Genomic DNA, 135,759 nt, shown 5'->3' with positions numbered 1-135,759 from the left:
TCCTTGCTGCTGCTGGACCCCCACCTGGGGATAAAAAAATCCCCCAAAAGAGTTTGGGACAGAGTTCCCAGCAGGGACAAACAGGAGGGATCAAATCCAGGCCATTTTTCCTGGGGAAGGTGGCTTTGGGACGCAGCAGCTCCAAGGATTTTTCCTTTAGTGCAGCACCTGACGTGGCACTTTTGCATCTGTGTCCTAACGAAGCAGTGATTAATTATCACTGGGATCCTCCTAAAACAGCCAGCACATCCCAAACCTGGCCCTGGCTCCCCTGGAGCAGGGCTGGGCTCTCTCCTCTCCTCTCCCCCTTCCTTGTTTTTTCCACTCTGCCTTCCCTCTCCCACTAAATTAATCTCCATTGCTCCAAAGGTCTCTCTGGCACACGCCGCTGACCCAAGCTCAAATTGATTTTTTTCCCTCACCCCTCACCCCTCGCTGTTTTCTGCCAGCAAAGCACAGTGAGGATTTTTTTTTTTTTCCCCACCTGGAATTATTTTGATTTTTTTTAGTTTTGGAGGGACTAAACTTTGACCCTTTAGAAGTGAAAAGGAATTATTTCCATGCGGGGAAGTGGGGAAGGAGCCTGGAAGGTGGGGGTCCTTTTTTATGGCTGTTTAAGGGGTGAAATTATCGAGGCAGCTCCTGGGCATTCATTTTTCCTGGCTTTTCCCTGCTTGTCCTGATCCAGCTGTGAGTTAAGGCAACTGATTTCTCCTGTTTCCAAACAAATCAGTGGAAAACCATCCTGTGCTGTGGCTCGGAGGTGTTCTGGTGGCTCTGGTTTTCCCAATTTTTTTGGAAAACCTTCAAATTAGGAAGAAATTCCTTACTCAGAGGGTGGTGAAACACTGGACCAGGTTGCCCAGAGAAGCTGTGGCTGCCCCAGTCCTGGAAGTGTTGAAATCCAGGCTGGATGGGAGTTGCAGCAACCTGGGATAGTGAAGTGTCCCTGCCCCTAGAAAAGGGTGGAATTCCATCATCCTGAAGGTCTCTTCCACCCCAAACCATTCCCTTATTCCATGACTTGACCATTCAAATCCTCTCACTGACCGAAATGAAGCTCCTCTGGCAAATCCCTGCCTTTGAGGAGGTTATCCAAACCTCTGGGAAGAGCTGGAAATGTTTCCTGCATGTTTCCCCCCAAAGGTTCCTGCGTCTCTATGACAAAGGAATTAAAATTTTTCCATAAAAGAAAAAAAAGAAATCTTCCTGCAGATGTGGAGCAGGATGGTGGGACGGGACCTGATCCATTTCCGCTTCCGATTTTTCCTCTTCAGAGAGGAAAATCCACCAGCATAGGCAGGAAATATCTCCATGAAGGAGAAGGAAATAGAGTTATTATCCCTGTTCCATAAATTAGGGATGAATTAAGAAAAAAGCAGGTTCGTGGTGTGCCAGAGAATTCCCAGGATGTCCCTAAAGCACCAGCTCCCATTGGGAGCACAGTGAGTGCCAAGGGAAGAGGTGGATGTAGAGAGCAGGAGGAACAAGGAAAATCAAGGAATGACTCTGACTCTGATCCAGTGGTCTCCAACTTGGGGTTGAGAGTTTTTCAGCACTTCTCCAGGGAATTTTTTCTCCTGGGAAGTTGGAGAGGGATGGAGAGATGAATCCGGGGGCTCGATCCAGCTTTTCCTACCTGAGATAGGCACTGGGAGAGGAGCATGCCTGGATTCCCAGGAATTCCCCATCTCTTGTGGGGGGAATCTTTCTCTTCCCACTTTTGATTTTTTTTCCCGCCTTTTTTTCTTGTCTTGCCAAATGCTCCACTTATGATTTCTCATCTCTTTCTCTTCCCATTTTGGAGTCAGGACACACTGCAGGAACACCTCTCATGGAGGAGCACGTGGGAGCTTTAATCCTGGATAAAATATTCCAACATCCCACTTGGCATGGCAGGGCCTCCCCCCTCCCTGCACAGCATTCCCAGGATGCTGCTCCTGGATCTGAGGCAGGGCGTTCAGGAATTCAGGGATGTGTTCCCTGGGATGAGAGCAGCGTTCTCAGCCCTGGCATGAAACAGTGGATTCATCTTGGCCAAAATCCAGGAAAAATAGGACCCTATGGATCTTCTCATTCCAGGGGCTGGACAAGAAGCCAGCGATGCTCTTGGCAGAGGCACTGAGGGCAGTGTTAAACTGCATCAAAATCCAAGGAATTTTGTCCAGGGAAGGGTCTTCCTGCTTTTCCTGGGTCTGAGAGGGTCTGAAAAAGGAGTGGGAATGTTTGAAAGCTTGGCCTGATCCCACCACAGGATTTGGGAGCAGCATCCTGGCAGGAACAGGACATTCAGCATCATCCCAAGGGTCAGCCTGGTGTTGGATTTCAGCTCCAGAGCCCAGGTGGGGAAGCTGCTCCCAAAATTCCTCCGCGCAGCCAAGTCAGCAGCTCTGGAATTGACTCCTCAGCAGGATCTGGGGGATGTCTCAAGGACAACGCTCCCGCAGAGGCCACACGGGGCTGGGGACACCAGGATGTCACACACGGCCTGGTGCGAGCAGGGTGGGATGGGTGAAGTGGAGGGAAGGGGGAAAGAGAGAATTTTGCAAGGAATTTTGGTTGTATTCATCCCTGAATTTGTACAGGAGCGATTTTGGGATAGGTGGCACTGGGAGAATGTCCCCTCTGGAAGTGTCTTGGGGACATTTGTCCTGCTGAGAAGCACCTTGGCATTGAGACATTCAGGACACCCTTTCCTATATCCCTAAAGCAGGAATTCTGGGCAGAATCCCTGATCCAAGCTGTCTCCCAGATGGGATCTTCAGGAGGGAGGCAGAAGGGGAACCTTGGAATCAGCCATTCCCTAAATTGTGCTCCTTGCTTGGAGCTGGAAAATCCAGGTCCCTCTCCTGTGGTTCTTTACCATTGACACTTCACATTCCAGAGTCTGGTGGTTTCAGAAAAGGGTTGAAGCATCCAGACGGGAAATATTTTGGGATTCATCTCCTGGACAAAACAGATCCAGGTTTTGTGGTATCCTCAGGAGCTGCTCAGGTTTCTTTGGCTTTGCTGTGCCAAAACCTCTGGAATGGAGGGCAGGAAAAGGGAGAAGTGGTGGCTGGGGAGGAGAATTCCCAGCAGAGCTGCTGAGAAATACTGGGATGAAAATTCCTGTGTACTCCTGGCCTGGAAATGAGGGACTGGAGCAGCTGGGAGAGGATTTAGAGAAGGATTGAGACCAGGAGGTTCCCATGGGATTTGGTGGAGTTGGAGGAGTTTTGCCACCATCAGATTTTTTTGGGATGTGTCCATGTCCCAGCTGAGGGGATCAGTGTGGGAGGACTCCGGTTATCACGGAATGATCAAAAATAGACACAGCCCTGCTTCCAGAGCCTTTGGAAAAGCTGGGAAATGGTGGAAATGGCAGCATGTCCTGCCAGGTTAGAGCCAGGCCAGGCACTTTGGAATGATGCTGCAATCCTGGAGGAAAAATCTGTGTAGGCATCCCCTCCTTGGAACAGGATCCCCAGGGAATGGTCACAGCTCCAAGGCTTCCAGAGCTCAGGAAAACTCTGGAAAACATCCTCATGGTGGAATTATTGGAGTTGTCCTGTACAGGGCCAGGAGTTAGGCTCAGTGATCCATATGGACCCCGTCCACATCTGGATGTTTTGATTCTCCTGAAGATCAGCAAGAATCAGGTCAGGAATTGGGGTGATGGAGAGATGGCAAACAGCGGCAAATTCTCCAAATGGAGAATCCCCTGGAAACCTGGCCTTTCCATCCCGGGAGAAGATGCCTATTGCTCCAATCCCAAGGATCCCCACCTTTCCTGAGGTTTTCCATGGCTTGCTTTTCCATCACTCACGAGAATGTTCCTGGGATGGATCTCTTGCGCTTTTGGGAACAAGTGGAGACGTCACCCCCCAAAAGTGTCTCCAATCCCAATCCACCACCATCGACTCCGGGGATTTTGTGTCTGTTCTGCTGAGCTGGTTGGAATTCCAGGTGTGAGTTGGCAGCAGGATCACAAGAGCAGAGGGAAAACTTTCCTCTGGACATTGCTTCCCTTGGGTTTAGGATGGAAAAACCCAGAGTGGATCTACAAAAAAATTCCTCCTGCCCTGAGGAAACGTCACTGTGGATTTTAATCCCAGCAAATTCCAGGCTGGATCAGGCCAGCCCCATTTTCACTCATGAATTTGTTAAAAATCCATTAATAAGGGCACAAAAATCTGTGGATTTACTTCAGTTGGGATTTTCTCTCATTCATCTTTATTTTTCCTGAAATTCTCTGTGTTTTCCACGAGAAAATGAAAAGGCCTCAATTCCCAAGTTTTTCCTAAATGAAAACACTTCCTATCAAGTCACCAGAGGAAACCAGGTGGTTTAAAAAAAAGACACAGAAATAATATTATGGGATCATAATATCATTGGAATATCTGTGGAATGTGGGCTTTTAAAGTCCATCCAAACACCACTTTTTCTGGAAATTTCTGGAAATTTTGTTTAAACAACAAATTACAATTCCCAACTCTTTCTTATTCAAGTTCTGGAGGGTTTTCACTTTTATTTTCATTTGTCTTTTCCTTTTTTTCCATTAAAAAAAAAAATAATCCTTTCATTGGATATTCCTGAAGGAAGTCCACCATGAATCCACCCAAATTCCACAACTGAGGGCCACCAGGTGTGTGGGGACAATCCAGCAAGAATTCCATAAACGGATTCCCAAGGAAAGGTGAAAATCCCAGTAAAATATTGGCTGTGATTCCCTTTCAGTGGACTTGGAATGTTTAACATCCAGGAAGGATCATGGGGAAAATGTGGGATCATGAGCTCATTGCCACTCCATAAATACAGGACTGGGGAATGTGGCTGGGACTTTTCCAGCTGTGGATTTTTTGGGATTGTAGGAACAGGAGCGTTGGTGCTCATATGGAGGTGTTGGGGAACATCATCCAGACTTTTTTGGGTGAAATCCATGAAAATCTGCTCGGGCCACAAAAATCCTTCCTGGTTATCACCAGTGAGATATTCAGGGATGGGCACAGGGAAAATATTCCATGGGAAGGGGTCAGATGAGGTCAGGTGAGATGAGAGGGAATGATTTGGGAAGAGGACAGGATTGTGGGAATCATTTCCTAGACTGGAAGGAGAGCTTCTCCTGGTGCTGGAGGCTCTGGAATGATGGGATTTATCCCTTCCTTATGCCTGAGCTGCAGAAAGGATTTCAGACTCCCAGGATTTGCTGCAGGACACAGACCCCAGCCTCCAAAATCCTGGATTTTCTTCCTCCAAAGCTGCTCCCAAAACAAAGCAGCTCCATGGGCAAACAGGGAATTTTGGGAGTGTGCAGATCCCCAGGATTATTCCTGACTATCCCCACTTTTCTGAGCTGGACCTCACAGGTGCTTCCCCTCCTGAATCTGAGTTTTACACAGGAATTTTATATTCCAGGATTCCAAAGGATGAGGAAAGGGTTAAGAGGACCGGGAGCTGCTCAGGGCTCCCGCTGTGGGGCTGGGAGTGGGGGTTGAGGGCGCTCCCGGGAATTCTGCCTCATCCACAGCCCATTTCCAGAGGCTTTTTCCAAGCTTTATTTACCTGTTCAATATCAGGGAGCAATTCCCACTGCAGCCGTAACATTCCACGCTCCAAAGTGCAAACTCCACAAAATCCCCGCTCCCTCTTAAAGGAGCACATCCCACAGCCTCCTGCATCCCTCCGTGGGGCATCCATGCATCCCTAAAAACGCTCCACGAGGCACCAGCCAGCTGCAGGGACCATCTGCACATAGATTTGCATACACAGCACTTTTCCAGGGAATTTGCGTGTGCTCGGAGTCAGATCCAGCCGCACTCCTGCAGGAAAAGCTCATCCATGGAAGCAAGGACTGAGCACACACAGGGAGTTGGAGGGGTTTTCCTCAAATTCTGCCTGGGTGGGAATTCCAAAGTGCTCATTCCAAGCCCATCCAGCTCGGAATGTGTCCCTTTGAGGTTATTCAGGGAGATGTGGAAATGGGATCCCACTGCGGTGTCAGGAAGTGAGGGAAAAGCAAATAACTACAAAGAAGGGGTGAGAAGAGGAATCCCAGAGCTCTCTGGGATTCTTCAGTAGGATCTGGTGAAGAAAAAAAGGATTCAGGGAAAAAAGGGGCTGGAAAACCACTGCCAGGATGAGGAGATGCCCCAGGGTGGAATTCCCATATCCCCAGCAATATGTCCATGATCCATAGGGACAGAAAAGACTCAAAGGGCCTCACTCAGCCCTGGGTGCTGCATTGGGAACACCATTCCCAAACCCTGCAGGCAATCCAGGATCCCTTGAGCCACCAGTGTGTGACATCCCTGCCCCTCCTCATCCCTGGATTGCATCTGGAGTGAAAAATCCCATCTCATCCCACTGTCACCCCAATTCCCATCCCGAGGTGGGATCCTTGCTCCAGCTGCAATCCTCCACTGCAGCTCCATTCCCCAAGCAGGTGCTTTTTCCTGGAAATCGGGATAATGGCGGGGTTTTTCTTGGACAGGGATGTCCCCCCTGCCCTGCTGCCAGATGTGCTCCACAGCTGGTGGCTCCAGCTGCCGGTGGCTCCTCTCCTCGTGCCAGGCTGATGGATGGATTTTCCCAGCAGGAAATTGCTGGCAGCAGCTCAGCCGATCCATCAGCTGCTCCTTGCTCCCCATTTTTCCCTTTCCCAGCTGAGCTTGGCATCCTTGTCCTTTCCTGAAGGCTCAGAAAGGCCTGGGAATGGGGATGGGAATGGTGCAAGGAAAGGAGGAGCTGTTCCCAGGATATTGGGACATCCTGGTGGGATTTGAGCTCCCCCAGGGCTTGACATGGTTTCAGTGCTTCTAAACCTGCCAGGAATCATCTTCACATCCATGTATTTATTCCCAGATTTGGGATGTGAAACTCTTCAGGGCAACACCCCCCTTGTGTTGATGGAATTTTGCTTCCTCGGAAAACGATAAGAGGGGGGTTCCTGCTTTTCCCGCCATCCCTGAGGCTGGAAAAGGGGTGGTGGAGAAGGACAGAGGGGCTGAAAGAAGGGATCCCGCTGGGAAGCTGCTCCCTGCTCCTTGGCAGAGCCGGAGCCTCAGGATTAATGCTTGTCCTTGCATTTCCGATGGAATTCTGTCTGCTCCGGAGGAGCCGGCTCGCCTGGTACTTTTCCTGCTGGAGCCGGAATGCTGGGACAGGGAAAATCCTTGCAAGGTGAGGGGGAAGGTGCTGGGGATCCAGCTTGGATTCCTCATGGCATGGGAGAGCAGCTCTGGAGGTCGGTGCAATGTGGATGCTGAGCTGGATTTGGAAGGGGAAAAGGGAAAATTCTTTCGTTACAAGGGAAAATGTGGAAAGGGCGGGATGAGGCTCTGAACAGCCAGATCTAGTGAAGGTATCCCTGATTACTGCAGGGAATTGGATTGGATGACCTTTAAAGGCGCTCTCCAAAGCCATCCTGAACTCATGGGACAGGAATTGCACAGAATTCCAGCCCAGATTTGAGCCAAGACCCTCCTGTTCCCTCTGGATGAGGCTGAAGAGCCCAGCTGGTCTTTCCAGCTCCCAGAAGCATCCTGGTGCCTCAGGAAGGGTCTCCCTGGAGAGAGGACTCCCAGGATCCTGCATCCATACAGAGATCCCTCTTTTCCACCCTCTCCCAGCGCTGGGATCAATCGATACCTCCGGATCTAACGAGCCACAGGAGCGGAGTCCGTGTGGGCTTGGGCAGGGTAATGGATGGGAAAAGCCTGTTCAGCCAGAGGGAAAGTGGGAAAAAAGGAAGGAAAAATCAATGGGAATATTGGGATGACATCATAGCACCATTATTATGTCATCAGCCCCACTCCAAGGATTTATCGCTCTGGCTGTGATTTTCCTTGGAGCTTCCTGCCCTTCTCATTCCAGAGCTTTCCCAAAGCTGCTCTTGGCTTTTAAAAAACAGGGAGCAGGGGCATTCCAGACCTTGTGACATTCCTCTGGCCTCCCCACCCACTGCAGGTGCTCCCAGAGGAATCTGGGAAACAACACTGCTGGTTCTTCCCTATTTTCCTTTTCACCTTTCATCCTTTGGGAATGAGCCTGGAAGCCTTCCTGAGCCTGACCTCTCTTCTCCAACCATGTTTTCATCCTTTTCCTTCCTTTCTGTGAAGAAAAACATGGAAAACAGAGCCCAAACCTCTTGGAATGGGCAGGTTCAGGGCAAAACCCTTCTTTCCATCATCTGTTCTACCTGTCCTGACATCAGGATAGAAATCCTGATAGCTGGATGAGTTTCCCACTTTCCCAGTTTCTTTTCCCATTATTTTCTGCTGAGTTTTGCTGGAAAAAACATCAGGATGACACAGCCCCTGCAGCATTTCCCTGTGGATAGGGAAGGGAAAGGACTATTTTGGGATACCAAAACCACAGGAATATTCGTGTTTGCCTCAGTTTGATTTAAAGGAAAGATTAAAAAAAATATTTAAAAAATCAGGATAAAATCAACACATCCCAAAATGGATAATTAAGAAAATCCAAGTCTCTGTAGGATCATTATCTGAGCAGCATTCCACGTGGATGGCAATTTTTAATGGCTGTTCCAGCAGTTTAATATCCACTTTAATATATCTGTGTTTTCCATCACACAGAGCCAGGGCAGGGAGGCAGATTTGGGCTCAGCAAGGATTTAATGATGGGATTGTATCCCATAAAAAGCTGAGGGAACAACTCCCATCCCTCAGCCTGGTGATTAGGGAAGATAAGAGATAAGGGGCAGCAGCAAAGCTGCCCCCCATGTGCCTCAGTTTCCCATCCCTATGGAGCAAATCCAAGGGATTTAGGGGTTCCGAGACAACCAGGAATGGGAAAAGCCAAATTTTCTGGCAGGGCTGATCTGAATCCAAGGAAAACCCACCCAAATCCTTGCATGCCACAAACCCCTCCCTATTTTCTCCAAGCTTTGAGTCACCTCCCACCCCAACCAGTTCCCACTGTGGGAAGAGGCACTGAATTCCCAACTCTCCCAGTCCCACATACTGGAAATTTTTGAGCTTTGCCACGTGGTGACTCCCTGGTTTTCCTCACATCCCACACTGTGGGAATAGCTCTGTTCTCCCAGTTAAGCCTGGACTTGTTATTTGATCCCGAAAATTCAGCACTTCCAGGCTGCAGAGGTGTTGAGGCTGCACCTGCTTTCCTGCAGGGCTGGGCAGCACCCAGATGTGCTGGGCTGGATTTGGTATCCAGCTGTGGCAGGCTCTGGATTCCCATGTGGAGCTCAGCATCCAGATGTTCTGGATTCACTTTCCAGCTGTGCCAGGCTCCTCAATCCCCTGCGAGACTCGGCACCAGCCCATGCACAGTCCAGGATCAGCTCTCCCCCATCATCCAGATGTGCAGAGCTCAGCATCCAGCTGTGCCAGAGCCATACCCAGCTGTGCCAGGCTCCTCATCCCTGTGCAGGTTCCATGCCCAGCTCAGCATCCAGCTGTACCGCGTCCAGCTGTGCAGGATTGTCCCCGGGGCATTCTGGCCGTATGAGGCAACAGGTTTGGAATTGTTTTGGATGTTTTTGTCAGACATTCCCACTAAAAAAGGACTCCTGGGAGAGGCAGAGACAACCCACAGCTGGTGACTGACAGGGATTCACTCCAGGGAAAGGGCAGGGAAAGTTTGGGGAGAATGGGAATGTCTCATCCCTGAGATATCATCAGGCTGAGATCTTTCCTCGGGGAATTTTCTTTTAACAAAACATTTTCCGAAGAGCTTTTCCTCGTCTGGAAGAAAAGGATACCTGCGTGTTTTGGGGGTTGCAGTTTGGTTTTCCTTCAAAAAGTTGGGATACTCAGCTGGTGGCCGGAGGTGACAATGCCACCACCCTGACCTGTCCCCTGGGCTCTGGAGGTGGGAATTTGCCCAGGGCTCGGCAGCACAAGGTTATGGACTCCGTGATTTTTAATTAATGCCATTGACTCCGAGCCTGTTGGGAAAGGGGAGGGCCTGGAACGGGAAATTGTCCCTTGGAGGGACAAAGCCTGACAACCTTGTCATCCCCAATTAGCAGCTAATTACCTCCATGACGAACATCTTTATTAATCCAATTAATAGCGCGGGTGGCGTGACCTCGGCAGAGCTGCTGACTCAGGGTGGGGCTCGCCAGGAGCGGGATGGGGGGAGGAAGGAGTGAATTCCGCCTTTCCCAACTCCTCTTCTTCACTAATTAGTGGCTGATTCCCACTGATCTCCCAGCCTGATCCCAAATATTTCTTCTTTCATTCCTCCTGTCCACCCATCTGCTTCTTGTCTCTTTGCCCCTTTATCCATCCATCTTCCAACAGTTTTGTTAGGAGAAATAACCCCATCTCCGAGTGTTAAACCATGGATCATGATGATCCGGGACACTGGGATGTCTCCAAGCTGGAATGTTGTGCTCATCCCTGGTGATCTGCAAAGGTCTCAGTGTGCAAATCTTCCCTGAGCGGGGAAAAGCTTGGGATAGATGGAGAAATGGATGGATCGGTGGAAGGATGGAGGTGGGGTGGATCTATGGATAGATGGATTGAGGGCAAGAGAGATGGATGGATGGATGGATGGATGGATGGATGGATGGATGGATGGATGGATGGATGGCTGGGCAGGCTGGTGGATAGGCAGGTGATTGGATTTTTGGATAAATAGGAAGCTGGATTGGTGGATAGATAACTGATAGAGGTGAATTAATGGATTGACGGATGAATGGATATTCATGGAGTTGGAGCAAATGGATTGATGATGTTGATGAGGATGGGACCAGGAATGCAACGGGAAGAGCTGGACACGGAAGGGTCACTGGAAGGCCACGTGCTGGTCAGACAGGTGGGATGACAGATCCTCGTTCCTGCTGTGGGGGCTGTGCTTCCCAGTATGGATGGAGGTGCTTCCAGCACTTCCCGCTGGGCTTTGTGGATCCTCATTCCTCATCCCAAACTGGGATGTCCCCTCTCAGGCAAGGCACAATCCCACGGAGACACCACTGAATGTTCTACATTCCCAGGGCCGCCACCTGGACTGGGAATTGCTGCAGGAGTGTTTTTATTTTCCCAAGCTCTCTTGTGGAGTGACCTCTCCTCCATCTTCCCCCACAGATGGAGCCTCAATTAAATTCGGGAATCCATTTTTTAATAGGACTTTCACCTCAGCTCCCTGCCGGGCCATTAAAGCCATTACAGCAGAGTTAAGTAAGGAATCCTGGGAGCCTCTGGAGCTGTCATCCCATGTTTATGGCCCAGGCAATGTTTGCTTTATTAAAGATTCAGGAGCCATTTCCGAACGCCTCCGTTCTGTCCTTCCCATTATAGGCCGGACCCTGGTGAAAGGGTGACTGCAGGGAAAGAGAGGATTGCTCCTGAGATGGGAAAAAAATCAGGATGGGGTTTCTGGGAGAGTCTGAAGGCATGGCAGGAGCTTGAGAAAAGGGAAGAGGAGAGGCAGGAATTTCATCCCAAAGTGGTGCTGAGTGTTGTGATGAAGCTTTTCCAGCTGCTGCAGGGTTTGGTTTTCCCTGGTTTCCAGGAGTTGAGCAGGATCCAAAGGCAAATCCCTGCCTGGCCCAGCCACAAAGGTTACCCAGAGAAATTGTGGAATCCCCATCTCTGGAAGTGTTCAAGGCTGGGTTGGATGAAGCTGTGGAATAAGGCAAAGTGTCCCTGTCCATGGACGGGGTTGGAATGGGATGGATCCCACACCAAATCATTCCATGATTCTGTGATCCGGCCCTGCAGAGCGAGATGACACCATCTGGGTTTTTTCTGAGCCATTATGGGGTCCCCACTGACTTCCAGGTCCTTAAAATTCCCTTCTTCCCACCACAATCGCCCATTTCCCCATTCCATGACTGCCCTCCCTCCTCTTTTGGACTACAGAGCACAGACCCTTCAAAACCACCTGTATCCTACAGAAAACGGGGATCCAAGGAGATTCCCTTCTCCACCCCTGCCTTGATGCCAGGCCAGCTCCACCTGGGCCAGGTCTAACCTGCTTCCATAGGGGAGACACTTGTTCCCATCCATGGGAATGATTGGGATGGGATGGGATGGGATGGGATGGGATGGGATGGGATGGGATGGGATGATTGGGATGGGATGGGATGGGATGGGATGGGATGGGATGGGATGGGATGGGATGGGATGGGATGGGAAAGGCTGGGACAGGATGTTATTCCCAGGTTATCCCCAAGTTCCCATGCCTGAGAAGCTGGTCAAGCACTCCCCATGGATCACGCATGGGATGGGATAAGGGGTTATCCCCATCCCAGCTTTTGTCCCCTGTAGGAAGCAGCTGAGGATGAGGAGCCGCAGGGACAGGCAGGTCCCTGCTGTCCCTCTCTCATCCCAGCTGGACAATTTCTGGAGCTGAGCACCTTTGGGTGCACCTGAATCCCCGCCCACGTGACACCCAAGGGTGGCCAGAGGACATGGAGCTACACACCCGTGTCCCACATGTGACAATTTGGGACCAGGGTGGCTCAGGGTGACGAAGGGATGTGGGGAACAGGATCCAGCACGTCCCAGCTCTGCCCTCTAGTGCAGCCGCACCAGGTGCCATCGTCACTCCTGAACCTGCTGGTGTCACCCCTGCAGCTCCCAGTCCCCCAGCCCTGGTGGCTCTGGTGGCTTCACACCCCCCTGGTGAAGCCCCTCTTGGTAGCCTGATGAATTTCTTGGTGTTTTCTGCCACCTGAGGTGACACAGAAGGGATTTTGTACCTCTGAGGTGTTGGGGGACGGGGCCAGGAGGGGACCTTGGGCCCCCCTCTCCTTGGACCAAGAGTAGACCTTGGAAATCTCAGAGAACACCTTGGCAAAGCTTTTAGGATCAGCCCAGGGGGGCAATTCCCTCACAGGGGGATGAGGGATGAACGCTCCAGCTTTTAGGAGCAGGGTGGTGCTCCCACTGCTTCCAGAAAAATTCCAGCCCTTCGCAGGATGGGGTTTGCTGCAAGCTCAGGGTGTAGCTGCACTACAAATGTTCGGTTTCACTCCTTGCATGCTTTTCCCAGCAGGATTTTTCAGGATATAGGGACAAACCCCGCTATTTATGCCCCCTTTTTTTTTTTTGGGGATGCACTGGACTCCAGAGCACCCCAGGGAGACCCGTGCCCAGCCTTGGGTGCCAGCGTGGGTGGGGGGTGCCCGGCTGGGCAGACTTGGGGGGGCTGTGGGCAGCGGGTGCATTGCACAGGGCGCTGCTGCCCTCCAGTGGGCTCAGGCTGGAGAGGAGGATGGAATTCCATACGGATGCTTGGGAAAGCAGGGGTGGGGCGGAGGATGTCCCTTCCCATGGGGTGGAGCAGGCGCCGGGACAAGGGATCCCACAGAGAAATCCTGGAGCAGGAGAAATCCTGCTCTGCCCCATCCCTCTGCTCCTGGACCAGGAGTGGTTGGAGGCAGCTCCAGCCCCTGATCCCTTTGAAAAATTCCAAACTTATTAGATTTATTAGCAGCGAGAGCACCTGGCCTGGCTCCAGTGTCCCACCACCAACCCACATCCACCCTCTTTGGCTCTTTTCCCTCTGTTATCCCCAGGGAAAAGCAGGAGCATGGATTTGGAGCCAGTGACAGCTCCAGAGGAGCCGCTGTGGGTCACGGTGCCAGTGGGATGTGAAGGGACAAGGACAGCACAGGGACCTTCTCCTCTTGTGTTGCGTTATTAATGAAGGAGGGAATCAAATCCCCTTCCCACCAGGCTGGAAGGGCTGGTCCATGGGCTGGGAGATTTTTATTATGGAGGGTGAAGCTCCAAGAGGAGGAAAATCAGGAAATTTGGGTGAATCCCTGTGGGTTTCCAGGATGGGATTTTCAGGATGGGATTTCCAGGCTGTTTTCTGACTCAAAGGCCCTGGAAATCATCAGTGATTTTAAAAATCCCCAAAATCCTCTTTCCATCTCCACTCTGGTCATAAGAGCTGCATGAACTGGTCCCAGTCCAGGATATCCAAACATTCCTTGTTTGCTGATTTCCCTGGAGCTCCTGGACAGAGAGACCTCAATTTCTTGCTAAGTGTAAAGTTATTTTTGCCCTATTTTTTTGTGGTTTTGACCATGTTTTACCCTACAGAACCCTTTCTGCTTCCTGGTCAAGCTGGAGAAGACAAGCATGGACAGATCCAGCTCCATGGATTTCAGGAAAGAGGGAAGGAGCAGCAGGCTCTTGCTGATGGAGCACAGATCCCATCTGAGCACACGTCACCGGAGGGGGAGGCGATCCCAGCCCCAGAGTCACGAGTTTCCCACATCCACTGAACCGTGGGTGGGAAAAGGATCTTCAGCAGCAGCAGAACAACTTCACTGTGGGTGGCTTCTAAAACCTGGCACAGGAGGGCTGATGGAAGGGGAAACTCCTTCAATTCCAAAATTATGTCCCCCCACAAAAAAAAAGCTGGATGCTGTTTTAACCCTGGCTTGGTAGACAGGACAAAAAAAGCTCCCACCACATTCCATAAATAAATCGAATTTTGAAAAATCCTGGCCTTGTTTTTTTTTCCCATTTTAGGGGCTTTAAACCCACCTTTCTCCTGTGGGATGTGTGTTCCCATAATCCAGCCCCAAATCCATGGGTTTGGTCGTCCTCCCAGGATGGTGGGGAGGTGGTGTCCAGGTCCCATGGGAAAATTGGGGGTCCCATGCCAAGGATTTTCTGCTTTCCAGCCTAAATTACAATTTATGAACTCTTACAAATAAAAGGAATCAGAAACCCTTTATGGAACCAAAAAAGCAGTTTAAAACCTGCTGTGTGAAGCAAAAAATACTTTCTTCACCAATTCCCTTTTTTCTTTTGCAGGGGAAAAGCCCCAAAGGGATCCAACCTGAGCCCCACACTCCACTTCCCACATAATTTCCATGAATTCATGTGACAAAGCCACCATCTCCCATTGCATCCCCCTGGAGATGGCGATGCCTGGGACCTTGGTTTTTCTGGGAGCAGCCCATGCTGGATCCAAAGGATTTCGCCCAACCTCAACAGCTCCAGATTTGTGAATGACCCAAATATGACCCGACATTGAATCTTTAGGAGGATCACCTGGGGCTCGTTTCCCATCATGGGTGGTGCACCCGTAATTCCCGACAAAAGTGCTACAAACTGGATTTGAATCAGTGCTTTTTAATCCATAAAAGGTGAGAATCCATGTACAAATTAAAAAAAAAAAAAAAAAACAACAAAAAACCAAAACCCAAAACAAGCCCAACATAAAACCCTGGAATTAGGGAAATGATCCCAATCCCACAAAACACAACCCTTTCGCCAACGCTGGGGTTGGGTGATGCGGGCGGAAGGCGACGGCTTCTCCTAAATAAATCCCTCTCCAGCTCCGAGATGTCCATGTGGCATCCCACGTTTTTAGGATGGTGGGAAGATGCTGCTGGGATGTTTTTAAGGGCAAGGTGGCCTTTTCTGTGACCCCGCCCCCTCCTTTCCTTCCCGCTCCCACGCCAAGCAGCCGGGAAGATGACGTGGGAAGCTTGGCTGCTACAGATGGCCCCGCGCTGGAAGGCGGATCCGGAACACGGTGTGGTGATGCCTCAGGATATGGAGAGGCCTCTTGGACAACAGCAGAGCTAAAAACCTGTCCTTGAGCTCATAAAGTCCCAGGATGGCTTGGCTTGGATGGGATCTTAAAGCCCATCCTGTTCCAGCCCATGCCATGGGACAACTTCCACCACCCCAGGTTGCTCCAACCCCGTCCAACCTGGCGTTTTTTTTCCTGGAAGTTTTCCTTAAATAGAATCAGGGTTAAGAGCTTGGAAAAAATGGACAAGGAGCCACTAGAAGAAGTCACAATCCCAGGGGGATACTGTGGCCACAAGATCCCACTGCTCCTTTAAACCACTCCTAAAAATTCCTTAAAAAGTACAAAAATACAATCCCATCTCTCCCAAGGGAATTTTCTACCTCCCAAGATCATCCAAGCACTGAAGACCAGACAGCTCCTCAGCCTTCAGAAAAAACAACACACCAGGCAGAAATAGGATGGAGGAAATTTTGCCAATCTGTTTTGTGGATTCAGAGTCTCCCAGTGTTTCCAGGACAATTACCAAGATGCCTGGATCCATCAGGCCAGCCCAGGAATGCTGACAGCAGTGTTAGGGAATTAGCAACATGTGCAAGATCCAACAGTAGCACAAATTTAGGAGTTTAATATCTGGAGGAGATATCTTCCTGGAATTTTAATCTCCTCCCAGGAAAAATAAACCCCCCCCTCCCAAGGCTCTTAGCTATTAATCTCCTCACAGAATATTTAGGGCAATCCACGTCTCCTGATTAAAAAAGCCAGACAACAACTGCACGTTAAGTCCTTCCCTTTTCTTCCAAAGAATCCGGCTGGGCAGTTGGGCTGGATTTTCTGAGTCAGGGTGGGGGTTCATTCCACCAAAAAAAAAACACCCCAAAAGCACTAAAAATTATCAAACCATCCTACTTTGTTGGGATAGCCCCACCTGGGAGATGCTGCCTGGGTTGGACCCTGTGATGGGATCACCACAAGTTATCCATGCCCGTGCTGTCCCCTCTCCCAAAAAAATGGGAGCCTGAAAGGATTCAGCTGAAGGATTCAGCTCCTCCAGCAGCTCTTGGAGAGCAGCTCCATCTTGTGCCTCACAGAGAAAGCCCAGGAGATGCTACAGAAGGTGACACTTTTGCTTTAATGGCTGGGGCTGGCTTTGGCCAAGCAGAAGACACAAACCGGGCCCTGCTTTAGCACAGCTCCCCCCGACCCCCTTGAGAGCAAAAAAAAAAAAAAAAAATCCCAAAATTAACAAAAAACCCGAGTTTCCCCCAGATTGAGGGGCTTGTTGGACACAGGAGTTGGGAGGTGGAGGTGCCTCGCTCACCTCTCGGCACGGATCCGACCAGCGGCGCCTTCCCGGGTCTGGGAGTCCTCACAGCCCAGCCAGGCTTGGGAAACTTCCCGGGCAGCCAGTCCTGGAGCTCAGGGGCCACCGTGGAGCATGGTCAGTACATGGCCTCGTTGTCCCCCACGGCGGTGAAGGGGACACCACTGTAGGTGCTCTTCTTGCTCCTCTTGCTCTTCTTGCTCCACACCAGCAGCGTGCTGGCGCTCTTGCTGTTCATCAGGCTCTTCCTGCTGTTCTCCTTGTTGCTCTTCAGCATCCCGGATCCCGAGGACATCACTGCTGCCTTCCTGTCCACCTGGTTGGGAAAGGTGGAGAGGGGAGTGAAGCCAGGGCAGCACCCAGAGAGCTCCAAGGAATCCCGTGGTTTCCTGCGGGGTGTGACTTACGGCTCTGGGGCATTCCGAGCCCTGCAGGGTGATGACTCCAATGTCCACCCCCTCCTTCCCGGTGCTCTTCAGGAGCTGGACAACCTCGGCGTGCTTGGACCACTTGCAGTCCTTGCCATTCACTGAGATGATGTAGTCCCCCTCCTTCAGCCCAGCTTCCTGCAGGGAATGAGGGAAAACGTCCAAGAGAATCTTGGAATGGTTTGGAAGCGACCTTCAAGATCATCCAGTCCCACCAGGGACACTTCCCACTATCCCAGGTTGCTCCTTGGACACTTCCAGGGATGAAGCAGCTGCAGCTTCTCTGGGCAATCTCTGTCAGGGCCTCACCACCCCCACATCCAGGAATTTCTTCCCAATACCCATCTAACCCTGCCCTCTGGCTTTGGGAAGCCATTTCTTCTCATCCTGGTAATCCATCCCTTGTCCCAAGACCCTCTCCAGCTCTCCTGGACCCTTTTAGGCACTGGAAGGGGCTCCAAGCTCTCGCTGGAGCCTTCCCTTCTCCAGGCTGAGGAGAAGACACAACTCTGCTCCAGATATGGACCATATCCTGTCCACATCCCAGTCTTTGGGGAGATTTGAGTTTTCCAAAGAGGGATGTGATCCTGCTGCTAAGGAGAGTGTTGTTCCAGAGATGCTGGGATTTGGAGGGATGGGTTGGTACTGAGGGAGCAGAGAGACCCTTAGGGCATCCCACCAAGATTCTCCAGCATCTTCTGACGGAAAACAAAGCTGCCCCTGTTTTTTGGATGTGCCATCTTGCTCCAGCCGCTGTCACTGGAGAAAACATGGAATTTTGCTCAGTTTTTAACTGCTGGAAGCCCATCCAGCTCCCTTGTCCCTTGTGTTGGGATTTGCCATCTTGTTCCAGCCACTGTCACATCCCAACACAAGGGACAAGGGAGCTGGATGGGCTTCCAGCAGTTAAAAACTGAGCAAAATTCCATGTTTTCTCCTTAGCTATCTCCTAAAAATTAATCATTTCATGACGCCCACCTGCAAACCCCAGCCTGAGCTCCAGCAGGGATGAGTCTCCTCCTGAACTCTTTTAAGACCTAAAAACACCTGGAATCCCTCCAGGCAGCTCCCTTCTGGCATTCCCATGGGAATAGCAAGAAATTGGGATACTCACAGCAGCGCAGCCCCCTGGGATGACCCCAGCAATGAGGACGGGGGAGTCTCCTCGCAAGGTGAATCCAAAGCCATTCTCTCCTCTCATCAAGTGGACTCTCCGAGCTGGATACCACTTGTTCTTGGCTGAGAACACGGAGAGGGGGCCCTGGGATGAGGCAGAAACATGGAATGCATCTTTTCAGCTCCCTGGAACTGTGCAGCCTTGTAAAAAACCCCATTTCAGGGATGGGGAGGGGGCAGAGGAAGAAATCCTGTCTTTCGCAGGGAAAACAGTCCCATCATCCAAGAAGAAATGATGGAGGCTGAAGCTGTCTGGATCTGGGGGATGCCACCAGGGGTTGGTCCAGGAGCAGGGTGGAGGGACAGGTCACTAGTTCAGGGTCACTTTTCCCCAATTCTTTCCCATTTTCCCCTCTTTTTCTGCTTTTCCATTCTTACAGGAGCAGGATATACATGCCTGCCCTAGGGCTGAGATGCACAAACTCTCCCTGGGGTACTCACAGCATGATCCCACCACAGATCCCACCACTGTCCTGAATCCCAGTCCTGCTCCCCAGGACCCTAAAAACCTAAAGAGGGCATGGATAAAGTTCCAGTGGGATTTTCCTGCTGCTTCCTGCCACCAAAACCCTTCTTCCCAAGGGTCTCTTGGGAAAAGCCCACCCAAAATTCCCGTGCCTGCTCCCCTGTCACCAGATGAGCTTTGTGACCCATTTGTGTCACAGACACAGATCCCAGCCCTCCTCCTGCTGCTCCTCCTTGCAAAACTGCTGGAGAGAGGGAGAAGAGGCTGCAGGAGGAAGGAATCCAGGCAAGCAGAGCATGCAGGGGAGAAGGAGGAGGAGACGGCTGCTCCCTCGGGATATTCCCGTTCCTGGAGCTGTACATACCAGCCTGTGGAAGAGGTCGGTCACCTTCACCTGGGAGAAGTTGGGGGATTTGATTTCGGGTTTCTGGTGCGTTTTGGCTGATAGGAGGGAAAGAAAAGCACAGATGGGGGTGACCTCAGGCAGTTGGGGTAGCTGCTGCCATCCCAAAGAGGGACAGCATGATCCCGTAAGAGCCAGGACCTAAAATCCTGGAATAGTTCAGATTGGAACTCAGAGATCATCCAGGCCAACCCCCCTCCATAGCACAATTCCCCATGGAGTCCTTTCCACCCACAAACCCCCTCCCCACCCACAATCCCAAAAACCCCCCACTCACGATGGATGTCCGGAGCTTCTCCCGTCTCAAAGAAATCCTCCTCGTGGTCGATCTCGGAATATTTGCTCAGGGAGCGTTTGTGGGCGAAAGACAGGACCTCCTGCAGGATATCCATCTTCCTTAGGATCTTGCACAATCCATGGATCCTCATGGCCTCCTCATGCTTCATGATGGCTTTTTTGAGGTGAGCTTTGCCTGCGAGGGAGCAGAGGGAGCTGAGCCCGACGGAGCGGCAGCTCCGGCGCCGTTCCCGCTCGGCTGCCCACGGATTTCAGGAGCGGTGCCACCACCCTGCTGTGACTCAGGGACAGCCCAGTCACGTTCCCAGCCCTAAATGGGGTCGGTCCCAGCCCGATGGAGGGCTGGGAAGGGACCTTGAAGGGTGACCTAGTTCGCTCCCCTGACAGCAGAGCTGGCAGATGTTCCTGAAAAACCACCCCCGACGTCCCTCCTCACGCTTAACCTCAATCTCCTGAGCAAATTAACTTCTCTCCATCGCCTCGGATCCCTCGGGAATGGGAACACGGAGAACAACCCAGGCCTGTCCTCCTTGGGAAGGTGCAACACATCCCTGTTTTCTAGGCTAAGCCTTTATCCTTGTCCTGCAGGTTCTGCTCTCCATCCTCTGCTCCTTGCTCCTCTCCACTTGCCTTCAGCGCGTTCCCACCCTCGGGAAATGGAAGTGGTCGGGAAAGAGGAGCTGAAATTCCAGTGACCCACGGGTATCAACGCAAAGCATCTCCTCCGTGGGAAACTGCAACCAAGGCAGCCGTATCCAAGGCTGAACTCCCAGAAAAGCTCTCTCCGTGTGTGTCTCATGGATACACGTGTGCCTGTGGCATTTCACGTTCAGGACACACGGTGGCAACAGAATCCAGGGAGATGAGGTCTGCTCCAGGCTCCCGGAATCCACAGCCAGAGAAACTTTAATACCGAGGGAATGTTTTGGGATTGGATGGAAAACAAGAGAGGAGATTCCCCCCACTGAGAATTTTTATCAAATCTATAAATTGTGAAATTATGGGTAATAATAATAATAATAATAATAATAATAATAATAATACTAAAATCATGGAATGGTTTGGGTTGGAAAAGACCTTAAAGCTCATCTCATTCCAACCCCCCCTTCCACAGGGAGGGACACCTTCCAACATCTCAGGTTGCTCCAAGCTCTGTGTGACCTGATCTTGGACACCTCCAGGGATGGAGATCCACAACCTCTCTGAGTTTTTCCCTTCCTGTAAACCAAATCCAAGCTGAGCTTGGTGCCTGCACATCTATTTTTTACCAGGAAAGTTGAACAGAGCCTGTTTTCCCCAGGAAAATCAGGCAGAGCTGGAAAAGCTGATGCAAACCACATCTGAGTGTGTTGGGGTGCTGTCACCATAAAACACTTGGATTTTGGAGTTTATTTGGAGGTTTCCAGTGAAACCTGGCTGAGCATCCTGAAGGATTTTGCTGAGGCCAAACTCATTCCTGGTGGGATCTGCCTCCTTCCACACGTGTGCAAGGAGGGACAAGAGCTCCTGGGGGAGGCAACACCCCAAATTCTGAGTGCTGAGTTTGCTCTTGGTGCGGCCCTGTTGAGGAGGGGCTGCCAAAACACGACTTCAGCTGAATAAGCAGCGTCTGTTCTTTCCCTGGAGCTGAAATCCTGCATGGGAAGAAGTTCTTGTCTCCCAAGAATTCGCTGCAGCTGAAAAAGCCACCCCCTGAGCATCTGCTGTGTCTTGTTTTCCAGCCAAGTCAGCCCAAACCAAGGAGCTTCCAGGATCTTTGTGTCCCTGTGGATTTCTGTGTAGTGTTGGGTGATGTTACCTGGCTTGGAACACCTGGAATTTTTCCTGTCAGAGCTGGACAGGTTGGGACAAGCACCACGAGTTGGTCCTCACACCCTCAAGGGGACTGTGATGCTTTCCTGCTTCCCAGGAGAAGAAATCTCCTGAGAAATTCCTCTCTGCATAGAGAGATCCCCCCTAAAACCTCATCATTTGTGGGAATTGTGATGGGATCCAGAAATCTGTGCTCACCCAGCTTCCTCCTCTCCTCGGGATCCTGCAGCAGGACACGAAGCGATGGCCCCTCTGGCATGGTGACATGGAATTGCAGGAAAGCCTTCTCCTGTTCCAGCAGCTCGGCATCCGAGGGAGCTGTGGGAAGGAAATGGATGGGGATGGGATTAGGGAGAGGTCAGAGCCACCCAGCCCCCCGTGGCAGTGGGGACAAGGAGGTCACATCCACATTCAGGTGGCCCTGGCAGCACCTTCCTGTCATCCTACCGCAGCCTGCAAGGAATGAGGAATGGGGCCAGGGATGATCCCAGCAGGGATGCACCAGGATCTGAAGTTAAGGGCAGGATTTGTCCTGAACACAGCTTTTTTTCCTCTTTCCTGCCTTCCTTTGCTCCAGTGTGGAAGCAGGATTGGGAATAGAGAGCCCTGGGGGATCACTGACAGGGAGACAAATGAGACAACAAAATCAGGGAATCATGGAATGTTTTGGGTTGGAAAGGTTCTTAAAGATCATCCAATTCCAACCCTTTCCATGGGCAGGGACACTTCTAATGGGCTGCAAGCCCCAGCCCTTCTGGCCCAGGATAATTCCAGGGATGGGGCAGCCACAGCTTCTCTGGGAATTCCAGTCCAGGAATGCTCCCAGGAAATAATTCCTTCCCAATATCCCATCTATCCCTGCCCTCTGGCAGTGGGAAGCCATTCCCTGTGTCCTGGCACTCCATCCCTTGTCCAAAATCCCTCTCCAGTTCTCCAGGAGCTCCTTGAAGCACTTGAAGGGGCTTTAAGATCTCCCTGGAGCCTTTTCTCTATCCCACAGTGCAACCAAGGAGGTCATTCCATGGAAAAACAGAGATGGATGCAGCTCTCCCAGGCTCTCCAAACCCCACACTAGGCTTTTTTAACCCTTTTTTCTAGCCCAAGTTGTTCCTAATCCTCTTTGGCTCACTTAGGGCTGCACAGCAGCCTCTTTCCCTAGACACAGATTGGGATAAGAAACAACCCAGAATGTTCCAGGGAGTTTTGTTGCTCCAAACAGAGGATCTCAAAGCCTGGTGGGCACTGGGATCCAGAGGGCTGGGAATTGGCAGCTCCAGGGCTGGGTCTCCCTGTGCCAGCTCCTGCCATGTCAGCATCCCTGAGGGATTAAACTGCAGCGTAAGGAATTTATTCCCAGCTGGTTATGGAAGCAAAACATTTGTTATTCTGACAAGGGAGAAGTGTGAACAGGAACACGAGCTCCCAACAGCAGGCAAAAAAATTCCTAAATTAGGCATCTCCTGCAGATTTCTGCTTCCCACAGTGTCTAAGGTCACCAAAAATTTTAAGGGGAAGGTTTGCCCTGCCCCTTGGTACCCCACGGAATCCCATCTCCATCACCATCCTCTCCTGTTTAGATCTTTAAGCCCTTCCAGCTCCACATTATCCCCCTCTCTCCCATCTCCTTGCTCAACCCAGCTTCTGCAACGCCCACATGGCACAAGGAAGATTTTGGGCAGGCTCTGGAGCGGGGGAGGGTGTGAGGACAGTCTGGCAGCCACTGGTCACAGCACTGGTTTTGGCAGCCAGCCCTCAAAAATCTTCACCAGCCACCCACCAGGTGACACCAAAGGTCACCAGGAGCATCTGCTGCCCACCCCCGGATCCTCTGCTACAGCCCAAAATTGCTCCCAGGGTGTTGGAGGTGGCAGAGATGGAGATCAAGGGTCACGTCTTGAAGTCACGCTCCAAGTGACTCCATGGAACCATGTGGACCTTGCTGCCACCACCCTAAGAGTCCCAGGACACCCATCCATGAGGCCGGAAGTCAAATCCAAGGTATTTTTGGATTTATTTTTGGATTTTTGAAGCCCTCAGCTGGCCCAACACAAGGTGACCCAAAACAGGCAGGTGACCCTTATTTCCCCACCCAGCCCTAATGGGGACAGCAGGTGACATCCCTCCAGCAGCTTTTTCCTCCCCTTCTTAAGGATTTTTCCCTGTGGAAACCAGAAGTATGGAAAAATACGCCTTGGGGATGAATTGCTGAGTGCACAAAGAAGATTCACAACTCAGAGCATTCAAAAAACTTTGTATCCATAACCTCTTTTTTTTTTTTTTTTTTGGGAATCCCTCTCCAAAACCCAGGAATAAAGTGGAATTAGTACTTGGATGAGCAGGAAGCTCCCTCCAGACTGGACACTCACCGGGGCAGTCGCAGAGGGCGATGGCAGCAAAATAATGGGAGAGGGCTTTGAAATGCTCCGACTTGACTTGGACCATGGTGGTCCAGGAGAAGGGAACGTAGTCCTTGACGTGGGGCTGGCTCATGGTCTGGTGCACCAGGGAATAAACATCTTCCACCTGGGAAGAGGGAAGGGGGAAGAAATGGAATGCAGGATGTGCCTCAGGAGACGGTGACAGCAGGGACCACAAAATCCCACCAAATCCTCTCCCTCCCAGAATCCTCACCCTTGCTGCCTCCTGAGCCAGCTGCAGGCGGGACAGGAAGTCATTCTGGGCACGCAGCAAGGTCATCTTCTCAAAGACACACTCCTGGACCTGGGCCACCATCAGCCTCACCAGCATGGTCAGGGAGGCTGAACTCATGTCCAGGCTGGGAGCATTGGAGAAGTTCTCCTTCAAGTAGTTAAAGGCACCTGGAGGACAGAGAGAAGCTCCTGGAAGTTACCAGGCTTGTGAGGAAGAGAATCAAACTTTGGGATCAGGCAGGTTTCCCTCCAAAAACAGGTTGCCCTGCAAGGATATCAAACATCTCACCAGTGGTGAGATGTCAGTGGTGGGTGAGAAGATCTGAGGTCCAACCCTTGCCAGCTAAACCATCCTTGTGCCCAATTCCTTCTCCAAAGCCCTGGGTGAACCCAGTTCCAGGCTCTGTTTTTTCTATAGGGAGATGGATCAGCATCTCTCCTCCCCACAGCTGGGACATCCTTTTGGATGTCATTCTTTTGGGGGACATCCTTTTTGGCTGCTGGATCATCCCAACTCCTCTTCCCAACCCACACAACCAACGTGGAGCCACCTCATGCTCTATTTGTGATCCCTTGGGAACACCTCTTCCTACGACTGCTCCCACCCCTTCCTGAGCTTCCGTGGACCATTCCCACCTTTGGGAAGAGGAGGAAGAGGGGAAGGCACTTACCAGCTGCCTTCTGGAAGGCATCGATGGCCTGGTTGAGGCCGGGCAGGGAGGCACGGTCCTGCCGCGCTCCGATCTGGGTGTGCAGCGCTCCGAGGTTGAAGAGGACACTTCCCTTCTCGAAGGCCAGGGCCCTCTGGTGGGATGGGACCCCCGTCAGGGAGTCGTACCTGGAGAAGGGAAGAGAAAACAGCTGCCCATCCCCTGGTCACGGTCCCCAAAGTGTCCCTGTCTTGGTCCACACGAAGTGTTCTCCCTCGTGGAAAGGCGGTTGGAACTGGATGATCTTGAAGGCCCTTTCCAACCTAAACCACTCCATGATTCCCATGGATGCAGGAGGAGCCTGAAGAGTTTTCAGCACTCAGGTGGGCTTGGAGACACCATTCCCATCATGGTACAACCCCTATGGGATTTGTGTTTCCCTCTCCCTCCCCAAATTAACCCACCCAAGGCAACGGCAAATCCAAATCCAGGTGTCCACCAGCCGCGGCAGAGATTCCATATGGAAATTTGGATCCTGACTCCCTTCCCCACCCAGGCGGGACAGGGAAAGCTGCACCCACCAGTGGAAGAAGACGCCCAGGGTTTTGGTGGGAGGGAAGAACCGGCTGTCAAGGAAGTAGAGCTGGTTGTAATATTCCATCAGGAGCTCCAATCCGGCCTCGTTGCGGCTCGGGGTGCGCATGGCCTGCGGGAATGGGAGAGGAGACAGGGATGGGCAAAGAGGGACAAGAGGGACAGGACACAGGGAATGGCTTCCCACTGCCACAGGGCAGGGATAGATGGGATATTGGGAAGGAATTCTTCCCTGTGAAGGTGGTAATTCCATTCCATTCCTGGAATGGAATTCCCAGAGAAGCTGTGGCTCCCTGATCCCTGGAAGTGTCCAAGGCTGGGTTGGATGGGGCTTGGAGCAGCCTGGGACAGTGGAAGGTGTCCCTGCCCATGGAAAGGGTTGGAATTGGATGATCTTTAAGAGCCTTTCCAACCCAAACTATTCCATGATTCTGAGTTTCAATCATGGGGAAAGTCTGGGTGCTGGGACACTCAAATGTGGAAGCAGCAGCCTGGGAGTTGTGCTGGAAAAACTCATGGAAATTCTGATTTTATAAATCCTAGGAAATAAACAGGATTTTTTTCTCCTCCTTTCCCAGACTGCTTTAAATTCCCTCTTCTTCAAGGCCTACCTGGAGAGAGAGAAGTTGTTCAGCCTTGCCAGGGGTGAATTAATATCTATAAATAATGATTGTACTATAAATTTTATTGCTGCTCATTTGTAGATCAGCAGGGCAATGAGGATACGGAAAAATGAACAATTCCCGAATAATCTGTAATATTTTGGAACCTATAAACCAAGTCCAAGGTGCTCCAGCATGGGAATGCTGCACCCTGAAATACAAGGACAAATATGGAATTTGGAGAAAGGATGAGGGGAACCCCCAAAGGAAATGTGACATCTCCAAGGAGTGATCCTGGACAAGCCAAATTTTGGAAGCCAAGGGACACCAACCTGTCGCAGCTCCATGAATTCCTTGATTTCCTTTTCATACAGGACACCCTCCTCTCCATAGTGTTCACTGATGAAATCCTGGATTGGGAAACAGAAGTAAATCCTAATTTTTATTATTTAAAGCGAGATTTCTGGCAATTTCATGTAAGAATTTTCCACTTCTGCCCACAAGAAAACCTCCACTAAGTAATAATCTCGTCCCTTTCCTGCTTTCCAGCATCTCCAGACCTTCATCTCCCACTTTTCCATATTTTAAGTCCAGCTCCTTTCCATGAATTTATTTGTTGGTAGCTTTTCTAAATGGGAAAATTAATTTCAGCTGCTTCAGCATCGATCCGTGAAAACTCAAAGCTCACCTTGAGTGGTACCAGCAAATCCAGCTCCTTGGTCTCCTTGAGTCCCAGAGGGATCATGGGAACGCTGATGGATTCACTGGAAGAAGACAAGAACCTCTTTGGTGGTTGGATTATAAATCTTGGATGGATCCTGTGGAGTGGAGATTAAAAGGAAGAAGCTCCTTGCCCTGGGCTGGTGCTGCTCCTATTAGGAGACTCCACATGGAAAAATGCTCTTCCCAAAAAGATTTGGGAATGGCAGCATAGGAGAAGAAGTGCTAAAAAAACCCCAAATCATCTTATTTTTCCAGCTCCTGTTTTTCAGAGGAACCCTGGATGTTGAGTGGGCAAGGCATGATCAAGCCCTCACCAACACAACAGCCCCCTCTCATTATTCCCCCAAATTGCTGGTAACTCATTAATCAATCATTAACTGGGGAGGAAAACAGGCAAAGGAAGTTATGAAAACCAGGAGAGCAAGGCAGGGAATTAGCACCCACGTTTTCCTTGGAACAAACAGCTCCAGGAGCTATAATTAGTGCAGAAAGCCATTACTGCTCATTTCCTAACGAGAATTCCACTGGAATCCAATGTCTGGAATAAACAAAGAGGGTTTTTGTTTGGCCTGGGCACAGTATGGGGTTGTTGTTGCTGCTCCTGATTTCTTTTCAAACCAGGGCAAACAAGTGGCAAATTGGGAAAACTGAGCAGCCTTGATGGGGAATGTGCCTGGAAAAGCACGTGGATGGACACTGAAACGTGGAATTGTGGAATGGGTTGGGTTGGAAGGGGCTTTCAAGATCATCCATTCCAACTCCTGCCATGGAGAGGGGCACCTTCCACAGGATCAGGCTGCTCCAAACCTCATCCAACTTGGCCTTGGACACTTCCAGGGATCAGGGAGCCACAGCTTCTCCAAGAATTCCATTCCAGGGCCTTACCACCTTCACAGGGAAGAATTCCTTCCCAATATCCCATCTATCCTTGCTCTCTGGCAGTGGGAAGCCATTCCCTGTGTCCTGTCCCTCCATCCCTTGTCCCACGTCCTTCTCCCGGAGCCCCTTTAGGCACTGGAAGGGGCCCTGAGGTCTCCCTGGATCCTTCTCTTCTCCAGGTTGGACATTCCCAGCTCTCCCAGCCTGGCTCCAGCCCTTGGAGCATCTCCAGGACCTCCTCTGGATCTACTCCAGCAACTCCAGATCCTTCTGCTGTTGGACCCCAGAGCTGGATGCAGAATTCCAGGTGAGATCTCATGTGAGTGGGGCAGAATTCCCATTTTCCTGCTGCCCACACCGTGGGATGAGCCTGGGACAGGGGGGATTTCTGGGATGTGAGCACATGTGGATGAGGCATTTCCAGCTTTTCATCTGCCAACTCTCCCAAATCCTTTCCTCAGGGCTGCTCTCCATCCCTTCCCCACCTGCCCAGCCTGGATTTGTGCTTGGAATTGCCCCATCCCAGGTGCAGGATGTTGCACTTGGTTTTGTTGAACCTAATGAGGCTCTTCTGGAGCTTATCCAGGTCCCTCTGGATCCCATCCCATCCCATCCCATCCCATCCCTCAGCCATGTCACCCACACAACACCTCACGCTGCCATCCAACAGCATCCACCTCAGGAAGGGAAAAAGAGGAAAAAATCCCAGCATCCCAGAATTGTTTGGGCTGGAAAAGCCCTCCAAGACCATTGAGTCCAACCTGTGACTGATCCCCCCCAGCCCAGAGCACTGAGTGTCACATCCAGTCATTCCTTGGGCACTTTCAGGCATGGTGATTCCCATCACCAGAATGTCCTGTTGGGAAGAGCTCTGGTGGGATTGTCAGGTCAGTACAAGGGAAGATGGTTCTTTCTTCCCTATTCCTCCTGCTTTGGGACATCAGTGTCCAAAGGATGCTACATCTATCCCAAAACATTCCAGTATTCCCCTAGGAAAAGCTGATTTTTTTCTCCTTGCAGCTCTAGAAGGGAACCACTGACATCCCCAGGATGAAAGTTTTCCAGGAATTCTGGCCCATACCCAAATCCTCCCCTATCCTCCAGCCACTACCTTGTTGTCCATGACCATGGAAAGGTTTTGGGTTGGAAGGGAACCTCTGAAGGTCGTCCCAACCCTCGGCCATGGGACAGAGCAGGGCGGACAAGGCGAGAGCAGCCTTGCTCCCAGAAAAATTCCATAACAGAGGGAAAATTGAAATCCCAAAGGAACAGGCTGCTCTTCCCAGACCCACCTCTCATTCTGATAAACGTCCATGCTGCTGTTGAGCTCTTCCAGCTCTTCCTTCAGGAGCTGAAGGTTGGAGTTGACGTAGCTCAGCTCCAGAGCCACCGTTTCCTTCACCTTGTGGTTGCTGGTGGCCCTGCAAGAAACCAATGGATCAAATTTCCATCTTTTTATCCATGAATTTATGTTTTCCACTCGAGACTCAGTTACCCAGTGGTGCAACCCATGTGCATCGAGCCCAGCCTTTCCACAGAATTGTGCCTCTGGGTCTCCAGGTGATGCTGGAAAGGTTTGGGTGGGATGGGACCTCTGAGGGTCACCCCATTCCAACTCCTGCCATGGGACACCTTCCACTATCCCAGGTTGCTCCAAGCCTCATCCAACCTGGCCTTGGACACTTCCAGGGACGGGGCAGCCACAGCTTCTCTGGGAATTCTGTTCCAGGGCTTCACCACCCTCACAGGAAAGGATTTCTTCCCAATATCCTATCCATACTTGCCCTCTGGCAGTGGGAAGCCATTCCCTGTGTCCTGTCCCTCCATCCCTTTTCCCAAGTCCCTCTCCAGCTCTCCTGGAGCTCCTTTAGGCACTGGAAGGAGCTTTGAGGTGTCCGTGGAGTCTTCTCCAGACTGGACATTCCCAGCTCTCCCAGCATTTCGGGATTAGAGAAGTCTGAACATCCAGGTAGAGGCTGAGCCCAGGCAAAACTCACTGCAGTGCAGCATCCAGGAATTCCTGCTCCAGAGCTCCCCTTGCCCATTCCCACTTCACCCCCAGTGCAGTTCCAGCTTGGGCTGTGACCAGTCCAGGTGCTCCCCCATTCCAAACAAACTGTGAGATTTGAGGAGGAAAAACTCATTTTTGGGTGCAAAGAATCCTTGTGGAAAAGAAAGGACTTGTGAGCTCCTGCCTTCCCTTCCCTGCTCCCGGCAGGAACTGTAAACACCAGGGATTGATTCCAGCTGTTCCCAGCAGGACAAGCTCCCAGGCTGATTATTCCCTGCTTATCTCCTCCAGAGGAAAGCAGGGAGAGATAACCCAGAGCTGAAAGGGGCTCTGGCTGCTGAACCACGCTGGGATCCAGGGAAAACAACACATGGACAAGCTCTGCTCCACCAGGAAACTGCTTCCCTCCAACTTTTCCAGAGTATCGCCTTTGACATGGATTTTTTATGGATTAAATCATTCTGGGTCCTGCCCTGCCCTGGTTCAAGGCAGCAGAAGGAGCTCCAGGGTTTTCCTTTGAAAATCTGGTGGTTCAGAGTCTCCTCCTGCCTCTCCTTTGCCAGGATCTTTTGATTCTAAACAAACCAAACCACAGCACATCCAAAGATCCCCATGGCTCTTCCAATGAAAAATCCTTCAGCATTCCTGCAATTCCCCAGGCACTGTCACCTTATGTTTCCATATAAACCAGTATTTAATCCCTATAAACCAAGACTTAATTCCTATTTATCCCCCACACATCCCAACATCTCCAGGACACTGTCAGTCCAATTTTCATCCCACATGGATTAAGGAGAGTTTTCCCTCCTTGTTCCCAGCTGCCAACAATTTTTTGTTTTGTCTCTCAGCAGGCCCCTGATTATTTTCCAGGTGTCTCAGCACAGTTTCCAGGAGGATCTGCCCATAATTTTGCCAGGAATCTGTTACCAGGAAAAAAGTTTTCCTGGGGTGCTTGCAAGTGCCACACATAGCAGAAAATCCTGGAATGGGTTGGGTTGGAAGAGACCTTCAAAATCATGGAATTCCACCCCTTTGCCACGGGCAGGGACACCTTGTCCAACCTGACCTTGGACACTTCCAGGGATCAGGGAGCCACAGCTTCTTTGGGAATTCCATTCCAGCCCCTCACCACCCTCACAGCCAAGATTTCCTTCTAAATGTCCCATCTAATCTGGCCCTATTCCAGTTTAAAGCCATTCCCTGTGTCCTGTCCCTCCATCCCTTGTCCCAAGTCCCTCTCCAGCTCTCCTGGAGCCCCTTCAGGCACTGGAAGGGGCTCTGAGGTTTCCCTGGATCCTTCTCTTCTCCAGGCTGGACATTCCCAGCTCTCCCAGCCTGGCTCCAGCCCTTGGAGCATCTCTGTGGCCTCCTCTGGATCTGCTTCAGCAGCTCCACATCCTCCTGAAGCTGATCCCCAGAGCTGGATGCAGAATTCCAGGTGGGATCTCACCTGAGCAGGGCAGAGGGGCAGAATTCCCCTTTTCCTGCTGCCCATGCTGTGGGATAAGCCCAGGACACAGGGAATTTCTGGGATTTATTTTGTGATTTATTTTTCTTTTGTTCCAAAAACCTGGACATTTTTATCTCCCCCATTCCTCCACTCCATCCCAGTGTTTGAACAGGAAGGAAAACGTTTCCTCTGGCTCTTCCCATTTATTTACCCAGCAAAGAAATCCACTGATCAAATACCACATAGATTTTTTTTTCCCAACACCCCATTCCTGCCAGCTTTTCCAGGAAAAAACATGGAAAGGCTGAACAGGATTACCTTTACCAAGCATCAGGCTAGTTTGTTTTTAAATTTAAAGGCAAAATCCCAGCAAATTCAGCTCTAAACTGCTCCAGGCTGGACAATCCACAGTTTTTTCCACCAGCACCAGGCTAAAGATCCAAAGGAATTTTATTCACGCACCACAAATCTTTAATTTTGAAGCAATAACCTTTAGACTTGCAACATAATCCCCCCCCTCCTCCTCCTCATCCTTTAATTTCAAGCTTGATTATTCCTTTTTCCAAAGTTTCATAAGCTTGGAGCACCGGAATGCCGAGAAATCAACTTTATTACTCAGCTGGATTTGTGGGAGGGCAGGAGGGAGGGAAAGTGGCTGCTCCAAAGGACACCCAGAGTGCTGAGCCAGCAAAAAAAGAGCCCCCTCAGTGCATTTCCCTGATAATTAAGATGTGTTTTGCATCCCGTTTTTCCTCACTCCCACTTCCCACAGCTCCAATTCCAACCGAAACCAGGCTGATTTCTGTTGAGCCAGCACATTTCCCTCTGTTGTTTGTTTTTTGTTTTTTTTTTTTTTTTTTTTTTTAATATAGCACATGAGAGGCAGAAATTGGGATTCTGTGGCTTTTTTTCTTTAATTAAATGAGGCACAACAGCGTGGATGGAGCAGTGGGATCTCATCCCCCAGGAAAACACCTTTTTTTTTAATGGATCAACCATTATCCCCTTCTTCCAGGTGCAACAGGAACACTCCATTGATGTTAAATCATTCCAGTTCCAAAGTGAAAAGTTTATTTTATTTTATTTTATTTGGGATAAAAACAATCAACAAGTTAGTAGAATATTCCCAAAAAATTTGTATTTTAAGGCAGATTTATGGGATTTTTAATATTAATGACCCTCTCAGCCTGAAATGTGCTCCAAATATTAAGGGAAAGTGAAATAAACACAAACGATGCTAAAAAAAGTTGTCCTTGGGATAAAATCCCTGTGGATGTGGCACTTGGGGACAAGTGGTGGCCTTGGAAGTGCTGTGGGAATGGTTGGACTCTATCCTGATGGGATTTTCTGAGCTATTTATGATCCTAAAGCTGGATTTCATGGAATGTTTTGGGGTGGATCTTCAGAAACCTCCAGTTCCACCCCCTACCTTGGGCAGGGACTTTTCCCTATCCCAGGTTGCTCCAATCCCCTTCCAACCTGGCCTTGGACACTTCCAGGGATGGGGCAGCCACAGCTTCTCTGGGAATTCCATTCCAGGGCCTCACCACCCTCACAGACAAGAATTCCTTCCCAATATCCCATCCATCCCTGCCCTCTGGCAGTTTGAAGCCATTCCCTGTGTCCTGTCTCTCCATCCCCTGTCCCAAGTCCCTCTCCAGCTCTCCTGGAACCCCTTTAGGAACTGGAAGGGGCTCCAAGGTCTCCCTGGAGCCTTTTCTTTTCCAGGCTGGACATTCCCAGCTCTCATCCTGGCTCCAGAGCAGAAGGGCTCCAAATCTTGGAACATCTGGACTCACTCCAACAGCTCCGTATCCCTTGGATCCACTCACTGGGTTTTCAGACCAGACCTCTGCATTCCAAGCCCAAGCTTAGCCACAAATTCATTCCCATTATCCCATCTGCTCCCATCCTGATTTTTAACAATCTTCCAGCAGCTGAATCTTGGATATCAAGACTCTATTCCTCCCTCAAACCAAATTCCAGAGCCAGGGGGCTGCCCAGGGGATCAGGACTCACCGGAAGAGGTTTTCTGCTCCCGCTCTCATCCTCATTTCCTTGTTGATCTGTTGGTTGATCCGGGCCCGGCGGTGCTGGAGTTTGCTGCGCTGGGTCTGGGCAAAGGGGTCACAGCCCTGCTGAGAGACAAGGGCAGGTTCTCATCCCAAATCCACGTTTTGGGAGTCAAAAAAATCCCATCAATTCCATAAATTGTGCACTTTCAGAGCCCGGAGTCATGGAATGCTTTGGGCTGGGAGGGAGTTTAAAGATCATGGAATTCCACCCCTTGCCATGGGCAGGGACAACTTCTTCTGTCCCAGGTTGCTCCAACCTGGCCTTGGATACTTCCAGGGATGGGGCAGCCAGATTTTCTTTGGGAATTCCATTCCATAACCTCACCACTCTCACAAGGAAGAATTCCTTCCCAGCATCCCATATAATCTCACCCTATTCCAGTTTAAAGCCATTCCCTGTGTCCTGTCCCTCCATCCCTTGTCCCAAGTCCCCCTCCAGCTCTACTGGAGCCCCTTTAGGCAATGGAAGGGGCTCTGAGGTTTCCCTGGATCCTTCCCTTCTCCAGGCTGGACATTCCCAGCTCTCCCAGCCTGGCTCCAGCCCTTGGAGCATCTCCAGGACCTCCTCTGGAATTGCTCCAGCAGCTCCACATCCTCCTGCAGTTGGAACCTAGAGCTGGATGCAGAATTCCAAGTGGAGTATTACCTGAGCAGGGCAGAGGGGCAGAATTCCCCTTTTCCTGCTGCCCACCCTGTGGGATGAGCCTGGGAGAGGGGGAATTTCTGGGATGCGAGCACACATGACCAGGTCACATTGAGTTTCTCACTCCCCAGACCTTCCCCTGCCCCTGGAATAATCATTTTATTCCCCAATCCCACGTGTTGACAGCAGGGTTTTTTTTCCCCTGAGCTCTTCCCAAACTCAGTCCTGAACAGGAATTCCACATCCCCATCCCAGGCTCTGGACACGAGCCAAGATCCCAGGGGGGCTGGAGATGAGCTCAATACGACCCCAAAGCTCAGGAAGAAAGGTGATCCTGAGGCCATCTCCAGGATGTGGAGCACAGGGAGTCAGGAGTTCACGGGGATGCAGGAATGAGGGGCTCACGGCACTAAATTGATTCCATCCTTTCCACGGCTCCGGCTCGGAATTTCTGCAGACAGGGAAAACACTGAATTCCTGACTTCAGGAAATAGCAGCCACCTAATTTCCCTCTGGCTCACAGCGTTATTATGGGATGCCTCAGGGAATGGGGCATCCCCAAATCCAGGGCCATAAGAGCTCTGCCCAAGTGGGGATGATTCCCATTGAAGATTCAGAGGCATGGAATGAGCCTCTGGAAGATCCCTGGATAAAAAAATCCCTGGTTGGGAAAGCACAAAGCTGGGAAGTTTAAGAGCATGGAAAAGTCTGAGCCTGCAAATCATGGGAAGATCAAGATCCCAAAATCATGGAATGGTTTGGGTCGAAAGAGACTTTAAGGATCATCTCATTCCAGGCCCTGCCCTGGCACAGGTTTCCCAGAGAAGTTGTGGATGCCCCTGGAAGTGTTCCAGGCCAGGCTGGATGGGGCTTGGAGCAACCTGGGATAGTGAGAGGTGTCCTTGCCCATGGAATGAGACGATCTTTAATGCCCCTTCCAACATAAACCATTCCACAATTCCATGGAATGCCTGATCACCTCTCCGATGGGACGCGGCAAGGAGGAAATGGAAGATTTTGCATTTCCATGGACTTCAGCTTCCTTAAAATTAATTCCTCATATTCAAAGTCCACTGAGTGCTGCTTCCTTTGGAAAAGGGTCTGGGATTAACAGTGGGATTTTCATTTAAGGGAAAGATTGGAGCTCCTAATTGGTCCCTTGGAGACTGAGGAATCAGAGCGACTCCAGCTGGTCCATAAATCTGTGGGATTAATACTTTACAGGGATCCATGAATTTGATTAAAGGAACAAGCTGGAAGCATAAGATCCAAATTATTCTGGAAATGCAGTGGGATTTGAGGAAAACACCCCAAAAGCTGCATAAATATTGGGTCTGGAATACTCAGGAGCAAATAGGGGAAAGTTTGATCCAGATTTGTCACTTTTAGATTTGTCCTGGGGGAAATCCACCCATCCTGTTGGCTCCCTAGGGAGAAAAACAATCTAGGAATCAGAGGAAAAAGGGAAAAGGATCAGGAAATCAAGCCAAGATGTAAAGAGAAGGTGCTCATTAAAATTTCAAGGTTTAATTTCAAATTTCAAGATGAGATCTCTGAGAGCCTGACAGATCCAGAGACAAATGTATGCAAATATATGCAAATGAGACAGTTCCAGGTTCCCTTCTCTGTGCCTCCAGAGCCACAGAAATCCATGCAAACTCAAGAAGTGGGAAGTTTCTCTTCTCCAACTCCATCTCTTCCTGCAAACTCCAGCACCCTGGAGTCCTTTCCATCTCTGGCAAAGATTTATTTAGAAGCAGCCAGAGGATTTTAAGGGAATTTTTGTGAGGAAAAGGAGCAAAAACCACCTGGAGACACAGGGAAGAGGCCTGAGAAGTGCAGGTGGGATGATGGAAAAGACACAAGTAGAAGGATTATCCAAACCCAAAATAAAGATTTTTGTCTGGAGGGAAAACAGGAAAGTAATGAAGGAAAGAAAGGAGTGGGATGCAGAAGACACTGGGATGGCTCCAGCAGATATTCCAAGAGGGTTAAAACCTCTTGCCTGCAGGAGCCATGAAAGGATTTAGCAAATTGGTTTGACTTCTCCTGCTGGGAAGCACTAAAGCTGTTTGCAGAGCTGAGAGGTTTTTTTCCTCTCTTCTCCATCAGATTTAATGGGATGAGTTCTCAATCCCTATCCAGGCTCCTAAGCCAGCAGCAAAAAGGTGCTGGAAAACCAGGAGCCCCTGATATAAACCCAAAGCCTTGCGAGGTTAAGTCAGGAATTCAAGGATTTCTCGTGATCTCCACACATTTTGCTTTCCTCTACATTTATGAGGCTGGAAAAGTGCAGGAATATGAGATTGCTGCACACCTTCCCTCAAGAGGCTTTGCCTCGATCCCAAAAAATCATCCCTGGCTTGCATGGATCAATAGAAACATCATTCCATGAGGAACAACCAAGCCCCATCTGCAGGAGCTCCTGGAGCATCACAGGAATGTTGTAATTCCACAAATCTTAGAGTAAGGAGGAAATATGGCTCCAGGAAAGCACAAAAGGCCATCTTCAAATCCAAATATAAACGAGGAAAATAAGGAGTCAAGTGAAGAGCATTCCACCTTCTAACAGTTCAAAGGATCCCAAAGCTTTTCCTGTCAGAGTTCCAGCCGAAAACTAAAAACCACAGAATGAGTTTCCAGGGATTTAAACATGACTTACATAAAGGGGGAAAAAAAATCCCACCAAAATCCCACTGTTGGGTTCCAAAAGGGATTTTCCTCACTGAATTCTTTGCTCAAGCTCTCAAGGTCACCCCTGTAAGGTCAGAAGAAAGAGAGGCTCTTTCATCCAGGCTTTGGGGTGCACCTGGGGACACCTGGAAAAGGGAATTTGGGGGGTTTAAGAAGGGGCTCTGGAGATAATCAGACTTTTCCTTCCTGGTTTAAAGGTTTTTAAGGAAGAATGAGCACAGAACTCTTCCATAAATTGTGGAGGAGCCATGGAACAGCGGCTTTTGTTTGTACACAGGGAATGATGGATCAGACATCCATGAAAATGAGTGAGGTGTGGCCAGCCCTGCTGTTTATCACCTGTGACAAAGCAAGATTAGGGACAAACACTGGACTCTGTGATCCCAACAGAGTCCATTCCAACCCATATCTAATGATTTTATTGGAATAAGGCTCTTTAGGCCCAGAAAAATCAGGGGAAATCCCTCACACCGAAGTGACAATGGAACCAAAAATCCTCATCCAGGCTCTCCACATGAGGGGGAAAAAAAGATTCCCTAGGACCCTTTCCAGAGCAGAATCAAGCTCTCCTTTGAGGGAGGGCAAAGATTCCCCAGCCTTATCTTTGCAGGGAACATTTGGAATTACTCAAGGGCTTTTGTCACTTCCAGCCACCTCTCCCAGTTCCAGAGGGCCCATCCAGGATGGCAATTAGGGAATGTTTACTCAGGGTGGACTTTGAACTTTGCACCCCCAGGAGATGAAGCCTTGGGTGACAGCCACACCCTGAGAGTGATTTGTGACCTCAGTGACAAAGACAAGGCACCTGGGACACACTGAATCACCTGCAGGAAGATGTGGAGGCCAGTAATTCCATGACAAAGGGATTGTCTCTGCTCCTTTGTAGCTGGAAGCAACAGAGAAGAAACAAAACTGGAGGATATTAAGTGAAACGTGGGATGGGAAAAGGGGATCCTTGGAAGTGCTGTTAAAGTTTCAAGGAAGAGAGAAATGGAGATGCAGATCCAGCTCCTGAAGAACTAGCACAGATCAGGAACGTGCTGGTAAAATCCAGGCATGGATCTCTCCAAAGAAATGAGGAAGGGGTTGGTAACTGGGAGTTAGAGCCCCAGCAGGAATTGTAGGAAAAGCTCCTGGAGATACTGGGAGAACCTGGCTGGATCCCACAGGCTGCTCCACAGCTCAGCTGCCCAAGAACGGACCAAGCTGGGCCACGTCCAAGACCAGTTTTGGCCACAAAGGAGTCACCACCAGGATTCCTCCCAGTTAGGGAAGCCGGGGAATGCCCAGAGAGAAACTGAGGAAGTTTAATTTGAGCGGAGACTCGAGACATCCATAATGTGGGAAGAGGAGTCATCAACTGGTGCTGAGCTCAGCTCCACAGCCAGCCCCACCTCCAGGAGACACCTTCCTGCTCCCAAGGACAGGGAATGAAGGAGAGCAGGACTCCAGCCAGTCTGGATCGCTGCCGTGGGTGTGGGCAAACACACTGAGACCCTTTCGTGCCAGGGAAAGGGATATTGAGGGGATGATGGAAAGGTTTGGGTTGGAAGAGACCTTCAAAATCACAGAATTCCACCCCCTGCCATGGGCAGGGACACCTTCCACTATCCCAGGCTTCTCCAAGCCCCTTCCAACCTGGCCTTGGATACTTCCAGGGATGGGGCAGCCACAGCTTCTCTGGAAATTCCATTCCAGCCCCTCATCACCCTCACAGCCAAGATTTCCTTCCCAATGTCCCATCTAATCTGGCCCTATTCCAGTTTAAAGCCATTCCCTGTGTCCTGTCACTCCATCCCATGTTCCAAGTCCCTTTCCAGCTCTCCTGGAGCCCCTTCAGGCACTGGAAGAGGCTCTGAGGTCTCCCTAGATCCTTCTCCAGGCTGGACATTCCCAGCTCTCCCAGCCTGGAGCATCTCCATGGCTTCCTCTGGATCTGCTCCAGCAGCTCCAGGTCCTCCTGTTGTTGGAGCCCAAAGCTGGACCACGATCCATGATCCCAACCCCATCCAATGGGCCCATGGTCTGTGGCTTCAACCTCAACCCCATAAATTTCTCCCACTAAACACCTACATCCTGCTCCAAAAAAAAATTAAATAAATCAGGGATTTATTTCCATGCCCTCTCAGCAGCACCAGCGCTTCCTTACACAGAGTTTTTCCTCCAAACAGGAAGCTCCCAAGTGCACAGATGATTCCAGGCTGGAATAGGATAACTCTGAGCACCTGTTTTAATGCCAGAACCGCGCTGGTCTTTAAAGGATTTTCACAGAGCCGCAGCTGTCAGCTGGAATTTTTATTCCTCTTTGGAATCCACAAGTTTTTAAGTCAGGCCAGCACAGGCGAAGTGGCCAAGTGACCCTGCTTTAGCCACATTATCCCGTGGGACAGAGAGGAAAACAAAAGCCAGGGAAGCACTCCACACACAAAAACAGGCTTGGAAATCCTCCTTTTTTTTCCCCCCCAGGGTTATCCAGAATTTCCTTCCTTTTTTCTTTCCAGCCAGAAGCATTTATGAAATTAATATGAGCAGTTATAAGGCAAGCAGGAAGTGACAGCAAGTGGGTTTTTACTCCCTGAAAATCCATTTAGATAGGAGAATTCCCTGTCATGGAATTAATCTCATGGAGCACCCTGGCTCCGAGCTGGGTTTCTGTGGGAGACAGGAGCAGCTAAAACCTCTAAAACCTTTTATTGAGAATATGGTTACATCACAGAGCCTTTGAACAAATGAGGGGAGGATTAAGGTTTTAAATTTCCCAAGTGGCCTCACTGGTGGTTCATGCAGTCAGCAAGAGGAAGGAAAAAATAAAGCCAGGGGTGGGAATAAAAATCTGGGGGATTGGGGGTTTTTAAACAGCACAAACTGCAGTTAAAAATTGAATTTTAGGAGAGTGAAAATGCTCTGAGGAGGTGGGGGAAGCAGAGAGTCAGGGCAAGGTGCCAGCAGGAAACAGGTGGATTAAGTCTTCACTCCTAGGACAGAAAACTTGGCAAAAAAAAAAAAAAATAAAAGGATTAAAAATCATTTTTTCAGCAGCATTCAGGATCCCCTGCAAGGCAGAAAATATGGATCCACGCTCCTGATGTTGTCAGGGTGATAAAACCAGCAGGAAAAGATTGTATTGATAATTTCTTTCAAATAACAATAACAAAAATAAAGTAATAGAGCTCATCAGGTGTTCTGCTGCTTTAATTAAAAAATAATCATATTATGACAGAGGCTGCTGAGGCCCTGCCCAGTTCTCCCTCCGAAGCTTGGCAATATTTTCCATGTTTTTCTTTGTGCTCCGGACCCAAAAAAGAACAAATTGGGAAAAAAGTCCCAAATCCCTCCTGTTAATCTTCCCTCACGAGCAGCACCTGCTCTTTAGACAAGGCCCCGAATTAAACCCCGACCTGGTTTAAGGTTGCAACCTCTTGAGCTGCAGCCCAGGCTCAAGTGACTCCAGATCAGATTGATCCAGGGGAAAAAAAATGAAAAAAAAACCAAAACAAACCCTTGCAGAGCTTGGCTGAGTTTTGCTTTCTTGATTATTTGGGATTTTTTTTAGGGGTGTTTTAAGTTTTGGGACTTTTTGCAAGAAGGGCCCAGATTATGGAGTGCACTCGCTGCTGGTTTATCCTGCTGGATCTCATTGGGCAAAACTAATGGGAAAAAACGCTTATATAGACCCAAAAATTAATGTTTTCCATGTTTCCTTGCTCCCTAAATCCTCTCTGACCTCAAGAAATGAGGGGCTGGTGGAAGCCTGAGGGCAATTCCCACTGATTCCATCCCAAATGTTGGTAATTAAACAATACCAGAGGAGCGATCAGCACATCCTGAACTTCCCTGGGAGTGCCTGGCTGGATCAGCTTCCTATGGGCAAGAAGGAAGAAAAACCCCAAAACCTCAGGGAATGAGGTGAAAAGCAGGTGCTGGGAAGCTTGGGGATGGAGCCAGCAGAAAAGAGGGGATTCAGGAGCAGAATTTTAGGGATGAGGAGCTGGGAGGGCATTGTTTAGGGCTGTTCATGGGGCAGCAACACCACTTCCACCCCTGGCAGGGTTGGATATCCCTGTGCCCCCATCCATGGGCACAGCCATCCCTATGGATGGGACAGGGATATGGGGCCATCCTCACCTTCCGTGTGCTGCCGCTCTTCGGGCCGTGCAGGAGGACAAGGCCACCGTCCCTGTCCCCATCCGGGCTCTCCTCCTCGGGGGGCATCATCTCCAGGGATGCAACATCCACAGGCTGGGAATGGGGGCCTGGAGCTGGGGGGCTCCTGCTTGCGCTCACAGCGGGGTCTGGGGGCTCGGTGACCCCTCCTTTAGTCCCACCGGGGTCCAGATCCCAGCCCTGTCCTATCTAGGGGCTTAAACCCCTCCTAACCCCGGCTCTGTTCTGTTGCAAAGCCCCCTGCACTCAACATCTGGCCAGATGTGAGCCCACAGCTTCCCTCTGAGCAGAAATAATTTAGGGAAAAGAGGGGACGCAAACCCCCTTTGTAAAGCTACCCCGGGCAGGGGGATGGTTAAATCCCACCAGACCCTAAATGGGGGATGTTTAAACCCCCCCAAAACCCGCTTGGAAGAGCTGCTCTGGATAAGGGAAAGAGGGAGTTTAAACCCCCCAAACTCCCCTAAATAGGGGGGTGTTTCAACCCCTACAAACTTCCCCTATAAGAGTTACTCTAAATGGGATGGGGGGGGGTTTAAACAGAGAGACTCGGAGTAGGGAGGGAGCCAAACTCTCTTAAAATCCTTTTACAGGGCTGCCTCAAATAGGGGCGAACCCCCCAAACTCCCTTTTAGAACTATCCTAAATGGGGGGGGGGGGGGGGGGGGGGAAGGGAAGTTTAAACCCTCCCAAAACCCCTTTTCAGAACTACCCTAAACACGCCGCGTTCAAACCCACCTTGTACAGCGACCCCAGATGGGGCGAGGGGTTAAACCCCCCCTCCCCTCACAGCCTAAACACCCCCAAAATCCCCCTCCCAAAGATGCTCCAGCCGAGTGGACCCCCCCAAAACCTCCTTCCAGAGCCAAACCACAACTCCACAGCCCTTCTCCGCCCAGACCCCACCCCGGAGTGCCCCGGGACCCTCCGGCCGTGCCCCCGCTCACCCCCGGTGCCCCCTCAGGCCCCGCCAGCCCCGCAGCGATCGCGGCGGCTCCGCCGAGCGCGGGGCATAAGGAGGGCGGAGGGGCGGGGGCTTAACTGCCACATAACCAATGAGAGTGCCGCATGGCATTGATAGACAGTAGCGCTGCCCAATAGATGTGCGGAATTGGGGGAGGCGTTGGGGGGGAGGAGCGGAGGGGCCGTTGCCCGTGGCAACGGTGGGAATTAGAACGCGGTTGACGTCACGGGAGGCGGGGTTCTAAGCCCCGCCCACAGGCGCGGCTGGAGTCGGGCCACCCCTCACGGCTCCACAGCTGGGTGGGCTCCGATCCCGGGCCGGACACATCTGGAGGATCCCAGCTGAAAAAAAGGGGCACGTTCAGCATCCCGACCACATCTGGACGGCCCCGACTCCAGCCAGACGATTCCAGCCGCGTCTGGGCCTGTCCCCACTCGCTGCCTCACATCTGGGTGCTTGTGTGTTCCTACCCCGGTCACATCTGGATTACCCCGCCTACCACAGGGAGCCCCCGCGCCCATCCCAACCACATCTGGGCTGGTCAACTTCTGTTCTCCGCCATCCCCTGGCCACATCTGGGCGGTCCCTCCCTCATATTGCCCCTGCAACCCCTGCACCCTCCTCCCCCTGGTTCCCCCCCATCTTTTCCTCAACATCTGGGCTGCTGTGCCCTTGCCCTGTTGCTAGCTGGTCCTGTATGAACCATAGTTTAATAGGAAATATAACGAAAAAAAAATTAAGAAATAAAATCAAATCCACTTTATTCCTTTTTGCAGGCAAATCCTGCCCCGTATTCCTGCTCTGAAACTTTGTCGCCGACCACAAGAAGGTCCCTGAGTCTTTACGTGGGCCACAATGAAATTAGTGAGTGGTAAATCCCATTTATATCAATGGGACACAGGGAATTCTGTGCAGATCCAGCTGCTTATTGGGTGGGAAATGTTAGCCCAGGATACACTAAATATTTTATAGGGTGTTGATTTATTTTATAACTGCATTTATTAAGCCCGTTCTGCCTTTCCCAGTTATTTTTTCTAATCAGGGCTTCAAGGGCTGTGTGGTCCCAGGGAAGGGCTTCTCTCCCTCCAGGATTTTCCAATCCAAAAGGAACAGCTGTAGTAGAAAGCTGGAATTACTGATTAATCTGGAATGTTTCATGGATGCATCCCTCAACAGCTGCTGTGGTGTCACCAAACAGTGCAGGGATCCTATTCCACTCTGGTTTTCCCTAAGGATAAGCCAAACCCACTTTGTGCTCCAATTTTCCCAAGCAGAGCTCCAGACGGATCTCCCATTCCAATTCCAAGTCAATTTCCCGTTACAAAGAGCATTTAGGAAGGGAAAATCCATAAAAATACACAAAAACTCTGTTTAATTTTTAATGGATTTATCCCAGGTTGTGCTTGGGTGGGATTGAGGAGCAAACTGGAGCTGCTCCAGGCTAGGACAGGTTTTTCCCAGCTCACATCCCTGCAAAACCCATCGTGGACATGGGAAACATAGGAGAAAGCTGAGAAAATCTTATGGAACCCAGGGAAAACGGGAGAAATTCAAACCCAAGCTGTCCTTGGAAGGAGGCGGACAAGGGCGAACAAGCCCTGGCTTGAATTTGTCCTTCCCTGCTCCCTTCCCCGGGGCTGGCTCCCATCCCTGGACAGCCTCCACTCATCCAGCCAGAAAGGTGGCTTGGATGTGTTTTTCCTGGGATGGCGCAACAGGGATCAAAGAGGCTTTCCCAGATCCAGCCCTTCCTCCGGGGGTTTCCGCTCCCGGCCGCGAACCGGGTGGGACCTTCCCAAGGGAATGTGGGGTCCCCCCTCCTCATCCTGGCTGGGGATTCCACATGGAGCAGTGCCCTTCATTGACCCAAACCCCTGAGTTTTCCTGCAATTATGGGATTGGTTTGGGTTGGAATGGGGTTGAAAGGTCATCCAGTACAGAGGGCAGGGAGACCTTCCACTGGAACAGGTTGATCCAAATCCTTGGATGTTTCCAGGGATGGGGCAGCCACAGCTTCTCTGGGAATTCCATTTCAGCCCCTCACCACCCTCACAGCCAAAAATTCCTTCTAAAAATCCCATCTAATCTCACCCCATTCCAGTTTAAAGCTCTTCCCCTTGTCCTGTCCCTCCATCAGTTGTCCCAAGTTCCTCTCCAGCTCTCCTGGAGCCCCTTTAGGCACTGGAAGGAGCTCTGAGCTCTCCCTAGATCCTTCTTTTCTCCCCTAATTCGGGGAAAGCTTTTGCCCATTATCCCAATTGCCCATCCCATTCCCAGGTGTGCTGCTCACACCTGGTTTGGGGTGGATGAGGACTTTGGGAGGCTCAGCTGGGATGAGGTTCCTGATGACATCAGGGGTGGGTTGGAAGCAATGGGCTCATCCCATGAAAAGGACTGGAGAGGGGTGGGATGGGTTTCAGAATGAGGGTTCTGGGCAGCAGGACCCAGTGGGGTCTGGGCTTTGTGCCCAGACTCCTCTACATCCAACCATGGAGCTCTGATGGATGAGAGGCAGCTGAGAAAAGTTGGATTTGGGGATTAATTTAATTATGTAATTGAAGAGGAAGTGTCTCCTGTCAAGTAGGTTGTTCCTGATTATTTTTAAATCCATGTTTTTTCCCCCCATTCTCCACCTGAGTGGTCCAAAGTATTTCCCTGCTTCCCAGGTCTCATTGCTGAGGAGTTGCTGGTTGAGGGACATTCCCCAAATTCAGCTTTTGGGCTAAAACTTCATTTCCCAGGGTGCATCCTGGGCTGGGAGCCTCCAATCAGGCTGAGGGAGACTTTTAAGGAGTTTCCTGGGAGAGGGGGGACTTCCCTTAGGGAAGTAGGTGGGTGAGGAGTGAGGTTGTCTCCAGGCTGGCTGGGATTGGGAATGTTCTCCTGTACCAACTGAGCTTCATCCCAACTGCAGCTGCAAGTGCTCTTGGCACAGCAAAGCCTGGTAAAATATGGAGTTTTTCCAAGTGTTTTCTACTCCCAGAAAAATTTTCAGGGTGTTTCAGACTGGTTTTCACTTACCTCCTTGAGAAATCCTGTTGGTTTTTGTTTCTTTTTCCTCAATGTGGAGGTTTTTCATGGATGGGGACCAGGAATATGACCTGTATTCCTTACATCCTCTTGAGTTTCTAGGGATAACAGGGATTTGAGAGTCTGGCTGCTCCATGAGAAGAGGGGAGGGGAGAGGTGGTGGTGGGGAGTCAATATCTCAATTTACCCCATTTCTCTGCTGTGCTTAATTATTATTAATTGTGGTGGTGGAAGATGTGAATTCCTGAACTGTTTTCCTGAAATTTTAGGGAATTCCCTTTTTTTTCCTTTTATTGCCTTTTATTTTGCTATCTCCAACAGAAGTTCAGGGATTGAGCTAAAGGATTTTCCTTCTTTTTATCAACATGGGTCCTGATTAAAGCTAAGCTTGACCCTGTGGGCTCCAAACTTTGGGATTGAGCTGTTGGGGTTTCCTTGGAGGTCAAAACTGGGGGTGGCACCAACCCTGTGCTGTTTCCATCTCATTCCAGTGACCATCCTTGGATTCTCTGCCTTAGCACTCCCAAGAGATTGTGAATGACGGAGCCATGGGGGTGTCAAAAGCCAGCGAGGTGAAGAGCAGCAGCAGGTGGGTACCGTGGAGCATGGCAGGGAATTCTGGGGGGCTCCAGCTTTGTTATCCCAGTGGTTTTCCTGGGAATTCTCTGCTCAAGTGGAGAAATTCCTCCAGAATTCCTTTTGGGAAGCAATTTTTGGTGCTGCTGGGCAGAAGGGTTAGGAAGTACGGCATCACGCCATGGTTTGTGGTTACCATCAAGGGGCTGGTTTCAGTGGGATCAATTCTTCCTTATCCCAGGAAGCGAAAGAATGACTTGGGAAAGGAGCAGGACAAGCCAAAGGAGCTGGAATGCACAGTGAAGGTACCACACCCCTCTCTGTGCTTTGGGGTGGCCCTTGTAATTATCCCAAAAAATCTGTGGGATTCAAACTCATGGCCTCAACTTCCTTTTCCTTGATCCCGCTCTATTCTGGTGCGAAGCCTTCCACCGTAAAAGGGAAGAAGAAAGAAAAATCAAAAGCCAAGGAAAAGCCTCTGCAGGAGAACATCATCAGCAGGTCAGTCTTTGGAATGGGCTTTTCCATCTGGGATATCCCAGAGTTGTGCTTGGGAATGCCATGCCCAGCTCTGCTTCCCTTGTGTGGCTTTGATTATCAAAAGGAGTTTTTAATAGGGAAAAATAAAGGGCATGGAGGGATGGGAAAAGGGGAATCACCTTAAGCTGAAGGATGGAAGGTTTAGATTGGGTATTGGGAAGGAATTCTTCCCTGGGAGGGTGGTGAGCCCCTGGCAGGTGTTTCCCAAAGAAGCCTTGCCTCCCTCCTGCCTGGAAGTGTCCAAGACCAGGTTGGATGGAGCGTGGAAAAACCTGGAATAGCGGAAGGTGTCCCTACCCATGGAAGCAGCTTGGAACAACATGATCCCTTCCAACCCAAACCATTCCATGATCCTAAAATATGTGCGTGTCCCTTCTCTGTCGCGTTTCTGGCCAAGAAGCTCCCTGGAGCAGGAGGCTGCGGATGGGAAAGGCCTTGACTCCAGCCTATGGAATGGGATCCAAGCCGAGGAGGGAGCTGCGCCCGGGTCGGTACGTGGTGGTCCCTGTGCTGAAGGGCTGGGAAGCATTCCCATGGTTTGTTCCCAAGGGAATTGGGAGGGTTCTGTCTTGTGGTTTGGTGCAAGCCCCTGGAAGGAGCTTTTGAGCATCTGGAATTAAATTAAGGAGTAAATTTCCTGGTTTTGGGGTTGAATACATCACATTTTGGTGGCACCTGTGGGGAGCACCAGGATATGGGTGACCCTCACTTCCTAAGCAGGAGGTTGGGATTGGGAATCCCTTCCTCAGGATTTGGTTTTCACTGCTTTCCTTGGAAGTGTCCAAGGCCAGGTTGGTTGAATGGGGCTTGGAGCAACCTGGGATGGTGGAAGGTGGGGGTCAAATGAGATGACATTTAAGATCCTTTCCAACCCAAACCATTCCATGATCCCTTGCTGGTGCTGGAGAACACAAATCCCCACTATATTTTGCTTTTCCTCTGTTAATTTGTCCTCTTGGTGTGTAAGCCCAGCAGGGATGCTTTTCCTTTTTCCCTTTTTCCATCCCTCTCACAAACAAGATCCCAAATGTCCCCAGACTTTCCTGGATGGATCAAATTCAAGGAGCAGCCTTGAAACCCCCCAAGGGTGCCTTTGGTCCTGGCATTCCCAGTATAACCATCAGGCATTTTCAGGCAGGAATGACTTTGGAAGGTCAAGGCTCCTCCTGAGTTTCCCAACAGGGTTTCTGAAGGATTGTGAATCTAAGAGCAGGCGTGTTCCCAGGGAATGAAAGTTTATGTGGACCTAACCAACCTGTAATTAACTCAGGGTTTTATTTTCCCCTTAATGAGTTCACCCAGCAGCTTTCAGGAGAAATCCCTGTGTGGTTTTGGCTTCCCTTGAAAGCCTTGGGAAGAGAAACTTGGGGAAGTCGGGATTTAGAGTGAGAACCTCGGAGCTTGGCAAGGCCTGGATGAGGCTGGGAAGAGTTTTGGGATGTTTTGTGTGGTCAGGAGCAGGAGAAGGTGGTTCCAGCTTGGAAAACGAGTGTAAAACCAGTGGGATGGGATTTCTGGTGGCCTCCAAGGGACAGAATTTAGGGCTCTTTGTCCTCTACAAGCTCAGTTTCTTTTAGGCTCCCATTTATATTTTGATGTTTTTTTTTCTGTTCTCCGAGATTTCTGGTGGCCTCCATGGGTCACATTTTAGGGCTCTGTGTCCCCTCTGAGCTTGTTTAGCTTTTTAAAATTTCTTATAGATCCCCATTTTCCCTATATTTTGAATTTTTTTTTCTTTTCTCCAGGATTTCTGGTGGCCTCCATGGGTCAGATTTTAGGATTTCTTTGTGTCCTCTCTGAGCTCATTTTCTTTTGGCTCCTATTCTCATTTTCCATATATTTTGGTTTTTTTTTTCCTTTCTTTAGGATTTTTAGTGGCCTCCAGGAGTCAGATTTTAAGGATCTGTTTGTGTCCCTTCTGAGCTCATTTTCTTTTATCTCCTATCCTCATTTTCTCTATTTTTTTCCTTTTTTCTTGCTTTCTGCTCATCCTTATTGTATTTCCCACCCCGTGGCTTTGCTCCCCACCTCTCTTTCCCTCTTGCCATCTGCTGCAAGGGTGATTTCATCTTCCAAGCACCTGGAATTTGATCCATCTTTATTTTGGAGCCCTCCCATCCCTTCTGTTCCCTGGATTGCTCTCCCAGCAGTGCTTCCCATAAGCAGGTGGTTGAGGAGGGCTGGGAGTTTTCCTGTATTTACCCATAAAATTCTTTTATTGTGCTGTTGGAAGGAAACCAGGGATTTCCTAACCACGTTAAACCTCAAAACTTGGGAAAACCTGGTATTTTGGATTCCAGGATTCCAGCCAAGGGGGCTGAGGGAGGGAATAGTGCTGGTTTGGGGGTGATGCTGCTTTGGGATACCTTTACCAGAGAACCTTTCCCAAATCCTTGGTATTTTCCAGGAGGAGACCAAAGCAACCTCCCATCAAGGGCCAGCAGTGGGGCTGGAAGGCTCTTCCAGGTGAGTTGGGTCATTTTTGGGATTATTTTGTCTTCTAAGGAACTGGAATTTTGTCCTTTTTCTTCTCCTCCCTGTGGAGCTGCACAATCCCGGTTTTCCCTGCTGGATCACTGGTGCTTTCCTGGAGCAGCTTCTCCACATCCTGGTGTTTTCAATGACTTTAAAGCTTTCCAAAACCAATCCCAAGTGGAATTTGAGGCTTAATCCTGGGATTTCAGGGTGGAGAGGGAAGTTCCAGCCCCATCCACCCTCCCCGGTCAACAGGGTGTGATCGCTCAGGTGCACATTCCTACATAAATTTGGGGAAGTCCTGGTGGCAACAACAACCACCCTCCCAAATCCAGGGAGAAGGCTGTTCTTTCCCTCTAGATCCTGGCAGAGATAGGAAGCAGAATTCTCTAAAGCTGGTCAATCCTCTCTGCCTCATAAAAATTCCCAGTGAGAGGCCTCTAATAAAGCCTTGGGAGGAAGGAGCTGATCCCAAAAGGTGCTGGAATTTTGCCTTCTGAGTCATGGATCTGCCCCCTGCCAATGGGATTGGAGGGGCTGAGCGTGTTTTGCAGGATGCTTTTCCCTAAGGAGTTTAGTGGGATTGTGTAACAGTGAGGAAAAAAGCATCTGGCTCCTGTTTTTTGGGGTTTTTTTTTGAGGAACTTGTTTCCATCCCAAGCCAGCTCGAAGGTTTTCCTTGCTTTGATGTCCCACAGCCTGGTAATTAATTATCTGCCTAGATTGATTTATGGAAAGGGGCCAAAATTCACACTTTCTGTTGCAGAAATTTTGGTTACAAGCAGGAATTGTGGCTCTTCTCTATTTGGAAGTCCAGGAAAAGCAATCATTATCCTGCTTGGGAGGAGGAAACTGGATTTTCACCTCTTTTTTGGGAAGGATCAGGGCAGCTGGCTGTGCTTCCTAAGGGTTCCTGCTGCAGGATCCAGGAGCTGGGGAAAGCAGGGAATGGATCTGATCTGTGGCTTGAGCTTAGCTCCAGGCTTAGCTAGGATGGACCAGAGGATTTGTTTGGGGGGTGACAATGACCCAGGAGGGAAAGGGACGCCATCACCTCAACATTAAACTCATGGAATTCTTAGGGATGGAAAAAATATCCAAGGTCACCATTAAACCATGTCCTAAAGCACCACATCCACAGGTTTTTGGAACACTTCCAGGGATGGTGATCCCACCTGGACGGCCTCTTCCAGTGCTTGACCACCCTTTCAATGAGGATTTTTTTCATAATACCCCACCTAAATCCACCCCTTGGAGTTTTAGGCTCAGCCTAGGAGACATGAGCTTGGTTTAGGCTGTGCTGCTGTTTCTTCATTCTTATTTTGCTTGATTTTTCTGGAGTTCGAACACCTTGAAGACTCACGATTCCCTGCCTGGCTCCAAGAAGCCTTGGGAGAAATTATAGGGGCAGGTTGGTGCTTTATAAGGGTTGCAAATCCCACAGAATTCCCAAAGATTCATCTGAGCTCTCTGCTGAGCAGGGAAACACTCCTGGATTCCTCACCCATATGGATGGTGGAGATCATGGTCCTGGACAATCTTTGTCCTGTTGTATTGATGAGGCTCCTTCCCTGCCCATTCCCCACTGGAATCATCCCCACAGTCCCAGGAATTGTGTCCCATCTGTCTCCTTTTCCAGAGTGTCCGTGATTGGCCTGATCCTTTCCTTTCTGCTATTGGTGTTGCCAAACCTTTTCTCCTGAGGTTTCTTTGGGAATATTTCCTTAGGACCTTGCCTGTTTTGTCTGGAGACCTTGTGGTTCTGCTCCTTTGAGCTTCCCTCATCCCATAAAATCCAGCCTGGGGTCATTCCCTGCTGTCTCAGGATATCTCCATCCGCGGTGCTGCCGTGGTTGGAGGGAATTGAGGGAGCAATTTCCTAATTTGGGATGGAAAAAGGGAATACTAGTGGTGAGAGTTTGCTGTGATGTCATTGTAGGTCCCAGGACCAATCCCAGAGAGCAGGACCTGCAGTGGGAGAGCAGCACTTGGAGACCCAGAATGGAATTGGGGTAGGAAAACTGGGGGGAATGTCACCCCCTGGACCTAATCCTGCTTCTCCACCATTCACTGGGGATTTGGGATAACCTCTCCTTTCCCAACATCTCTTCCCTTTTATTCCTGCTTCCCACAGGTCCCAAGTGAAGGTGTTGCTGGTGGGGTTGCATCCCCCTCTGGAGATCCTTTGGAGGGGGATGTGGGGCTCCCAGCTGTGAGGGAGAGTGAGGAGAAGGAGCTGGATCCCCCTGTCCCGCAGCAGGAAGAGGATTCCCAAGCCCCAGAAAGAAAAAGAGGGAAGAAACAAGAGGAAAACAAGCAGGAAAAGGGATTGAAGAGAAAAGGAGGGAAGAAACATGAGGAAAACAAGAAGGAAAAGGGATTGAAGAGAAAAGGAGGGAAGAAACATGAGGAAAACAAGCAGGAAATGAGATTGAAGAGAAAAAGAGGGAGGAAGGAAAAATCTGAGGATTTGATGGATGGCATTGAGGAGGAGGAGGAGGGGGATGAAGGCAGGAATTGGGAAGGGGGACAGGGAAGAGCCAAAAGACAGAGAAGCAACAGCAGCCAAGGATGGGATGAAGGGAAAAGAAAGCGGGAGAAAGGGAAAGCAAAGAAGCCCAGCAGGGGGAGAGTGAAGGGGGTGGAAAAGGTGGGGAAGAGGAAAATGAAGAAGGAAAAATTGCTGAAAGAGGAGCAAGAGATGGAGAAAGATGAGGAAGGGGAGAAAGGAGTGGGAAGTGAGGAGGAGGAGGAGGAGGAGAGGGTGGGAAAGGGAGCTGGAAATGGGAGAGGAGTAGAAAAGGAGGAAGAAGTGGATGAGAAAGGGGAGGAAGGATTGGGAGAGGCCAGGAGTGCAGGGATGGGACAGGAGGGGAAGGAGGACAAGGATGAAGGGAAGGGAGATACTGAAGTGGAAGAGAAAAAGAAGAAAAAGAAGAAGAAAAAGCCAGAGGGGGAAACAAAAGAGATGGAGAAAAAGAGTGAAGAGGAAGAAACCCCAGGGAAAAGTGGGAAAAGGAAATCTAAGGAAGGAGAAGAAAAGAAAGAAGAAGAAAAGAACAATAAAAAACCTAAAAAACAGAAGGAAGAAGAAAAAGAGGCGGAAAACAAATGGAAATGGTAAATTCCAGCGTGCCTTTGGCAGGTCTAACCCCGGGACTGGGTTTAAAACCCTGGGATTTTAATTTTATTTTGTGGGGCAAAACAGTGAAAATTCCTATTTTTGGCTGTTTTCCTATATTCCCTTGAGCCTTGAACTTGCCACTCTTGGAAATGGGTGAGAGATCAGGGAAGGTCCTGAATGCACAGCAGGATTTGTATCATAATTATCTTTATTTTAAAATTTGTTTATAATATTTATTTCTCCTCCAATGATTTTCTTGGTGTCCATCCTGGGAAGGGAGAAACTCATAATTATTGGAAGGGAATAAAAATAATAAGTCCAAGACAGCAGCACCTCTATCAGGGAGCTGTAGAGGGCTGAATCCCTTCCCCACTTCCTTGTCCAGCAGATTTGGGATGATCCAGGCAGGTATTTTATAGGAAAATATGTGGAATGTGGCTGCTGGATGCTGGATTATTTTTTGGAAGCGCGACTTCAGCCACTTGGTGTCTCTCTCTCCCAGATCTCCCCAAGATCTGGGACAGAGCAGGAGAATTTTTGGGATGCTTTTTGGGAGCCTGTGGCAAACCCTGGTCTGGGAGGAGCCGTTATCCCAGACAGGGATATCCATGGATGCCTGGAGCTTTGAGGTGGCCCTTGAAGGATCCAGGGTGATGTGAAAAATAGGATTTTATATATTTTTTCCTAATCGATGCCTTGTTTGGAATGGCTGGATCCTGGCATGGAGACTGGTACGTGGGAATTCAATCCCAAAAAAATTATCCACAACCACATTTCCCATGAGGAGATTCCCATGTGTCACCCTCCTTGGCCTCTGGATGGGCTCAGGGGGGCTGTGCAAGGTGAGTGTGGGGGATGCTCTGCAGGGATTTGTGATTCCAGAATTTTGGGAAGAGAGATGATCACAAAATGATCCTGACACTGCCTTTCTCCGATGCTCTAAGCCCAAATTCTTGGAGTTTGTTGGTTTTCCTTGACTATTTAATTTCCTCTGTTTGTACGGCAAAATGCACCTTTGGACACCATGGATTTATTCCACTCTGCTTCCCGTGGGGAAGAAAAAAATTTCACAAATAACTTCTGGGGCATTGCTGAGCGAGAAACAGGAATTTTGCTTTCTCTGTGTGGAATCTTGCTGTGTTTTCCTAGAAATCCTTGGCTTTTCTTTTCCTGGAGATGCTGGGATTAAGGGGCCAGTGCTGGCCTAGCTGTGGGACAGAGATCCTTGCCTGTCCCCTGCTGTCACCAGTGCTCTTCCTCTGACCCTAACCTGTGGTTTCATCCCTCTTTTTAGCGTCCTGCTCCTGATTTTCCGGTTGGATTTTTGGACATCATTATTATTTTTTTTAATTTTCAAATTTAATTTTACTGGAATTTTTGTTGCTGTTTTTAAAATCCACACAGTCAAAACTTGTAGTGGCTCTAAAATCCCATTTGCTCCTGCAGGAGGAAAGATTCTTTAAGATCTTATTTGTGTTAAAATCAAAATTATAAATATTTATGAGGCATAGGTTTCCCAGAGAAGCCCTGGCTGCCCCATCCCTGGAAGTATTCCTTGGATGGGATGGGGTTTGGAGCAACCTGGATTTAGTGGGAGGTGTCCCTGCCCATGGGAAGGGGTTGAAATGAGGTGGCTTTTAGGCTCTCTTCACTCCCCCCATGAGTTCCTCCATGTCACCACACCTCAATTTCATGGATTCCATTCCCGTTTTCCTTGTTTTATGGAACAGGGAAACGGAGGCAGCAGCAGAGAAGATGGGATTTAACCTGGAATTTTTATCAGCTGTCACTGCTCCGGCATTCTCCCGATGTGACCTTGGGAGGAGGTGCCGGGTGCCAGATTTGGGATATTCTCATGGACTCCTGTGCATCTGTTCCAGGTGGGAAGAGGAGAAGAAGGAAGATGGAGTCAAGTGGATGCAACTGGAGCACCGAGGGCCCTACTTTGTGCCCCCCTACGAGCCCCTGCCCAAGGATGTGCAGTTTTATTACGATGGTACAGCTGTGGTGGGACCCAGGGCTTGGGGTGGTGTCCTCTCCTCAGGGAAGATGAATATCCCATTGGAAAAGCCATGGGTTCAAGCTGGAGGATCTTACACGTAGTTGGAATTACGGGTTTTTTGGGGAGCTGATCCTAATTGCTGTTTTTTCTCATTAAGCTGCATTTTGAGTTTGAGTTTTGTCAGTTCATCCATGTTTTCCAATGAGCTGGAAAAAATGTGATTTTACTGATCCGTGGCCTCAGTGACTGACACATCCAAGGATTTTGGCTGGGCTGCTCCAAGCTCCTGATTTCCCCAGGGTCACCTCACATCACCTTAGAGCAACTCAGGGTGTCACTGGCAGGACAAGATCCAGGCCTTTGCTGCCTCCGTGTTTCCCTGACATTCCCACTGGGTTTCCTGCCATTCCCTGCTCTCGGTTCACCCCTGAACTCATTTCTGATGGATCAAAGGGAGAGAGGGAATAAGGACATTGAGGGTCAGCCCAGAGATGGTGGAGATGGAAAGGGATCACATTCCCTTGGTGTTCCTCAGTTTCCTGGGGCTTCCCATACCTTTTTTTTGCAGTAGGAAAAAGGAAGTGCCTGGCAGCACCAGTGGGCACTGCTGGGACATCCATGGGGCTGTCAGGGATTTTGGCTCCATGAGGAGGAGCCTTGACAGGGTTTGGACCTTCTCTGTGATCTTTGAGGTGTTGCGGATCTGAGGTGTGGTTTTGGTATTTGGGATCTTTGATGTTGACTTTTTTTTCCTAAAAAATGTCACTGTTCCTGGATGGAAAAGTGTTTATGGACAGGCAACAACCCCAAGCAGGAAGGACCCATGGATGAGCTGGTGTTTGGGGTTGTCATGGGGCTGCTCCATTCCCTTCAGTCCAAAAATCCCAAAAAACAGTGGTTCAAGTAGGAATCAACCATTCCCTGGACATCTCCAGAGGACTTTTTCCTAAAAAAAAAAGTTATTTCCAAGTAATTCCTAGGATGAACCAAGATATTGTTTGGTTTTGTTGTATTTCTCCAGCCAAAGAGCTCAGGAGGGGATGGTGGCTTTGCCTCCAAGAAATGATTCAAGATCCTTAGAAAATCTAAAAATAACCCAGGATTCTGCCCAGAGAAGCTGTGGCTGCCCCATCCCTGGACGTGTTCCAGGTTGGACAGGGCTTGGAGCAGCCTGGTCTAGTTGTCCCTGCCTCTCTTTTCCCAGGAAAACCCTTGAAGCTGAGCCTGGCCACGGAGGAAATTGCCACGTTTTATGCCAAAATGTTGGATCACGAGTACACCACCAAGGAGATCTTCCAGAACAACTTCTTCCATGACTGGAGGAAGGTACCTTCTCTGGGAGGGCTCCTTGATATCCATCAAACCAGTCAGCCCCAGGCTGTGGTGTGGGATGGAGGGAATGGGGGAGTTGTTCCTTATTTATAATTATTTATAATTATGAGGTTCTAAATCCTGATTTATTTCCATGTTTTTTTGTGGGTTTGGGCTGGGATTTGCTTTCTGTGCTCCCTCTGAGTTTTAGTGATGGGTACAGGAGGTAGATCTTGCAAACAGCTCCAAAACCAGTTTGGGATACCAAAGAATGAAGGAATGACCTCTGATCCCAAAACAACCCCAAACTCTTTCTAGGGAATGTTTACACCTCCCAAGTATATTTGGTGCTGTCTCTGCAGTTGTGTTTGAGGACTTTTTTTCCATATTAGGTTCTTCCACCCCAGAACTGGTTGTCTTTTTTCAAATAATGGGTCTCTATTCCCTTTTCCAAGGACAGGCACAAGCAGCAGCTCCACGTGGAATTAGTTTTGCCTCCTGGCTTTTCCCAGCCCCTCTCATCTCTTTCCCAGGAAATGACCTCAGAGGAGCAAGAGATAATCAAGGACCTGGACAAATGTGACTTTGGGGAGATCCACAAATATTTTGTGGACAAAAATGAGGCTCGTAAAGCACTTCCCAAGGAGGAGAAGCAGGTAAGGACTGGTTCCTATGACATGTTTGGGGAATTTTGGTTCTTTGTTCTTTTCTTTCCTGGTGTTGTGCCCTGAGTTTGGACTTCTTTAACTCAGCTCTGTCTCCATGGCCATTGCCCCCCTCTTCCTGAATTTTATCAGCAGATCTGCACATTCCATGGGTTTGCATGGCACCAGTCATCCTTGGATCATGTTTTGGAGTCCTTCCCTATCCAGAGGATTGTGGATTTTGCCAAGGGAATGATGGCACTTAGACTTCTTGGTTGGAATGTTAAAGATCTTTTCCAGTCCCAAACCATTCTGATCTTTTTGGTGGTGTCCTGGTTTCAGAAGCTGAAGGAGGAGGCGGATAAGATCCAGGAGGAATATGGATACTGCATCCTGGATGGGCACCGGGAGAAGATTGGCAACTTCAAAACTGAACCTCCGGGGCTCTTCCGTGGCCGTGGGGAGCACCCCAAAATGGGGATGCTGAAGAAGAGGATCATGCCAGAAGATGTCATCATCAACTGCAGCAAGTGGGTTGTCCTTGGAAGTGCTGAGCTCCTGGGGCTTCCTTTGGGATTGGGGGGGACTGGGCATTTCCTCTGCCCAGAGTTGGGTTTTTTCCATCTTCTAAAATCCCTGAATCCCTAAAATTCCACATCCTGAGAGTGTTTTTCCCTCTTAGTTTTGTGATCTGAAGTGGTCTTAAGCCACCCATTTGAAGACCTTGATTCAAAACATTCCCCACCTGTCCAGAAAGTTTTCCTATTGTTCCCAGCATCCAAACGATAAACACGTGATTGTGGGAAGGGTCTGGAGCACCAGGAGCAGCTGAGGGAGCTGGAGGGGCTCAGCCTGGAGAAAAGCAGGTCGGGGGGGACCTTCTAAAACTCCCTGACATGAAGGTGGAGCCACATAGGGCTTGGCTTCTTCTCCCAGAAAAAAAAAAAAAATATATATATAGTAGAAGAGGAAATGTCCTCATGTTGTGCCAGAGGAGGTTTAGATTGGATATTAGGGAAAACATCTCCACAGCAAGGGTTGTGAGGCTCTGGAAGAGGCTGCCTAGGGCAGTGGTGGAGTCACCAGCCCTGCAGGGGTGGGAAAGCTGTGTAGATGTGGCACTTGGGGACACGGTTTGGTGCTCCTGGCAGTCCCAGTTCATGATTGGACTCAATCTTGGAGGAATTCTCCAACTTTAATGATTCCGTGTTGTGGAGTAATTCTAGGTGGGTTCCATGTTTTCTCAATCTTTGGCTCACTGGAAACTTCATTCTTCATGGCCCGAGGGCTCTAATCCTGCTCTTCCCACAGGGATTCCAAGATTCCTGAGCCCCCAGAAGGCCACAAGTGGAAGGAGGTGCGCTTTGACAACACGGTCACCTGGCTGGCCTCGTGGACAGAGAACATCCAGAACACCTTGAAGTACATCATGCTGAATCCCAGCTCCAAGCTGAAGGTTGGAATAATGCCCTTGGTCTGGTGAAAAAAATCTGGGAAAGCCAGGATGTGGAGTATCAAAAAAAATTTTTTTTTTTTTCTGGCCCTTCTCTTAAAAGTGGATTAAAAAAATGAGGGAAAGGACAGATGATTGTGAAGCATCAAACTTATTCCAAGGAATGGGTTGGTCCTGGCAGAGTGATCCTGGTGCCACATTGCTTGTGTGTGTCCAGGGAGGGCTGTTGGAAGCCAGATGGGGGCTGAAAAGATCCACAGGGGCTAAGAAAGATCCACAGGGACCAGAGTTGGGTTAATTTATACCAGGAAGTGGAGAGTAGGAAGAGATGGGATTGAACTCTGTGGGAAGAGAAAGGGGATTTAAGGCTGTTTCCAAGGGCTCAGGGAAAGTGGGAATGCTGCCCACATAGACACAACTGAGCAAGTGCTGTGTCAGGTGTCAGTCCACACTGGTGTCCAAGGAGCCACCTTTGGCCATGGTTTGACTACTTGGTCTTTGCCGTACTCTGACTTCTGGAGAACACCCTGACCAGGATCCAGATCCAGCACGGCCAGCAGAGGGCACAGAAACCCTGGATGAGCTGTTTCTTTTCCAGTTTATTCCCTTCAAGGATTTTTTTCCCAAGAAAACAGCGGGGTTTTGTGGGAATCTACAAAATCAGAGGGTTTTGGGAAAGCTGCAAAAGGCAGGCCTCAGAGACAGCAGAACTGTGATTAGAGCTAAGCAGTAGCCATGAGATAGGTCGCAGAAAAATTGTTGAAAAAGTAGAAAAGCAAGGACAAATAGAACAATGGTCTGTGTATTAGTGCTTGTCTAGAATAACTCCCTAAGCTACAGAAAAGTTTATCTAGCAAGATATTAGGAAGTTCTAAGCTTAATAACAGAGCTCTGTGCATTGTGTTTTAAGGCTTACAAGTAGGTGTTGTATTTGAAATAAGCAAGCAGTGTTTTAACCGAAGGTACGTGTGCTTATAGTGGTTGGATAGAACTACTGTCAATACGCTTTTGCTTTGTGTGATTGGTCAAAAAACCTTTCAAGTAAGTTGTAACATTAAGTTCTTTGTCTGCTGCCTGGGATTTGAGCTGATGGCATCTTCCATGTAATGAGACTGATGCTGGAAAATCAAACAGCTCAAGGCACATTCCACAGCAGTCCCGTCCCGTTTGTGATTTGTACAGAGACCCCTGGCCAGCGATAGGGTTTGAGCAGGATTTAGATGATGGAGGTGTTTCTAGAGCAGAATTTGACTGGTAGGGGTGGAATAAAGATGGGGCATGGAATGGAAAATATCCTGGTTTCCCATTCCAGGGGGAGAAGGACTGGCAGAAATACGAGGTCGCTCGGCGCCTAAAGGATGTTGTCCACACAATCCGGGCTCAGTACAGAAAAGACTGGAAATCCAAGGAGATAAAGAAGAGGCAAAGAGCAGTGGCCCTCTACTTCATTGATAAGGTATCCACAGCCTCACCCCAGGTCCTCCATCCATGTGGAAATTGGGAATTCACTTCCCTGATCCACCCCACCATGTAGTTTTTGGTGTTTGCTGGTTCTGCCACCCAGGTTGGCTCCACATGAGGAATCTGGGGATGATTATGGAATCCTGGAATGGTATGGTTGGGTGGGACCTTAGAGATCATCTCATTCCAACCCCCTGCTGTGGGAAGGGACACCTTCCACTTGACCAGGTGGCTCCAAGCCCCATCCAGCGGGGATTCGAATAGTTCCAGAGGTGTGGAAAATGAAAATTGTCCTTAGTGGAAGGTGTCCCTGCCCATGGCAGGGGGTTGGAATTTGACGATCCTGAAGGTCCCTTCCAAATCATTCTATGACTCTACAGATAGAGATAGATAGAGATCCATCTCCTCTAGTCCCAATCCACTTTATCAACCTGGCAAAGGGGAATTGAGGTGGAATAGCACAGGATGGACGACTCCTTACTTTCTTTCCAGCTGGCCCTGCGAGCTGGGAATGAGAAGGAGGAAGGGGAGACTGCGGACACGGTCGGCTGCTGCTCCCTGCGCGTGGAGCACATCCAGCTGCACCCGCAGCTGGATGGGCAGGAGCACGTGGTGGAGTTTGACTTCCTCGGGAAAGATTCCATCCGTTACTACAATAAAGTGTCCGTGGAGAAGCCAGTGAGTGGGGCAGGAGTAGAGGAAGTGCTTGGTTGTCTGGGTTCCCTCAGTGTTTACCGGCCCCAAATTTCCATCCAAAACCTGTTACCAAGATGTGCTTTAACCCTGGAGAATGGGAGGAATTTTGAGATAGAACTCCCAAGGTTGTTCTACTTCATGAGGGAGAAGTCCCACCTCTTGCTGGGGCACCCTCAGTTGGCTCGTGCACTTCAGGACTTGAAACGTCTCTGTTTATATTAAATAATTTTCCTTTACCCATGGGAAAGAAGATTTTAGTGGTGTTTATGGAGAAACTGGAATGCCGGAGATGGGACAGATGGAGGGAACACCCAGAGGCACCTTGAAGTTGAGAGGGTTGGTGGGATGTGCCGACACGAGGGTGAATCAGAGTCCTTCTGGAGGAGGAGACAGATGAGGGAGATGTCTGGGAGCAATTCATTCCTTGGCCCTGACCAGGGCTGTCCTTTCCTCCTCTTCAGGTGTTCAAGAACCTTCAGCTGTTCATGAAGAACAAGGACCCCGGCGATGACCTCTTTGAGCACCTCAATGTGAGTTGTCACCTCAGAGCTTTTCAAACAGTACTGGTGGCCCTGAAGGAGGAGAAGCCAAACTATGACACCCTTGGCCACCTTTGGTGGTCATCCCTTTGCCTTGTTTTACCTCTCTCCTCTCTAGGGACACCACTGTCACTGTTTGAACACCCTGTGAGGTTTTCCAGCCTCTTTTTGCATTGGTTCCCCGTGTCCCTGCTGAGAAGCTGGATTCCTGCTCCTTCCCTCCTCCAACTCACCCACTTGGGCTTTTTTTTAGCCTGGGAAGCTCTGCCCACATTTTGGGGAATTACTGGAGGTACCAGACCTCAGCTTTTTGATGCTTTTGCACCTCATTGGGGCTCCACAGAAGTGGGAGAGGTTGCTGGAGGGATGTGCTGCCTTCCCTCCTGGAAAAACCTCCTCCCTCATCTTCCTTGGGATGGGGTATGGGATCAATGAGCAGCTCCGTGTTCTCTGTAGAACAGGGATGTGAGGTCAGGAATGATTGTTTGGAAAAGACCTCTAAGATCATCAAATCCAAGCATTAACCCAGCAATGCCAGGTCCGCCACTAAACCACGTCCCCAAGTGCCAATGTGTGTCCTCTTGGACATAGGTGGGAAGAAATTGTTGAATTCCAGAGAGATTTTTTTGTGGATTTAGGTGGAATTTTTAGGCGAGTTTTGGGTAGATGATGACCTGACCCCACAAGTAGCTCTACAAGATTTAATTTTTTTAAAAGCTCTGCAGGATTTAATTTTTTGTTAATGCCTGATTTTGGTTGCTAGGCAGAAGATGGTCTAAAAAGAGATTTGTCCTGGCTTCTGCTTTTTCTGTTACTTCATGGAATGGTTTGGGGAGGAAGGGACCCTAAAGACTGTCAAGTTCCAAATCCTCACCATGGGCAGGGACACCTTCCACTATCCCAGGCTGCTCCAGACCCCATCCAACCTGGCTTTGTACACTTCAAGGGATGGGGAAGCCACAGCTTCTCTGGGAATTCCATCCCAGGGCCTCACCACCCTCACAGGGAAGAATTCCTTCCCAATATCCCGTCAAACCCTTTGTCATTTTAAAGCCATTCCTCCTTGTCCTACCACTAGAATTCCTAATGGTGAGTTTCCCTACACTTTTCCTTGGTTTTCCCCTCCTCCAGACAACCTTCCTGAACAAACACCTCCAGGACCTCATGGATGGTTTGACGGCCAAAGTCTTCAGGACCTACAACGCTTCCATCACCCTGCAGGAGCAGCTCAAGGCCCTCACCAACCGTGAGTTCCAGTGGCTGTGGTGTCACCAGAGCATGGCTGGGACCAAAGGGCTCAGGAATGTCCATCCATTGCCTTGGGATCCCTAAAACTGCCCATGTCCCACCTGGGCAGGGTGATGCTCCACATAGTGGGGCAGGAGTGACATGTGGGGGTGAGCAGCAAGTCAGGGATGTTTGTAAGTGAGATGTGATGAACTTGAGGATACTCTGACTAACTGAGGGCCAGGATGGGAATATTTTTTTCCCTCTTTTCCTTGTGTTGCTGGTTGGCTGCACTGTTTCTGCCTCCTTGGGTACGTGAGGGATGAGTCACAGCACCAGATTGTGATGCTCAATTGTCCTTCCCCGATTCCCCCAACCATTATTGCTCTCCCTGGAGAGAGAATGCGACAGCAACTTGTTTGCCTTTCCTTCTGCTGTATTCCCTGCTTTTCCTAGCTCCTGGAATGGAGTCAGAGTGATGTTTTCATTTCTTTCCAGCTGAAGACAACGTGGCAGGAAAGCTCCTGTCCTACAACCGAGCCAACAGGGCTGTGGCCATCCTGTGCAACCATCAGAGGTCTATACCAAAAACCTTTGCCAGGTCCATGCAAGTCCTCCAGGAAAAGGTGAGACAGACCCAGCTGAGAGATCCCAGACCTAATCCGGCCTCTGAATTCTAGTTTGGGCTGGGGTGATGTCTGGAGGGATCACCTTGGTCAAGAACATAGGGAATGTCCTGGGAGTAGTGGATTGCAACCCAGGGGTGGAGAGGGATGTGGTGACCTCAGATGCTGGGGGAAGCAACTTGGCACAGAATTTGGGTGAATTTTTATGAGTTTGGGGCATTTTTTGTCACTCTGTCTTCAAACAAAGCTGGGGGCCTTTTGTGATGGCAGCTCTGGCCCAGCTGGATCAAGATCAGGGAAATTGGTTTTCCTGTCTTTTTGCAGGAGGAGCAGCTTGAAAATACCTTAAATTACCACTTTTAATCGTCCTCAGTTTTTGCTCACACCCCACTGAAGGTCTGGGACTTTTCTGAGTGTTCTGGTGCTGTCACAAATCCCTCAGTCTCAGGCAGGTGCAAAAGATGGACAGATTTAGGCGCTCCAAGTGTTTGTGGCATCTGGGCTGGGGTGATATTTTAGAAGATGCTAAAAAATGCTTGAGCCCAGAAAATGCTGCAGGGACAAATTGAGAAGCAGGGTTGGTAAGAAATTGAGGAATGGTGTGTGAAGGAAAAGAGGGAGGAAGCTGAAGCCTTCAGAGAGGTTGGAAGTGTTGTCTGACTTTTTCACCTTCACAGATCGACGCCAAGAAGAAACAAGTGGAGGAAGCCCAGGAAGAAGTGAAAAAAGCCGAAGATGAGTTTAAGGACACAAAAGATGCCAAAGCAGAAGCGTGAGTGGCTTTTCCTTGGAATCCTCTCTTGCAGAGGGATCCAGAGGGCCCATGGATGGGGCTGATGTGTCCCAACATCAGAACAGAAATGCCCATGTTTGGGATTGGGTCCTTCTTGTCCCATGGAAGTTTGGAAGATGGTTAAGATCTTGTGGATGGTTCCCTTCAGGGACACCTCCCACTCTCCCAGGTTCCTCCAAGCTCTGTCCACTGTGGTCTTGGACACTTGCAAGGATGGAGAAGCCCCAGCTTCTCTGGGCAGCCCATTCCAGGATGCTGGATTTTGTTTGCCCACCTTTGGTGGTGGAAATTACATTTTTTATTGTTAATTTTTAATATTAAAAAGGCATCTCACCAGATCCAAACCCCTGAGAAATAGGTTAGTGCTGAATTTGACTCTCATTCCAGAGAATTTCTGGGCTTTGGGATATTCTGTGTTGTTCCTTCTCTGCCCTCAGCAACATGGAGAAGAAGAAGAAGCTGTTGAAGAGGCTGGAGGAGCAATTGGCCAGGATGAACATCCAGGCCACGGACAAGGAGGAGAACAAGCAAATAGCTCTGGGCACATCCAAACTGAATTACTTGGATCCCAGGATTACCGTGGCCTGGTAAGTCTTGGGTGTGAAATCATGGAATGGTTTGGGTTGGAAAGGACCTTAAAATTTGTGGTGTTCAATGGGCAGAGACACCTCCCACTGTTCCGGATTGCTCCAAGCCCCATCCAACCTGGCCTTGGAGACTTCCAGGGTTGCAGTGGAGAGGACACTGCTGGGTAACTGGTCCCCACTGGTGTCTTGTGGTCTGCACAGGTGCAAGAAGTTTGGGATTCCCATTGAGAAGATCTACAACAAGACCCAGAGGGAGAAGTTTGCCTGGGCCATCGACATGGCTGGCGAGGACTTTGAATTCTGAGCCGGTGCCTTCCACGTTAAATCCCAAATCCTGCTCATTTGGTGCTGTTGGGAAGCTATTTTTTTTTTTCTAATTTGCTGGTGGCTGAGGGTTATCTGAGTTTGGTGCCTTTTTTTTTGGATGGAAAAACAAGCACCTGGATTTCCAGTTGAAGCAGGTATTGCTGATTGGGATTTCGGACTTTGGGAACTCTTAATTCCTGTTCAGAGTTGCCAGGTACTTGGCCTTCCTCTGGAGTCCTGGAAGGAGATTAAAAAAGAGCCTCAATTGTGCTGATCAACAAAATCACGTCTAATGCTGTCTCCTTGGTGTAGTGGAGCTGTGCTGCCCTTTCCAGACTGAGTGGGATGGATGGGGAAACACGAGGTGATGACAGCAGGAAAACAGGAACTGCAATGTATAACCCAGGATTGGGTTAGGGATGCACTGGGGGCAAAGGAGAAATCTCAAGGTTTTACATTTCCAGGTATTTTTTGCTCTTTCCCCTCCAGGAGAGGAGAAAGTTGTGCAACTGCAGGGATATTAAATGGAAAAAACATTTGAGGCAATTTGCGTCATGTCAGGAGAAGGTAGAAGGGAAGATGTTGGATTTAAAAGCAGTTTCACATTTCAGGGGGTTAAAATTCACCTTGGCCATGAACAAAGTGCATTTTAAGCACCCCCATGTGGTAAAGTTCTGTCTGGGAGAACACATCTCACTTGAGGCCATGTTAATTTCCTTATTTTCTTCACTTGGCTCTGGCTCAGCTCCTGTATCCAGAGCAGGATTGCTCTGTCCAGACAGAGGCTTAGGAAATGGGGAATTTCCTAGGAAATAGGATAATGCTGGGCCAGGCTCTGTGGGATGTGTGGTGGGGAGTGGGACCAATATTCCTGGAGCTGCTCCTGTGTTGGGATGATGCCTTTGGCATCATCCTTTCCACTCCAGCTGGGAATGGAGCAGGCAGGGATCAACAGCATAAACTGGTTGTGTTTGCTGCTTAATGGGCTGCTTTCCACATCCCAAAAAAGGCAGTATCAGCACATTCCTGGCAGAATTCCCACATCCCAGTGAATCCCAGGTGTGAACAAACTGTTGCATTGGCAGCAAAACCTTCTTGCACCTCAGGGCTGATATCCAGGGCTGTGTATTCCAGAGCTCCTGGTGCTTCCCGTGTGTTTATTTCCACTCATTCTCGGGTTGAAATTGTTGCTGTTTTGGTTGTAAATGGAGGTCTTGGAATGCATTCTCATTAAAACCAGGAGTGATTTTTTTTTTCTGAGTATCTGTGACCGGGGGCTTTTTACAACTCATTCCATGTGTGGTTCTGGGTGTTCCATCCCTGGAAGGGTAGAAAGCCAGGTTGGATGTGGCTTGGAGCAACCTTGGATAGGTGTCCCTTCCCATGGTAGGAGCTTTAAAGGTTCCTGTCAATCCCAACCATTCTGGAATTCTATAAAATAAAGGAATAATTCCAGAAAGGCTGAGCTGTTGCTGTCCCAAATGGTCCTGTCCATCCTCACCCTGTTTTTCCTGGAGTCCTCCAAGTGTTTCTGGCAATATTCCATAGACCATTCCCATGGCCTAATGCCCAGGAGCTTTTCCGACTGCTCAGAACCCTGTGGAGCAGGATCATGCTCCTGTCCCAGAGAGCAGAATCCCTCTCCCACCCAATAATTTGGGGTTATTTGGTGGCTCCAGGCATTGCTGATGTGCTCAGATGACCCCTCCTCACTTTGGCCCTTCCAGGTGTGGTTTCAGCTCTGTTTTTCCAATGTTTTCCTGAAGTCTCCATCCCTGGAAGTGCTCATTAAAAACCTCTGGAAATGCCACTTGAGGATATGGTTTAGTGGTGAACAACATGGTGGTTGGACTTGATGATACTAAAGGTCTTTTCCAACTTTCTGTGATGTTGTAGGCAGAGGAAAACCTGTGTTTGTTTGGCGATCCAAGGTTGTGGCAGCATTTGGTGAAATTCAAAGTCAGAAGTTTAGCATTTTTCCGTTGTGATGACCTCCTCTTGCTATGTAAAAAAGGGAAGTTGTGGTTTGTGACAAAACCAGAAATGACACCTTCCCATGTGATTTCTGGTTTCCTAATTTGCTTTTCATAAAAGCCTTCTTTATCACTGTGGGTGGGAGGAGACCTCACCCAAAATCTGCCAGGGATGGAGTTGACTGCTCAGGCTGGTACTGGAGCTTAGGGCTGTTCTAGGTATATAGTGGAGCTTTAATAAACAAAAAGGAAAAAAAAAACATAACAAAAAACCCCAAAAAAAACCAACAAAAAAACCCCAAACAAATGAAAAAATCCCCGAAAACCATGAAAGGGTTGGGAAGTTTGTACCCTTCCTGCAGCTTGGGGATATCCTACACTGATGGCTCTGGGCAGTGTTGATAGAGGAGCTGTTGGAGAAGATAAATTTAGGGGTGGGAGGAGGTGATGAGAAGTTACTCTTATTTTGTTGTGGTATCTGCTGCCCCTGCCCAGACTCTTCCCAGAAATCCAGGGTTGGGAGGATCTCTGGAGGGTTCAAGTTCAACCTTCTGCTCAGAGGAGAGTCAGCTCTGGCTGGGTTGTTCTGTGTTTTCTCAAACTTAATTTCAATGTTTCTGTGGAGGGACATTCCTCTGCCATCTCTCACTGTTTTGGAAATGAATCACTGCCCTGGCAAAGCTTTTCCTTCCCTGTGTCTGGTTGGAGTTTCCCTTGATGCATTTTAGAAGCAGCTGCTTGTCCTTTGTGCAGAGCCAGAGCCAGATTATCCTTGGACATCAGCTCCATAATTGTCCCTGTTAAAGGCAGCAACTCCATCCCCCCTCAGCCTGTTCCTGGATCACTTAGCCCCAAATTCTGGGACTTGGTATTTAAAATCGAAGAATCATGGAAGGGTTTGGAAGAGACCTTAAAGATCATGGAATTCCACCCACTCAGGCTCCAAGCCCTGTCCAACCTGGCCTTGGACACTTCCAGGGATCCAGGAACAGCCACAGCTTCTCTGGGAAACCTGTGCCAGGGCCTCATCACCCTCACAGCCAAGAATTCCTTCCCAATATCCCATCTATCCCTGCCCTCTGGCAGTGGGAAGCCATTCCCTGTGTCCTGTCCCTCCATCCCTTGTCCCAGATCCCTCTCCAGCTCTCCTGAAGTCCCTTCAGGCACTGGAAGGGGCTCTGAGGTCTCCCTGGAGCCTTCTCCAGGCTGGACATTCCCAGCTCTCCCAGCCTGGCTCCATCCCTTGGAGCATCTTTGTGGCCTCCTCTCGATCTGCTCCAGCAGCTCCACATCCTTGTGCTGATGATCCCAAAACTGGATTTAGTGCTTCACCTCTGGTGGCCCCGCTCTGAGGATGGCTCTACAAGCAATTCCTCTTCCCACAGAAGCTGTTTGAGCAGCTGGAAGCTCCAGTGGGATCCATCCTTGCTCCTTGCTTCTGTATCAGCATCCTGGAGATTTGGGAACGTAAATCCATTGGCCAGAGCTGTGCGCATCACGGGCCTTCCCACGTCTCTCTCAGAGGGATGAGTCAGAATCTTGCTCAGTGTCCAACTGATTATTGGTCCTCACGGATGAAAAAGCCTCATCAGCCCCCTGTTTTCCAGAGCCACATTCCATAGCTTCAGGTTGGCAGGGCTCCCCCCGCCTCCCCTGGCCCATCAGGTGATCTAAATCATGGAATCCTTTAGGTTGGAAAAGCCCTTTAAGTTCATCAAGTGCAGCCGTTTGATTGCTGTGTTCACCACAAGACAATGTGCCCCGAGTGCCACATTTCCATGTCTTTTACATCCCTCCAGGAATGGTGACTCAGCCACTTTGGGGAAGGGAACTCATCAGCTCTGCTTGGCTGCTCTCTCATCTGCCTAATGATGGGGCCTTCAGACTTGAGGAGAGGAGGAATTTCGGCTGATTTATCTTAATTAGTGCTGAGAGGGGAGGGGAGGTGATGGAGCAGTTGCTGCTCTGCTGCTGCAGTCTCTGGAGTGATGGGATGAAGGGAAAACCACCCACCTGAAGCCTGCCAGACTCATAAAAGATGGGAAACCCCGGTGAGGTTTTGAGGAAGAAAAAGGTGAAGGATTTCCAGAGGGTTTTTCCTCCCTGCCCTTCTCCCCGTGAGGTCTGATGTTGCAAAAATGAGGAGGAAAAAAAAAGGGAAATACAGAACAGAAACTTTGAAGGGAATGTTTTGTCAGTTTGAGAGGAAAGGGAAGGACATTTGGGGCTGTGGCTGCTGTGATTCAGACGCTGTCTCTGAGCTCAGTGAATGGAGACGTTTCCTTTTCCAACCTTTTTTTAATGGGAGACAAGAGAGCGTGGCTGTGGTTTGGCATAAATAAAACATGTGCTGAAAGAGCTCCCTGGATTTCTGTCCCTTCACACTCAGCGAGGCTCAGATGGATGGAAAATCAGCCCGAATTGCAGAGCCATTATCCCAGGCCACGTGTTGGGAAGCGCTGATGCCAAGGAAAGTGGCTGCGAGGAAAGCAGCCTGGGAGAAATTGTATCCCTGGGTTAAATTGAAGGACTGGGTAATAAAGAGAAGAGGAAAGGCTTCCAAGGAAGGATTGAAACTGCAGGATCTCAGGTTTTTACCCCTTGAAAGAGCTGACGCTGGCTGTGGGGTGAGGGTGGCTGCACATCCGGGGTCTCCCACTAGGAATGAGTGGATAACATCCAGCCTGGCTCTTCCTATCCCTATTTTTGGCCAGTGGACACCTCTGTTACTCAAAACAAAATAAAGAATCAGGAAAAGGTCAGCTGAGTTGTCCCAAGCCCTGAGATTGGCTTCTCCAGACTTTATTCCTGAGCCATTGCAGGCTGGGGCAGGAGAAATCCCAATAAATTACTTCGTTAATATTCTTAATCCAAGCTAGGATTAAGCTACAATTATGATTTGATTGGCTTGGCTCAGGAATAAACTTTGGGATAAAGGCTCTCCCAGCTGCAGGGAGGCTCCTAAATTCCTTCTGCTGCCGTGAGTCTGGAAGGAAGAGGGATTGTGGAATCATGGATTGGTTTGTGTTGGAAAGGACCTTTAAAATCACGGAATTCCATCCCCCTGCCATGAAGGGGCTTGCTCCAAGCCCCATCCAATACTTCCAAGGATGGGGGCAGCCACATCTTCTCCGGGAATTCCATTCCAGGGCCTCACCACCTTGATGGGGATAAATTCTTTTCCAGTATCCCATCTGACCCTGCCCTGTGGGATCGCCCTGTGTTGCAGGAGGCAGACAGCTGATTAGTTCCCAAAAAATGCCGAGTTTCCAGGTGGGTGGGTGGCATCCAGGCTGCCCCTCCTCTTGGAAACAGGGCAGACAGATCTTCCTGGCAGGATGGGACAACAAGGAAGTCTCCAACCCCTTCCCCAGGGTCACTTGGAGTTGAGTGAGGTCATCCTGTGGAATCTCTTCCATCTCTTTCTCAAGGTTTTGTTGGGATTTTCTACTTCCGAAGGCTGGATTTGCCAAAGTGGAGGAGAATGGGATGGCAATTAACTCAACCAGCTTTAATTGGGGCTCCTGTTCCAGTCTGGGCTGTTCCCCAGGCAGAAACGGATTCTGACTTTCCTACAGTTTATTCCTGGTGCAGGAAGCAGCACTTCGGTTGGAGGGAACACCTGGAAGGCTTAAATCTCCATTTCCACCCCTCTCCTGAGCATCCCTGGATCCAATACTGGATTTCTGACAAAAACAGGCATGGAATGAACTCAAATATCCTCAAAGCAGATTCTGATGCCGCTGGAGCTGGGAGTTGAAGGTGGTGAGGGGAGATGAACTGGACCTAGAAGGTCTGGCTGCTCTTCCGAGCCCAGGAACTCGGCACAATCCCTTTTTTAAGAATTTGGCTTCTCTTCCTTTGCCTGTGGGACCCTCCACTGGATGGCTACAGCCATAATTTCATTCCATTTTTTCCTCCTGCTACTTGGGCAGGCTTTGGAGTGTGGGCCTTTGAGCAAAAACCTGGCTGAACTGAGGCTGCATAACCCCTGACTCCCTTTTGTGATTAAAAAAAGCCCTTTATGTATTTTTTATTTATTTTATATTTTTGATTTTCCTCTATGTTCTCACATTTGACACAGCTCCTCCAAGGGGCTGTGCTGAGTCATTGTCACAGGGTCCTCCTTTGTGCTGGGAAAATTAAAATAACACCACAAAAATGACAAAAGCAGGAGAAAAAAAATCCAGAAATAGAACAGAGAATTGTTCAAGCCAGGTCTTTCTCTTTAGAGTCCAAGACATGGTTGCTCATTATCCCTTTAATTCGGTATTTTCTATGGATACTCCTCTGCCCCGCTCAGGTGAGACCCACCTGGAGCACAGTGTCCAGATCTGGGATCAGAAGGATGTGGAGCTGCTGGAGCAAGTCCAGGGGAGGCCCTGGAGATGTTCCAAAGGCTGGAACCAGGCTGGGAGAGCTGGGAATGTCCAGCCTGGAGAAAAGAATGATCCAGGGACACCTCAGAGCTCCTTCCAGTGCCTGAAGGGGCTCCAGGAGAGCTGGAGGGGGACTTGGGAAAAGGGATGGAGTGACAGGACACAGGGAATGGCTTCCCACTGCCACAGGGCAGAGATAAATGGGATATTGGGAAGGAATTCTTGGCTCTGTGGCTGGTGAGGGGCTGGAAGGGAATTCCCAGAGAAGCTGTGGCTGCCCCATCCCTGGAAGCGTCCAAGGCCAGGTTGGATGGGAATTTGAGCACCCTGGGATAGTGGAAGGTGTCCCTGCCCATGGCAGGGGTGAAACTGGATGATCTTTAAAGCCCTTTCCACACAGGAAACCATTCCCTGATTTCACTACCAGGTCACCAGCTTTGAGTTTGTAAAGCCTCTGGATTGAGGCTTCTTAGATTTGCTTGGGCTGAGTTTGTCTTGACCTGCCTGCAGCTTTTTTTTTTTTTTTTTTAATTTTTTTAATCTTGGCTGAGTGGGAAGAGCAATTTTCCTAATTGACCAAGTGGTTCTGGCTAATTGGCTCTGCTTTTGTTTAGCTTTGCATGGAGCAGCTGTAGATTTGTATAAATAGCAGCACCAAGCCATAACTCAATGCAGGATGAAGGATTTGTGCCTCTGATTCAAGGACACAGAATAGGGAAATGCTGGCTTGGAGGCCTGGAGGGGGGGAAATGTGGGATGAGAGAGAAGGGCATGTATGGAATGATGGGATGGGGTGAGGCCCTGGCAACTCTGGTTGCCCAGTGAAGCTGTGGCTGCCCCATCCCTGGAAGTGTCCAAGGCCAGGCTGGATGAGGATTTGAGTAACCTGGGATAGTGGAATGTGTCCTTGTCCATGGCAGGGGGCTGGACTGAGATGATCTTCAACAACATAAACCATTCCATGATTCTATGAGTTGTCTTCAAAACAGGAATTAACATTCATGGAAAAGTCTCAATCCAGATTTTCCCCCTGTAGTTCTGCATAGGATTAGTCTTTATTTTCCTGGAGTGGGCAGCACTTGGATGATCCTTGAGGTGCATTTCCACGTTAGGATGTTCTGTGGAGTCACAGGAGAGAAATCCACATGGCCACAGTGAGAACAAGCCCTTCCCAAGGCTCCAGGATTGACCCCAACTGGACAGTCAAAACTGGGGTCCTGGTACTCACAGAGTTGTTTCTCCTGGCTGGATGCAGCACCACGGAAATCCAGGAATCCCCATCCTGGGGTATTTAGGAAGTCAATACAGAGGGATATATTAAGAGCTGGGCTGGAGGTTGGTTTTCCTTCTCCTTGCTGTCACAGCTCCCAGAAAAAACTTGGCCTACAGTCTTGAAGTGCCCCTGGAAGCTTCTTGTCCCATCCTGATTCCTCAGAATAATGGAATGGTTTGGGTTGGAAAAGCTCATCCTGTTCCATCCTCTGTGGGTGGGGACACCTTCCCCTCTCCCAGTTTGCTCCAAGCCCCATCCAACCTGGCCTTGGACACTTCCAGGGATTCTGATTTATATGGACAGCCTGTGCCAGGGCCTCACCACCCTCACAGGGAAGAATTTTTTCCCAATATCTCATATAAACATTCCCTCTACATCTACCATTAAAAAAAACCCAACAATTCCAAGATGTTTATTGTTTATTCTCTTTTTACGGAGAGCTGACTCATAGCAGGGCTGGGAACAGGTTGTTCATGGAATTACACAGGGAATAAAACAAATGGAAGTGAGTAGGAGGAAGATGCAATCCAGATCAGCACAGCTCCAGCTCTCTGCGTGTCTCAGCCAGATGGAAATTTCAGGAGGTTTGTGGGAAAAAAGTCTTGAAAAATAATGGATTTATAGCTCCAGTGGTACTGTTCCTATGTCCTCTCTGGAGAAGGTCTGGGATTTTGGGTTTGAGATTTTCAGGGATGGTCCTAATTGGTCAGGTCCAAGCCATGCTGAGGAACACATTAACAGTTAAAAACTGTGGACAGCTGTTCAATAGCCCTTGGAATTGTGTATGGATTTTCCATGTATTATTGGTATGGGTTCCCTGACAGCTCTTCTGCAGTGATTCCAGCCCCAGGGAAGCTCAAAGGGCTGTTGGATCCCCCCACTAATCCCCAGGTATAATCCTTTTTGTGACCTAATCCAGATCCAGCTGGGATTTGGGCAATACAGGAGCCCCAGAGACACCATAAAATCAGGTAATATCCATAACCAGGGATTTGGGATGGCCCCGGGGCACCGTTTCCCTGCCCTGTTTGGAAGAGAGGAAGCCAAAGGGCAAAGTCTCAGGATTTCAACACCTTGGTGATATCCCAGCCCTGGGCTGCCCATGCTTGCTTCCTCATCCTGAGTTTCAGGATTCTGAGTGTGTCTTCCCCATGGAAATAGGCATGGAGACAGGATCCTGAGTTTCAGGATTCTGAGTGTCTCTTCCCCATGGAAATAGGCATGGAGAGCATCCAGGAATGGGGAAAAGTGTGGGGTATTGGCAGGAGCAGCCACAAGGATCAAATCCTTCCATGATTTGACGTGCAAAGGACTTAAGCCTGTGTGGGATGAACTCCAAGCTCCTCTTGGTTTCCCTGGGATCTGAGCACCTGTGAGGGTCTGAGGTGAGGCCAGGTCTGTGTCAGGGGCATGGTGGTGGCAGCTCACCTTGGTGTCCTGATTTTGACAAGGTCACAACCAGGCAGGATGCAACGAGTGAGCCCTGCAGGATCAGCACAGAGAAATCCCTGTGGAGAAGGGATGGAAAAAAGAGGGAAGGAAAATCCTTTTTACTGTTGTTGGGTCGAGGAAGGGAAGAGCTGGAGCTCTCACTCATCCAGGAGGTGCTCAACACATAGAATTCCTCTTCTCCCAGGGCCACATGTCCTTCAAAATGCTGTAAATCCTGGCAAAAAGTGGTGCCATATTTGGCCTCTTCCTCCCTCAAAAACCTTCACAAAAAAATGAAGGATGAGGAGCAAGACTCTGCAATTGCTTCAGTGGGTTTTATTTAGGGCTGGAATATCCCTGGAGCTGAGAATTAAATCCATCCTGCATCCTCTGATTCACTAGGACTGGGTGGGGAATGGCAAAACAGAGTGATAGATGGAATTATCTGGGAATCCACCTGAGAAGGGATGAGGCAGGTGTGTCACCCTCTGACCACAGGGGAGCTGAGTGGGTAAAAACTTCAGGACATATAACAGGAAAAGGTCCCATGATGTTTCTGTCCTTCCTCATTACTGTGTTTCCTATGTAGATACTTTTCCGAGGCCAATTTTTTTGAAGAACCCGGTATAAGGCTCCCAAAAAATGAGCAGATCCCTCTTCCTTGACTTCCAATCTCTGTTCTGCATCCAGGAGGATTCAACACCCAGAACATTCCAGAAGTCAGGCAAACAAAGCCACATTCCCATGGCTCCAACACAGGCATATAGTGCAGTGTTCCAGAGCCAAGAGTAAAATCCAGGATCGAGTTCTCATCCTGAAGGATGTGATTCAAATGCCTGCAAGGGCCTGATCTCCAAGGATGAACCTAAGCTAGGGAAATAAACAGTTGCTAGGAACATCCCTGGTCTGGAACATCATCCACAGCTTTTAATTAGTTGGTTTAATTATTGGCACATTCCCTGGCAAGGTTCTAGGATGGATCAACCATCATTACTCCATGGAATACCTGGAATAAAACAGAGGAGGTGGAACAAAGGAAGGATTATTCCCAAGAAACTGATATATGCCTCTTGGCCCCTGTGCTGGAGATGGTCCTGGAAAAGTTGAATTTATTGCCACAGTTGTAGCCTGTGGATACTGGGACACCTTTTTTCCAGATCTTTGCCCTGACCCAGCCAAGCCTTCCATGCTCCAGTCATGCTGCTTCCATGTGCTGGCCATCCAGGGTGACACCACCATCCTGAGGAAATGCCAGCCATGGCAGCGCCACACCTCACACCTGCATCACACATCCCCAGGGCCGGGATGGTAACTTCCCAAAAATCTGGTTCAGTGGGCCACCGGCAACCCCCAAAATGGGAATTGACCCATCGTGCACTTTTGTCTATCACCCCACTTGTCCCTCAAGCCACTCCTGCCAGTGGAGCTGTGGTGGACCACTTCCCATGGCCTTGGACATCCTCTTCTGGCTGTCAGCGGGGAGCAGATTTTAATCTGGATTTGGTGATTTCTCTCTGGATCTGTGTCAGGCAGGAGATTATTTGTGTCATCGGTCCTTGGAACTGAGGGAATAAATGTTGTTAATCATGGAATGGTTTGGGTTAAAAGGGACCTCAAGGACCCTCTTGTTTCAACCCCCTGCCATGGGCAGGGACAATTTCCACTATTCCAGGTTGCTCCAAGCCCTGTCCAACCTGGCTTTGAACATTTCTAGGGGTGGAGAGTCCACAATCCCAACCATACTGAAGAGTAACACAATTATTTTTCCATTTTTCCCCCTCAAAAACCAGCCAGAACTGGTGAAAACAAAAGGACAGAGTTTTTCCAGGGTGCTCCCACTGCTGCAGGACGCTGAGCCTTGGCTTCCCAGGCTGACTTCCAGACTCCCCCAAAGAGTCACCCCTGATGCCATGATGAATCAGGCTGGCCAATCCTTATTCCCTGGAACAGGTCCTGCTCTTTGGTCACTGCCTTGTGACACCTGGCAGCACGGACACACCTCCTCCCTGCGGCATTCCTGGGGCACGCAGTCCCCGAGCCTGGCACGGCTTCATCTCTTGGGCAAGAGATGTGGTTTATCCTCTCCACGCCCAGGTGTAGATCCATGGGAGAGGATTGGCCGGTGCTCCTGGGGTTATCAGGGATGACTTCCCCATCCTGTTGATCCAGTTTTACGTCAGCAGAGACGGTGGTGTGTGAGAAACCTCCAAAATATCTGTGAATCGAGCAAAAAAAGCTCTCTGCAAGATTTCCCCCAGCTTTTGTTTCCTTGAAAAGGAAGATGTGGTGGGTTTTGGTGTCTCTTTGAATGTCCTCTGGCCATGCCTTCACTGTGGTCAGTGATTGATCCAGTGATGGATGTTCTGAATGTCTTGGATGAGCATCTCCTCTGTTTCAGGGAATTTTGCTCATCTCACCTGGCTCCTTATCGCCAAGATAATCATGTTGACCCCCAATCATTTTAACCCTCGCCTCATCCATCTTTCTTCCATGTGTTTTTGGATCCTCTGCCTCTTCTGCTTTTCCATCTCCTAAATCCCAGGCTGTGTCAGTCTCTGCTCTCCTTCCCTGCAGGCTGGAGAAGGAAGGGATAAGCAGACACCTGATGGCCCAAGTGGCTTCACTCCAAGGGGCTCCTCCTGCTTCACCCTCTCTGCTCCTTGGTGGCTTGGTGATTCATGGAGGTGTCAGCTGATGTCCAGCACTAAACATCCTGATAACTCTTTCCTTGGAAGAACAAGTGGGACTGGCAGTCAGATGGAAGCCCCAGAAGGGATGAAGTTATCAGCTCCAGCTCCACCCCTTTCATGCTGAGAAATTGTAAAGGCTGGGAATGTTTTTGTCTGACTGGTAATAAACAGGACTTTGAATTGGATGCTCCATGGAAGAGGGGACAAAGATGTTTTTAACCCTTGCTGGAAGTGTTCAAAGCCAGGTTGGATGGGCACACTGCAAGGTGTCCCCTGTCCCTGGCAGAGGGTTGGAATGAGATGGTCTTTAAAGTCATTCCAACCCAAACCATTTGATGATTTTATGATTTAAGACTTTGTAGGTAACCAAGTGATGCATTTCCTGTCCCCATGAATATCCCGCTTGGTTTACCCTGCCTGTAGATGTTGGGAGTTCTCCAGGTCTAACTGTGGAAACGGACTTGGCAAAATCCACACAGACAATTCCATTAATTTATGCCACTTGTTCCCATTTTCCTTGGAGAAAAGGAAATAACCTGGCCACAGATGCGATGATCAGAACAAAACCCCTGCCCAGACATCAACAGCACAGCAGGCCTGACCAGAGATGAATTAAAGGATTAATCCCAATAAATGGTGTGAATTCCCAGAGTGCTTTCACTGCTCCCTGGAATCACCAGCCCAGCCTGAAGGCAATGCCGAGGTGAGAAAACAACCCACGAGCATTCCTGGCCTCTCATCTAATCCATGATCCCTGCCCACTCTTTCCAAATCGTTGGCTTCCTCATCACCCCGTCCAAAGGCAGGGAAGATTTATATCCTGTCCCCAGGTGAGGGTGTTTTTCCTGGGCTGCGGAGACGACCGGGAGAAGATGAAGTTCTCCCTCCTTGCGGTGCTGGCTTTGGTCCTATTTGCAGCTCAAGGTGAGGTTTGCTCCTAGATAAAGTATAGCTGAGTGTTTTAAAGGTAGGAATGCCTCATATCCAGGGAGAGAAATCATGGAAGAGAGCTCCTCGGCTCTTGGAATGGTGCAGGTGAAGGACGCAGTGCTCGTTTTGGGGTTTTTTTATCTAGAATCTCAGTCTGGGTGCGTGAAAAGTTTAATTTTTTTGGTTGGAAATTTCCCTGTCCTGCTGGATTTTTATGGAAACAAGACAGAAAAAAGGAGGCAGTTCCCACTTGGTCTGCCTTTGAGAGACTTTCCAGGGTGTTCTCCTGTCGGGGTGGTGCAAGGCTGTGGTTATTCCTAAATCTTGATGAAGACAGCACAATACTCTGTGTTCCTGGTCCACGAGGGCCACACCTCCAACATCTGGCCCTGTGCAGCTGTTTATACCCATCTCCAAGAGCCCACAGCTTGCTGACTTCAGAGATTTTGGGACAAAATTGGGGAATTAGGGAGAAGTTGGGATGTGGGCTGAATGGGTTAATGGTGGTGGGTATCTGCATAGTATTTGTGTTGTAGATGGTGCATTTTATTTCATGGAGAGATGGTAAATTAAATCAGAGCCTTCTTTAAGGAATATGATCCTATATCCTCTATAGAGCAGAGAGAATAAACCTTTTCCTCATTTTGGAGAGCAGAACAGGCTTTGCCAGTGCTTGGAATTGTGCCACACGTCTGGTGCAGAAAAAGAATTCCTTGGAATAGTTATTTCTGGCTCATTGTGGCCTAAGAATACCTTTCTGCTATTTAGCTTTGTTCACTCACCAGAACAGTGATCCTGACAGATTTCCAAGTGTTAACAAGGCCCAGGAGACAGGGGGGTTGTCCTCAGTGCCAAAATGAAGCCTGGCCTAATCCACGTTGGATTATCCAGGCAGTAAAAATTCAGCATTCACTGTGTGTGTTTTCGGACTGAATTCTCACAGCAAAGAGTAAAAATGTTTCTCCTCATCTTGTCTGTCCTTTAATCAAGGTTCTGGATTTCTTTTTAGGGGCATTAATGTCCCACCCAAAGACAAAGGCATGGGAGCCTGGCTTTTCTAAGCTGTGGAGGTCCCAGTTAACACTCTTCATCTGCCAGTGCTTTCTGCCTAATTAGGCTGCAGTTTAATAGTCCCCAGGAAGTAGAAAAAGTGACCCCAGGCCTTGGGACATCCTTGGAAACTCCTCCAGGAGTCCCTGCCCTTCTCTGCTCCAAGCATCACACCAAACTTGGTGCCCTTGGCCTGTCAAATCGAAGGAGAGGAAATTTAGGTTGGATATATGGAAACAATTCTTCCCTGTGAGGGTGGTGAGGCCTTGGCATAGGTTTCCCAGAGAAGCTGTGGCTGCCCCATCCCTGGAAGTGTCCAAGGCCAGGCTGGATGTGACATTGGAAGAGTGGATTGGGTCTTTCAGCCCCGTGGCTTTTATCAGACCTGCACCTTGTGTATTTGGGATTCCACGAAAAGTAGGGGATGATTTTTGCTGGCATTTCACAGAATGCCAGAATCATTTAGGTTAGAAAACACCTCCAAGATCCTCAAGTCCAACCTTTGATCACCACTCTTGAGTGCCATGTCCAGGCATTCCTTGGACACCTCCAGGAATGGGGACTCCACCACCTCCCTGGGCAGCCCCTTCCAATGCCTGACCACCCTTTCCATGAAGAAATTCTTCCTGATGTCCCACCTAATGTAGTTTGAGGCCTTTTCCTCTCATCCTGTCCCTTGTTCCCTGGGAGCAGAGTCTGATCCCATCTGGCTGCGCCTTCCTGTCAGGGAGTTGTGGAGAGCCAGGAGGTTCCCCCTGAGCCTCCTTTTCTGCAGGCTGAGCCCCTTTCCCAGCTCCCTCAGCTGCTCCTGGTGCTCCCTTCCCCAGCTTCCCTGGACACACTCCAGCCCCTCAAAGTCTTTCTTGTCATGAGGGGACAAAACTGGACACAGGATTTGAGGCGTGGCCTCAGCAGTGCCCAGAACAGAGGGACAATCCCTGCCCTGCTCCTCCAGGCCTCATCACAAGCCAGGATGATTCCATCTCCCTCTTCCCTGTATTGTGTCTCTTCCTACAGCAAATTCCCTGTACTGCTACACCTGCAACTGGGAGCAAAGTAACTGGAGCTGCCTGAAGGCCGAGAAGTGCTCAGACAAGGACGAGTACTGTGTTACCAACGTGGCCTCCGTAGGAATCGGTAGGTGCCAGCTCTGGATCCCCTCCTGGGCACTCAGGGATGGGATGTGAGGTCTGGGCTGGATTTGTGAGGGGCTGAGGAGTCGTTGGGAAGCGCAAGTTGGAGGTGGAGGCCTTTCTAACCCAGCCTGGTGGTGCTGAAGGTTTGGAGTTCTCCTCCCCATCACACACAGAGATTTTCCTCTTCAGCTGTTGTTTTATTCATGCACTGAAAATCAGGGGACATTGAGAGAAGAAGAAGGATCCTTCAGAGAAAGAATAAATAAATTTGAACCTTGATTCCCTGTTGCCTGGGAGCAGAGCCTGACCCCAACCTGGCTGCACCCTCAGGGAGTTGTGGAGAGTGAAAAGGTCCCCCCTGAGCCTCCTTTTCTCCAGGCCAAGCCCCCCCAGCTCCCTCAGCCACTACTGATCCTCCAGACTCTTCTCCAGCTCCATTCCCTTCTCTGGACATGCTCCAGCTCCTCGATTTGTTGCTGTGAGGGCCCAAAAATTGATACCAACATTTGAGGTATGGCCTCACCAGTGATAAGAAAGGGGAAAAATCACTTCCCTGGTCCTGCTGGTCACACTATTTCTGATCCAAGCCAAATATAGAGGGAAACAGAATTATTTCCCTCAAGCAGAGAAGCCTTGAAATGTGATTTACATCCAGGAATGAACATTGTCATTTGTACACTTAAAAAGGTCTTGATATGAGGATCCATGCTGGGAAGTGCTGGATGCCCAGCATGGATATGGAATTCCTTGTGTAAGAGGCCACCAACAATTCCTGGGCTGTGGTGGGACCAGGATGGGTCTCATGCTGATCTCTGGGGCTGTGGGGGGACTGTGGGACTCATCAACCCAACTCCATCCTGCACAAGGATCACTCAACAAACCCCGTTGCTAATCCCGCTCTCTCCCTTCTCTGGGCCAGGCTTTTTGTCCCTTTGGAAGAGGATCACCAAGAAGTGCTCCAGCACCTGCCCACACCACAACTTCCTCCTGGGCCTGGCCACCTACACCTCCTACTGCTGCCAGAGCTTCCTGTGCAACCTCAGTGCGTGCCCAGGGCCCCGTCTGGCTCGCCCATGAGGTGCCAGGGAGTCCCATTCCGTGTCCTTCTTCACCTGCTGGGAGAAAATGGACCCTGAAGGACTGAAGAGCTTGGCCAGATTCCCCCAGGAGGGTTTGGACATCAAACATGAGGAATAGATAAAGTATTGTGGTCGTTGTCTTGTCCTGTGGTGCCTCCCGAGCTTCTTCTCGCTTTCTTCTCATCCCTGAGCTCTGTGGCTCCAGCATCCCCATCAGAGCTCTGAGTGCCACATCCAGGAGTTCCTGGGACACCTCCAGGGATAGGGGCTCCACCACCTCCCTGGGTAGCCCCTTCCAATGCCTGACCACCCTTTCTGTGAAAAAAGTCTTCCTGATGTCCAGCCTGAACCTTCCCTGGAGCAATTTGAGGCCCTTTCCTCTCATCCTGTTCCTTGGGAGCAGAGCCTGACCTAGCCCTGGCTGTCCCCTCCTATCAGGGAGTTTTGGGGAGTCAGAAGGACCCCTGAGCCTCCTTTTCTGCAGGCTGAGCCCCTTTCCCAGCTCCCTCAGCTGCTCCTGGTGCTCCAGGTCCTCTCCCAGCTCAGTTCCCTTCTCTGAACATGCTCCAGCCCCTCAGTATCTCTCTTGTCATGCTCTGCTCTCCAGCTTTGGGAGGGAGATGCTCCTTCTGCACTTCCTGCATCTCCAGAGGGGTTTCTCCTGGAATTTTATCCTATTTTGGGTGCAGCTGGAGCTACTGAGTGGAAACTTCTGGGCAAAAATAACAAACTCTCTTATGAGCACATCTGTCCCCACCTCCACTTCCAGCATCCTTGGGAATCCCTTCCTTCACGTTGCTTTGCTGTTGTTGGAGCCACACGGCCTCACCCAGGGCCAGCAGCTCCCTGGATTCACAGTTCCTACAGCTTGGAATTGTGTTTTCCAGCAATCCATGAATTCACCTTTCCCTCGGCCATCCTCCAAAGCAACAGCAGGGTAATCATGGAATATCCTGAGTTGGAAGGGATCCACAAAAATCATCAAAGTCCAATTCCTGGTCCTGCACAGGACAAACCCAACAATCCCAGCCTGTGCCTGAGAGCTTTTTCCAAGCACTTCTGGAACTCTGTCAGGCTTGGTGCTGGCACCTCTTCCCTGGGGAGTTCCAGTGCTCAAAGCCCCTCTGGATGAAGAACCTTTTCCTAAAATCCACCCTAACCTTCCCTGGCGTATCTCCAGTTGTTCCCTCGGGGTCTGGGCACCAGAGAGAAGAAACCGGTGCCTCCTCCTTTGCTTCCCCTCATGAAAAGCATTTGCAGCATTTGGGTTGAGCTGCTGAGGAAACTTGGGGAGGTTTATAGGGAAAACAGAGATTCCAGAGAGGTCAAATATTTGATAGAGATGTTTCCAGAGGCTGCAGAGAAACGAGGGGAAAAAGGGGCTGGAAAAATAAACAACGGCAAGACAACAGAGGTTTTTCTTTGCTAGATGTGCTCTGAGTGCCTCTCCTTTCTCCTAAACAACACTTTTTGGAGGAATTTTACACTGGAAAAATCATGGGAATGCTTTAGCTCGAGTCAAAGCTCCAAAATCTGCAAAACATTGCTCAGCCAAGGGATGACAGTCTGTGTTGTGCTTCCAACCCAAGCCTGGTAAACAACGGGGACAAAAGGGGCTTTGAGCTGTGCTGAGCAGGGCTGCCTCAGGCTGGAGCCTGGGGCTGCTCAGATTGGAGGATTTCTTTCCAAATCCTCCAGAACAGGGAATTTTCAGGGGTGTGTCTCTCTTTTATTAATCAATTTGTGCTTCCCTTCACCCCCTCCTACCATGTGAAGGAACCTTTTCCTCTTATTTACAGCACGATCTCTTCCCAACCCTCTTTGGGAATTTTTATTTCCCACCCTAAAGCAATTCAAGCTCCCTCCTTACCCTCAACCCAAAACTCTTAATTTACTCATCACACAATATTTCCTCACAAAAACAAAACAAAACAAAACAAAACAATGACAAAAAGGGATTTGTGTTGTTCTTCTCCTGCGTGCCAGAATTTTTCCACTCTCTGAAAGCACTGAGGAATCCCAGTTGGACAGACTCTAATAATTAATATTTCATTGGGTTGGATTTATTCTTCCTGCAGTCGTGGAGACAGAGGCTCCCCCAGCCTGCAGGAAAACACAATCGGGAATTTTTTTTTGCTTGATTTGCTGTGCCTTTGCTGCAGAAAAACTTCCTTGTATCCATGGATAATAGAAAGGGAAAAGAAATCATCCTGGGCATGGTTGAAGAATAAAGGGTTATTTTTTTTTACAACATTAAAAATAAAGTAAAAGAGAGGAGGTTTAGATGGGATATTGGAAATAAAATTTTATTGGGAAGGGAGTGAGATGCTGGAATGGATTTCCCAGGGAAGCTGTGGCTGCCCCATCCCTGGGCGCCTCCAAGGCCAGGCTGGAGAGGGGTTGGAGCAATTTGGAATGGTGGAAGGTGTTCCCATGGAAGGAGGTGGCACTGGATGATCCTGAAGGTCCCTTCCAACCCAAGCCATTCCATGATCCTATAATTCCCACTGCAGCTCAAGGATATGGAAATCCCTCCTCCCCTAATGACAATCAACCCTGGTGGCAATTACTCCTCTCCAAGACATCTGAGATGTGCAGGAAGGAGAGGAGGGTGTGATTCCCAGCCACTAATTTTGGCCAGGAATTAGGGCCAGTCGGGACCATGGAGAGATGGGAGTCATTAACACATGGATGAGGCTGCCCAGAAAATTATCCTGAGCTGCGTCCTGCAAGGCAACATCCACCCCTTGGATTGGGAAGGTGTTTGGAGGATCCTAAACAAAAAAGGGTTGTAAAAAATGTTTTATCCTTGCTCCAGACTGCTCTGAGCTTCTCTGACCCCATCCAAAGTCTTGGACAGGGGTGAAGGTGCTCCAGAGGCTCATCCTGCTGTTATCATTGCAGAAATTTGGGGAGGGAATACCCAAACTGATACACACGGGGACAGAGGACAGGAGGAGATATTGTCCTCAAAGGCATGGGAAAAGCTCCTTGGAGGAAGAATTCCCAGAGCATGGCACTGAGAGAGGCAGCACAAAGCAAACACACAGCCCTTTCAGCATCTGGAGCCGGCAGGATCACGTGGAATTGAGATGGAGCAACAGTTCCAAATGGAATGATAAATGCCTGGCTGTGGATAATCATCAGCGTAAATACCTCAGAGACGTGTTGGATGGAGTTGTGACGTGGCCCAGGACAGTTGTCACCCTTCATCTCTGCTATCAGAGCCACCAACAGCCAAATCCCATGGAAAAATTGATCCCCGTGCTGATCCACGTGTGTGGGCGAGGCTGAGGAGTGCTGGGAGGGAGGGAGGGGGGAATGGGATAGAGCCATCAAACCTTTAAAAAAGAGGGAGAGGAATTGCCAAGGCAGGGATCCGTGAGAGAGGGGTCATCAGATGGTGGCACGTGACCAGTGGCCACCCCACCATGAGATGAATGTTGGCCCAGGCAGGAAAACCCCAAACCTCCTCTCTGAGGCACAGCAAGCCCAGAGCTGTTTCCTAACTCTTTGTAGGGTTCAGGGAACGGGGCGAGGCCCTCGTTTGGTTTTGGGATTCCAGAGTGACCGGCGGGATCACGGAAAGCAGGGAATATGGAGAGGGGAGAAGTGACCTGGCTGTTCCCAGCCAGGGATGGACAAATGCATCTCTGAGCTCGTGACACTTTTCTGCCGGGAGTTTGGGTGGAAAAAGTGCAGGAAATTCAGCTTTGGGGTAAATTCCAGCTTTTTGGGGAAACCAGGAGTTTTCCAAACCAAAATCTGGAAGCTGAAATCTCTGAAGCTGTTTGGGGTCAAGATGGAATGAAACAAAAAAAAACCCAAAACAACACAAAACAAAACAAAGCAACAACAACAAAAAAAACCAAACAAAAAAGCCCCAACCAAAACAAAAAAAAACACCCCAAAAATTAAAAAAAACCCCAAAAACAAAAACAACAAAAAAAACCCCAAACCAAACAAAGAAAAAAAAAAACCCCAAAAATGTGTTTTTAAAAATTCTCATTCTCCTTTTTTATTAACTTTTGGATTTCCAGCATTCCAAACTGAAATAACTTTTGGGGATTCGTGTCCTGGCCTTATGACAATGCTGGATGCCTCAGGGTGTGTCTGTCCCACAAATTGCAGATTTTGGGATGACTCCCCCCTGCCAGGACACCTGAATGGCTCCATGGAGACCCCCAAATCTTTCCAGAAGTGAATCCAAAGGATCAACCCTTTCCATGCCTAAATGAGTTAAATCCCACAACCGAGTGAGGAAAATAAAACCAATTAAAAAAAAAAAAAGGTGGCAAAACTATAAAAAGCCCACCCGCCTACGAGGTGGGATTTGATGAAAATTGGCACTTTTCCATAAAATTTCCATGCCTGGGGCACTAATGAATATTCTGAATTGCGGGAGAGCGGCGGGGGGGAGGACACACAACAATAAAAACCCCCCACTTTTTAATGAAATTCTGGCTATTTTCCAGCACGAAGAGCCAAACAAAGCCCACGAGAGGGAGCTGCTGCCTCTGTCCACGGGATGCTCCAGCCCATGGAGAGCCGCTGATCCTGGAGCAACTTCCAGGGAAAAAAAAAGCGAGCAGCCTTGCGAAGGATGAGCCAGGCGGGCTGGAAGCAGCCCAGGGAAGGATCCGTCCAGGCTGTGGGTCCATCCTGCTGATTCCACCCGAGCCGACAGCAGCTCCTGGCCATTCTCCAGCGTCTGCTCGCTCCCACGCCGTTGGCAATCCGGGATGTGCCTTGCTCTGGATCCTGGGATAATTCTGGAGCACCCTGTGCTAGAGCAGGGGGAATTTCCATCCGAGTCCCAAAGGCCTTCAAGGTTTTAATCCAGAGCTTGGGCAGCTTGGAAGGGGGTGTGACCCTCTGTCCCACTCTTGGGAATCCCCAAAATTGTTGGGATGGGCCTGGCAGCATGAAGGGAATTTTATTTTCTTAGCACCCATGAAGTTTTGGGGAGTTGAAGAGGGGATCAGATTGGATGGGGCTGTGCCTTTTAGCCCCATTCTGGGTGACTTTTCCTGATTTTCCTATGCATTCCCTCTCTGTAGTGACTCCTTGTGCAGCTTCCTGCCCCTCTAAATTCCACTGGCTCCCTCCGGGAATGGCCACAGCCAAAACATGGGGCCACCACTTGGCCTAATAATGGAAATTCTGGTTTCTCCCTCCTTTTCTCTGAGCTTTCACCCTGTCTTCAACCTGATTCCTTCAGCAATTCTAGGGAAGTGGAGCAGGGGAGAAGTTCTCCCAAGTTTTTTTTGGGAGAGGGTGGTCCAGGTGGGACCAAAGTTTCCCACCTCTTCCCTGTGTCTGACCTTTGGGGAGTCACTCAGTGTCTGATTCGTGTGATAAAAATGGAGATAACAACTCCAGGTGACCTTAGGACTCTTTGGATCTCCGTCCCTTGGGAATGTTTCATCCAGGGATGACCTCAGAGCAGGATCAGGAGGGTCAGGCGCCCACCCACAGTGTCTGGGCCTCTCCCAGGCCTCTGCAGCTCCATGCTGCTCCAACTGCTGGGAATGCTTCTCCTTCCCACAACCTGTCCTGGCAACGCTCCCACGTTGCACCCTCCTCCAGAAATGCTGTTCCTTGACTCACTGGAAAGCTTTTTTTGGGAGTTCTCTTAGGAGCCAGGCCTGCAGAAAGACATCCCAGCCCTCCTCCCCATCGCAAAGGAGCTCGATGTAGACACAGAGGCGAAGATGAGGGTGTGGCCATTGCTCAGGGCCTCGGTCACTTGGACACTGCCAGGTTTGGTGTCACCAGGGTGACAGGTCTCACATGAGCTGAGGTTGCCCAGCAGGTCTGGTGGGTTAAAGGACCCTTTGTTCCATTTGGAGGGTCCCGATGGTGGAAACAGAGGAGCTCTGAGGCCAGGGTTTGGTCCCTGGAATGTGCTGTGTCCTGATGGTGGAAACAGAGGAGCTCTGAGACCAGGATTTGGTCCCTGGAGTGAGGTGTGTTCCAGGATGGGATGCAGAGCCCCGTGTCCTCAGGAAACCTTGGAAAGCTCCATTGATCTGCTTCGCCCTCCAGCAGCTGCCCACACCCAGCACTGTCACAGGTTTGCCAGACAGCAAGGAGGAGCTCAGGGATCAGCTCCACCCTGGAAAATTGGTAAACCAGCTTGTCTGCTCCTCAACCAGCTCCCAGCTGGGTGACAGCAGGGAGAAAGGGAGATGGTGCTTTACCCCCTCCCCACAGCAGAAAAACCCCAGAGAATCCCAGAATGGTTTGGATTGAAAGGGACCTTAAAACTCAGCCCATTCCACTCCCTGCCGTGGGCAGGGACACCTTCCACTGTTCCAGGCTGCTCCAGGCCTCATCCAACCTGGCTTTGAACACTTCAAGAGATGGGGAAGCCACAATTTCTCTGGGAATTCTATTACAGGGCCTCACCACCCTCATAGGGAAGAATTCCTTCCCAATATCTGATCTAAATCTCTCCACTTTTAGTTTAAAAATGTTTCTCTTTTCCCTGTGCTTTTAATTCAAAGCTTTTCCTGGACACGTGGTCCTTGCTGCAGGGTTGGATTATCTGCAGACAGATGCTCTTCCCAAGGTTTGCTGCCTGCTCTGGGGCTGACAGGTTCAGAGGAAGCAGAGCTTGGTGGTTTTCTACATTTAACCACATTTCATTCCCCAAAATACCCCCAGCCCCCCAGGGTTTGGTGGCAGAAACACAGAGCTTCCCCTGGATGCAGTCCTGCTTCCAAGGAAACCGGCAGGAGTGGTGTTCCACATCTCCCAGGCATTCCCAAAATGTTCTTTCCTCTCCTCTGCAGCAGGAGGGAGCTGGGTTGGAGGCTGTCCCATCAGTGTCCCCACAGATCGTGTCACCTCCCACCCGAAATCCTCCACCCTAAATTTGGCACTGCAGGAATGGGAAGAAGCAAACACGTGAGAAAGGTCCTGAGGTTAAATCCTACAGGGAGAGGCTCCAAACAGGCAGATAAACAGCACAGGGCAGGGGATGTCCCCCAGCTCTGAGGGCACGTGTCACAGTGTGCTTGTGGCACCCTTCCCTCGCCAAAACATCCAAATCTGTCTCCTGGGCATGGGCTGGGAGGAGTTTCTTGGCACGGGGAGTGTTGACAGTGGGGAAAATGCCAAGTTTTTGACTGATTCACTGGTGCAGAAGTTGATTCACAGCTCTTCTTCACTATCAGAGTACTTTGTGAACCTGCCCAGGATCCCCGAGTGGCTGAGAAACCCAAAGGAAGCAATTCCTGAGGATTCCTGAGGATTGCTTGGATGGCACGGTGCATCCTCCTCTTCCCCAGGGGAATGAGATGGACCAGACAGGGTGGGCAGGAGCCATCCCACCATCAGGCCCAGGTGGCAGTGAGGACAGACAGGATGTCATGGCTGGATTTTGGCTCTGGAAGTGCCACCAGAGGCACTTGGTGCTGTGGAGGAGAGGAGATTCCCAGGATGTCACAGTTAAAGCCATTCCCAGGGAACTGGGGCAGAGCTTTTGGCCTCCAGGTGCTCAGCCAATCCCAAATTTGTTTCTGTTGGCACTTCCTTCATCCCATCTCCCTTTCAGCTTGAACGAAAGTGGATTTTCTTCCACGTGGGGAGTCAGGGAGCAAAACTGGGGCCTGATGCCAAGAAATGGCATTCCAGAATGTTGTTCCAGAAATGGAAGGATAAGTTTCTGGAAATTTTCATGGGCCTTTGTCTCCACTGGAGATCCTCTTTCCTTCCTCCTCCCCTGCTCCTTGAGCAGTAATTGGGCGGCAAAGCAAAGCTGGAGGGAGGCTGAGGAACCAAAACCACCACTGTCCCATGCCTGTGACTTTGGGAATAAAACTCAGCTTTAAGGCTCTGGAAATTCTTCGCTGAAACATTTTAAAGTCCCCTCAAGACCTGGTTGTGCTTTCCCTGACAGTTTAATAATTTGGGAATGAGTCAAACACAATCAGCACAGGGTGAGTTGTTCCTACCATGCCCTTTCCTTGGCATGCAGGTGGTGCCTGCAAAGCCAGGGTGGATTTGGAACCCTTCTGTTGTTCCCTGGATCATGTGGGTGGATTTTGATTCCCATGCCCCTCCCAGGCTGCCATCCATGAGGTTTCCAAGCCCTTGTTTGTCCCCTGGGCTCGGAGGGGATCATCTGCCAGTAGATGGATTTGATTTTGGCACTTGAGCTGCCCTCACCAAACCCCAGGGCTGGTGGGAAGAAGCCAAACCCAACTGAAATGTGCACCTGAGCTGGACTAATTCCTTCCCCTCCTTCTGTCCCACCCTCACAAAACCATTCCCTGCCCTCCCAAAATAATAATAATTAAAAAAAAAAAAACCAAACCCAAACAACAACGCAGCTGTGAATTTTTGGCCAACCCTCCTGGGAAAATGCCCATCATCTCTTCCAGTGGAGGACACGATTGAGTTCTCAGATAGGACTGTTTGTTTCTGTGCCCTGGTGGCCACACCCATGGGGTTGGGATGGTTTCAGCCAAGATTTTTTCCTGGCTCTGGAGCTCCTCCGCCAGCGTGGGCTCTCCCTGGAGACATCCTTGGTGTCCCTGGCCGTGGCTGGGGAGGTTTCAGCAGGGCCATTACATGAGGTGTGACAAGTTTCTGGACGTAACAAGGACCAGCCCAAGCTCTGGTTCTCACCACCCAACCAGGCTTTTGATGCTGTGGCAGTGGGAGTGGGGCGGGAGAGAAACCGGAGCATCCGGATCTTCCGTGGGCTGAGTTTTTCCACTCTGGTTGAGGTTTTCCTGCTCTCAGTTGGGATCTTCTCGTGGAAAAAACCCAACTCAGAGAAGTTGGAATAAATTAAGAATAGTGATAGGGTGAGGGGGAATGGATTAAAACTGGAAAAGAGTGGATTTAGATGGGATATTGGGAAGGAATTCTTCCCTGGGAGGGTGGTGAGGCCCTGGCACAGGTTTCCCAGAGAAGTTGTGCATAGCCCATCCCTGGAAGTGTCCAAGGCCAGATTAGAGGGGGCTTGGAGAAACCTGGGATAGTGGAAGCTGTCTCTGCCCATGGCACAGAGCTGGAATTCAATGAGCTTTAAGTTCCCTTCCAATCCAAACACAATTCTGTAATCCCACGAAGAACAGACAGATTTTCTGTGGAGCTCATCCCACATTTTCCACAGATAAAAATGAAATTATTTATCTCATTTGATTCCCAGCTTTCACCCCAACCTTGGAAATTCCAGCTCTTGGCTCCAGTGCAGACGATCACTTCCATGCCTGGGACACCCATCATGGAAGAGACGAGTCAAGAACTCAAAGCACAATAAAATGGGCAGACATGGAGAATGTTGGTTCTTGTTGAAGATGACCCAAAATGCAGCAGACTGAAGCTGTCTTGGAGGCCCTGCAGACACGTGGGCATGCCCTCAAAATGCCACCATAGCCATGTCACGCCAGCCTGGCAGGTTTGAGTGACACCCTGGATCTTAAGGTTCAACTTAAAACCACCCACAAAATAAACACAGAACCCCCACAGTGCTCACAGAGGTGTTGTGAAGAAAAACACAGCAGGTGCCACCAGCCTGTCTTCCTCAAACCCCAGACAAAAACATTCAGTGGCAAAGATTTCAGCCGTCTTTTTGTAAATATTTGTCCTGGCATGGTTGAGATCTATCACAGGCCAGGATTTACAAAGAGGGATCAGAGCTTGTCAGGGCCTGTGGGATCATGTGGTGCAGGGGACAATCCCATTTTAGCTCCTGCATGTTGACTCCTCGTGTTATGAAAGAGGATCGGGAGGGCTGGAGTTAGACAAGGGGAAATTCCAACTTTCAGTGAAAAAAGCAATGGCAAATGTGGGATTTGTCATGGAGAAGGGGTTATTTCTTCCCAAATACGGTTGCAGCCAGTGGTCCCTGCCTTGAGGGGGACTGGAATTAATTATTTCTGGGGAATTCCAAGAAGATGCTGGATTTTTTTCCCCTCTCTTTTCTTCTTTTTTTCCTATCCCCAACCACCCTCTTCACTGCCCTTTTCCCCTCAGACCCCCACAGGTCTCCAACATTCCCATTCCTGGCTGTGGAGATGCCACCACCAAACAACAAACCCGGCTCCAAGGAGGATGATTCACATCCATAACTCCACAAACAGGGTGGTTACATCCAAGTGGCTTCCAAGCACCAGCCCCATGCCAGGGGACTACCCAGGCTGGGGTGTGCCCAAGCCATGCTGATGGCCCGATGGCTTGGGTGGCGCTTGGGCCCTGCTTGATGATGGAGTCTGGATTTGGCCTTTCCACCAGGATTTTGCTGGGGGTGTGAGTCATGGAGGGTGACTCTGAGCCTGATGGTGCTGTTTGATGTTGCTCCAAGCTGATGGGGGTGAAATTTCCCTTGGGATCTTGGAGGATGTGGGAATGTGATGGAATGGCTTCAGTTCCTCCCTGCTGGCTGCAAACCCAAAGTGTTGGAACCCTGATTCCAAAAATCTTAGACTTTCTGTGCTGACAGGCACTGAGCCCCAAGAGAACGTTGCATTTGACCTGAGGGCATGGAGAAGGCTTCCAAAATTGAATTATAGAAGTGGGATTATGGGTGTGTAGTTTGAATGGGAGTGTGTAATATCACAGGGTGGAAAATTTTGAGTTTAAGGTTTTAGAATATAGTAATAGATATAAAGCAAGATGGAGTTTTTAGGGTGGAGGCTTGTCCTTCTTCTTGCTTTATATATATCACTATATTCTAAAACCTTAAACTCTTAAGTTGAAGGTTTTAGACAGAAAGTCTAAAATTCTCAGCAACCAAGGTTCCAACACCACAGGACTCAAGTTCCTCAATTCTTGAAATCAACAGGGAAGCTCCTGGTGCCGATCACAGCTGCTGAGTTGGACGTCACGGAATCATGGAATGGTTTGGTTTGGAAGGGATCTTAAAGATCATCTCATTCCAACCCCAGCTGTGGGCAGGGATGTCTCCCAGTGCCTCGTGGTGCTCCAAGACCTCTCCAACCTGGCCTTGAAGCCAGCCTTGATCACCTGGTATTTCATCCACACTTGGTGGATTTGGGCTACTCCTGCCCATCCCAGCTGTAAGTTTGGTAGCTTCTGTCATTTGCTGTCAAATCATCTAAAACTGCTCCTCATAAGCCTTACAACAATACATCTTTCAATGTCCTATTTCTCTAAAATATCTAGTCTTATTTACAAAACCATCATTTAAAACCTTTTTCTAACTCCATTTCTCTCTCTATAGCTTATATCTAGCTTATTCCATAACATTTCTAAATCAACTTTTCTTATTTTAAAGTTTACATACAAATACATACTGTATAAGCCTTCTATTAAACCCCAAAAATTCTCTACAGATCTGTTTCCCAAAATCTGCCATGGGAATGACCTGAGGAGCTGTGTCCTGCTGTTTTTGAGCCTGCCAGAACAGCTGTGCCAGATGTGCTTTGGGAAAGGGAGGAATAGAGCAGGCTGCCTGCAACAGGCCTGAGTGGAAAAGGCAAAATGTCACACTCAGCTTTTCCTTTTTTTTTCCCATGTGTTTCTGAACCCCACAATCTCCCACTTCTGCTTCTTCACCCAAACCCTGCTGCCACTGCAGGCCCAGATGAAGCAACCCAGCCTTCCCTGACCCTCCAAGGAAGGAGGAGAGGACAGAACCACAGCAGCCTGGTGTTGTCTGGAGTCAGGCTGGACCTCTTGCACCATCTGTGTGACTCAGGGACACGGGGAGCACCATCCTGTCCTCCACCCTCCCACCTTATCCATGGCCCTTCTCCTTCCCTCTTGGCTGCGCTTCACAAGCCTGAGCTGGAGCAGAGATTCCTCCCTGCACCATTGAGGGGAGCTGAGATTGGAGATACCCTCCAGAGAGAAAAAAGGGGGGAACTGTTGACATTGAAACATCCCTGGATCTGGCTCCATCCCATCCCCTCCATCCTGGGTTGAAACCACGCTTTGTCTGGCTCCGGTTACACAAAAGGGCCTGGCCTTGCACAAGGCATTCCCAAAGTCTGGCACAAACACCCTCTGTGGCTGCCAAGCCCCAAGTGGGTGAAGGTTTCTTTTTCCTAAAACTTCCAGGCCCTGTTAACTGTTTAATTCCCCTTGTGACACCCACTGGGTGACACCCAGCAGGTGACACCCACCTGGCCCAGTTTCTGCTGCGAGCCTCACCCTGATGCCCTCCCCTCAACCCTGCTTTTTTCATGTCCCTGGGAGATGGTTTTAACACCTCCCTGCCTTGTTCTCCTGGCACCGTTTACACTCCCACTCCCTCAGTTGTCTTTGCCCTGGATTTTCTTCCAGCTCTCTTCACCCCTTGCTTGGAAAAAAACTGGATTTTGCTTCCAAAGGCACCGTTCCCTCCGGTGTCATGGTGCTGCTTGGAGCCCAGAGCCCTTGCAGTGGCCCTGGGCGTGACTGCAATGCAAACAGGGCCCAAGAATAGCTGGGATTTGGGACCTGGCCAGAGCCTGGGATGCCTCCCAGAGCCTTGGCAGCCTCACCCGGGGACACAGGGATAGGGGTCAGGTGATGCCCTGGATGCTTTCCCCATCCAGGTCGCACAGGAACCCCCCGTGGTTGGGTAAACTGGGATTTGGGGAATTCTGCAATTTCCCAGCCCCTTGAAGGGCTGTTTTTAGCACCTGAAGAGGGTCTGCACATAAGAAAATGTACATTTTCCTCACAGGAGGGACTTCCCTCCCATCCCGTCTTATTCCTTTCCCTCACTCTGCCTGTCCTTAATTATTTCCCCCCAAGCTTTGTGTGTTTGCCTTGAATTATTTTGCTTTGCACCAATATTTCTCCGCTCCCTGCTTCTCTCTTTCCACTTCTGTCTGAAATATTAATCTTGTTTATTATTATTATTATTATTAACCTCTCCTCTCTCCAATCTATTTAAAAGCTTTCTCACATTCCCACTTCCCACAGCCCATTTCTCACTTGACATTTTTTCTATTCAGCTGCACTTTGTTTTAACAGCCTCATTTATTTACTGCTCATTTATTTGTTTTAATTCCAAAGCTTTTCTTCTTTCTTCTTTGTGGGCTGTGTTCAAGCCTTGTTCCCTCTTCCCGCTGAGAAGCTGCATTTTTCTGCTCGATTGGCTCCGAGATGAGCTGGATTTGGGGTGATAATTCATTTTCATTTTGGGATTTTTGATGGGATGAAAGGGAAGGAAGTCTCATTTTCCATTTTTCCAGCTGACTGAGACAATTCTGGAGTTATACGTTAAACAAACATGTGGATTAATACCTGTTTTTTCCCCTCCCTGCTCCAGCAGATCCCGTTTCCTGCCTGATGTTTTTCATGCCTGCATTTATAAAGAATCTTTCTCAGAGAGAATGTTTTTTTCGCCCAGATTATTTCTGAAATATTGTTGCTGCATTATCTGTCACGTGGGCCTTTCACATCCTCGCTAAAAGATGAAATAGTTCAAGATTCCTGCTCAAGGTCAGACCAGAGAATGGAATGGAATGGAATGGAAAACTTGGAAAACTGGGGGCTCATCCCCCTCCACCCTCTGGAGACTGAGGCAGAATCACTGAGGGTTGAAGCTGCTGCAGAAAAAAAGGAGGAATTGGGCAAAGAAAAAATTATTAAAAGTAAAAAACTCCTAACAGGGGTTGGGAATGGGTCCAGCTTCCCAGGATTTTGCCCGAGCAGGGCAGGAGTTGGCCTGGCTGATCCTTTCAGGTCCCTCCCTACTCAAGGCATCCCGTGATTCTGTGATTAGTTTGGGGAAAACAAAGAGCACCTGGATATTATTTCTTCTGTTTCCACACCATTTGTGACCTTACAAACCTTGACCCTGAGGTCCCCTTGCTAATTTCTCTCTCCAAAGGGTCCTGCCAAGACCTTTTGGCCATGATTTCTTTTGTTTCTCAGTCATTTTCACTGCCCTTTGTAGATTTTCAACTCCTCCATGCACTTTGCGCCTCTCCTGCAGCCTGAGTCATTTGGCTCCTCTGCACCCTGAGTCAAGAGGTGGTGTGGGAGCAGAAGGAGGGAGCCCAGAAAGACTGGAAAGGTCATGGGGGACTGGAAAAACCTGACAGAGTCCGGAGCTGGTCTCCAGGGAGCAACAAACATTGTCACCTGGAAACCCTGGATGGTTCTGGAGGGCAGGAGAACAAAACAAAAGCATCAAACCCCCATCCCTGCCTGGGCTGTTGGAACCTTTGAGTGACATCTCCAGGCAGAAGTAGTGGGATCAGGGGTGGAACAGGAGGATCTTTAAGGTCCCTTTCAGCCCAAACCTTTCTATGATTCCATGATTGAAGGAATGCTGCTGCCTCCTGCCTAAAGCATTTTGTACAAAGGAGATAATTCTGAATGGCTCTTGGACAATCCAAAAATCTTTCCTTGCCTCCTCTCCCACTTCCCAGAGATATTATGCTCCCATTCCCTGGCAGAAAGAAAGGATGGAGGGTGCCAGCAAGAAAGGTGTCACCCCAGCCATGCCCTGACTCGCTCCAGGTTTTGTGGCTCAGCCCAAAAAAGGACTCCCATGTTTGGATCAGCTCAATTACTCCACAGATCAGCAATGCAGACAGGAGCAGGCCTTGGAAAAAAAAGATTGGATGGGGAGGAGAGGTAAAAAAACATTGCTATCTGCAGCCTCATAATAGGTCTCTACGCACAAACACACCCAGCACTGATCACACCTTGGGTGCTCCCACTGCCCAAACCTCAAATTAATGCAATCAAAGGAAGCCAGGGACGAGGCAGGGCTGGTATAAAACCCTCCTGGGGTGCATCTTCCCACACTGCTCCAGCTCCAAGGGCACGAGGACCAACCATGAAGGCTTTTCTGGTGGCCCTGCTGGCTGCAGTCCTGTGTGCCCAGCAAGGTAAGGGGGCTGGGAGAGCCAGAGGAGAGGAAAAACAAGGAGATAAATGAGGGACAAGAGAGTTTGGCAGCTTTTGCTGCAGCTGCCGAGGTCTTGGCAGGGAATTTTTGGTGTCAGCCATGGCCAGAAGTATTTGGTGTGGTTGAGTCCTCGGTCTTGGGTGGGTTCTCTGTGACCCAGAGGAGATGAATTCTGGTTTCTCACACCCTCAGATATCCAGCTCCAACCACTCAGAGCTGAAGACACGACCTGAAAAATGCTGACAGGAATCAAGCAGGGCTCAGGGTTTTTGCCTTTGCTTTGATTTTTGTTCCTGAATGAAACTCGAGGAGCTGTTGCGGACGAAAGCTCGGCTGGTCTTGGCTCCACATCTCCTGCCAGCATTTCACTTTATTCCCCACAACTCCAATTAGGTAATGAGGCTGCTGGCAGGTATTTTAAAGCCTCAGAGCTCTTTGCTCCTAAATTGGAAGAGCTGTTAAGTGCCTGGGAGCGTGTTTGGAATGGGATGCACAACGCTCTGCTCTTGTCCTCTTTAAAAGGAGGCCCAGCCGTACCTGGATAATTGTGGGGGAATATCCAGTTGGGAAATCTTGGCTGTGGGCACGGATTTGCCAGCCCGAGGAGCACAGTTTGCACCGTTAAGGTTGTTTCTGGCTGCATTTGCAAAACTCCGGCTAATGGAGGGTGGAGGGCACACGCAGGAAAGGCTTTAGAGCAGCTCTAATGGTTCGAGCTGTTATTGTTTCCTGGCTGGAAGGGATTTTCCTTGGATCACTTAGGGAGCATCAGCACTTTCAGTGGCTCTCAGGCACGTGCTGAGGGCCCGGGTCCATCCGCAGCAGGAAGTGGTTTGGGGAAATTTGTCAGAAAAGCAGATCAGAGAGGGCTCCTGGGTCTGTAAATTGCAATAATCCTTGCCAGGTCTGGGTTTTGCTTTGCATGCAGAGGGGCAGGAGCCCCCAGATCGAGCTGGGGAGCCTCCAGAGGAGAGGCGGGAGGCTGAAAATTCCCAAGTGATGGAGAAATAGTGAGAGATGGAAGGGAGAACTTAAATCCAGTTTGCAACAAGGCTGATTTTACCTCCTGCTACAGAGAACCCCTGAGCTTGCAACACCTGGCACTGGAAAAGAGCAGAGAATCAGAAAATGATAAAACGGTTTGGTTTGGAAAGGAGCTTAAAGATCACCCTGTTCTACCCCCCTGCCATGGGCAGGGACACCTTCCACTGTCCCAGGTTGTTCCAAGCCCTGTCCAACTTTCCTTGAAGCATCTGGGAAGGTTTCAGAGCAAGCCAGTCCTGTGCTGAGACACCCAGAGCTCCCCAGATCACAGAGGGCAGGCCTTTTTCCCTCCTTCTTGGCATAGTTAGAGATAAAAAGGGCTGTCAGTTCTCTTTTAAAACTTCTTCTGGAACTGTTTAGCCAAGTGTCATGGGCAGAATGAACCTCCGATGATAGCTTGAATCGAGAACAAACATTGAAGGGCCACTGGGAGGGGTTTTCTTGCTAAAAACAAGATCAAGTTTGATTGGAAGGGGTATTCTGTGGAAAAAAAGAAAAAAAAAGCTTTCCTGGGCTGAGAAAATCAGGAAAAACAGAACCAGGGAAATCTCAGCCTCATGGAGATCCCTCGCTGGTTTGTAATTTTTGTTCACCTTCAACCAAGAGCTCTTCACTGCTGGTGACAATGGAGCAGGATTTCCTGGGAGCAGCCCAGCAGCCCCAAAATGAGGAGCATTTCTTGGAAATTTGGGCAGGAGGGAAACAATTTCCACCAGTTGTGAATCCACCTCTGGGGAGCGAGAAGGCACATCTGTGTTCCAATGGCCAGCCTGGACGTTTTACTCAATTTACTTCAGCTGTGCCCAATAATATCCCACTTTTTTTCTGGCTCTGGGATAGACCTGGCTTGTCAGTGAGGAAAAATTATCATGGAGAACACCCTGTTCCAGGTGCTGATAGGAGTAATCCATCCATCGTCCAGGGCAGCCTCTTCCAGGGAACTCCCTTTACTGTTGTGCCTCAATTTGGCTGCCGGGGGTGTCACCACCAGGCATTAATTAATTCATGTCTGGGCAGGGTTCTGCAGATGAAGGGTGAAAATATTTAAAATTGACCTCTAGAATTGGGCCAGTTCCTCCTCTCCTTGCCAGGAGTTTGATTTTGGAGGTTGGTTTTCAACAAGGCCAACGTGGATCCTGGGGAGAAGAAAAAAATCACCTGAAAATGCTGCTCAGGCTGAAAAATGTAAATTTAGCCCCTTAAAATCTTCAGTCCAGAAAGAAAACTTGGTTTGCTCTCTACATTTGTTTTCTCAGCTCTATTAATCAAACCTAAACTTATTGCTCTTGCTGGGAAAAGTTGTTCACACCAGACTTTCCCTCTTGTACTTTCCAAGGCTTTTGACACTTTTTTTTTCCCCAGGCGGGAATTACTGGGAATCACTAATCTGTTTTGTGGGTGTTTTTTCCAGCTTCCTCCCTGTTTTGCTACATCTGTGACAATGAACATTCCAACTGGAACTGCATGAAAACCTACAGGTGTGAGGACCATGAGAAATACTGCACAACCACGTACAGCACTGTTGGACTTGGTGAGTCCCAGAAAATTGGATTTTTTTTTTCTTCTAGAAGTTGGTGGGCAACTTTTTAAAAGGGAATTGATGGAAATCAATGGTTTTGTTGGAAATAAGTGATGATTTTGAGGTTGAAGTGTCTCAATGTGATGAGTGTGAATCCTTTGAGGTAGATGGGACCTTCAGGATCATTTTGTTCCAGGGACACCTCCCACTAGACCAGGCTGCTTCCAAGGATGGAGCAGCCACAGTTTCTCTGGAAAACCTGTGCCAGAGCCTCACTACCTTGTGGAAGGGCTGGCTGGAACCCCCAAATTTCAGGAGCAGCCTCTGTTGTTCCATCTGAGGTGCTTTGGGATGGAGAATAGAAAAGGGTTGGGTGCTAATACCATGGTTTTAAAAAATGCATTGGAATCGGGATGCACTGAAAAAATGGTTTGGGAATGCATTGGAATTGCTGTCCTACAGGAGCTACAGAATCGTTTAGTTTGGGAAAGACCTCCAAGGTCTTGAGGCCAAACTTTGACTGGCCACCACCTGGGCAACCAGATCAGAGACTTAGGCCAGTCTGGGTTTCAATCAAGGACTTCCCAGTGTCCCACACTTGATCCAGGACTTGTGGATTCACACCCAGCCCTGTCAAACCCCCCTGAGACCTTTTATTGCTGTGTGGAAAATTAAGGAAACTGCAAATCCCTCTCATCTGGCCAGCTCTTCCAACAGAATCCTAAATCCCAGCTCCCCTTTCTCACCCCTTCTCCACCCAGGCAAGGACGTGGGGCACCGCATCACCAAGAAATGCTCTGTGGACTGTCCCGAGACCAACGTGGATTTCGGGATGGCCGCGTACTCCACCAAGTGCTGCAGCACCTCCCTGTGCAACTTCAGCGGCGCCAACAGCATCCGGATCAACTACGCCGTGGTCCTGCTGGGAATCGTGGGGAGTTTGATCTGTGTGCTCAGGGTGGGGTTGTGATCAGGCCTGGCAGGAGATTGAGACCACCCAAGGATCCACAAGGAATTCCCCAAGTGAGAAACCTCAGCCGAGGGTTTCCAGCAGCGACCCTGTTGTATTCCAAGACGTTGCTTCAGATCCCAACATGACACCTATTTTTCCCCCCACTGTTGTTTTATACTAATTTTTCCCCTGGAAAAGCTCTTTTGATAGCACGTGTGTGATAACTGTCAGACAAAATAAAGATTTGTGTTATTCTAGAAGTGTGTTTGTTGTATCCGCACCAGGACCAGCCTGAGAAATCAGCTCTGCTTCACATTGAATTCCTCTTTTTAACACTTGGGAGCCTTCTCCAGGCTGCCTTTCCTAACTTTCTTCCATCCAGCAGCTCCAGACACTCCACAGAGCCAGATGGTCTCCCAGATCCCTCCGAGATAAGGAAAGGTCAGAGATGTTTGTGTTGTTCCCATTGCAAACAACAGCGGGAATTGTCTTCTGGATGCTGAGACAGGACCAGGAATTTGGTCCTGCAGGAATTTGCACTGGGAAGTTCTCCTGGGATCTCTGCAAGGTGAGTTGCTCCAGCTTTTAAAACAGGTAAAGGCCCCATGCCAAGATGCTGGAGATGCTCAAGGTAAGGAAAATGCTGCTGGAATCTGTCCCCATGGAAAGGAGACCCCTGTGCCAGCTTGGAGAAGCTGCTGAGCGATTGCTCCTGATTTTCCTGTGGAAAATGGGCAGGAAGAGCCTGGAAGAGGTGATGGTGTCTGAGCTGACTGGGGAGGTCTCTGTTGTTCTGTCCCTTTCCAGGGTTTCTGGTGCATTCCCAGGCTTGGGGATGGTGGGAATGGGATGGAGATCCCCTTCAGCTCTTGGAGGAGCAGAACTACAGCTAAAATAGGCGAATAAAACAATCTTGGAGCTAGAGAGAGTGGAAAAGTGCAGCGCTGAATTTTGGGAAGGTCTTTACAGCAGCACCTGTAAAAAAGGCCTCCAGCCCTGTTTTATTTGAGGGGAAATCTGGTGCTGGATTTGAGGAGAATCTTGCTCCAGATTTGAGAGGCATCCTGCACTGGATTTGAGGGGAATCTTGAGCTGCATTTGAGGGGAATCTGGTGCTGGATTTGAGGGGAATCTTGCTCCAGATTTGAGAGGAATCCTGCACTTGATTTGAGAGGAATCCTGCACTGTATTTAAGGGGAATCTTGTGCTGGATTTGAGGAGAATCTTGGTCCAGACTTCAGAGCAATGCTGTGCTGGATTTGAGGGTAATCCTGTGCTGAATTTGAGGGGAATCTTGTGCTGGATTTGACAGGAATCCTGTGCTGGATTTGAGGGGAACCCTACTCCAGCAGCACTGCAGATTCCATGTGTTTCCGTGCAACGGGGAGAAACGGCAGTGCTGGGTGAAGGTTGTAAAAATGAGATTAGGTTTAGTCATCCTATAAAGATTTAATTTCTGGTCAGGAAGGATGTTCTGGAATTTATTTCAATGGGATAACTGAAGTGGAATTGCTGCAGAATTTCTGAGCGGACTATTACCCCAGAAACTTGGGGCTTTGCACTTTTAAAAATCACTTTTCCCATTGCTTTAACAGTTAATCACAATAGTTTCTGAGATGCTTCTCAAAGCTTTCGGCCAACTTGAAGTTCCACATTTAGTAACAACATCTGAATTTCACAGCTACTTTTGCATTTCAGCACTTGTTTGATGAAAAGCACTTGTTTGGTGAAAATTGCATTCTCCCCCCAGAATAAACAATTGTTTGACCTTCTCATGTGATGATTTCAACCAGGTTTAGAACAATATAAGCAAAACATTCTCCTCCTTTCCTTCTCCACTCCACTGTGTCAAGGGAAATAAATCTTTCCACCTCACCTTCCACTTTCACCTCCAGTTAAATCCCCTGTTGCTCTTTACAAAATCGCCCTGAATTTCATGAATTCCAAATTCTTGCAAACTGGGATTTTAACTTCTCCTTTTTCTCAGTTCTTCTCGTGATGTCTGTGTCCTTCCTGCCCTCATGGGCTCCTTTCATTCTGTCACCTGGCCCTGGTAGGGACAAAATATCAGAGGGCCATATGGACCAGCTGGAAGATTTCAGGAGCATCTCGTGGAAAATCTGTCAGGAATCCTGCAATAAAGCCTTGAAGAAATCCATTCTGTCCCTCTCCAAATCTCAGCAGCTTGCAGGAGACAGGAGATATTTTAGGGTTTGGCATGGATGAGATTTTGAGAGAAGGGAAAAAAAAAAAAAAAAAAGCAGTGCCTGAGCTGCTATTTCTGAACCTGTCAGGGGATGCTGCTGGAGATAAATCCCAACGTGGGCTGGCTCTGGAATGGAACAGCATCTCCTCAGGATAGGAGCCCTCCAGATAGGCCCCAATAAACATGGATTTACCACAAAAAACTCATTGAATCTATCCTGGCTTGGGGAAAATAAAATATTTTGCAATATTTTGCACTGGCGTGGAGGGAGCTTTGTTTTCGTCCTGCTGGGTGCCGCGAGGAAGCTGACGGAGCCAAACCTCGCCCTTCCTTGGAGATTTTCTGGCTAATTGCCACCTCTGCTCCAAATTAGTTTCGTGCTCTGCCTATTGGGAAAGACAAAATTCCCTTACTCATGCAGGGCTGCAGAGGGACAATGTTTATAAGTCCAGCTTGGAGGTGTTGGAAAAACTGACATCACTTCAGGAACCTGGCGCGTTTTCCCGGTGAGAGGAGGGCTGGAGGTTGGGCATGTCAGAAGCCCAAAATATTGCACGGGAGATGGGAATCTGGGCGAGTTGGAGAGAAGGAGAAAGGGGATAAAGCAGATGGGGAGCAGCAAGGGTGCTGGCAGAGGATTTGGGGCAGCTCCTGCAGCTCCGAGGGTCACGGGAGAGGATCCAAGCTCGACTTTTCCTGGGATTGTGCCTCTGTTTCTGCGGCTCGATGGCAGAAAGGCAACAGTGGGAGGGAAAAGCAACAGCAATCCCCGAGAAGGTGGGAAAGGTTCTGATTTTATTCATGGAGATTGGATGAAACGTGACTTAAACGATTAAAAAAAAAAAAAAAAAAAGGAGGAATAAAGAGCACAGTCTGGGAATCCAATGGAAAAATCCTGTTTGGCATTTCACAAATTTTCTTTTTCTGAAGTCTTAATGAGTTGAGATCATTGATCAGCCAGCCCCTCCTTCTCCATGCTTTAATTAGTTTGTGTTTTTCTCCCTGACTTTTTTTTTTAATGAATTTGTGAAAAAATTCCCAGCTTGTTCCATGCCATGGGAGTGGGTGTTATTTCTATTTTTTAACTTACATGGACATTTTCCTTTGATCTGTGGAATTTATTTTTTAATAAGATAACATTTTCTCCTCATAAAAAATATGTCAGAAATATTTCTGATTTTGAACTTAAAAAAGGAGACAGAAAATGATGCCTGGCCCCCTATGAAAAGCAGTGGAAGGATTCTGCTCTTCTGATCTCAATGTCTTGACAATCCTGTGAGACATTTGGGAGAAGTTTCCATCCCAAATTCAATTTTAAATTTAAATTCCCTCCATTTCCATATGTGCAAGGACACGATCTTGGAGGACGCAGCCTGCACCGAGACCTGGAAAAAGAAAACCTTATTCTTTTGCAGGGAAAATTGCTTTGTTTTCATGTTTTGCTTTTCCCCCACTTCTCCAGAATTAGAAACCGTTGCAGAGTTCACGTCAGCTGGAGCAGCTGCGTTGTGAAACAACCAGGAAAAGGAGAAGTTGTGGAGAAAAACACACCCCCCTCCCGATTTCCAAAAAAAAAAAAAAAACGCCCTTCTCCATACAAGCCCGGACACGCTGCTCCCAATTATCCATCATCTGACACAGCAGCCTCTGGTTATTATCTCTGGATCAAAGCAGGCACTGCAGAGGTATAAAACCTGCCCTGCCCGAGCCCTGCTCATTTTGGAGGCTCCCAGACCTCTAAAGGATGAAGCTTTTCCTCCTGGTCGTGCTCGGCGTTGCCCTCTGCATGGAAAGTGGTGAGTCCCGATGGGGAACCATCCCAAAGCTGGGGCATGGCTTTGGACTTCCAGGATTTTGCAGTGTGGATGGTGAAGCTGAGGGGTCAGGAAGGAGTTGTTCCAGGAGAAAGGGGACAGGGGGTTTAACCCCACCTGAAGCTGGAGGGGTGATGAGGAGTGGGGGGTGAGATTCCCACCTCAGATGATTCCTGCAGACCCAGCCCAGCCCCTGGGATGGCTCAGGGGCAGCTGAGAGCTCCATGGGAATAGGGATATCCATGAGGGATATCCAGGGCAGTATGTGCAGTAAATCTCTGGATTTGGCACTAAAGCCTGATTTTTTAATTCTTTTTTTTTTTTTTAATTGGTTGCACCTCAAACCATCATTTCCTAAATTGATGAGATGGTTGAGCCACAAGAAGGTGCAATTCTGGCTCCCAGCCCTTCCTTGTTGCTTCCAGGTGCAACTTTGCTGATCACAGAATCCCTAAGGTTGGAAAAGACATCTAAGATCGCGGAGTCTGATCTATTACGAAAAAATTCCATCATGGAAAGGGCGGTGGAGCATCCAGGCTGCCCAGGGAAGCGTTGGGATCACATCCATGGAAGTGTTCTGAAAATCTGTGGATGTGGTGCTCAGGGCCAGGGTTTAGTGCTGAGCCTGGATTGGAGGTCTTTCCCAGCCTTAATGATTCCATGATTCCCAGCTGATCCCAGGTTTGGGATGGAGATGCAGAGTCCCATTCTTGTTCTGATAATTGTCTGGGGGATTTTTTGGGAGAGCACTGGGAAGCTGCACCTCAATTTTCCTGGCTGGACTCTGCCGAGGACCACACCTTGTGCTCTGTGTCAGGCAGGGAACAGAAGGTGCAGCCTGGAATATCCCTCTGTTTTAGAGGAATGGTTGATTTCCTCAGCTAGGGGGGCTTTTGCCTCTTCATAAACTGAATTTTTCCTTGTAGGATTTGACCTGCAAATTCCCGGCCACTCTGGTTCTGGACTAACAGATCTTTTTGGCTCCCACTTAATTTGAGGAGGGAAATGTTCCTATTGATTGATTTCACAGGCTTGAAACTTGGAATTGTGCTCAAGCTCAGGATGTTAAGGCAAATAAAAGGATCTTTTCCTGCAGCTTTACTCCCATTGTTTTTTTTTAAAGATCAAGGAATGAGACAGCAAATTTCTTGAGGAATGTTTTCTCTTCAGTTAGAGCAGAGGTCTTAGTGAGTGTGGAGACATCCCAAGGCAGCCTGGATTAACTCAAGGTTTGCATCTGGAAGAAATAAAATTTCCTTCCCCTCTCAGCCCTTGTTGCAACAGATACCTCAAGAAATAAAATTAGAGTGTTTTTCTGTAGCTTGACCAAAATTGTCCTCCCTGACTTCAGGGTGTGCCAGTTTAGGAGCCAATCCCAGAGTTCTGGATTAATTGGTGAGTCAGAAATCTCTGGAGCACAGAAAGAGGTGGAAAAATTCATCCTTGAATGGTGCTTCCCCCTTCTCCTGCCAAGGAGGCTCCCAGGGCAACTGGAGTCTGAAATTAGGAGCTTTGGGAGGTTGGCATGAAACAGGATTTGGGTGTGTAACCAGCTCCACTGTTTCCTGCACTGATTCAGGAAGTTTTCCCGGGAATGGGCTTGGATTAAAGATGCTGCGTTTATTAAGGATTAAAGTGAGCTCTGTGTCTGGAAAATCCAGTTTGGGAACTGAGTGTTTCTGTGAGGAAAGGGTGGTTCCCAGCGGGGTGGAGGTGAAATATCCCATATTATATTCCATACAATAGAATTTTGCATGAGGAAAGAGAACGAAACCAAACACTTTGGACAGGGACAATTTAAAGGAAGGTCCCAGACTTGAAAAAATAAATTTGTGCCTGAAGGGTCAGGACAAGGCAAGAGCCAGGTAGGACAAATGGAGATGGGGATGGGAGATGGGAATGACCATGATAGGAAGCAAATGGAAAAAGTCTGGATATGAAGTCAAAGAGAGCCGGGTGCCAAGTCTGAGGCTTTTGGAATGACCATGGGAATGGTGGGAGGTGGGATCTGAGTTGTCTGGTGGCCTCTGCTCAGTGCCAGTCAGTGAGGGACAACAGAGGAAGAGTAGGGAACGTGAGGGCTGTGGGCCACAAGAGGAAAGGCCATGGGAAAGAAGGGGATGCTGGCTGGAGCGGGAGAAGAAGGCAGAGTTTCCACACAGGCAGAGGAAGAACAGGGAGCTAAAAGCAAAACAGTGATCCTGCGGTCATGGGCTGAGCTGGAGCCAAATCTGGGCCAGCAGGACACTCAAGGAGCCTGTTTGGGCCAGGAGGACTTGTCCAAGGTCAAATGAGGGCAGTGGTGAGGTTGGGACATCACCGACAAAGGCACAAAGAAACCTGGGTGAGGAGTGAGGAAGATGAAGAGCAAGGAAGGCAAAGCTAAAGGACAAAGCTGCTGCAAGAATTAGCGCGGCATTAACTTCCAGTAGCCAGGGATATTCTTGAAATGAGGATGAGTCTAATCCCTGGAGGGTGACATTGCAGCCAGATAAACAGATGAGGAGGAAATTCCCCTTATCATGCAAAGAATCCTTCCCCAAGGATCTCTTTGCTCTCAATGATGCTTCAGCCTCGTGGAGTGCCAGCTGTTCTCATTCACTGATTTCAGCAAAGCACTTTGCAGATGCTGAGTGTTCCAGATGTGCACGTTTTGTGGAGCAAGGAAGTTATTCCCCATGGATGGCTGGGAAAAGGAATCTGCTGCAGCCAAGGCAGGGATTTGCTGAGCCCAGACTTCTGCAGATCCAAGATTTTCCTCCTGGCACAGGAGAGCTCTGAAAATCAACCCAAATCATAGAAAGGTTTGGGTTGGAAGGGACCTTAAAAACCATCTCATTTTAGTGTTTGATATTCAGAGCAAGTCCTGGACAGTTGCTGCCTTTGAATGTTTGTCTTTTTTGTCTTTTTATTTTTAATTTGGGGTTTTTTTTGGTTTTTGTTTGTTTGTTTGTTTTTTGTTTGGTTTTTTTTTTTTTGGTTTTTTTTTTTTTTTTTTTTTTTTTGCACAGCACATGTCCACACCCTGTTTAAGACAGTTTAGACAGTGACAGTAATCCTAGCTCAAAATTTTCCGGGGTTTTGCTGGATGACCTGAGTGAAAGAACCATTCTGATGTCCACATGGAATAAATCATAGAATCCTGGAATGGTTTGGGTTGGAAGGGACCTCAAAGATCATCCAGTTCCACCCCCCTGCCATGGACAGGGACACCTTCCACTATCCCAGGTTGCTCTAAGCCTCATCCAGCCTGACCTTGGACACTTCCAGGGATGGGCCAGCCACAGATTCCCTGGTCCAGTGTCTCCATACAAGAACCAGTGGCCAGAAACTGAGGCTTGGAGTGGCCAGGTTGGAAAGAAAACCCAAGAGCTTCACACTACAAGTGGTGGGAGATCGGGCTGCTCTTCTCAAAAATACAGTGGAGATGACAGATGTTTTAATGGATTCAAGGAAGAGTCAGCCAAACATCCAGAGGGAAGATCCCTGAAGGTCCCTAAATGAACAAACCACAGCTGTGGCAGCAATTTGAGCTTAATCTGGCTCCTGGAGAGTCCTTGAGGTCACGTTTAACCTATGCAGGAATTTTTTGCCTGTTGCCACTGGGCTTGATAGATTCTCCATCCATCCACCCTCAGTTTTGCGCTCCTGAGGATATTCCCAGAGGTGCCTGATGGATGCTTTTGTGCTTCTTTTGCAGCTTTCTCCCTGACCTGCTTCACGTGCAAGGATGCAACCTCCAACCTCCATTGTCTCAGCACCACCAGATGCTCGGACCACGAGAAGTATTGTCTGACAACCTATTCCACCTCAGGAACTGGTGAGTGTGGAGCTTTCCCAAGGCCCTGAGGACAAGGTGGGGCTCAGATGGAGCTGACAGCTCATCCTCCTCCCACCAGGCAGTGCAATGGAGGAATTAATGAGGATTTTAGCATGCAGAGAACAAATCTTGGGAAGGTGGGAACTTGGCCCGGGTCTGGTGCAATGTATCGTAAAAATATTTCTGATTAAACTCAAAATTAAAATACTACTGATTAAACACTCTCAGGACAGGGAGATGCTGGAATAAAAATAATTATTTTTTATTATCTCTGCACAAACTCCTTGTCTCAACTCCAAGCTCAAGTTTATGCCCATGAGGTGGTGGAAATGGAAAGTGCCGGGTGCTGCGGAAGGAGCAATCCCAAGGCACGGTGCCAAAGTCTTGCAATCTCACATTGTACAAATAAGTCCCAAATTCTTGCCCTCAGCTGGCCCCGAAACCAGCAAAGGATTTGTAACGCCTGGAGAGGGTGTCCATAGGTCACACATACACAAATAATGATGGAATGTGACGAAACCCAAGGGAAAACCCAACGGCATCGAGGGCAGAATAACAAATTCCCCACGGGATTGCACGGCCAGGCTTTGACTGAAACCTGCCAAAAAAAAAAAAAAAAAAAAAAAAGAGAGATGAAAAACTGAACTTTTCCTGCTGTTTTCTCTCCCTCCCACTCCAGGCAGTGACCGGAGCCAGCGAATCACCAAGAAATGTTCTGCATTTTGCCCAACAATTGACCTGAACATCGGCATAGCTGGAGTCGCCACCAGCTGCTGCGAGAGCTCCTTGTGCAACATGAGTGGGGCCAGCAGTGTGAAAACCAGTTCCACCCTCCTCACCCTGGGGGTCCTGGCCAGTCTCGCCTGCATCCTCAGGATGGGTTTTTGAGGGGTTTTTTTTTGGGGGGGAAATGAGCTGCTTGGCTTTGCATGGCATGGTTCAAGCTGCGGTCCATCAGGTGGGAATGCTGCCCTGTGCCTCCTACCTGGAAGGTCACCTCCCATCAGGAGGTTTTTTTTTTTTTGCTCTTTCCACGCTCTGATGACAACACAAAATGATGTTTAGAAGAAAAAGGGGTAAAATGGAGCCCTGCAGGTGCAGAATGCCCCATGTGGCCACCATCTCTCCTACTCCTGGCATTTATAAATCCATGCGATTTTTGCCTTTCATTTAATCCCAGCCAGTCTCTTGTGCCAATTTTTTTTCCCCATTTTCCACCCTGTATCATTTTGCTCTGAGAAAGCCTAATATTCCAGTTGTTAAACAGAAACTGGGCACAATAAAGTGTTATTTTATTCTATTGTGTGGCTGCGTGGTGTGGCACACTGGGCATAGCTGCTGGATGTATCCATGTTTTGGGATAAAAGCAGAGGCGTTTTCGCCTGCAAGTTAAATGGGAATAATGCTGAAATATATTAAAATTACTCTGCATTCACTTCAGGAAGCCTCTCCCCAGATTTTATTTTTTCTGCACTGGCAGAAATGGCATTTTTGTGACTCCATTTTGGAATAAACTGAATTCTATTTAACTTCCTTTCAATTTCTCTCCTGGGTCAGCTGCCTGGAAGGAAATGGCTCTTGAGCTCTCCTGGAAACAGAGGGGACAAGGCAGGGAAGGGATCTGGAGCATTTTCTTCAAACTGGTTTAAGATCTCCCAGTGGAAGTTCCTTTAGAAGCGTTAGGATTATTTAGAAAAGGGAAAAAAGCATCTTGCACCACGCTTAAAGGAAAGTTGTAGGAAAAGACAGATGGTTTCTGGAAAGAAACCTGGAATTTTTCAGACTCATCCGTGAAAAAATATCCACACTGCAAATAAACCTTTTATGTTTGCTCATCAAGTTAAAATTGAAGGGATTCATTACCCTGCTCTGACCTTCCTTGTGGATAATCTTAAGAATGAGAGGTTTGCTCTCTCTGACCCTTCCAGGGAGGCTGAACAGCTTTCTCCTGGGAGGAAGGAGCTCTCCACAGGGATCATCCCCAGGGAGATCTCCCAGGGAAACCAGTTGGGCGCAGCTCACCCAGCTGGTTTTCTCTCTGGAGGCTCCTTGCACAGCTCCATGTACTGCTCATTCTGACGGGCATTTTCTGGGATTAGAGGAACAACAACGCTCAAGAACAGCCACACCTTTGTTCCTTACAGCAGCTGTGCAGAGGAAACCTGGGCTCGTGGCTCCAGCTCATCCCAATCTGCTCTGACCCCTTCCTGTTCACCTTCCTCCCATCCATGTCCAACCCCAGCTCTGCGTTCCCTGGTGATTTTCTCTCCCAGATTTCCTCATTGGCTAATTCCTCCAGTCTTACTCTGGGTTTTTCCATCCAACCTCTATTTCCTTGCTTCAACTCATTGTTTCTTCCTTGGTGTAAATGCAAGATTGGCCAAGGATACTTTGATTTTGGCCACAAGTCTCCCCATTCTCCCCACAGATTTTATTACTTATCCCAGCTGAGCTGGCTCCATCCATCTGCCCGATTTATTCTCCTCACCCTGCATCCCTTCCTGCCAAATTTAGGGATAGTCAAGCGACACAGATCCAAAAACCCCAAACAAGCCAATTCTGTGACCTCGGCTGGCCATGTTCTGCCCCACATCCCTCTCCTAACATGGTGACAACTGAACTATTTGGAATAATCTTCGTCCCGTGCCATCTCCACAAGTTCAGGATTCCTTAGGAACAATGGCTGGCACAGGGAAAGGCCAAGATGGGGCTGGCACAGCCTCAGGTCTTGTTCTGCTAAGCTTGGGAGTCCAGACCTGCCCTTGGCAACCAGGTTTAAAATCAAGGTCATGTCTTGAGCTGCCTGAGCTTGGCAGGTGCCTCTGTTTTGGGGTGGGAAGGATCCTGGCATGGCAAAGGGGACGGAAGCACGTGCGACAGCCCCTGGAGCTGTTGCATGGAGAAGTTATAAACAGCTCTGGGAATCCAGAAGTGCCATCCCTAAGGGAGCTGCTCCATCCTGGCTGCCTCCTTCTTGCCTAATTTCCCCCTGACCCCACAGGTTCTTCCCTAGCGCCCAACTAAAACGCGTCCATGTGCTCCAAAGCTGACCCATGTCCCAAAGCCCTTATCTGGAGGCGGGAGCAGCAACTTCCCTGAGGCACAGGCGGTCCTAAAAACACGAGAGCTCCTGTGGTGAACCCTCCCCCTGGATTGTTGTGTAAGAGGAGACTCTGCCAGCCTTCCCGAGAAATCCTGATTGGCACCTCCCACGCGGGTGCTGCTCCCTAATTCCAAATCTTTCCATCACCCCGGGTTTCTGGTGCCTCCCATGGCTGCACACTCCTCACATGGCAGCGTTGAGCTGCCCCATGAGCAGAGACATCTGTGATGCCTGGAGGGCTTTTGGGAAGGAGATGGGAGCCTCATTCCAGCAGCTGGGATGGATCCTGGGAGGTAACTGCCTCTCTCTCCTCGTGGATTATGTAAAAGTCATTTTTCAGGGCTCTGAGTCACTGTGCCAGGACCTGGATCAGCCAAGGAGGCCTTTCCCTGCCTGAATGAGGCATCTGCAGAAGGTGCTTTAACTTTGGCCCTTCTTTTCCCTCTCTAGGGTCTTTCCCACCATTGGTTTTGAAGGATCTGTTGCTGCCTGCTGCTCTCCTTGAATAATTCCCCAGCCTTTTCCCCTACAACATGAAATTTCTCCCCCTTTTCCCTATTTATTTGCCCGGATCCAACACAGTGCCTCAATGCCAAAGCAAGAGACAGGATGGATGCAAGAGGTCAAAGCACCCTCAGTGGGTCTAAAAATCTTGTGGAAGCCATGGAAAGGGACAAATGCAACCCTTTTCCCAAAGCTGACTGCTGCTTCCTTGTCACGGAGCCAACCCATGGCTCCAATTTGAGTCCACTGCCAACTCATGGCTCCAATTTGATCCACTTTAATTTTCCTGTATGGATAATAAGATTACTCCAGAGAAGTGACTCAGCTTCCTTGGGGATTTTTTCTCCCCTAGTCTTCCTCAATTTAGTCCTCACTTGGTGTCCCTGCTCCAGGCCCTTCTCCAGGCTGTGATCCCAGGCTGCAGGAGACACCCTCTCCATGCTGGATCCCTGAGTGATGCCTCTGAGTGCTTTTGAGTTTTGTAATCTGCCCTGTTGGGAAATAAATCTCTTTTCCATACTCTCCATGCACCGGGAAGAGGGAATGCTCCAGCATTCCAAGGCACCTCAGAACCACAGTACTAAGGAAGACATTCATGTCCTGGAGACAGCTCCCAGAAAACTCAGAAAATTTCCCATTTCCCACCCAAATTCCTCTACTTAGTACATATTTGTTGGATGTGCTGGGAATGTTTCAGCCTCACTGCTCCTTCAAAGTCCAAGTCCAAGTCCAAGTCCAAGTCCAAGTCAAAGTCAAAGTCAAAGTCCAAGTCCAAGTCCAAGTCAAAGTCAAAGTCAAAGCTGACTTGGGCTGATCCTATTCCCAGAAGATTCATGTGGGAATAAAATGGATGTTGGAAAAGTCAACAAAGCCAGGCTGGATGGGGCTTGGAGCAGCCTGGGATAGTAGGAGGTGTCCCTGCCCATGACATGAAGTGGTTTTTAAGGTCCGAGATGGTTTTTTTTTCCCCTTCCTACCAACCTAGTCTATGATAATCAACAGAAGCAGGGATATGGAAGGGGAAAGGAATAAACACAAGTTTATGGGATAAATAAGACCAAAAATAAGGGGAAAAAAAATGTTCTTTCAGCCTCACTGCAAAATGCCAGCAAGGAGCCACGCCCACTAATGAGGGAGAAAAACCTGTTTACAAAACACTGGGGCAAAGGACCAAGTTGTCCTGGGTGAAGCACAAGGCTCAGTTTGATCATCACCACTGACCTCACCAACCTCCAAAACCCAGGGAATGTCTGTTTGGACACAGGGCTTGAACAACTCTGGAATTCACCACCTGATGATGTGATTCAAGCATCAGGAGGGCCTGAAAAAAGTATCAGAAAATCACATGGATCTGTAAATCATCTAGGGTTGGAATGATTCATGTTAGAAACAAAAATGCCCTGCTGATGGCTACGTGCAGGGAATTGCCAGTTAAGTTATTCCATAATTGCCAGAAAAAAAGCGGGGTTTGACAGTATTTTCTTTCTTCTGTCCAGGACTAATCTTGTTTTAGAAGAAGCTCTGTGGACTTGGCAGCTCAAGCTCTTACAAGATGCCTCTTGAATGAGGGTCTCTATCCCAGACTGTCGTGAACAGATTTTAAGGAATTCAGAGGAGAGGAACAACACAGAGGAATAAAAGCAAAAGGGTTGATTTAAGAGGAGAGATTGAAAAAATGACACTTTGAGAGATGGCTCTTTCCAGAGCAGAGCTGCAATTCCAGGGTGCCAATTTGTGGGCTTGGAAATGGAAGCCTGATTTCGTGAAACTGTTGGGCGTGGAGAAAAGCAGCTCCTCTAAAGAATCTCTGGATAGCAGCAAAACTTCATTAAATCAAAATTGTACAAGGTATTGGAGGATTACAAGCAGGAAAAAGACCGAGCAGAGGGATTAACCAGAGGAAAATTGATAATGAAATGAAGACTGACATGAAAATTTGAGGAAAATCTTCTGTTTAACCAACCATTAGCTAATTTAATTTAGTGTAAAGCACACTGATTTTGAGGTAAACCAGCTTAGGCCAGCTCAGAGACCGAGTCTGGTGCTGTTGAATAATTAAAGCCAATGAATGGTGCAAACCCTGGAACATCACGTGCTGTCTATGCAAAGGGACCAGGAAAATTCATTCCTAGGACAATCTCCCCGTGCCTCCAGGCTCTGCTTTCATCAGAGCAGCGGCTCTGGAAGGGAGGAAAGGAAAAAATTCAGAGGAGGAGAGAGCAGATCCCGACTTCCCATCACTTCCACGACCGGAAGAGCAAGAAATGTGTGGCTGAGAGGGCTTTTCCCCAAGGTGCCAGCCCCTTCCAAGGGCCCTGGTGTGGAAAACTCCCACACATGAGCATTCCACACCCTCGGGTTGATTTCATGTCCACCTGGAACCTGTAAAACTGCTGCTGCTGTTGGGCTGGGGTATAAAACCTGCCCTCCAAAGAGCTTCCCAGTGCTGCTGGGAGGATCTGCTGGAGATGAGGACTCCTCTTGTCACCTTGCTGGCTGCTGTGCTCTGTGTGGAACAAGGTGAGCCTCTCGTGCTGCTCCTGCTTGAGACGAGGATTAGAGGGAAGATTAGAGGGACAGTTTTCCACATGGCAAAACTCTAGAGGGCTGTCACCATCTTTGCAGTGTTGTGATGGTGTCACCAATGTCCTTTTGCACCTCAGTCAGTGATTTGATGCCTAAATAAGAATCTGATTAATTGATTCTTTTTTGCAGTGCTGGAGCTCTGGTGGTGCTCCAACCATTAAACCCACACTGTGGTCCTTGGGATCTTCCAAAAGGAAGGCAAGCTGGAAGTGATAGAAAGCATAACAAAATGGGTTTTTTCCCCCTTAATAATTTCAGGTTTTGAGTATTTTAGAGACTTTTCTGTCCTGCTGCTTCCTCCCTTCTAGTGGTTTGCCACGTGTCTTCCTAGAAAATGCAACGCTGGGAATTTTTTGTAGATTAAATCAGCGGCAGAGGTGAAAGATCTTTTAATGTTAAAGGCATCCTGCTCCCAAGTGTTGTCCTCCTTCTGGGAGTGAGACACATGCGTTGCTCCATCGCTCCTGGCACGCGGGAATGATGACCAGAGTGCCAAAATTTCCCCCACACATGATGGTTTCCCAGAAACCACGATACGAATCTGGTTGAGAAAGAGGCATCTAATTAATAAATTATCACTGATGTATCAACCCCCTACTCCTACATCCTTTGGAATTGTTCTCCAGCGTGCCTGGAAGAGCAGGACCTTTGGCCAGTTTTGGGTGTGGGAAAATAACTATTCATTATTATTATTAAAAAAAAAAATTGATTTAGTGCCCTCAATTCCCGATTGAAGCAAAGTAACATGGATAGGAGAGGAGAATTTTCAAAGGCATCGTTCTCAGTGCGACCCAGGATGAATTGGAAAGCTCACAGAGATCCAGGATCACAGGTTCATGGTGGGATTCCTCACCAGTGACATTTGATATTGGCAGCAGATTCCCAATGGATTTAAGGACAGGCTTTTGCACAGCACCTTTCTGTGGCCCGGCCTAGATCCAGAATGAGAGATTTCAGCTTTCTGGCCTAAAACAGGGAAAAAGGAAAATGTGGAAACTGGCATTTTATCCTCCTCAGGTACCTTGGGTCTCATCCAAGACCCTAATGACCAAATTTTGGTCAAAACTCTTGATCTTAGCTGATCAAAGAGGTTTTTTTGCCTTTTCAATCCATAAACTCACTGTTCTGTAAGTTTTGTGTCCAGCAAAAATCATAAAAGGTTTTGATCCTGTTCACAGAATCACATTAAGGGTGGAAAAGACCTCTAAGATTGTGGAGTCCTTGCTGCAATGCTGGACAAGACCAGACAGATTATTTGCTTAAGGTGTCCCTGAGAGTTTCCAACAAGGAAGATTCCACAGCCTGGAATTGTTCAGAGACTGTGATCCCTTTAGGAATTTAATTTTAATATCTCTTAGTGTCTGTTTTTGTTCTGTTCTCCCATATTTCCACCACGGGACACATAAAATATTTTATTACTTTCTTCTTTGCTGCGTCCTTTTTCTTGCATCATGAAGAAGACTCCAGCATATTCTAATTTTCAACAAACAAACTAAACCCTTCCAACCTTTTTGACGAGATCACATTTCCAAGATCTCTGACCTTCTCTCCTCCCTCTCCTCTGGTCCCTCTCCAAACGCTTTGCATTTTTGGAAGTGCTGCAGAGAGATCTGGGCACCGGGGCTCCAGATGAGGCTTTGCCAGGGTGGAAAGGCCACTTTGTGTATCCTGCACGTGACATTTCTGCCCATGTCCCCTCGGGTGACGCCTGTTTCCGTGGCTGGAATGTGACACTGTAGACTCCTGCTGTTGCCGCTGTGGTTCTGAATTGTGACTGGACCAGTTATTTGTCACCCTGCGTTTAAGTGTCTAAGTTTTATCTATTGTAATTGATTTATTGTGACGGTGTTCACAGGGGCTCTCGGATTGGGGAAGAGACGAGGATCTGACTCCATGTTTCAGGAGGCTTGATTTATTATTTTATGATATATATAACGTTAAAACTATACTGAAAGAAGAGAAGAAAAGGTTTCATCAGAAGGCTGGCTAAGAATAGAATTGGAAAGAATGACAACAAAGGTTTGTGGCTCGGCTCTCTGTCCGAGCCAGCTGGGCTGTGATTGGCCATTAATTACAAACATCCAAGATGGGCCAATCACAGATCCACTTGTTGCATTCCACAGCAGCAGATAATCATTGTTTACATCTTGTTCCTGAGGCCTCTCAGCTTCTCAGGAGGAAAAAATCCTAAGGAAAGGATTTTTCATAAAAGACGTCTGCGACAATTTATCTCGATTTAATTGCATCCAATCTTCTTTTTCACTCTTTTATTGCATCCATCTGTCAAAATCACTTAAAATCTCGGGATGGTTTGGGTTGAAAGGGAGCTTTAAGATCATCTCATCCCAACACCTGCCATGGGCAGGGACACCTTCTACTATCCCAGGTTGCTCCAAGCCCTGTCCAACCTGGCCTTGGATATTTCCAGGGATGGGGGCAGCCACAGCTTTTCTGGGAAAGCTTTGTCAGGGCCTCACCGCTCTCATAGGGAAGAATTCTTCCATTGCTCCAGTTGGTTTGACCAATAATCCTTGGGAATTACCCTCTGAGGGTGTTTTCATGCCTGGCTTTGCACCCATTCCCTGGAATTTTCAGCAGCTTGTGTTTCCTGGGCTTGCTCGAGAACAACATCATTCAAAGTTGTGCCAATAACTCCATAGAACCTCCTTGAATCTCCTCTACTCTGCACATGAAAATTCAACTTTCTTGTAGAGGAGAGTGACACAAAAAAAAGCTGCACAGGATCAACAGTTGGAGACTTTTTCCTTCCTTCCTGTCAGAAACTTCTTGTTTCATGGTGTGACCTCTGCTGTCCTTCCACTTTCTCACTGCCAACTTCTTATCGGGCAAAAGCGTGCTCACAGGGACGTGTCCTTTAGCTGCTTTTGCCCTTTCCAAAGTGACAGACTGGCCTCAGACTCAGCAGGAACTCAGCCGGCACCTGGCTTTGTTTCCCTCCAAAAGTTAGCTTTGTTTTTAAAGGAACTCAGTCACAAAACCCCACACTTCACTCTGGGTGATTCACAGGCTCTGAACTCAACCACCCTATTAAACCTTTCCATCTGCCCGGCTGGGGAGTGCTCTGCACATGTTTTGGGGTGGTTTTGTTCTTCTTATGATGCCTTGGGTTTTAGCTTTTATATTTTTCAGATTCTGTGCTGCTTTAGTGTGTAGTTCTGATCTTCATATTAGGGGTAGCAGGCTCTCTTCACAGAGTAGGGAGACAAAACAATTCCTTCTCTAGCTGGGGACCAAGGACAACCAATCCAAATGTCAGGGCCGAGAGCACAAACAACAGCAGAATGAAGAGAGGAAAACAAGAAGGATGGGACTTCATGAGCTATAGCTGTAATTGGACAATTAACTCCAATATGCAAATGGACCAGAACTTATAAAAGTGAGAAACCCTGTGACTGGTCATCCATTTTGTGACCATTTTGGGTTCATCTTGGGTGTAGCCCTGTCTGGGCTCTTGTGCTGCCCAAGGTGGATCCATTGAGGCCTTCTAATAAATCCCTACTTTATTCTTTAACTCTGTCCAGTCTCTGTTCTAGGTCAGCCTTCACATGGCATCACTTCCTTTTTTTTTTTTACTACTTTCCAGAAGTCTGGCCTACCACATTCTGGTTTTGAGGGCAGACACACACATTCTCGGCAGAAAATGCCATGTGGCCTTCCTGCCAATCATCTGCCACTGCTGCAGATGCAGGAATTATCTCACCAAATCTGCCTTTAGCAATTAAACCAAGCTTTTGGTTAAGATTTTCCATTCATTCCCGATTTTATGCTAGAAACAGGAGTTTGACAGAGCATCTGAGGGCTCTCACCAGACCTCCTAGAACTGAGGTTAGGCCAGTTCAGTGACGTTCAGGCACAAAAAAAAAAGAGATGTGACAGCAGTCTCTGAGCCAGATGAAAGAGAAGTAGGACACTGGATATTGTCCACCTCCTCAAAAAGCTACGAGCATCTTTAAATTCTCCCTGCCAAGCCCTGCCCAGGAGAAACCCTGAGCAGTAATTGGCAATTGCCGTGGCTGAGCCCTCAGGACCGAGCTGCTATGGCTCAGCAATAATCTCCTTCATAAAAGCCCCCGAATCCTCGAATTCTGCTCACATCTCCTGCTCCCAGGGATTGCAAACAGATCGATAATACTTCTCAGCCTGAGCCAGAGGAGACAGAGAGGGATTTAGCACTGCTGCCACGGGTCAGGAGATAAAGAAAGTCACTGGTCATTCCCACAGAAACATTCCTCAGGCTGTAAGGAGGGAAATGGAGATTTCTGCAGTGGGGTTTTTGTAGCCTTTAAACCTTGTAATGTGCTTTTTTCCCGTTTGTTTTTTGTTTTTTTTTTTCACCCCAGTTTATCCATTCATGTGCTACACCTGCCAAGAACAGGAGTCCAACAAGGACTGTTTGACCATTTCCATGTGTGCCAAGGAGGACAAACACTGCGTGACCATCCGGAAGGACGTCAGGACAAGTAGGAACAACACCTTGTTTGTTTCGTAGGAGAGCAGTCCCAGGAATGGGATTTCATCCCAGTATGGGAACAACAGGCCTTGATGACCAACTTTTAGGAAACACTGACCTTGTGGCTGCTGCAGTGTCCAGATACCCTTGATATTCCTGCTGGAAACTGGGGAAATGATGAGGACACAGGAAGCAGCGCCAGGGAGTGCATTCACACCTGGAGCTGTGTGTGTTTCACTCCCAGAACTGTTCTGAGAAGTGTTTTGGCCAAACACTCACTGTGGCTGACTCCCTGTGCCAAGCACAATACTTCAGGTCTGTCCTGGGGGCTCTGTGCCCTCAGAGACCTCCACGTGCTCTTATCCCAAATCTCAGCTCGTGCAGAACGTTCCCCCTGTGTTTATGCTGTAGGAAAAACCACCCTGGTGGGAACGACCCAGCCTGAGCATCACTTCAGGCAGCTGGAGCTGAGAGCCACAGGTGTTAATTCCACGTTAGGACTGACAAAACCTAAAAACATGGAGCCCAGAGAAGTCCTGGTTGGACTTGATGAACTTAAAGGCCTTTTCCAACGTTAACAGTTCCGGGATTCTATGGCACTGTGGCTGCCCCATCCCTGGAAGTGTCCAAGGCCAGGCTGGATTGGCCTCTGAGCTACCTGGTCTGTTGGGAGGTTTCCCTGCCTGTTGGATTACTCCTGGCTTTTATAGAAACAGGGCAACTGAGAGGCATTTTAAAAGATTTTATTCCATTATCAGTCTTGATGAAGGGTGAGACATAAAAGATATAAAACTCAGCATCATTCTATCAGAAGTCAAACTATTTCCTGGTTACAATACTTCATAAATGTTTTTCAGCCTATTAGCTTTTGCCACACAGTGCTGCTAATACTTCTAACACCAATCACCTATATTTTTACCCCACATGGTCCTGCTACAATGCATCTTTCACAGTTATAATTCTCTAAAATACGTGGGGTTTTTGCAAGGCCATAGTTTGAAACTTGTTGAAACTTGTTTCTAGTTCAGTTTCTCTCTCAACAATGTCATCTCTGTTCCATGGCCTTCCTAAGTCAGCACACTTTATCTCAGCGTTTGCATACAGATGCACACGACTCTGTGAGCTTTCAGTCAGGTTTTGAGAATTCATTAGAAATCCATTTCTCACATCTCCCCCTCTTTTTTTTTTTTGATAGTAAGAACTTTTTTGATGGTCTTATTTATCATTTGTTGTACATAGTGAAGTATACAAGCATACAATTCGTACAAATCACATGGATGATTTTTAAGTTGCCTTCCCACGCCATTCCATGATTCTATGATTAATTCCCTGAAATTTGCCTTGAGGATTAGTGCCTGGCCTTCCTTTACTCACCAACACAGATTTAGCCACAAAAATATTTAAACAATTATTTTTCATCCTCCCTTTCCTCCTTTCTCCCTCACTTTTATTTCCTGCGCTAGACCCCAACAAGCCCAAATACGTCATCTCCAAGATGTGCTCTCCAACGTGTCCAGAAACAGGTCAGCAACAAATCCAAAGCTCCCAGAATGTTTCCTGCTGTGAGAAACCCCTGTGCAACGTGAATGGAGTCAGCAGCAGGCAAAGCAGCCACGGAGTGATGTCCCTGGGTGTCCTGGCCAGTGCCACTTACATCTTTACATACGGATTGTGATGGGTTTGGAAGAGCTCCCTGTGACGGCTGAAATAAAATTGTTGCTCTAGAATAATTTTCCGCTCTCAGAGATTCTTGTTTTGTGGTTGAGCTCTCCCCTGGGATTCTTGAGAGAGCTTGGATAAGTCAGGTGCTGAACTCCCATTGATTTCCTGAGCCTGCCTGAATCCGAAGTGTCCCCAGACATCCAACTCACCTAAGAAAACATATAGAAAATGGCCTTTTTGACATGTTCAAGCTTCAAATCATTATTGCTCCGAGGAGATCCTTGAAGGCACAGTTTTGTCTCTCACTTTCAAAGCTCTGTGAGGAATAACATCCCACCCTGCCTGAAACACAGGCAATGGCTCCACAGTCGTGTCAGCACAGGGGATGATCAGTGAATTTGTTCACAGCGAGTTTGGGTTATCAAACATCTGTTTATAAACAAGCAGGTGGAAGTAAAGCTGATTTGTGGCAGTGTTGTGGACTTTTCTCCATCCTCAGTGGGGAGAAATTTCTGGCTCCTCAGGGCCTTTCCTCCCATTCCCATTTTGGAACGAGCTTCTATCATCAGAGAAAAGGGGGAAAGGCAGAGAGGGGAAACATGTGGCTGAGAGAGGAAAGGCAGTGGGAAGGTGGGAGGGAGAAGGGAAGGAATGGGGAGAGCCCGCTGAGCTGGGAGCTGCTCTCACACTGCCTCCTCATGGACCTCATCCAGCTGGAAAAGACATCCCCGTATCTATTCCCCTCTTTTCTCCCCAGGGCCAAAACAACCTCACACAGCTGTCACCAATCCCTGTCATTCAGAGGCTGTGAGAGGCTTTCTACAGAGCCACGTTCCTGGCAGAGAAACCATCGATTGTGTTGAGCTTTGTTTGGTTCTGCCCTCCACGCTCTCCGCTCCCTCCTCTCCCCGCAGGAGCTGCAGCTGAGGGGACACAGAAAAGCTCTGTAGGAGGCCTGAGGGTGTCACAGAGAAGAAGGAGGGCAGCCAGCCAGGGACTCACACAAACAGCTCAGAGCTTCTTGGGTCACAGCCCCAGCTGCAAGCTCCCATTCCTGGAAAACACACAGAAAAAATAACAAAAAAAAAAAAAAAAAAAAAAAAAAAAAAAAAAAAAAAAAAAAAAGAGAAAAGGAAAAGCTGGCAGCATCCCTAGCTCAGCTGTGTCCTGGGAGAAACCAGAGCTGGTCCAAACAATTGAAGGGTGTCGGGTTTTTTTTTTTTTTTTGTTGTGTTTGATGGTTAAATGGGATCTTTGCTTTCTCTGAAGCATTGCCCTGGAACTCTGCTGCGTTGTTTTGGTTGCACATGTGGATTTTTGAGGCGTTTCAGAGCACCTGGATTTCAGTTTTCCAGGAGGACAAAAGATTCCACATCAACTTCAAGTTTTTTGTGCTGTGAGCTCTGGATCTGGTGACTGGTTTTAAATATTCTGTTTAAGGGATGGAGGGGAAACGAAGGAAATTAAGGAGGTGACACCACAGTGGTGGGCAGGGACAAGAGGAGGACACGGACACCCCACTGAGCTGTGCCTGGAGATGACAGATGTCAAAAGACCAAATCAACAGCAGAACCTGCCGGTAATTTTCTCTCACCAAACACAACCTCAAAAGGGAAGGAAAGTTAGGATGGAGAAGGGGAAGAACAAGTTTTTAAACCAAAAAGAAGGAAGAGATGTCCAGCTGCTCAGGGCAGGCACTGGTAGGGCTGCGGTGGCTGTGCTGCATCCCAATCCCAGGAGCAATTCCTCCAGGAGCAAGTCCTCCCTACCCTGCATGGTTTTTCCCTGCTGGGCCTCAGCTGCTTTTAAAAAAACTCCAAGAAAGTTGAGACCCAGGCCAAAGCTGTTATTGTTTTACCACCTGTCATATTGGCAGGAGAACGAGGAAGTAGAAGGAGCAATTTGTATCTCAACCAGTTTTGCTGGACGCGAGAAAGCAAAATCTTGGTGGAGAGACCATCTGGAGGGGAAGGAACAAGTGGAGGGTTGAGATAAATCCAGTGAGGGTGTGGGGAACCAGGATGGACACATTCAGGAGGGAGAACGAACTTTATCCTGGTCTTTTGCAGACCCTTACTCCCAGCTTTTCCCCCAGTTTTCACCACGGCAGTCCAAGTGTGCTGCCAGAAGGTCAAGTCAGAGTGGTTTCCTACAATTGTCTACAAATTTAGAGGAACTCTTTCTCTTCCTGAAATTTCTGGATGCCAAAGCAGCTGAAGTAGCTGGGATTATCCCGACTGATTCTCTGGAGGCGAACGGATTGCGTTTAACAGGATTTACTCCTTGTCTTGTCCACCCACCTAGCTCCTGGACTGAAAGCTCCCAGTTGTGGGAGCTGAAGGTCACGGAAAAGTAAATCTGGAGGTGGGAATTCTGGATGGACTTTGTCACCACTGATCCTCTGAGTGGAAGATTGCTGTAACTCTTTCAAATAAAGAAGGAAGAGGGACAATTTAAAACTCTTCTTCTTGATTGGAGGTGAGGAATGGGCTGATTATGAAGTCACAGCTCCTTTTCTAAACTGGTTCCTCCCTTCCCTGGGCTGGAGGAAGGTGCAGGTAGATCAAGGCTTCTGTGGCTCAGCTTTGAGCAAAGCCTAAATCTCCTTTTTTTCCCCATGGATTGAATCAGTCCCATTTCCCTTTTCCAGTGTGAGGTTTGGGTGCTGCTGCTCTCCAGGCTGAGCTGTCTGGGAGAAGAATTCCAGGTGATGCTTGGAGCCTCAGTGTAGGATTTGTTTTTCCAATGCCACAACTCTGAGCTGCACTTGCAGAGTCAGGAGTTGTGTTTGTGCTTCCATGTGTGGAGTAAGAGGGAAAACAGGTGTGGAGACACAACCACATCAAACACAACAGCAAGAGCCACTTTGCTGCCACATATATTAATGAGATGAACTAATTAACACATCAAAAGTGAATAAAATTAGTGTTTTCTATGTAAATATGCAAATCAGTGGGGGGTTGTCAGCCAAAGTGGTGTCCAGGAAAACTGGGAAAAGAAATCCATCACAGCTACCAAACCCAGCCTGTTTCTCCTGCTCCCGTTTCTTTGCAACAGGGAGATTTGGGTGTTTTGGGAGACTGGGTAACAACAAATCACAGACTCATTTAGGTTGGAAAAGACCCCCAAGATCATTGAGTCCAACCTGTGACCAATCCTCACCTTGTCAACCAGACCAGAGCACTGAGTGCCACCTCCAAAGCCTTTCCATGAAGAAATGTGGAAATAACCCATTATTATAAAGGGCATAGGGGACATGCAGAGCAGCCAAACCAAGAGTGGGGGGAGAAAAGCTCTGAAATAAATCATCAATCAACAGTGTAGGGGTTATCAAGGAGGCAGGGATGATCAGCGAGGATTTTGTGACAGGTGGGTGATATCCCTCCCTGTGAGAAGATAACAAAATCTGTGAGGGCAAAAGTGGTACCTGTCACACAGCTCAGCCTTAATAAAGCTTTTGGCACAGTGTGACGTGATGGGCTCAGAAGCAAAACCAAGGAAACCCAGTCAGGCTGAAATCACGAGCAAACCACAGCCAACAATTTGCTGTCAGGCTGGAACGATCCATTAAAAGGCTCCTCTTGGCTCTGGGATGATGCAAAGTTTTAATTGCTGGTTTGGATGATGTATTAGACAATAAATTCACTGAGCTCACGGCTGACGACCTGAGAGAATCTGCAAACAGGAGAATTCTGGGTGATTCCAGTAAATGTAAGTGGTAGGTTGAGAAAAGAGGGTGTAATTTAGGAAGGACAAGCACAAAAAGCTCTCCAGTTAATGTGGCACAAATATAGGATGAGGGAATCTCCCTCGCAGCAATCTGGCAGGAAAAGAAGATGTGCTGGATCACAAGTTTAGCACGTGTCAAACTTTGGGAAAAACTGTGAAACAAAGCCCTGCTGGAATTCTGCACTCCATGGAAAAATCTTACACATTGCACTGGGAAGTGTGAAGTGGAGTGTGATGGGATGAGAACCTTCCAGATCCTCCAAATGGAAGGCTCGGGCTGCTTTGTTCTTCCCACTTTTTGTGCTGGGGTTGACGCAGCAGCAAAGAGGATTTTTGATAGGATCGGAAGGAATTCCTGGCATCCAAAGTAGGGTGAAGAGCTGGAAAACTGCCTCCAGAAGCAGCAGCTTGAGTACCATAATTAGGATTCATCAAAGCATGGAAAAACTCTGCTCTCAGCGTCTCCTCCGTGTCTCCACTGGGGCTGGAGAATGAACTCACTCCTGGTCATTCCCATTCCTGTCTCTCTCTGTCACCTTTCTGTCATTTCCATGTGGAGCTGGTTCCCTCCACCAGAGCAGAATTGGGGTGTTCAGGGCTGGGTTTTGCTTCATCACGGAACCATGGAATGTTTTGGGTGGGAAGGGACCAAAAGATCTCGGTTAGGTGGGAAGGGAGCAAAAGATCTTGTTCCAACCACTCTGGCCATGAGCAGGGACACCTTCCATGAGATCGGGTTGCTCCAAGACAAAGGCTGAACAGCAAAAGCGACCCAGAGCTCTTCCAGTGATGTGGAAAGAACTTCCATGCAGGAGTTTTCACTCCAAAGGATGCCCAGCTCCAGGGATCCCAGGATTTCAGTCAACATTAAAGCAGTGCTGAGGCAGAAGGTGGAAGAGAGCTCTGCATAGGAATCACGGTTTCCCCATTTTCCAGCTGATTCCTTCCTCAGGCAAGTCCTTAAATTCCACACAAAGAATTGGGGGTGCCAGGGGTACAATTTTCCTTGGTCCAGGAGAGGCAGGAACAAGCCCTGGCTCTGTGCCCAGTGCTCACAACAGCTCACCTGGGACCTGCCTGCAGCTCCAGGATGCAGAATTTGATGTTAATCAGCAATTAGATAACGAGCAGACGCCGCTCCTGGGAATGAGAAACTCCCTTCTGCAGTCACTGGAAACCAGAGGAATAAAACTCCCCATGAGATCTTTCGGGAGAAGAGAGAAGAGATTTTATATTTGATAATATAAAAAATCTTGGAGAAGGTGGATTTTTCCTTTCACACTCTTCCTCGTGGATTTCACTGGGTCACAAGCACCAGTGTGGGTGTGCCCAGATCATCTGTCCCGTGTCACTTCTGTGCCACCAGCAGCCAGAAAAGATGAAAGCCCTGCAACTCTCCTTGTGCCTTTAAGGCTGAGCACAAGGGGAAAGTAGAAGGTGAAAGGCAGAGCAAAAAAAAAACCCCAAATTTGGACTTGTTTTTTACAGCTTTTGGTGAGACAATGCTGTCTTTGCTCACTTTCTGTTTCGTTTTCCCCGTTTGACATGAAATTCCTGAATATTCCAGTCCTGTTGTTTACTTTATCTGGACATTTTATGGCTCCCACCCTGCTCTTAGTCCTCTGGAGTTTCCTAACCAAGGTCAGCTTGTTCTTTCTCTACTTCTGAATGAACACAGGCATTCAGCAAATGCTTTTCCTTTTACCTTTTTGCTCTGCTGGTTCTTCTGGATATTCCACACATTCCCATTCCTATTTTTTTACACCAAGTTTAACATTTCCACTACAAACCTCCGTAAGTCTATCACCTTGCCTACAGCTTCAGCATATTTTTGCATTGCCTCCTTGGAGCCTGGTGAATTCCTTGCCCACAGAAAAGTGCATTTTTTTTGGTGGAAGGAGTAAGGGAAAGGACTGAAAAGCTTCTTCATACCCCAAAAAAGCTGGAGATGAGGCCCCTGTTGTGGGAGAGGAGGTGCCCAGACAATTTTGTGGATGGTCCAGAACCTTTGATGGCACAAAAAAACAAGGCCAGGATTGGGGAAAAAAAAAATCTGTAAAATGAGTCCAGAGTTCACCCAGGAGACGGAATTAGGCCTGGAGACAGGGATAGACATTATATAATTAAGGATTAGTGTTGGAGAAGAGAATCATGAAATACCCTGGGTTGGAAGAACAAAAGGATCAGCAATTCCAACCCTAAAAGTCACAACCTGGGGCCAGAAACAGATGGAGACAAACCCCAGCACATGGTCAAGGTCATCCAGGACGTGGCTGGAGACGGGGACACTCACAGGGCCTGAAGGGTTAAGCCTGAGCTTAAAGGGGGCTCCTGGAGCCATGGGAACAGTCTGAGGAGGGCCCCACTGAGACTGCTCAGGGAAATTAAAAAGTTTTTTGCCTGAGAAACAAGATCTTAAAGAGTCACAGTTGTTTTCCTGTCAAAAGCCTAAAACAAGCACGGCTGAGGGTGACTCACACAGACTTTGGAAGGAGGAAGTGTGAGAATTCCAACACCAGCTGAGCCTCACCAGACAGCAATCCACTTTCACCTTAGGCTCGGGGAGAGAAGGGAAAAGGAAATGTGGATGTCAGCCAGAAGTGAAACTTCATCCACCTGACAGCCAGATTCTGACTGCAGGTTGTGGTTGGGGGGGAGCAGATAAAGGTTTTATTCCTTTATCTGTAAAAAAATATAATAAGTGGTGCGGCCCAAAGATCTGTTTGGGCACCTTTATTTCAGGAATTTTCAGGAATCTCAGAGGCTACCTGAGAGAAATCTCAATTTTCCCCCACAGGATGCAGCAGAGGTGGGGTAGAGGACAGTGACCTGTCAAAGAATAACCTGCAGCTTGGTTTGCCCACGGAAAAATCTATGTCTGGAGCATCCTTGGGTGCTCCAAATGTGATCCTGAGGGTCTCCTGGACAACTTTGACCCAAAGAGATCAGAAGGGATTTCAGGAGGGGAAACATCCAGGGTGGGAGGAGGAGGAAGGGCTGGGATATGGAGTCGGGCCTCTCATCCAGCAGGATGGTGGGAGCAGGAATTCCAGGGATTCCAGGGATGGAATTCCAGCTCCAGCATTCCATAGAGTCTGGGGGGCCGTGCCAGTACCTGGAAAAGCACTTTGTTGCAGCAAAGTGCTCTGGAAAAAGAGAATTTTGGGGATGAGAGGAAGCAGCAAGGATGGAGGTGCTGGGTTCCTGCTCTCTCATCTCCTCCCACTCCTCTCCACATTTTGGCAGGTGAGGCAGGACTCTGTCACAGAGCAGCTCCAACTCTCTCTGGAAGAAATCTGAACAATTGAACAGTTCCCAGCTCCAGAGCATGATGCAATTACTGGGGAAAAAAAAAAAAAAAAAGGTCTCTGTCCCCTTCCTGTGTCATTGGAGGAAAGCTGTTTGAGCAGTTCTGCTCCACTGACGGGGAAACGTCTCATTTGCAAATTCCTCTGGGGTTTTGGTGCCTCACGTGCACAGCCAGGCCCAGGAAGTCTCACACAAACCCTGAAACAGAAGCGTGGGTGGGGAAAGAACCTCTCTGTGTCCCACCTGAAGCTGAGCAAGCTTTTACTGACCCTCAGTGACAAGCTTTAACTCATCTAGTGCCTGTTCAACATCAAACCCTTGCAGGCCTAGTTAGTCTAGGTTTAATTTCTGCACCATCTCTGCTGCCCCCACCCATCAAGGGTCCCGTCACACTCATAATTTCCTGATTTTAACTGTGCCCATTCCTCCCCAGCATGCCACAACCATGAAGTATTTACCCCAGCACCAGTTTGCCCTCTGATCCAGCCACCTCTTTAACTCCTTCTCCCTCAAGTGTGTTTTTATAGCTGTCTCCACCTTTTCCCAGCATGTGCCACATTCCTGGTGCTGGACTCTACCCCTGCTGCCTCTCTTGCTTCACCCTTCCTTTTGTGAAGAAATACTTTTTGGCTTTGCACTCACAATATTAAGCCAATGGTTCAATAAAGTCCTACAGTGACCTCCAAACTTGCAAGAAGAGGCTGGAGCACCCAGGGCAGTGTTTTGTGGGCTGGACTAGAACAGAAATCTTTGCCAGCAGAGTTGCTGTGTTGAGTCTGTCCCACACAACAACCTTGGGGAGCAGCTGGGAGATGATCTTAGGCCACAGAATATAAAATACCCTCAGTTGGAAGGGACCCAAAAGGATCACCAGGTTCTCAGAAGGGCTTCCTTCCTCACCTGGTGTAATTCCCACCACGGAAAACTGGTCCTTGGTGGCTCTGGTCACCTCTTCCTTTTGCAGCATCCTGTCATTAGTGCTGTCCCCGCCCAGCCATTCCAGCAGTATCGGGATGACTCCAGATCCCGTGCTGGGTTGTGACCTCTGTGACTCTTAGGTCCTCCCTGTTCCTTCTTATCAGCAGACAGACCCTCTCCAGGAAAAAAAAAAAATGGGGCTGATAACGTTAAATTGAAGTGTTGGAGAAATCCTGGAAGCTGTAGATCCTGGGGATGAGGAGAGTGTGACATAAAAATCCTAAATCCGGGTTGGAAAAGATCTTAAAGATCACTCAGTTCCAGCCTCCTGCCATGGACAGGGACACCTCCCACTATCCCAGGTTGCTCCAAGCCCCATCCAACCTGGCCTTGGACACTTCCAGGGATGGGGCAGCCACAGCTTCTCTGGGAAACCTGTGCCAGGGCCTCACCACCCTCACAGGGAAGAATTCCTTCCCAATATCCAACCAAAATCTACTTCCTCAGCCTGTATAAAACAGGGGTTTTGTAAATGTGTCTGAATTATGTTTTCTCAAGTTACCACAAAGCTGAAACTTCCCAGTTTTTTTTTAGTATTTGGTTTGTCCCAGCAGCCTGTTCCAGAGGAAGATATGAGACCACAAAAACTGCTCGGAAGTCAGTTCCTGCTAGAATACCTGGCAGTGACAAATAAAACTGAGCCATGGGAAAGAAAAGGGAAGCAGGGGTTTGCAGGCATGGGTTTGCTTCCCAAGCAGAGTGCTCTGAATGCCTCCGACAAGACAGGAGCCGGAATTTCTCCTGACAGATGCATTCGCCAAGAAATGCTGACTCTGCAGAATTAAACCCATCTGTGGCACAGAGTTTGTCAAGCCTGCTTGTTTCCTGCTGGCTCACCAGCCTTATCCTCCATTGCCAAGCTTTCCTGACAGCCAGTTTCACGGGGGCCCTCCCCCGCTGCCCCTCCTGCAGCTCATTTCCTAGAGGATTTAGTTATTTCCATGGGACCTACTGAATTTGGGACACTCCGACATCAGGGGACTTATTTACAGTCTGAAGACTCATCCTGCCAAGCAGCCCAGGCTGTCCCATGCCACCCCAGCTGCTGGACTCTTCAAGCTTCCCAATCCTGTATGTCTAATCCAATTTAGGCTCTGGTCAACAGATGGGGGAGTTGGTTCTTTATGTGCTTGGATCGTGAGCGGGGGCTGTGCGTGCAGAGGGGTCAGACCTGCAGAGGGGGTGTTGAATGCAGGGACAGGTTCTGTATCTGGGGGAGTCTTGCCTGCAGGAGATCCATGCAGGGAGCCCTGGATACAGGGAATGTGTGAGTACAGGGTGGTTTGGAATGTGTGGAGGACGATGTGTGTGTGTGCTGCTCAGGGGATCTGTGAGAGGAGATGCACGGAGGAGGGAAGGGAGGCAGGAAATCAGCAGGTCCTGTGGGTAGAGGGAGTCAAGAGAATCACGGAATCCCAGAATAAGCTGACTTGGAAGGATTTGACTTGGATGAGTGGGGTTCAGCACAGAGGCAGCCCCCTACTCCCGTCTCCTCCTTCAGGGAAACAGAGGGGACGCGAAAGAGCGCTGGAAAAAGCCTCTTGGGGCACGGCTAGGGGAAAGCTGGCTCTGTTCCCCCTCGGCCAGCCGCTACCACGCCGACACGCACTTCCCAGCGCCCCTTTCCCGGCCCCGGTTCTCCCTAGCGGGGAAACGAAACAAGGCGTGGCCGGGGAGGCGGAGGGGGGAGGCGGCGCGGGGGCCGGGCCCGGCCCGCGGGGCGGAGCCGCCGCCCTTTCCCCACCCCCGGCGCCCGGCCCTGCCGCCAGCCCTGCGCTCCTCCAGCCGCCCTGCGCATCTCCCCGGCCACATCGTCCGCACCATGAAGGCGCTCCTGCTCGCTGTGCTGGCCGCGGTGCTGTGCGTGGAGAGAGGTAAGGAAAGGAGATGTCCCCACCACCATCGCCTGCCCCGCAGGTTCCCCGGTCCCTCGCCAGCCCTGCGTTAGAGAGCAAACTGGGGGTTGGGGGAGCGATGCTTGTGGCAGGGTAGGCTGTGGAAGTTGGAGGTTTTTGGGGGATATAAGGGTTGAAAAGGGGTCGGGGGCGCAGCGCTGAGCCGCGTTATGGTTCGGAGCGGGATGCGGGGGTGTCTTCCCAAGACGTGCCTCGCAGCAATGTCCCTCCTGAAGCAGGAACTTCAGGTCTGCCCCGCCTGTATGAATAGGTGACCATCTCCGGCTGTGCGGGTGGATATGCTGGAGCTTTTCCCAGTTGCAGCTCGAACAAAGAGCAGGGCCGGCTCCGCTCCCCCTTTTCGGCGCAGCCGGCCGGGATAACGGCGCTGGGATGGGCTGAGATGCAGCCGAGGGGGAAGGGGGGTGGAGGGGAGAGGCAGCCCAGCCCCGGCAATGGCTGATGGAGCGAAGTCAGGGCAGAGCCACTCGTGATTCTGGCTCCTGCTGCCCCCTCGGAGCATCCTTCGGGGAGCAATGACCCCTAAGGGGACAATGCCCTGTGAGGGGCTGCTGCCGAGCCTGGGGAGAACGCGGTTCCTGTTGCTGTGTGTTTAGCTGCCAAGTTGCCCAAGTCGCAGGGCCTGCCATCCCCTCCTTCCCCACGGACTCCATTCCTTACTATTCCAAACTCCTTGGGGCCGTGCGAAACCACGTATCGTCCCCATACGAGAGAAACCTAACAAAGAGCCAAACGGGAGAGTTCTGAGCTCTCCCAGCCCCTGCTCAGCAAACAGGGTCCGTTCTTGTTTTTTTTTTTTGAGGGCACCGCTGAGATGAAATCGGCTGTTTGGGTCCCTTTCCAATTCCTCTCTCCCAGTGCGATCCGGGAAGCAACTGGAGATTAAAGCATTGGGTCTCCGACAGAGCCCAGCTGGCTTGGGCTCAGTTCCAGCGGTCAAGGCCAAGGCAGTAAAGGGTTTCATCCCCACCCCCCCAAAAAAAAAAAAAAAAAGCACAACCCCTTCAGCTTTAAAAGTTAAGTTTTTATCCAGGCAAAAGGGTTTGCTGCAGGTGGTTTTATCCCCAAACACTTCCAGCGTGTCCTGGGGGGATTTCACAGAAAAGCTTTACCTCCTGCTCAAAGATCTTGCCTGTGGATCTTGATAAGGGTTTTTCCCAAGAGAATGGAAAAGCGACATCGGGGCTGAATGGGAAAACTGCCGATGCAACAGCATTTTCCTGGTGCTAGTGAGCTCCAAAGTGGGCTTTTAACGGCCTTTTTCCCCCGTGTCTTTGCAAGAATGATTCAACCCCTTATCTCTAGGAATTCCCCCAAATGCCCTGCTCTGTTCTGGTAGCTCTTTGTTCCTCCCAGAAGCTAAGCAGCGATCAAATAAACACATGAATTCTTCCACTGATGAAAACAAGGCTTCGCTTTTGCATTGTTCTGTGTTGCGATTTTTTTTCCCCTTTTATTTCTTTTCTTGTAACCTTGAGCTCCAACTCTTTGCTCCGTCTACAGCTGCATGAAATTATTTCTGCCACCCCTCTTGTGCCTTTTGTCTAAACCACTCAGCCTATTTGTGCTCTCATAACTCTGCAGTGGGTGTTTTCTTGGGGCAGAAAGTGCCTGAATATTTCCTTTCTTAAACTCTGCCTCTCCTGGAAGGATTTTTTTTCTTCTGTTCAGACAAGGGGTAATGGGTAGGTGTGACAATGAAAAACACGGGGACAGGTAGGACATGCAGTGGCAGGAGCGGAGATTAAGTCACGTGGCAGAGAATTTCATGCCCAACAGCACTTTTATGTCATGTCCAAAGATTTCTGGTGTGTTTGCTTCTGGAACCTTAAACGAACGGCATTGCACCACTCAGCGCCTTCAGTGCAGTGACCAAACACACATGGGGACATCTGTCCTGCCAGAATACCTGCAGGAAGCCTGCAATCCACTTCATTCCTGATTGCTGAAGATTCCTGGGATGAGTCAATTCACCTCCTCGGGGTGGTGGTTGTGAGGTAAAGAGTTTGGGACAGGTCACCTGAGACTTGGCAGCAGAGCTGGGCTTCACTCCGAGGTCCCACCTGGAGATGTGGCCGGCCCAGCGAGGGGCAGTGACTCAGTGGCTGGTCCCATCCTCCTCCTCCCCATCTCCTAAACAAAGGAATCTCTCCTGGAGGTTTTGACTCAGCTGGTGGCCCTGTAATCCCGGTGCTGTGGGTTGTGGTGGCTGCCTTGGTGTGCCCAGGTAACCCGGGTTTGTTGTGGGGGTTGTTTCCAGAGTGAGGATCCTCGGCGGGCGCGTGAGCCAGTCCAGGAAATTCCTGCTTGGGGGGTTTGTGGTCTTGGCTTTCATTCCAAAGCAGAGACTTGGCTGCTCTGCTGTGACATTCAGGATCTCCCACTAACCCACTTTAATCTGTTTCTTTGAGATTATATTTTGTTTTCTTTCCCCTCCTCGGCTGTGGCTGCTCAAAAGTCATTCCTACGAGAGCAATTGTTTTTTTTTCTCATTTTTCTTGTAGAAGCCTTTTATTTTCCTGAGAGAAACAGGAATGAGAAGAACAGTCCTGTGGCAGAGTGGGACAGATGCTGAGCAATAATTGTCAAAATAATAATTCTTCAAAATATCCATGCCAGTAACTGCTGTGCCTCAGAGAGCTCTCCCAGGGCTTCCCCTGCTTCAATTCCTTAGGAAAATATTCCAAGGGGGGTCTATAAGAAAGCTGGAGAGGGATAGGACAAGCAGGAATGGGTCCAAACTGAAAGAGAGAGCAGGTTTAGGTTGGATATTGGGAAGAAATTTTTCCCTGTGAGGGTGGTGAGGCCCTGGCACAGGTTTCCCAGAGAAGCTGTGGCTGCCCCATCCCTGGGAGTGCCCAAGGCCAGGCTGGATGGGGCTTGGAGCAACCTGGGATAGTGGAAGGTGTCCCTGCCCATGGCAGAGGGTTGGAACTGAATGATCCTGAAGCTGCCTTCCAACCCAAACCACTCTGTGATTTTTGGTAATCCATGGGGCTGGCTCACACTTCCCACCCTCAATCTGCCCCCACTCTGTTTTGCATCCCATAAATATGGAAAGGGAAAAGGCAGTGCCTCGTGGAAGGGCTGCCTGGGAGCTCCAAAATCCCGAGCCCATGGAAGATTGGGAACAGACCTGATCTGTCTGCATATGTAGGTCAACAATTGCAGCGTGGATGTGATGCTCTTGTGTGTAAAATACAGAGATCAAAGTGCCCATGGCCTTGCTGAGTCTCTGGTCCAGGCTGTCTCCACAACCATTTCCCACCCCAAATGCTGTTTTCCAGTCATTCCTCTTTGTGAAGGATGAGGGATGGGGGCCAGCTAATCCATCCTGCTGCTGTAGGATAAGCCTTAAATGGCCTCAAGTTGCTCCAGGGGAGGTTTAGTTTCGAAATGAGGAAAAAAATTTCTTCGCTGGTCAAATTTTGGAACAGTGGTTGAATCACCATCTCTGGAAGCATGAAAAAATTGTGCAGCTGTGTTGCCTAAAGACTTGGTTTAGTGCTGGAATTTGGCAGTGCTGGGTTAATGGCTGGATTCAAAGATCTTAGAGGTCTTTTCCTGAAATGATTCCACGATTCTGTAGTTTTAGGGCACCTGCTGGTCTTGCAGGTCTTGAGCTTTCTGCAGCTGAAAAATCATTTCTACCTCATGCTGCAGCTCAAGCATGGCCTGATCTTGGTGCCCAAAGCCAGGTCATGGAAAGTTTGAACCTATGGTCACACCTGGAGCATTTCCCATCAGTGTCACAGAATCTTAAAATCAGAATGGTTTTGCTTGGAAGGGACTTCAGATCATTCAGTTCCACTCCCCTTGCACCCATATCCATGGTGGCTGAGCTGAACGAGCCCAAACCTCAAAAATTTCTCCTCTGGAGTTTGGGTTAAAGTTGGCAGCTGTAGCTCGGGCACATTCTTGGTGCAAACAGGGTGGTGACAGAAAGTACCAGGCTGTGGTTGTATCAGCTTTAGCTGATAAGAGCTTGAAATGCCTCCCCGAGGCTTGAACCCTTTGCTTGGCCAATTTTTTGGGGGAAAAAAAACATCCCCTGTTGCAGGTTGATAAAAGCGAAACAAAAAAATGTGGCTGTGGGCAGATGCGAGACATCCCGTGGGACAGAGGTGGGGACCTCCAAGTGAGGACATCTTCCCACCAGCTGCTAAATGAGGTTTGCCTTTCTCTTGCAGCCCACACGCTCGTCTGCTTTTCCTGCTCGGATGCCTCCTCCAACTGGGCCTGCCTGACGCCTGTCCAGTGCGGGGAGAATGAAAACCACTGCGTGACGACGTACGTCGGCGTGGGACTCGGTGAGTGGCGACAGCACCTCCTCCTGCCCCTCCTGGCTTCTCCTCTCCTGGGTCACCTGCTGAGCTGCAGCGAGGCTTTGCCTTCTTCTGGCTGGGTTGGGGAAAAAAAAAAAAGAAAAAAAAAAAAAAGGGAAAGTTCTGCTTAGCAACTGAGTGTCGGACCATCCCACGGGGATTGTGAGGAGGGACGCGCTGCCAGGAGGAGTCACGTTAAAGCCCACGTGCCTGCACCGATGCCCGCCAGTCCGGGGGGAATTTCAGGCTGGGGGCGGGGAGTTTGCTGATGAATAAGTGAAAGCGTGGAGGATGCTGCAGGCTCCCTGTGTGGGAAGCTCCAGGGTTGCTATTCCTGCTGATTTTTTGCCTCCTGTTTGGGTTTCTTGTCCCCCAGTCCCACCTTTGCTTCACTTTCTGTGGACGAGGTGGGAAGGGAGGGTTGTGGGTTTCCTTCCTGAGAGCCTGGAGAGATTTGGGGGGGGTTCTGTTCTTCCCAGCTGCTGTGCTGGGAGGGAGGCAGGATGCTCTGGCAGATCTCCTGGAACCTTTGCAGGAATCAGAGCACATCCTGGCTCTCCCTGGCAGGAGAGGGGGAATTTCATGCCCAAGTCTGCAGCGTGGGTGGGTCAGATGTGCGCAAACAGAGACTGGGAGCTTTTATAAACTTCCTTTTGTAGCCCACTGCTAATGGTTTCCTCTTTCCTCTTAACATGGGCTGTGCCTCTCTGTAAAATGCAGACTTGGCACCCAAGCGTCTCCCCAGTGCTCCCTGTCTCCCTTGAGGAGCCCCAGAGTGAAGCTCAGGGGGAATTTTTGGGATTCCTCACGGGAGCTGTTGTGGCTGAGCGTTGACCAATCCAAAGGGGTGTCCCTGGGGTGCTGTGTGGTCTCTGGGGTGTTTGTGTGAGCTTATCACGAGTGATCCTCGATAAGATGGGCTGGCTGGGATTCCTGTCTCCGAGAACCACTTCATCCTCTCCGGAGCACTTCATGCACTCTGTGCCACCTGCTGCACCGCCCTGGCTCTTCCAGCGCTGAAATTCCTTTGCAGAGCAGGCGATCAGAAAAAAAAACACATTCTAAACCTGCCTTTTTTTCCCTTCCTCTCCACCCCACCCCAAATCCAGGCGGCAAATCCGGCCAGTCCATCTCCAAGGGATGCTCTCCCATCTGCCCCAGCGCCGGGATCAACCTGGGAATAGCGGCCGCCTCCGTTTACTGCTGCGACTCCTTCCTCTGCAACATCAGCGGTTCCAGCAGCGTCCGAGCCAGCTACACCATCCTGGCCTTGGGAATTCTCTTCAGCTTCATCTACGTCCTCCAGGCTCGCCAGTGATGGGGCTGCCTGAGGAAGGGCCGCCCTCCCACGGGTCTCGTTAGCCAATATCTTCTCTGTTGCTGTCTGCAAGGAGATCCTCTTACTTCTCAGCAGGCTTCCAAGGTGATTGTTTCCCAGACTTTTTTTGCCTCTTCCAAGCAAGTTGGAGGACCTGGGTGGTTTGGCTGAGCTGTTCTCCTCCTCCTGTGGACGTCTCCCGCTGCACTCTCGCTCCTCCTTCACCAAGGTGGATGATTTTGGAAGGGTTTCTGCTTTTTCTACCTATTAATAATCCCCCTCCCACCCCCTGCCCCTAATTTCTAAAGTTGGTTAAACCAGGCTGGGACTCGCTGAGAACAGATTCACCCCAAGCACCACCAGGTCTGCTCCAGCACATGGGTGGCACAGGCAGAGGGAATGCACGGTCCAAAGGGAGACACATTCCTGGCCCCTCGCAGCTGCAGTCTCTTTTTATAAAATTGTCTCGTTTCTTCTGATCCTGGGCTGACTTTTCTGGAAAACCAATGCCGTGTACCTTGTCCTTCCAAGTTCTGTAAGTGCCAGACCTGAATAAACTTGCTCCTGTTGTTACCTGAGGTGGGACGTGTGTGTGTTTCCTTGCTCCAGGGATTAGGAACTCTTTCACGGAAAATCCCAATGTTGGTACCATCACGAGGGTCCCTCACCTTCTCAAGCAGCTTTTGGGTGCTTCATCTCCACTTCCTTTCCAGTGGTGAGCAGCAAATCCATCTCCTCTCTGTTGCTGTCTGATAAAAACCTCTGGGCCAGCTTGTTCCACCTCCCTTGGGAATGACTTTTTCCAGGTGCATTTTACTGATAAATGCCAGTTTTGTTTGGGGTCTGAGTCGACTCTAACGGAGCAATTACCCTGGCAGGAGGACTCTGAAGTGAATCTGCATTTTACAAAGACTTGGTGCCTCAGTTTCCCCACTTTGGACTTGTCATGGTGACCACCACAATGACGATACCTGAATGGGCAACAGGTCTGAAAAATGTGGTGGAGTCAGAGGAGAAGATGTCAATACCCAGATCTTAAGGTCCAACCTTCAATGCCTGATGGTGCCCATGGACTGCTGGAGGTGACTTCACCACCCAACCTTCCACATCTGCTGTCTCTCTGCTCCCAGGATCTTCCCAGGTGTTTTGCCAAGGTTTTTCCTAGAAGTTCTCAGCTGTCCCATGGGAGATGTGTCCTCCTGCCCCTCTCTGTGTCTTCTGTCCTGCCTACTCTGCTTGCCTGTGGACCTGCTCGCCACAAACCAAGCCAGAATTCAGCCTTAAACTGTCAGGTTCAAGCTCTTTGTCACTTCCACTGATTGATCAGAGGTGCATTGGGCTTTTTTTTTCCTTCTATTTCTAGCAGCAGAACCCGGGTGTTGGCACATTTTAGCCATGCTTTGTACCTGCTTCTCCTGTTCTGTGTCAAAACCCAAACATAAGCTCCACAAACTTTCAGTTCCACCTCTGTCCCCTCTTCAGGTAGTGATAAATGAAAGGTGTTTGCAGTTGTACAGAAATGTTGGTAACAAAAGTGGTTTTATGGGTTTTTCCCCCCCCCCGCTCCCTTCTCCCCCTCTTTTAATTAAAGGGACAGAGATGTTAATGACAGCTTTTCCAACAGGAGGGATGGGTCACTGGGATGCAATCTGCAATTTAGGGGTTAATTTGGGAAGAATGCATCACTTGTGCTGGTCCTTGGATGTGCCTTCCTTTGGACAAAGCATCCTCCTGGGACCTTGGGGCCTGAGGTGCCCCACAAACCTCTGCTATGCACTGTGGGGCACAGGGAAAATTGGGGAAAAACTTCCTAAACTGAGATGAGTATTCCCCAGCTTCCCTGTGCCTCAGCCTTCCTCCCAAAAGGGTTCAAAACCTCACTTTTTGGGTTTGTTTGTCCCTCAGCACTCGCTGTGACAGCGAGGTGGCACCCAGAGCACTCTACATTGGATTTAGGGAGGCTCTGCCTTTTCTGGCCATCTGGAAAAAGGTTTTGGGGTTGGTTTGGGACTCGATTACCTTTAGCAAAGAGCTGAACTTCAAAGCCATCAGCTGTGTCCTGATGTCCATCCATGCTTTTATGAGGATCCTGGCAATGTCACACTGGACACCCCCATGGGCTGAAGGCCTGATTGTCTCCTCCAAGGGCCATCTCCTTCCTTTCTTGGGGTTCCTTGGCCACTGCCAAGGATTTGGTTGTGCCAGGGGGCAAAGGCTGGTGGGAGGAGCATCCAGTGGCTGCTTATCCCAATAAATAGCAAATTAACATTTATGGAATTGCCAGGGGAGTGAGCTGAGGGTTGGTTGGATAAATTTCACAAGGAGATTCGTTTTTCTCGCTCGCTCTCTTTTCGTCTCTTCCTTCCCATGTACTCTACGCGAGAATATGGAAAAAAGGGGTATTTTCAGTATTTCCTTTCCTTTTTTTTCCTGGCAAAAAAGACATTTGGATAGATCCATGTGTGTTTGAGAGAGGGAGGGGGTTGACAGCTTGTCACAGTTGAATCCCAAGCACTTTCTCATCAGTCATGCCAACTCTCACTATTCCTGGTCCTACTCTAGGTTTATTTTTTGCCTCCAAATCCCCAGAATGACAAACCTGGTGAGAACCTCATCTGTTGTAAAACCCGGGCCTGAAAATGGGCAGGTGAAAGTTAATTAAAATAATTAATAATAAGGCAATAAGTAGGAAAAACAATGGGATTTACGAAGTGTTCAGACTGGTGGGTGGGTTGTTGATCCAAATGCTGGATTTGGAATTTGAGGGCCGTGGTGGGACAGCCCTGAAGTGCTTTGGATGTGTTTCTGTGGACTGTGGAAATTAAGAGATCAAAATCTGAGCAGAAAACTCAGATATTCACC

The 135,759-nt window shown here is 49.2% G+C and overlaps 7 protein-coding genes across 11 annotated transcripts in view; 6 read left to right on the top strand and 1 right to left on the bottom strand.

Annotated features, from left to right (window-relative positions):
• Positions 1-15,049: 15,049 nt before the first annotated feature.
• Positions 15,050-41,306, bottom strand: RHPN1 (rhophilin Rho GTPase binding protein 1). Of its 2 annotated transcripts, none has more exons than XM_071421928.1 (15): positions 40,475-41,306; positions 32,957-33,075; positions 28,769-28,897; positions 26,563-26,638; positions 26,207-26,284; positions 25,260-25,384; positions 24,700-24,866; positions 24,009-24,196; positions 23,744-23,900; positions 21,576-21,695; positions 19,546-19,740; positions 19,230-19,306; positions 18,338-18,484; positions 17,203-17,361; positions 15,050-17,111 (listed from the first exon to the last, which is right to left on the bottom strand). In XM_071421928.1, exons 1-15 carry the CDS (start codon positions 40,562-40,564, stop codon positions 16,914-16,916), a joined length of 2,025 nt encoding a protein of 674 aa, XP_071278029.1. In that variant the 5' UTR covers positions 40,565-41,306; the 3' UTR covers positions 15,050-16,913. The 2 variants fall into 2 exon arrangements, with proteins under 2 accessions (XP_071278029.1, XP_071278030.1); XM_071421929.1 differs by having other exon boundaries at positions 32,957-33,072; positions 40,475-41,305.
• Positions 41,307-42,172: 866 nt separating this feature from the next.
• On the top strand, positions 42,173-63,708 carry TOP1MT (DNA topoisomerase I mitochondrial). Of its 2 annotated transcripts, XM_071421925.1 has the most exons (20): positions 42,173-42,341; positions 44,999-45,096; positions 45,325-45,388; positions 45,508-45,584; positions 46,024-46,114; positions 48,031-48,089; positions 50,038-50,110; positions 50,233-51,218; positions 53,103-53,218; positions 54,429-54,550; positions 55,069-55,191; positions 55,522-55,709; positions 56,491-56,635; positions 57,945-58,088; positions 58,586-58,771; positions 59,251-59,319; positions 60,460-60,574; positions 61,054-61,181; positions 61,859-61,953; positions 62,412-62,565. In XM_071421925.1, the coding sequence occupies exons 2-20, from the start codon at positions 45,056-45,058 to the stop codon at positions 62,563-62,565; spliced, it is 2,976 nt and encodes a 991-aa protein (XP_071278026.1). In that variant the 5' UTR covers positions 42,173-42,341; positions 44,999-45,055. The 2 variants fall into 2 exon arrangements, with proteins under 2 accessions (XP_071278026.1, XP_071278027.1); XM_071421926.1 differs by lacking the exons at positions 42,173-42,341; positions 44,999-45,096; positions 45,325-45,388; ... (2 more) ...; positions 48,031-48,089; positions 50,038-50,110 and adding an exon at positions 62,763-63,708 and having other exon boundaries at positions 50,919-51,218; positions 62,412-62,561.
• An 11,777-nt stretch (positions 63,709-75,485) lies between these two features.
• On the top strand, positions 75,486-78,806 carry LOC139587503 (lymphocyte antigen 6E-like). Its single transcript, XM_071421927.1, has 3 exons — positions 75,486-75,537; positions 77,611-77,730; positions 78,649-78,806. Exons 1-3 carry the CDS (start codon positions 75,486-75,488, stop codon positions 78,804-78,806), a joined length of 330 nt encoding a protein of 109 aa, XP_071278028.1.
• Positions 78,807-93,512: 14,706 nt separating this feature from the next.
• LOC139601009 (lymphocyte antigen 6E-like) lies at positions 93,513-97,174 on the top strand. The gene is made up of 3 exons (XM_071449683.1): positions 93,513-93,621; positions 96,097-96,216; positions 96,966-97,174. The coding sequence occupies exons 1-3, from the start codon at positions 93,570-93,572 to the stop codon at positions 97,172-97,174; spliced, it is 381 nt and encodes a 126-aa protein (XP_071305784.1). The 5' UTR covers positions 93,513-93,569.
• Positions 97,175-99,710: 2,536 nt separating this feature from the next.
• On the top strand, positions 99,711-106,296 carry LOC139587500 (lymphocyte antigen 6E-like). 3 transcript variants are annotated; one of them, XM_071421922.1, is made up of 4 exons: positions 99,711-99,868; positions 100,825-101,158; positions 104,877-104,996; positions 105,676-106,296. In XM_071421922.1, exons 2-4 carry the CDS (start codon positions 101,107-101,109, stop codon positions 105,882-105,884), a joined length of 381 nt encoding a protein of 126 aa, XP_071278023.1. In that variant the 5' UTR covers positions 99,711-99,868; positions 100,825-101,106; the 3' UTR covers positions 105,885-106,296. The 3 variants fall into 3 exon arrangements, with proteins under 3 accessions (XP_071278023.1, XP_071278024.1, XP_071278025.1); XM_071421923.1 differs by having other exon boundaries at positions 99,750-99,935; XM_071421924.1 differs by lacking the exon at positions 99,711-99,868 and adding an exon at positions 99,996-100,139.
• An 8,966-nt stretch (positions 106,297-115,262) lies between these two features.
• On the top strand, positions 115,263-117,352 carry LOC139587499 (lymphocyte antigen 6E-like). Its single transcript, XM_071421921.1, has 2 exons — positions 115,263-115,670; positions 117,124-117,352. Exons 1-2 carry the CDS (start codon positions 115,505-115,507, stop codon positions 117,333-117,335), a joined length of 378 nt encoding a protein of 125 aa, XP_071278022.1. The 5' UTR covers positions 115,263-115,504; the 3' UTR covers positions 117,336-117,352.
• Positions 117,353-127,052: 9,700 nt separating this feature from the next.
• The window catches only part of LOC139587498 (lymphocyte antigen 6E), a 10,163-nt gene continuing 1,456 nt past the window's right edge, over positions 127,053-135,759 (top strand). The window contains exons 1-3 of the mRNA XM_071421920.1: positions 127,053-127,212; positions 131,445-131,564; positions 132,689-135,759. The exon at positions 132,689-135,759 is cut by the window's right edge and continues 1,456 nt beyond it. Coding sequence (XP_071278021.1) covers positions 127,161-127,212; positions 131,445-131,564; positions 132,689-132,897 — 381 coding nt within the window. The 5' untranslated portion in view covers positions 127,053-127,160 and the 3' untranslated portion in view covers positions 132,898-135,759. The remainder of the gene's footprint in view (positions 127,213-131,444; positions 131,565-132,688) is intronic.

Source organism: Agelaius tricolor, unplaced genomic scaffold (assembly GCF_023055355.1).
Source record: "Agelaius tricolor isolate 1412-34295 unplaced genomic scaffold, bAgeTri1.0.p SCAF_2, whole genome shotgun sequence".
In the NCBI taxonomy this organism is placed as follows: Eukaryota; Metazoa; Chordata; class Aves; order Passeriformes; family Icteridae; genus Agelaius; species Agelaius tricolor.
The sequence above is the reverse complement of the archived record's forward strand: the minus strand, read 5'-3'. Positions and strand labels throughout refer to the sequence as shown.

Coding starts and splice junctions, on each gene's coding strand:
- TOP1MT (XM_071421925.1), top strand. CDS start 45,056: ATGGGGGTGTCAAAAGCCAGCGAGGTGAAGAGCAGCAGCAG. Junction 56,636..57,944: donor ATCCCAGCTCCAAGCTGAAG/GTTGGAATAATG, acceptor TTCCCATTCCAG/GGGGAGAAGGACTGGCAGAA. Junction 58,089..58,585: donor CCCTCTACTTCATTGATAAG/GTATCCACAGCC, acceptor CTTTCTTTCCAG/CTGGCCCTGCGAGCTGGGAA.
- LOC139587503 (XM_071421927.1), top strand. CDS start 75,486: ATGAAGTTCTCCCTCCTTGCGGTGCTGGCTTTGGTCCTATTTGCAGCT. Junction 75,538..77,610: donor GGTCCTATTTGCAGCTCAAG/GTGAGGTTTGCT, acceptor CTCTTCCTACAG/CAAATTCCCTGTACTGCTAC. Junction 77,731..78,648: donor CGTGGCCTCCGTAGGAATCG/GTAGGTGCCAGC, acceptor TCTCTGGGCCAG/GCTTTTTGTCCCTTTGGAAG.
- RHPN1 (XM_071421928.1), bottom strand. CDS start 40,564: ATGATGCCCCCCGAGGAGGAGAGCCCGGATGGGGACAGGGACGGTGGC. Junction 21,696..23,743: donor CGCCCTCTGCGACTGCCCCG/GTGAGTGTCCAG, acceptor TCCTTCCCACAG/CTCCCTCGGATGCCGAGCTG. Junction 17,112..17,202: donor GCTCGGAATGCCCCAGAGCC/GTAAGTCACACC, acceptor TTTCCCAACCAG/GTGGACAGGAAGGCAGCAGT.
- LOC139587499 (XM_071421921.1), top strand. CDS start 115,505: ATGTGCTTTTTTCCCGTTTGTTTTTTGTTTTTTTTTTTCACCCCAGTT. Junction 115,671..117,123: donor CCGGAAGGACGTCAGGACAA/GTAGGAACAACA, acceptor TTCCTGCGCTAG/ACCCCAACAAGCCCAAATAC.
- LOC139587500 (XM_071421922.1), top strand. CDS start 101,107: ATGAAGCTTTTCCTCCTGGTCGTGCTCGGCGTTGCCCTCTGCATGGAA. Junction 101,159..104,876: donor TGCCCTCTGCATGGAAAGTG/GTGAGTCCCGAT, acceptor CTTCTTTTGCAG/CTTTCTCCCTGACCTGCTTC. Junction 104,997..105,675: donor CTATTCCACCTCAGGAACTG/GTGAGTGTGGAG, acceptor CTCCCACTCCAG/GCAGTGACCGGAGCCAGCGA.
- LOC139601009 (XM_071449683.1), top strand. CDS start 93,570: ATGAAGGCTTTTCTGGTGGCCCTGCTGGCTGCAGTCCTGTGTGCCCAG. Junction 93,622..96,096: donor AGTCCTGTGTGCCCAGCAAG/GTAAGGGGGCTG, acceptor TGTTTTTTCCAG/CTTCCTCCCTGTTTTGCTAC. Junction 96,217..96,965: donor GTACAGCACTGTTGGACTTG/GTGAGTCCCAGA, acceptor TTCTCCACCCAG/GCAAGGACGTGGGGCACCGC.